The following is a 144,179-nucleotide window of genomic DNA, read 5'->3' as shown; positions in this document are numbered from 1 at the left end:
ATTGAGGTAATATGTCAATCATGCTTCACCATCTGGCAGTCCGTTGGACGAATCTGGGTTTGGCGGATGCCCGAATGCATAGTGCCAACTGTAAAGTTTGGTGAAGGAGGAATAATGGTCTGGGGCTGTTTTTCATGGTTCGGGCCCCTTAGTTCCAGTGAAGGGAAATCTTAATGCTACAGCATACAATGACACTGTAGATGATTCTGTGCTTCCAACTTTGTGGCAACAGTTTGGGGAAGGTCCTTTCCTGTTTCAGAATGACAATGCCCCCGTTCACAAAGTGAGGTCCATACAGAAATGGTTTGTCGAGATTGGTGTGGAAGAACTTGACCGCAACCCCATCGAACATCTTTGGGATGAATTAGAACGCCGACTGCCTGCCAGGCCTAATCGCACAACATCAATGCCCGACCTCACTAATACTCTTGTGGCTGAATGGAAGCAAGTTCCCGCAGCAATGTTCAGCACCACAGGTAACTTCCCCAAAGCTGTGAACGATCTGAGAGACAAGGCAAGAAGGGCTTTCTACGCCATCAAAAGGAACATAACATTCAACATCCCAATTAGAATCTGGCTAGAAATACTTGAATCAGTTATAGAATCCATTGCCCTCTATAACTGTGAGGTCTCGGGTCCACTCACCAACCAAGAATTCACAAAATGGGACAATAACCTAATGCCCTCTATAACTGTGAGGTCTGGGGCCAACATCCAAGCTGAGCTATCTCGCAGAGATGTGTGTCGACATCTGGGTGTGAGAAGGGGGAATGAGAAAAGTAGTTGAGTGTCATCTGCATAGCAATGATAAGAGAGACCATATGAGGATATGACGGAGCCGAGTGACTTGGTGTATAGAGAGAAGAGGAGAGGGCCTAGAACCGAGCCCTGGGGGATACCAGTTATGAGAGTAACTGGTATGAGTGATAGAAATTGGCTTTAGCAGCGGATACAAAGGAAGAGAAGGTAGAGAGGAGGGAGTGGAAGGATGATAGGTCCTCCGGAAGTTTTGTTTTCCTCCATTTCTGCTTAGACACTCAGCCACGGATCAGGATGGGAGGGCCGATCTTGCCGGGAAGAAATGAGACAGTGTAAGTCATAGCATGTGGAAAGGGTGGAGAGTAGGGTTGAAGAGACAGAATCAGGAGACAGGAGGGAGAAGGATTTAGCAGAAGGCAGAGATGATAGGGTAGAAGAGGAGAGAGTAGTGTAGGAGAGAGAGAGCAAAGATTGCGACGGCACCTGACCATCTGGGTAGAGGCTGAGTGGTTAGGGTTGGAGGAAATGGAGACATAAAAGGAAACAAAGTAGTGATCAGAGACCTAGAGGGGGGTTACAGTGAGATAAGTAGGCGAACAGCCTCTAGTAAAGATGAGGTCAAGAGTATTGCCTGCCTTGTGGGTGGGAGGGGACCGGGAAAGGGTGAGGTCAAAAGGGGCAAGGAGGGGAAAGAGAGAGTTGGTTAGAAATGAATTGAAGGCAGAAGTCGGGAGGTTGAAGTTGCCAAGTACGAAGAGCAGCGAGCCATCATCAGGAAATTAGCTTTTCAAGGTGTCAAGCTCATTGACAAGCTCATAATATTTGAAATGTCTCAATTCTTTTGAAACATTTTTGTGTAATGTTTACTTTCTGATTGGTTATTTAACTTTTGTTTATTGTCTATTTCACTTGCTTTGGCAATGTAAACATATGTTTCCCACGCCAGTAAATCCCTTTGAATTGAATTGAAATTCAGAGGGTGATGGGGGAAGGCAGACACAAAGAGAGAGGGGGGAGATAGAGACAGAGAGAAGGGAGAGAGAGACAGAAAGAGAGAGAGGGAGACAGGGACAAAGAGAGAGGTGAGAGAGAGGTCTAAATGAAACAAATAATAGAAAGATTGAAAGAAGAGGGGTGGAGAGGGAAAGAGAAAAATGAGTAAGGGAGACAGAGAGAAGCGAGGAAAAGAGTGTGGCAAACAGGCGCTGAGTGACATATGATGGAGTTTTCTGCTCCTATTCTGAGGTATAAGGCATGTGGACTATACAACATGCAGTCCATGGTTTGACACTGAGGATCTGTAGTGAGGAGTGAGTGATAGTTCCTGCTGTAAAGGAGTGTTAATGAGTGTAAGTGATCCCTTGTTGGGCTTAGGGCCGGGCCCAGAGTGACACAGGGGTTTCTAGGGGACTGTTTGTGGAGGAGGACCTCTCTGTCCCACATATACAGTGCATTCGGAAAGTATTCAGACCCCTTGACTTTTTCCACATCTTACGTTACAGCCTTATTCTAAAATTGATTAAAATGTTTTTTTTTCAATCAATGTACACACAATACACCATAATGACAAAGCAAAACCAGGTTTTTTGGAATTTTTGCAAATGTATTCAAATTAAAAAACGGAAATATCACATTTATATAGGTATTCAGACCCTTTACTCAGTACTTTGTTGAAGCACCTTTGGCAGCGATTACAGCCTCGAGTCTTCTTGGGTATGACGCTACAAGCTTGGCACACCTATATTTTGGGAGTTTCTCCCATTCCTCTCTGCAGATCCTCTCAAGTTTTGTCAGGTTGGATGGGGAGCGTCGCTGCACAGCTATTTTCAGTTCTCTTCAGAGATGTTCGATCGGGTTCAAGTCGATCGGGTTCATGTCCTTGAGTGGCTGGGCCACTCAAGGACATTCAGAGACTTGTTCCGAAGACTCTTCTGTGTTGTCTTGGCTGTGTGCTTAGGGTCGTTGTCCTGTTGGAAGGTGAACCTTCACCCCAGTCTGAGGTCCTGAGCGCTCTGGAGCAGGTTTTCATCAAGGATTTCTCTGTACTTTGCTCCGTTCATCTTTCCCTCAATCCTGACTAGACTCCCATCTCCACAGAGGAACTCTGGAGCTCTCTCAGAGTGACCATCAGGTTCTTGGTCACCTCCCTGACCAAGGGCCTTCTCCCCCGATTGCTCAGTTTGGCCGGGCGGCCAGCTTTAGGAAGAGTCTTGCGGTTCCAAACTTCTTCCATTGAAGAATGATGGAGACCACTGTGTTCTTGGGGACCTTCACTGCTGCAGAAATGTTTTGGTACCCTTCCCCAGATCTGTGCAGCAACACAATCCTGTCTCGGAAGTCTATGGACAATTCCTTCCACCTCATGACTTGGTTTTTGCTCTGACATGAACTGTCAACTGTGGGACCTTATATAGACAGGTGTGTGCCTTTCCAAAACAGGTCCAATCAATTGAATTTGCCACAGTTGGACTCCAATCAAGTTGTAGAAACATCTCAAGGATGATCAATGGAAACAGGATGCACCTGAGCTCAATTTCGAGTCTCATAGCGAAGGGTCTGAATACTTCTGTAAATAAGGTATTTCTGTTTTAAATTTTTTATAAATTTGCAAACATTTCTAAAAACATGTTTTTGCTTTGTCATTACAGAGTATTGTGTGTAGATTGACGAGGACAAAAATTAAGTGAATCCGTTTTAGAATAAGGCTGTAACATAACAAAATGTGGAAAATAGAAAGGGGTCTGAATACTTTCCGAATGCACTGTATGCAACAGTGCCTAAGTAGGTGCATGTGTATCTGTAAGTTTGATTGGGAAGGGGGAAGGTTTTTGCAAGGGGAAGGAGCCTTGATCTGCTGCCCAGCTGTCAACTTGCCATGGTCTTCTGAATCTCCATCCTCCTCTGCCCATTCTCCCCACTTCTCCCCCCTCCACACACACACAAAGCCTTCCAACCTCTCTCTGTGAAAATACCTGAAACTCTTCCTAGCTGATAGCTCACAGTCTAGTCCTCAGCTATTGTAATGAGGACACGTTCCTAAAGTGGCTGCTAACTCCCTTGCAGTCGTCGCCGGAAAGTGTGTGTGTGTCATATCCCCTATCCCCAGACAGGCTATATCCAGAGAGAGAGAAACAGAGAGAGAGAAACAGAGAGAGAGAATGAGAGACAGAAAGATATCCATTTCCCCTATCCCCAGATGAGCTATTGTAAGAGAGGGTGACATCGGTGGCGACACGAGGCAGCTGACAGGGAACATGACACAGGAGTCCACTTGCGGACACGACAGCAATGTGTGTGTGTGTGTATGTGTGTTTGTACTGGTAAGTGTGTTTGAGTGATGATTCACTGTTGAGGCATCAGAGGGTGTGCATGTGCGTTTGTGTATGTTTGTGTGTGTGTGTGCGTGTGTGTGTGTGCGTGTGTGTGTGCGCGCAATGGAAAGTGGTCACATCACAGGCAGGCCATCACCTCTAGATGAGGATCAGTAGAACACAAAGAAAAGGGTCAGCCATGTTCTGTAGCGTGGTGTTCTTCTGACAGACCAACACACAGAAAGGATGGAGCCCGGAATCATTAGTAATTAACAAGATCACTCATTAGGGCTATGATACTGTGTGTTTGTGTCACTGCTGTTAGCCTGCTGAGAGCTCAGGGAGCTAATGCTAGTCTCAGGCGAGGTTACTCATGTGATTAACGTGCGTGTGGTGTGTGTGTGTGTGTGTGTGTGTGTGTGTGTGTGTGTGTGTGTGTGTGTGTGTGTGTGTGTGTGTGTGTGTGTGTGTGTGTGTGTGTGTGTGTGTGTGTGTATGTGTGCGTGCATGTGCGTGTGACTAACCCTGAGCTTTCAGTGCTAACAGTGGGATTGACCAGCCTGACTCCTATCACAGCAGGCGCAAGGCCACAGACTGGGAGTTAAACTACAGATTACAGTAGAGAATACAAAGCCTGACTGTGACACGAACTATAGTATATAGACATCAGCTCCTTGAACAGGATAACATAACTTTATTGTTTTCTAAACTCCCTTTAAGTGTATGATTTCTCCCCTCTCATCTTCCCCTTTCCTCTCCTCCTCCCCTCTCCTCTCCTCCTATCCAGATGGTGTTGCTGGCTCGGTGTGAGGGCCACTGCAGCCACACGTCCCGCTCCGACCCTCTTATCTCCTTCAGTTCGGTGTTGAAGCAGCCCTTTAAGAGCACTTGTTTCTGCTGCAGGCCCCACACCTCCAAGCTGAAGGCTGTGAGGCTCCGCTGTGCCGGAGGAACACGCATCACCGCCACCTACCGCTACATCCTTGCCTGCAACTGTGAGGAGTGCAGCTGAGCAGAGAAAATAACATTTTACAACACTTTAGAACTCTAGAAACGCTAGAACTGGCTCTTTGAGAGTTTCTACCCCTGTGAGTCTGCAGCTGTAAGGAGTGGAATCCTAGAACTCGAGAATTTGAAGAACCCACACCTTTGTAGAACCCATGAGTCTAGACCTGACCAATGGAACAAGACAGTGTTTTTGTCCCTGTATGATGATTCAAGCGCCCTAACTTCTCCGCTGGCCTTCATCTGCAAGTAGTGGAACCCTTAGTACCCTATCGAACTCTAAAACCCGTGAGTCTAGGCCCAACCCATGGACGCATATAGAACCATTATGCCTGTTGGCGATAATGACTTCAGCGCCCCAACTGCTATCTGACCATAAATGTACAAGGAGAGGAGCCCTGGACTATTGGAACAGGGATATTGGGGAGGGGAAGGGGAGTTAAGAACCATTGAGGAACCCCATTTACAATTTCATGGTTCTAATTGTGTTTCTAGGCCTGACTGAGAAGTCAGTCACGAGAACCTTAATTCTCGTGACTCTTTGTCAAACTGCTTTTTTTAAATTCTAAATTCACTACCTGTCAGTCTGGATTCAACTGCAAGACTCTGAGACCTGAGTTCCTGTTCCTCTTCCAGTGTCTCAGTCCCCAACCTAACACCCATTAGGAACCCTGATCCCAAATTCTGTGGGTCTAGAACAAGCAGAACAATCACTTCCTCAAGGTTCCCTGAAGGAGTCATTTCTGCTGTGTGATGTGATTCCCCTGGATCCCATACAAGCCTCCATTCCCTCCCCTACATTTAGAACCTAAACAACTAACTGCTTTTGGGTTTCAGCCAACCTCTCACCACTCATTACAGGCAAAAACAACACAAATGCACACACTCACATCCACACACACATCCCCTCTCTTACTACACACACTCTCTCACCAGTCACCCATCATTACAGGCATCAATAAACATATGGTGCCAACGTCATAAAAACCCACCAGTGCCCAACAACACAACAACAAACATTAAAGGCCCAAATCAGCCATTTTTATATTAATCTCAAATCATTTTTAGGTTAACAATTAAGTACCTTACTGTAACAGATTTACATTAAAATGGTCAAAAATAGCTTTTTAGCAAAAAACTATTTCTCAAGATAGAATTTTGCTAGGACTGTCTGAGGGTGGTCTGAGTGTGGAGGGGGAAACTGTTATTGGCAGAGAGGTTTTGAACTTTCTTTGTTGTTGGTCTATTAACCAATGGGGATGTCACCATGGAAAGCCCAAACTCCTATCCATGCAAACCTGCTGATAAGCTTCCGTGTAGATTGTATTTTCAACCAGTAACTATCAGGAAATAACACCGATAACATTTTTTCCACACTTCTACAGTGTTAGTTTCAACAGCTGTTGTACAATATGATATGAAACACAGGAAAAACTCAATTTTGACTGCACTGGGCCTTTAAAAGCAGCATGAGACAGAACAGGCCATGTATCCTACAATATATGCTGTATGTGTATTAACTGTTTTTAACTGCACCGGAGCCCTGTCTCCTAGCCAGACCATAAACATTTAGCACACTCAAACCCAGCCTTTCATCTATCTGTGTAAAACATGACTCTCAGAGGATAGACTCTTACAAAATGACTGGCAGCAGAGAGGCAGCAGAGTGGAGTATCCGGAGGGACATTCTGTTGATGGGAAGCCATTTTGTGGAGTTGCATACGCTCTCTAAAGGGAAATGGTCTGTCAATGCTTATGTTAAATACTCTGTGCAACTGACAATATGGTTGTTGTTGATGTTGAAACTATTAATATTATTATCATGCCAGAGTTTATGATTACTGACATGTTTTGTTATCAGTAAGTATTACTACTTTACTAATGATGTAATTTCAATACAAGGGGTTAGATACTTTGAGAAAGGAAACTTGTACGGCTTGTGCTGCTCACCAGTCACAATTGAAAAACATCATTTTGACTTACTTACTCTGGATATGTGCATGTTCCTCTTTAGTGCATTTAAGACAGTCCCAAACCATTGAATTTATCAGGAGTCAACCATTGTATCTAGCAGGTTACGGTATGGGGGAGGGTTACATTTTGGAATAGAGTGGAATGGACACAAACACACAGGCGCACACACACACACACACACACACACACACAGGCACACACACACACACACACACACACACACACACACACACACACACACTCACTCCTCTGAAATGCCTTTGTTCTTTGCTATGGCCTCAAACTGTACCCTCCCCTATGAAATCATACAATTTACTGGTCTGAGGACTTTTTAATGCAGCTCTCCGCTGACAGCACCACTGGCTGCTTCACACATGAACATAATAAAACACTCTTCCTTTGTTTCTAGAGATTGATCTGTCCCTCACTGGTTGTCTCCTCTCTGTGTGTCTCCTTCATCAGCACACGCACACAGTTCCATGCCGTGAACCTGGGGGTATAATTATGTGGGGATTGAATTGACAGCAAGACAGAGGAGCAACATAATGCTTGTCACACTGACGCTAACAATGTTCTTATGGCTGCCCTAAAAGTGGCATATGAATGAGCTGTTTGGCAATGCAAGCAGCCATGATCACACACACACACATACACACACACATTGCTGCAGTTCTAATAACAGAAACATCACGCGCACATGTCATCATCAAATATAGAATTAATTTTAGCCCCTCCAGGAATTCTTGGGTTGGAATGTTTCCAGGTGGAGACAATAAGGCACATATGGTATTTTCATAACCCTTCAAATCATTGATTCATATTACAATCTTTGACTTTTTCCTCACAACGGTGATAATCATAACCATTCAACGTTCAATAAAAATCATACAAAGGAAATTATCATTCACAGCCATATGTTTCTAATTGGATGATGACTTCACATCATTCTGTTCACTGTGATGCTTTTTAGATGGTCCAAGACACAACAGGATCCATTTGGCCTGGCGCTGCAGGGTTGGGTTGTTGGATCCAACATTTTACTTTGAATCATATAGCGCATTTGGACACAACCAAAGATCTTTATATTAGGCATGAAGATCAAAGGTACTATAGTGGTGAACTATGCCAGGTAAAAAGTGGATGTGGTAAAATGAGTGGATGTGTTGGGTATACAGTGCATTCGGAAAGTATTCAGACCCCTTCCCTTTTTACACATTTTGTTACGTTACAGCCTTTTTCTAATTAAAAAATCCTCATCCATCTACACACAATACCCCATAATGACATCACAATACCACATAATGACATCACAATACCACATAATGACAAAGCAAAAACAGTTTTTTAGAATTTCTTTAGCAAATGTTTTACTTATTACTTATGTACATAAGTATACAGATCCTTTCCTATGAGACTCAAAATTGAGCTCAGGTGCATCCTGTTTCCATTGATCATCCTTGAGATGTTTTTACAACTTTATTGGAGTCCACCTGTAGTAAATTCAATTGATTGGACATGATTTGGAAAGGCAGACACCTGTCTATATAAGGTCCCACAGTTGACAGTGCATGTCAGAGCAAAAACAAAGCCACGAGGTCGAAGGAATTGTCCGTAGAGCTCCAAGACAGGATTGTGTCGAGGCACAGATCTGGGGAAGGGTACCAAAAAAGATCTGCAGCATTGACGGTCCCCAACAACACAATGGCCTCCATCATTCTTAAATGGAAGAAGTTTGGAACCACCAAGACTCTTCCTAGAGCTGGCCGCCCGGCCAAACTGAGCAATCGGGGGAGAAGGCCCTTGGTCAGGGAGATGCGATGACCCTCAACACAGGGGCACCTCAGGGGTGTGTGCTTAGTCCCCTCCTGTACTCCCTGTTCACCCACCACTGCATGGCCACGCAAGACTCCAACACTATCATTAAGTTTACTGATGACACAACAGTGCTAGGCCGGATAACCAACAACAAATGAGACAGCCTATTTGGAGGAAGTCAGAGACCTGACAGTGTCGTGCCAGGACAACAACCTCTCACTCAACGTCAGCAAGACAAAGGACCTGGTTGTGGACTACAGGAAATGGAGGGCCGAGCACGCCCCCATTCACATCGATGAGGCTGTAGTGGAGAGGGTCGAGAGCTTCAAGTTCCTCTATGTCCACATCACTAAGGATCTAGAATGGTCCACAACACACACACCAACACAGTAAAGAAGAGGACATGACAATGCCTATTCCCCCTCAGGAAGCTGAAAAGATTTGGCATGGGCCCTCTGATCCTCAACAAGTTCTAAAGCTGCGCCATGGAGAACATATTGACTGGCTGCATCACCGCTTGGTATGGCAACAACTTGGCATCCGACTGCAAGGCGCTACAGAGGATACTGCGTACGGTCTAGTACATCACTAGGGTCGAGTTCCCTGCCATCCAGGACCTCTATACCAGGCGATGTCAGAAGGCCCTATACATTTTCAAAGACTCCAGCCATCCAAATGATAGACTATTCTTTCTGCTATTGCACGGCAAGTGGTACCGATGCAAGTCTGGAACCGTCAGGACCCTGAACATCTTCTACTCCCCAAGTCATAATACTGCTAAATAGTTAGTTTAGTAAAAGTTAAATAGTTAACCAAATAGCTTCCCTCATTATCGGCATTGACCCTTTTTGCACTAACTTTTTCTACTCATAACATACGCTGCTGCTACTGTTTATTATGTATCCTGCTGCCAAGTAACTTTATTCAGCATGGACTCGGTACTGGTACCCTGCGTATATAACCAAGTTATCGTTACTCACTGTGTATTTATGATTACTTTTATTATTACGTGTTATTTTCTCTCTCTGCATCGTGGAGAAAGGCCCGTAGGTAAACATTGCATTGTTAGTCTACACCTGTTGTTTATGAAGCATGTGACGAATAACATTTGATTTGATATACAGTGGATCAATAGGAAGATAACAGGTGGAATGCTGAATGTGAGAGAGAAGATGGATTGAGTTATATTATTAAACTTGAGCAAAATAACCTGCATTTATATTATTTCTCATTTTTATTTCTCGAGTTACAGAAGATATGGTGCAATTCTCTTCATTACAGTAGAGCATCAACCTATCCATCGCCATCATCTGTAGTTACTGAAAATATACAATCATCTTAAATTGTATTTCCAGTATACAGTCAACAAGAAAAACAAGTTACAACCCGCCCTCTATAGCCCAGTCCAGAAACAACCCTTTGCCTCTTTATCTTATGTTTTTGTAGCTCTGAAGGAGATATTAGAGGTGTAAGCGATATGACAAAGCTTTCCTAAGTTCATTGGAAGGCTAAGAGTAGCCATCCCCAAACATATTGCTTACACCTATCTGGTCTTTTCAGAGCTGGTAACACCAAAGCTGTATAGGGATATGGGATATTTTTGGACTGGGTACTTGTATTGAATCCTGTTGTCCAGAGTAAAAGGTATTGTGGGACATCATTGCCCTCTGTTGGACCATTGGAATACACACAACTGTTGAATAAACTACACTCTCAAACATTGCCTGCAGTTTTGGGCAACTCTGTCCATTACAGTTTTCTCAATTGCTAAAACACAATTTCTGAAACCTTGCTCCATTTCCTGAAAACATTAAACACAAAACGTCATCTTCAAGCACTATTTACATAACCTCTGACTCCTGTCGCAAAATGAAACATTCGCCTCAAAACTGTTTTACCTGTGTTCAAAATCAAACACTGCTCTCAAATCATAAACAAAGTGATCAAAATGATATACACTCTCAACCAGTCAGTAAACAATACACTGAAAAATAGAAAACACATTGTTCAAAACATACAATTCTCAGGGAGAAGTACATTTTTAATCTAAAAAAATATTCATATTTTCCGTCATTGTCTTTTGATGAACGAAAACATGTTCTAACATAGTAGCTCAAAATTGATCAGAAATTACTACTCTGCTTTGCTCTTTGCAATTTTGTTTTTTGTTCTTCCTCCTCCTTGTACCCCTATTTATACAGTACTGTACCCTGCACCTCACAAACTTGTCCTTTGTCTCTGTGATACTGTAACTCTTGTTCTTTGTTGATATGAACCTGCAACCAGTCAAAATCTATTGAGCAGTCAGTACTGTTAATAAATGGAAAGCACAATGTTCAGGGCCATACAATTTGTCCATTGTACAGTATACAGCCTACAATGCACTGTACTACAGTATACAATACTAAAAGGGACAAAAATCAAAGGAGTAAACATGTGATCAATGTGCTTCTTCTTGTCTTTGGGCTGGGTCAGGCCAGAGCACTTCGTCGACATCACAAGCAATATTGTCCCTCCTGAGGCAACGGGGGAAGAAGCCTCTTGTGTGCCGTATCCAGCCCCTGACATGATTCCTCACCTATATCACCACAGGCTAAATCCATGGCTTGCAGCAGATTTACTCTGGTGTAGGGTTGTCTACACTTTCCATCTCCAAGAGGAGAAAAACTCCTCAATCGGATTCAGGAAAGGCGAGTATGGAGGGAGGTACAAGTTCATAAACTGCCCATTGATGTTAAACCATTCCCTTACCTGAGCAGCTCTGTGGAAACTGACATTGTCCCACACTATCACATAGGTGGGAATGGGATTCTCATTTAGCTCTTGACCCTGCTGCTCTTGAACCGGCTGCTCAAATAAAATATCTCTTAGATTGCCAATAAATGTTAGAAGGTGCTGGGTGTTATATGGCCCGAGTGTAACATGGTGATGTAGAACACCATGGTTGCTGATAGCAGCACAGATTGTGACATTGCCACCTCGTTGACCAGGGACTTCAACAATGGCCCGCTGTCCAATGATGTTTCGGACTCTCCTTCTCCTCTTTGTTAGATTGAAGCCTGCTTCATCGACAAAGATGAACTCATGGGGTCTGTCCATGGATTCCAAGTCAAATATTGTCTGTGTAGAAATACAATATACTGTATGTAGGATTTTGTAAGTCGTACAGAGACAGTGCTATACTGTAGAGTACAATTAGGCCTACTGTATGCACTTCTGATTCACATACATTGTATGTACTGAAGAGTAATGTCATTCACATAGTATGTGTTAGTACAATAGACAATCTGGATTAAAGTAAATGTTTCTGAATGTACACTTACTTCCACATACTGAGCTCGCAGTTCTTTCACCCTTGGTGAGTTGCGCTCAAAAGGTACTCTGTATACTTGTTTCATTCGCATCCTGTTACGATGGAGGACACGGTCAATTGTGGAAATGCTCACACTATCGATTCCCTGGAAGTGTGTGTTGTCTTGTATCACTCGTTCCTGGATTTCTCTGAGTTGTATTGCATTATCTTGAAGGACCATGCCAACTATAACGGCCTCTTGCTCCCGAGTGAATGTAGCTGTCCTTCCACCTGCATGTGGCAGCCTTGCAATTCTACAAAAAGTAGTTGTGCAGTTACAAAACATATTCATGCAGTACAATACATACAGTGATTAACTTTACAAATGTCTATTGAAACAGCTGCATATAGTGTAGTACAGTAAATTTGCAATTACAAAAATACAGTAGTATACTGTACCTGTTCTCTTCTCTGAATGTCCTTACTATGGTGGACACAGAAAATCGGCTCAAATTGGGTTGCACTCTAAGTCTTGCTTCCCTCATTGTCAGTCCATGGACAAGAACATGGTCTATAACTGTTGCTCGAATTTCATCAGATATTTCTACTCTTTGTCTTCCTCTTCCTCTTCGTCCTCCTCTTCCTCTTTCTTGCCCTCCTCCTCCTCTTTCTCCTCGTCGCCCACCTCACATACGCACTCGTCCTCTCACATTGTTTCTTCTATCCATTCTCAGACTTTCTCCTTCCCACCTTCAACAACCTGTTTGCTCTCTGAACTGGCTTATATTGGTTGTGTCGCATCATTTGAAACAGGTTAAATCAATTTTGAGTGGTTGTGTTCAATCAATGACATGTGTTCTCTATTTGTATTTGATTGTTGCCACTTGTGTTTACCAGTATGGATGACATGTGCATTAGAGTGCAGAATGTGTTTTGAGAATGAGAATGTGTTTAGAGATTTGCTGAAAAGTCTAAGTGAGATCTGAAAATGGTGTTTTACCATATGAAATGGTTTAAGGTATTGACAACAGACTGCATAATTAGCTAAATGAGTCCAGGCAACTGAGAACTTTGTTCAGCCAATGGGTTTAAGTGTTTTAGCAATTGAGAAAAACTGTAACTAAATCTAAATCCTTATACAATATTTCTGGATCATTTTCTAACCTTACTATGGTCTCACTGGAATTGATCCCCAACTCTGACAGCTACATTCTATCTCCTCTGTCTTTGCATGTCACAATGGTTTGGTATACTCCTACTGTATTTCTACATCAACCCAAACTAAAGACTTCTACTCATCTATCTAACTACAGCCAACCCAGCTGTCTACGGCATAAACTATTAACACCTCTATACATTCTCAGTAAACAGTGATAGCTCACCTGAAAGGCAATAGTATTGCTCTTTTTACATACTGTAATTTCCGGACTATTAAGCGCACCTGAATATAAGCCGCACCCACTGAATTATTATTATAATTTTTTTTTTAACATAAATAAGCCGCACATGTCTATAAGCCACAGGTGCCTACCGGTACATTGAAACAAATGAACTTTACACAGGCTTTAACGAAACACGGCTTGTAACAAAAATAAATAGGCTTTAACGAAACATGGCTTGTAACAAAAATAAATAGGCTTTAACGAAACACGGCTTGTAATAAAAAATTAGCAGTAAGCTTTAATTGGCTTTTTGCACTGAGTCAATTACTCACGCTGCTGTTTCCAACGTCTTATCATCGACTCATTAAGACCAAGCTCCCGTGCAGCAGCTCTATTTCCTTTTCCAACAGCCAGATCAATCGCCTTCAACTTGAAAGCTGCATCATATGCATTTCTCCGTGTCTTTGCCATGATGAGGGTGACAAAATGACTACTGTAATCAGAATGATGGGAAGTTTGAGAGCGCTCAATTTAATCTAAACAGTAAACAAAAAAGTTGTTTGACCTTAACCCGTTCGGCAATTTCATTGGTCTAATGAAAGCTTCATGCCGCCCAAAAACTGAGCACGTCACAAAATGTGTTTTTTTGGAGAAAAAAAAATTGAAAGCGGGAAAAATACATATATTAGCCGCGTCATTGTTTAAGCCGCGATGTTCAAAGCGTGGGAAAAAAGTTGCGGCTTATAGTCCGGAATTTACGGTAATAAATGTCTAATACGTGATGCATTTATCAAAGCAAATTCATAATTTGCATTCTAATAAACAATGAAAACACCTCGCAAACGGGACAAACCAAATGATTTCCATGCATTCACCTAGATATATAGTATCTTCATTTGATTATATTCTCACAGCAGGAAAATAATTCTGCAGCAACAGGAAATGTGAATTATTGTGTGGATTATAATGAAAGGACATTTTTGTAGGGGTTGATACATTTTATGTTTGGGCAAATCAAGTCTGACATTTTAAAGTGTAAATTATTCATTTTAGAAGCCTTTTTTAACCTTCAATACACTACAAGTTAGAATTATCTGTCGTCCAGGAAATTTCCTGCAACAACAAGGAAATCAAAATTAAGATCCTACATCTATGCTAATAGATCACTAGGCCTAACCCAGAATGAAACAGAAATCTCTGGGGGGGTGCATTTTAGGTGCTGGACATAAAAAGGCAGAATATGCACTGTTTAGACGTAGAATCAGTTTTTATGAGGGAGGTGAGAAGACAGGCAGGCTACTAGCAAGACAACTACAAATGCAGATCACTTCTAAAGTAATTCCAGCAATTAAGAAGGGCAATAAGATGGTGACCTCATCCAAAGAGATAAACAGTGTGCTTCAATGTTTTTATGGAGATTTATATACATCCTCCTGTTCAGCGAGCCCCATAGATATGGATAATTTTGGTATAGAATTACCTGTATTATCAGATAGCCAGGTAGAGGACCTGGACTGAACTATAACAGAAGAATAGGTTGGAAATGCCACTTTATCTATGAAGCAGGGAAATCACCTGGTCTGGACGGCCTTTCTGTAGAATATTATAAAATGTATATTGACATTCCTGAGTTTATAAGGAAGTGCATTGGAGATGTTGTACCCACTATGACTATTAAAACCTACCCTAACCAGAAACCGTGGATAGATGGCGACATTTGCACAAAACTGAAAGCGCGAAACACTGCATTCAACCATGGAAAGATGACTGGGAATATGGCCAAATATAAACAGTTTAGTTACTCCCTCTGCAAGGCAATCAAACAAGCAAAATGTTGGTATAAAGACAAAGTGGAGTCGCAATTCAACGGCTCAGACACGAGACGTATGTGGTAGGGTCTACAGACAATTACGGACTACATAAAGAATACCAGCCATGTCGTCCGTGACGTCTCGCTTCCAGACAAACTAAACACCTTCTTTGTATGCTTTGAGGATAATACACTGCCACCAACGCGGCCCGCTACCAAGGACTTTGCCCTCCTTCTCCATGGCCAACGTGAGTAAAACATTTAAAAGTCTTAACCCGCGCAAGGCTGCCGGCCCAGACGGCATCCCTAGCCGCGTCCTCAGAGCATGCGCAGATCAGCTGGCTGGTGTGTTTACGGACATATTCAATCTCTCCCTATCCCAGTCTGCTGTCCCCATATGCTTTAAGATAACCACCATTGTTCCTGTACACAAGAAGGCAAAGATAACTGAACTAAATGACTATCGCCCCGTAGCACTCACTTCTGTCATCATTTGAGAGACTAATCACGTATCATTTCACCTGCCACCCTAGACCCACTTCAATTTGCATACCGCCCCAATAGGTCCCGCAGACAATGCAATCGCCATCATACTGCACACTGCCCCATCCCGTCTGGACAAGAGGAATATGTAAGAATGCTGTTCATCGACTACAGACTACAGCTCAGCATTCAACACCATAGTACCCTCCAAGCTCATCATTAAGCTTCAGGCCCTGGGTCTCAACCCCGCCCTGTGCAATTGGGTCCTGGACTTTCTGGCGGGCCGCGCCCAGATGGTGAAGGTAGGAAACAACATCTCCACTTCGCTGATCCTCAACACTGGGGCCCCACAAGGGTGCGTGCTCAGACCTCTCCTGTTCTCCCTGTTCACCCATGACCATGCACGCCTCCAACTCAATCATCAAGTTTGCAGATGACACAACAGTAGTGGGCTTGATTACCAACAACGACGAGACAGCCTACAGGGAGGAGGTGAGGGCACTCGGAGTGTGCTGTCAGGAAAGCAACCTCTCACTCAACGTCAACAAAGTAAAGGAGATGATCGTGGGCTTCAGGAAACCACAGAGGGAGCACCGCACTATCCACATCAATGGGACACCAGTGGAGAAGGTGGAAAGTTTTAAGTTCCTCTGCGTACTGATCACAGACAATCTGAAATGGTCCACCCACACAGACAGTGTGGTGAAGAAGGCGCGACAGCACCTCTTCAACCTCAGGAGGCTGAAGAAATGTGTCTTGTCACCTAAAACCCTCACAAACTTTTACAGATGCACAATTGAGAGCATCCTGTCGGGCTGTATCACCGCCTGGTACGGCAGCTGCACCACCCACAACCACAAGGCTCTCCAAAGGGTGGTGCGGTCTGGACAACGCATCACCGGGGGCAAACTACCTGCCCTCCAGGACACCTACAGCACCCGATGTCACAGGAAGGCCAAAAAGATCATCAAGGACAACAACCACCCAAGCCACTGCCTGTTCACCTTGCTACCATCCAGAAGGTGTGGTCAGTACAGGTGCATCAAAGCTGGGACCGAGAGACTGAAAAACAGCTTCTATCTCAAGGCCATCAGACTGTTAAACAGCCACACTGACACAGAGAGGCTGCTGCCTACATACAGACTCAAAATCATTGGCCACTTTAACAAATGGATCACTAGTCACTTTAATAATGGCACTTTAATAATGTTTACATATCTTGCATTACTCATCTCATATGTATATACTGTATTCTATTGCATCTGCCTATGCCACTCAGTCATCGCTCATCCTGTCACGACTTCCGCCGAAGTCGGTTCCTCTCCTTGTTCGGGCGGCGTTCAGCGGTCGACGTCACCGGTCTTTTAAGCCATCGCCGATCCACCTTTCATTTTCCATTTGTTTTGTCTTGTTTTCCCACACACCTGGTTTACATTTCCTTCATTACTTGTCGTGTATATAACCCTCTGTTCCCCACATGTCTGTGTGTGAAATTGTTTGTCAGGTTGGCACGCTTCCGGCTGGTTTGCGCCGGGTGTTTTGTACCCGTGCTTTGTGGCAGCCGGTACTTTGTACTTGGTTGTGGTACTTTGTGCTGCCTCACTTGTTCTTTGGGCATTTGTTTTTGTGACGCGATTGTGTTCTGTTCAAATGATTGCCTCAGTAAAGTGCTTTGTCCACTCATCTCTGCTCTCCTGCGCCTGACTTCCATGCACCAGCTACATCTACCACTTGACACATCCATATATTTATATGTACATATTCTTATTCCATCCCTTTACTTAGATGTGTGTGTATTAGGTAGTTCTTGTGGAATAGTTAGATTTCTTGTTATATATTACTGCACGGTCGGAACTAGAAGCACAAGCATTTCGCTACACTCGCATTAACATTTGCTAACCATGTGTATGTGACCAATAACATTTTATTTGACAGTGGTTTACCAGGAGGCATTTAAAAATGGATCCCTTCTGAACACCTTTAATGAGGCTTGATAGCGCTGATTCCTAAAAAGGATAGAGATACTACAGAACCTGGAGATTTTAGAACTATCAGCCTCCTTAATGTGGATTGTAAGATTCTTACTAAGAGCCTTGCTATACGCTTAGAGAAGGAACTACCTAAAATTATACATAGTGACCAAGTAGGATTTATTAAGAACAGGACCTGAACTTATAATATGAGGAGGCTCTTATATCAAATGTGGTTAAACCGCTACAGCTGCTGTCTCCTTAGATACTGAGTGTCACAGTTGTCGTCTGGAATGGAGGACCAAAACGCAGCAGGAATGTGGATGCTCATCATGATTTATTTATAAAATAAAGTGAACACCAAAATAATAAACAACGAAGAACTCACGAACAGTCTTGTAAGGCTCACACAGGCAAAACAAGAAACAATCTCCCACAAACACTAAACCAAACACATACCCATATATAGGACTCCCAATCAGAGGCAACGAGAAAGCACCTGCCTCCAATTGAGAGTCCAACCCCCCATTAACCTAAACAGACATACAACTAACTAGACTAAACATAGAAATACATAAACAAGGAACAGTGCCCAAAAACCCCAGAATACATAAATCAAATACCCTTCTACCAAAAACACCACCCTGAACCACATAAAACAAATACCCTCTGCCACGTCCTGACCAAACTACAATAACAAATAACCCTTATACTGGTCAGGACGTGAAAGTACCCCCCCTAAAGGTGCAGACCCCGGATGCACCTCATAAATAAACAAAACCCCAAAACAAAACCAAAAAAATCCCCCTAAACTAAAGGGAGGGAAGGGTGGGTGGCTGCCGTCACCGACAGCACTTGTGCTACACCCCCCCTCTCCAACCCACCTATACAGGTGGTGGTTCAGGCTCCGGCCTACTGTTCTCCAGAATGCAGACAGACTTAATCCGTTTCGGGCCGTAGGCAGACTCCCCTCGTTCCGGATCGTAGGCAGACCTCTTCCAATCCACACTGTCGGCAGACTCATTCGAAACACAGTTACTTATATTTAGTTCTGGATCATTAATAGACTTACTCAGTTCCGGGTTGCTGCTGACTCCTTTGGTTCCGGGTCACAGGCAGACCCCCTCGGTTCCGGCGCGGCGGGCCACTCTGGCTGATCCGGGCAGACGGGCCACTCTGGCTGATCCGGGCAGACGGGCCACTCTGGCTGATCCGGGCAGACGGGCCACTCAGGGCGACTCCTGACTGGCGAGCGGCTGACGCACTAGATGCCTGATGCGTGGTGCTGGTACTGTAGGTATCAGCCTGGGCACACGCACCTCAGGGCTAGTGCGGGGAGCGGGAACAGGCCGAGTCGGACTGGGTTGACGCACTGGAAACCTGATGCGTGGTGCTGGTACTGGAGATATCAGCCTGGGAACACGCACCTCAGGGCTAGTGCGGGGAGCGGGAACAGGACGAGTCGGACTGGGCTGACGCACTGGAAGCCTGGTGCGTGGTGCTGGTACTGGACGTGCCAGACTGGGGTTTCGCACTTCCGGGTCCGCACGAGAGACAGGAACTGGAAACACCGGGCCATGGAGGCGCACAGGCGGTCTTGATCTCACCTCCTGCACAACCCGTCCTGGCTGGATGGAACTAGTAGCCCTGTACGAGCGGGGTGCTAGTACAGGGCGAACTGGGCTGTGCAGGGCCCTGATGGTTGCCGTGCGTAGAGCGGGCGTAGGGTAGCCTGGTCCTAGGAGGTGCACCGGTGACCAGACGCGCTGTGCAGGCATCCTCCTACCAGGCTGGATGCCCACTCTAGCACGGCATCTGCGAGGGGCTGGAATAACTCGCACTGGACTGTGCGTGCGTATGGGCGAGATTTGCTGAAGTGCGCACAAACACGGCGCCCTCCACTCCATACGGTCCTCCATATAAACACGGGGAGCTGGCTTAGGGCTCACCCTTGGCCCAGCCAAACTACCCGTGTGCCCCCCCCCCGAAAAAAATTATTGGGGGTGCCTCTTGTGCTTCAACACCAGTCGTGTTCCTCGGTAGCGTTCCCGGTCTTCGCTCCATTTTCTCCATGGGCCCTCCCTGGCCATAATCTGTTCCCATGTCCATTTCTCCCGTTGGTCCAACTTAAATTCCCCTTGCTCCTCAAAGTCCACCTGTTGCTCCTTCCTCCGCTGCTTGGTCCGTTTGTGGTGGGAGATTCTGTCACGGTTGTCGTCTGGAATGGAGGACCAAAACGCAGCAGGAATGTGGATGCTCATCATGATTTATTTATAAAATAAAGTGAACACCAAAATAATAAACAACGAAGAACTCACGAACAGTCTTGTAAGGCTCACACAGGCAAAACAAGAAACAATCTCCCACAAACACTAAACCAAACACATACCCATATATAGGACTCTCAATCAGAGGCAACGAGAAAGCACCTGCCTCCAATTGAGAGTCCAACCCCCCATTAACCTAAACATAGACATACAACTAACTAGACTAAACATAGAAATACATAAACAAGGAACAGTGCCCAAAAACCCCGGAATACATAAATCAAATACCCTTCTACCAAAAACACCAACCCGAACCACAAAACAAATACCCTCTGCCACGTCCTGACCAAACTACAATAACAAATAACCCTTATACTGGCCAGGACGTGACACTGAGAAGGCATTTGATAGGGTAGAGTGGGCTTTTTCTTTAGAACCCTAGAAAAATGTGGTTTTGGGCCTGACTTTTGTATATGGATAGGGGTCCTCTATTCCAATCCTAAAGCAGCAGCACTTACGATGTCTACTTTTTTTTGTCTTTCTAGAGGCAGAAGGCAGGGTGACTTGCTCTCCCCTCTCCTGTTTACCATAGTTTTACAGCCTCTTGCAACAATGATAAGAACAGATACAGAAATTAGGGGTGTACATGGAGGAAAAAAACAGAAGCTGCTTATGTATGCAGATGATATTCCACTGCTGGTCTCTGATTCTTTTCAGTCTGTACCATGATTACTTACTTCTATTGAATCATATTCTAGTATGTCAGGTTACAAAATGCAATGGGTCGGAAGCAATGCCAAATAATGGCATATGCATTCTGGAAATGTTACCCCATTTAATGTCAAATGGGTTCCTACTGTGATGAAATATTTGGGTATTAAGTTGAACTCAAATTTGGAGGAAGCGATGGGACAACATTTTTAGCCACTACTAGTCAAGATTAAGACCAATTTAGAAAAATATCAAACTTTCTTTATGGGGAAAGATCAACATGATTAAAATGGTTGTGGTCCCACAATTGAAACATATCTCTGCAATGTTACCTATGAAAATTCCAGACCGTTATTTTAATTAAACAATATGAGAAATTAACTAAAAACTTTGAGGGAAAGGAGAAAAAACTGGATTAATATGAAGAAGATGTGCTTACCAAGGGATGTAGGAGGCTTGGCTTTACCAGATGTTAAATTGTAAAATGTATAATTTGAAATGGCTAAATTGGTAACGCGTTGGGGTAAAGGGGATGCTGGCTTGGATTGGATAACAATAGAACGGGAACCAAGTTATCCTTTCACCCCTGTTGATACTCTGTTACATAGTCTTACAGGGGAGAGGTCTGTTGATACTCTGTTACATAGTCTAACAGGGGAGAGGTCTGTTGATACTCTGTTACATAGTCTTACAGGGGAAACTGTCTGTTGAAACTCCCAATGCAATGTTGTTACAGTCAAAAGAGGTGTGGAGAACAGTACACAAGATATGTGGAATTTCACATCTAAAACAAGAATACTCATCATTGTGGCACAATCTGTAAGAGGTGCGTAAGGAAGGAACCTCCTGCACCTCAGATTCCTGGAGTGGACCAGCCACCACCGGCCTGAGGAGAGACACATGGAACGAGGGGTTAATATGGTAATCGGGGGGAAGCTGTAACCTATTACACACCTCGTTCACTCTCCTCAGGACTTTAAATGGCCCCACAAACCGCGGACCCAGCTTCCGACAGGGCAGGCTGAGGGGCACACCGGGGCCTCACTGCGGTGATGGTCTGCACCAACTTTCTGGTGCAGCACGGTGCGCTGAAGATGGACGCGGCGTCCCATGTTTCCTCCGCGCCGGAACCAGTCATCCACCGCAGGAGCCTCGGTCTGACTCTCATGCCAAGGAGCCAGAACCGGCTGATACCCCAGTACGCACTGGAAGGGGGAGAGGTTAGTGGAGGAGTGGCGGAGCGAGTTCTGGGCCATCTCTACCCAGGGCACGAACGCTGCCCACTCCCCCGGCCGGTCCTGGCAATAAGACCTCAGAAACCTACCCACATCCTGGTTAACTCTCCACCTGCCGTTACTCTCGGGGTGAAAACCTGAGGTAAGGCTGACCGAGACCCCCAGACCTTCCATGAACGCCCTCCAGACCCTCGACGTGAATTGGGGACCCCAATCAGACACCCCATAGTGCCGGAAGACATGAGTAAACAGGGCCTCCACAGTCTGTAGGGCCGTAGGGAGACCGGGCAAAGGGAGGAGACGACAGGAGTTAGAAAAACGATCCACAACGACCAGGATCGTGGTGTTACCCTGTGAAGATTGGTTATGAAATCCACCGACAGGTGCGACCACGGCCGCTGTGGAACGGGTAAGGGTTGTAACTTACTTTTGTGTGTCAACCTTAACGTTCTGGGAACCTGGTCTGTACGAAAGGGTGAAAACAAAACGGGTGAAAAACATGGCCCACCTTGCCTGGTGAGGGTTCAGTCTCCTCGCTGCCCGGATGTACTCCAGATTGCGGTGGTCAGTCCAGATGAGAAAAGGGTGTTTAGCCCCCTCAAGCCAATGTCTCCACGCCTTCAAGGCCTTGACGACAGCCAACAGCTCCCGGTCCCCCACGTCATAGCTTTGCTCCGCCGGGCTGAGCTTCTTCGAGAAGAAGTCACAGGGGCAGAGCTTCGGTGGCATACCCGAGCGCTGAGAGAGTACCGCTCCTATCCCAGCCTCGGACGCGTCCCCCTCCACTATGAACGCCAAAGAGGGATCCGGATGGGCCAGCACGGGCGACCGAGGTAAACAGAGCCCTTAGTTGCCCAAAAGCCCTGTCCGCCTCAGCCGACCACTGCAAACGCACCGGTCCCCCCTTCAGCAGTGAGGTAATGGGAGCCGCTACCTGACCAAAACCCCGGATAAACCTCCGGTAGTAATTGGCAAACCCTAGAAACCGCTGCACCTCCTTGACCGTGGTGGGAGTCGGCCAATTACGCATGGCTGAAATGCGGTCACTCTCCATCTCCACCCCTGAGATGGAAATGCAGTACCCTAGGAAGGATACGGACTGTTGGAAAGCTGTAACCTATAACAGGTCATGCTCCAACAGTCGACCAATCACCCTGTGCACCAGGGACACATGCTCGACGCATGTAGCGGAGAATATCAGAATTTCATCAATATACACCACTACACCCTGCCCGTGCAGGTCCCTGAAAATCTCGTCTGCAAAGGCTTGGAAGACTGATGGCGCATTCATCAACCCGTACGGCATGACGAGGTACTCATAATGCCCTGACGCAGTACTGAACGCCGTCTTCCACTCATCTCCCTCCCGGATACGCACCAGCATGTAAGCGCTCCTGAGATCTAGTTTGGTGAAGAAACTCGCCCCGTGCATTGACTCAATCACCGTGGCGATAAGAGGTGGTGGGTAACTGTACCTCACCGTGATTTTATTGAGACCTCGATAATCAATGCACGGGCGCAGACCTCTATCCTTTTTCTTCACAAAAAAGAAACTCGAGGAGACAGGTGAAATAGAGGGCCGAATGTACCCCTGACGCAGGGATTCAGAGACGTATGTCTCCATAGCCACCATCTCCGCTTGCGACAGGGGATACACGTGACTCCTGGGAAGTGCGGCGTCTACCAGGAGATTTATCGCACAATCCCCCGTCGATGCGGTGGTAATTGAGTCAGAGCCAAATCGGCATATTTGGGGGGGATGCGCACAGTGGAGACCTGGTCTGGGCTTTCCACCGTAGTAGCACCAACGGAAACCCCTACACACCACCACCCCGTGAGAGCCCTCTGTTGCCATGAAATGGTGTGGTCACAACGAGCCAACCAGGGAAGGCCCAGTACCACGGGAAACGCAGGAGAGTCAATGAGAAAGAGACTGATTCTCTCCTCATGACTCCCCTGCGTCAGCATGGCCAGGGAGATAGTGGCTTCCCTGATTAGCCCAGACCCCAATGGTCGACTATCCAGAGCGTGTACTGGGAAAGGTCTAACCACAGGAATAATGGGGATCACTAAACTAAGAGCGAGCGCTCTGTCAATAAAATTCCCAGCTGCGCCTGAATCGATGAGCGCCTTATGCTGGGAATGCAGGGTAAATTCAGGAAAACAAACAGGTACAAACAGTTGGACAACAGAGGACTCTGGATGAGAGTGGTGCAGACTCACCTGGGGTGACGCCAGAGTGCCCCTGCCTGCTGCCTCGACTCCCAGAGGGACCAACCCGGCACCGACCGGCAGTGTGCCCTCTGCGGCCACAGATGGTGCACGAACTGGAACCCCCTCCGGTCTACCTACGCACCGCCCCTCCCAGCTCCATAGGTTCAGGAGAGGGGGTGCGAGGGGATGGAACCACCAGACCCCGATCTGAACGTCTGCGGGTAGCCAGCAGGTTGTCCAGCCGGATGGACAGGTCCACCAGCTGATCCAACGTGAGGGTGGTGTCTCTGCAGGCCAACTCCCGACGGACGTCCTCGCGCAGACTGCAATGGAAGTGGTCGATCAGGGCCCCGTCGTTGAAGGCACTGGAGGACCTCCCTGTCTCTCCCAACGGTCCAGGGTCTGGATAACTTGATCCATGATGGCGCCGAGATGGTGGATTACTTTCGCTTGCTCCTGGATGCGCTCCTCGACCCCTATACCAGGGGCACCTGTTCCTGCTGACTCCATAGCAGGTCGGGAATTCTGTAAGGGGTGCGTAACTGGTGGCAGGGAAGTCAAACGCAGGAGAGCAGAACTTGGTGAATAGCCGGAGCAGTTTAATATATTAAACTAACGGCATCCAAAACAACAAACACATGGGTACAAAACCCGTAGCGCACCAGTAACACATAGCACGAGTACTTACAAATAAACAATTCCTGACAAGGACATGGGGGAAACAGAGGGAAAATATACAACATGTAATTAGGGAATTGAAACCAGGTGTGTGTGAAAACAAGACAAAACAAATGGAACATGAAAAATGGATCGGCGATGGCTAGAAGACTGGTGACGTCGACTGCCCGAACAAGGAGAGGAACCAACTTCGGCAGAAGTCGTGACACAATCCTAGGCTAAGGACATGAAAGAAGTCTGTGTACTGGAAACAGTGGCTAATGAAAGGAATTCATACTATACCCTAGGTGATCTGTAAAATGAAGATGTTTTAATGTCATACTCAGATTTGGTACAAAAATATGATGTGGGAGAAAAGGAGCATTTCTGGAAATATTTACAATTGAGAGAATGTTTGTTAACCGGCTATCAACAAAATCCAGGAAAGAACCCAATTGCAGAGAATTTGGAATTACCCAAACATAAAGCAGCCATTCTTACTCAATATTTAGTCATCTGCAGAGTAAAGACTGTAAAAACCTCAGAACAATATGGAAAATTGACCTTAAGTGTGAAATTGAGGAAGATACCTGGTTGAGGATCTTGTCCAGCTCAGGGAGGAACATAAGGGAAGCCAGCGGGAAACTTTCTCAATACGAGATACTACATAGGTTTTATTGGACCCCAACAAGGCTTCATAAGTTATCTGTGTTGGAAATGCCAAAAAGACACTGGGACATTTTTACACGCAATATGGGAATGTACATTAGTGCTACCTTTCTGGAAGGATGTTTTCAAATATCTGGAGGAATGGTTAAAGTTAACAATTCCAGTTTCACTGAGAATGTGTAACGTTCGTCGTATTGAGTGGCCCAAAACGCAGCGGGAACGTGTATACTCATCTTCTTTATTAGAAGGAAAAACGCAAACAAAATACTTATACAAAATAACCGCCGAAGACAGTCCTGTAAGGTTATACACGGAACAACTGCCCACAAACACAGTGACAAAAAACCCTACTTAAATATTACCTACAATTAGAAGCAACGAAGAACAGCTGCTTCTAATTGAAGGCCAAACCAAAAACCCTGAACATAGAAAAATACTAAATAGACACCGACATAGAAATATACTAACATAGAACATTGCCCAAAAAACCCCGAAACACACTAAATAAGTTCAGGAGTAAAAATGTGCTTAACAAGTCACATAAGTTTCATGGACTCTGTGTGCAATAATAGTGTTTAACATGATTTTTTTTATGACTAACTCATCTCTGCACCCCACCATACTGTAAGGCAAGGTCCCTCAGTCGAGCAGTGAATTTCAAAGACAGATGCAGCTACAAAGACCAGGGAGGTTTTCCAATGCCTCGCAAAGAAAATCACCTATTGGTAGATGGGTAAAAATATAAAAAAGCAGACATTGAATACCCTTTGAGCATGGTGAAGATATTAATTACACTTTCGATGGTGTATCAACATACCCAGTCACTACAAAGATACAGGCGTCCTTCCTAACTCAGATGCCGGAGAGGAAGGAAACTGCTCAGGGATTTAACAATGAGGCCAATGGTGACCTTAAAACAGTTACAAAGTTTAATGGCTGTAAAAGAGAAAAATGAAGATGGATCAACAACATTGTAGTTACTCCACAATACTAACTTAATTGACAGAGTGAAAACATTCCAAAACATGCATCCTGTTTTCAACAAGGCACTAAAATAATATTGCAAAAAATGTGGTAAAGCAATTAACATATTATCCTGAATGTGTTAGCACTGGTTCCAGTGTGTATATGGTCCCACTCTTTCAATGTTGATTCTAACACTGGAGAATTTGCTGTGCAGCATGGCACTTTACTAGCTTAAACCATATGGGATCTAACTCAGATTATATGATTAACCACAATATACCCATTATGGATCATATACTACACTCGCTAAGGACACAGATCTCTGACTACGCACTCTCTATATTCTACACTACACTGCTGTATACTGCACAACATGCTCATTGTTATCCTCCATGAAAGGCTAGTATAGCAGTAGGTCAAGGTCCCCAGACACCTCAACTAGTTACCCCAGAGATCTACAGTCACTGAGGGGCCAAGGCTGGGCCAGGGCTAGAGAAAGGGGCTCAGTTAGCTGGAGGTTGTTTTGGACCCCATGGCAGTGTAAAAGGTTCATAATCTGAGAGTAAAAATGTCATTTATTCAGTGTTTTGATGACCAAATATTTCCACAAAGGGGCAACATAAATGACTAAATCCAAATTGTAAATAGATTTATATGGGCAGCTGTAGGCCTATATAGCCTATGATTTACAGTATGAATAACAACTTATACATGTATCACACATAACTTAATGGTGTCACTTAGCTCATGCTTTGCTATCTAATTGCTATCATGTTCAGTCATGAAGACTAATGTTCAGTCATTACTTCTCCATGCATAATAACGCATCTATAATGTTAGCCTTTCTGTAGTAACCATTTACCAATGTCTGGTCACAGGTGAAAGACTTTAAACTGACCCTCCATAACCTGGCATACTTGATACTGCAACACATCAACACCTGATACTGTATCATGCATACTGTAAAAGTAATCTTGTTTTACAAGATTAGTGGCTACATGTGCAGGATTGCAAAACAACACATTGCTACTAAGCATGCAATCACACTAGCCTGAGCATGTACGGTCCCTCTCTCACCCCTGACATCAGAATAAAATCATGCAGAGTAGGCTAGGCTGCAACCCGTAGGCGGAGTCGGCTCAAGTGGGCCTGTCTCCCCGCTTTTAATACAGATGCGATCCTCTGTCCGCCTGGCGTCCAGCACCGAGCGAGGCGAGCAAACGGCAGGCAGTGGACGTACAGAGAGAAAGAGAGAGACCGGCAAAACAACACCATGACAGCACCGAACACATACGACGTTATAGTGATCGGAGGAGGAATATCAGGTAAGTGCAATTTAAAGGGAAGCTTCCAAAGAATTTACTGCGGTTAGTAAATAGACTACTGGGAATATTACAATAGACTGCGAGGTAGGGAATCGATAGGAACTCGGGGTGATATGATATTGTACGAATAGTAGCCACATCGCTTTATGTAAGTGGCCAACTGTTGCAGCACAAATGTGCAACACTGTAGCCCACAAGTCAGACAATAAATGTGCGCTGTTATTGTAGAGGCATATAGCCTACATTGGCCATGATTGAATACGTGTTATTCTTAATCAATACGGACTTACTGTGCAGTTTCAGTTCATCTGCATTTGCTTTGCTTGTAGATAGTCTCTTCCGTGAAGCTGCATCGACTGATAACATGTCGCTTTATAGTAGGCGTGTCCAAATGCACATGTTGCACCATATTGCTTTAATATTGTAACACAGTGGTTACAATTTAACAACTGGAGCATCTTTGTTCGTGCTATTCTTTGCTGTCATGCACTTGATATGATGAACATGCAGTATAGGCTATATGACATTTGACTTTCCGACTAGGGTTGCTGTAGCCTAATTCTCCACATCACAGTCACAAACTTTAAAAGCCTTATTTTACCTTATACAGGGTTGGTAAGTTACTTTCTAAATGTAATCTATTACAGTTACGTGTTACCTGTCCAAAATTGTAATAAGTAACAGCACTTTTGGATTACCCCCAAACTCCGTAAAGTAATCAGATTACTTTCAATACGTTTTGGATTACTTTCCCTTTAAGAGACAGAATAACACGAAAAGGATCCATCAAACGCATTTGGTATGTTATAGTGGTCTCTGACCTGTGTTTACACTGGCTCAGGTGGAGCGAATTTAAACTTGACCCTTTTTTTAATGCTGAATTGAATGACATTGAGAAAATTGAAAGGTGGTTTAAAATGCTTCTAAAGTTAGTCATTTCCATTTTAAAATGTCAGACTTGATTTGTGCTAACAAAAAAATGCATTAACCCCTATACACATTTCCATTCATTATAATCCGTACAATAATGCACATTTCCTTTTGCTGCAGTATACATTTCCTGCTGTGAGAAACTGGTCAAATTAAGATTCTACACCTGTATGTAACAGGTGTACATCTTATTTGTCATGTCAGCATTTCACACAACTAGCAGTCACAGTTTGCCTGATATGTCATTTGAGTTGCTGATCATGATTTCATCTCATCTCACACATAAAGCTGTGTCCTGATTTGAAAGTCTGACTGTGTGATGACTCTAACCCCACATAATGCATACGGCTAGCCGGTGGTGTGGCATTTGCTGTGTGTAAATAGCTGTATGGGTGTAGCCTCATAGAGGGCTGTACAGTCCCAATAAAAATCAAGTCTGCCTTATAAGCATCAATGCTATGAGTAAGCATCCACTTAAATTGGGATTGCATATAGAATACTGTAACAGCAATATTAGCTATATTATATATAGCGGACGTGAGTCAGGCTCACGGTTTTATGATGCAGTAGCCCTGCCTGCGACTTTAAAATCACTGTCACCTTCAGCCCAACAGGGAATTTTCTCTTGCTAAAATGGTTAAGAAGTTGTTTTCTCCTGTGGGAAAGCAGGGTTCAGGTCCTGCCCGTGACATGAAAATAATATATTTTTTTATTGTCACCTAAGTGCAATGAAATGTGTTGTATTACTGGGTCGGCCATAGTAGTACGGCACCCCTGGAGCAAATTATGGTTAAGTGCCTTGCTCAAGGGCACATTGACAGATTTTTCACATTCTCTATGCAGCTGGAGAGAGTATATCTCCACCCACATGGAATATGTTGGATTAGAGCATTCAAATATTGTTGCCAATGAAATTGTGGAAAATAATGCTTACTGTATGCTATGGCTGAATCAATGTCTGTAATCATGTGCCCTCCAGTGGAGGCTCCTCAGAGGAGGAAGGGGATGACCATCCACCTCAGTGAATTTTATATATTTTTTATTGTAAAACATTTAAAAAGTTATCCTTTTAAGATAAAACTACACTAAATATAATCACGTCACCAAATAATTGATTAAAACACACTGTTTTGCAATGAAGGTCTACAGTAGCCTCAACAGCACTCTGTAGGGTAGCACCATGGTGTAGCCGGAGGACAGCTATATTCTGTCATCCTCTGGGTACATTGACTTCAATACAAAACGTAGGAGACTCATGGTTCTCACTCCCTTCCATAGACTTACACAGTAATTATGACAACTTCCGGAGGATGTCCTCCAACCTATCAGAGCTCTTGCAGCTTGAACTGACATGTTGTCCACCCAATCAAAGGATCAGAGAATGAATCTAGTACTGAAAGCATAAGCTACAGCTACCTAGCATTACAGTGCATAACATGTGGTGAGTAGTTGACTCAAAGAGAGAGAAAGTTTAACAGTTTTGAACAAATTAATTTATTCCAAAATGATGTAGAAGCAAGAGAAAGCTAGATAGGGGCTCCCGAGAGGCGCAGCGGTCTAAGGCACTGCATCTCAGTGTTAGAGGCGTCACTACATACCCTTACTGACTGTACACTGTAAAGTTACTGCATGATTGTAGCGAGTGACAACAATGTAGGCTGTGTGTAGCGGTTATGATATGGTTTGGCTTAGAAAGTTTTTTTTTTTGCCTGGTCACATACAGCTGATGTGTTGTGCATTGAAGTCTACAAGCGAAGGGAAAAGGTGAGAGGAGGAGAGTGCATAGATGCGAGAAGGAAAACAATTTGGTAGCTATGAATGTGAATTGTATTTACGCGTGATCAGTGATGTATTCATTCATCCGATTCTGTTGAAAAACGTTTCTTAAACGGAAGCAAACGGAACCAAACGGGCATAAACATACCTGAATTTGACCAATAGAAATTCTCGTTTGCAACTATTGAACTAAGGATTACACACTATATGCAGGCAAGAGTGCGAAAGGCGGTATTGAATGTATCACTGTCTGTCCATGCATCCCTGTCTGTCACCTCAAATGTTTCTCTCGACCTGTGTGCACCTACGTTGTAAACTTTCATTCATAGGCTAGGTTGTAGCAACCTCATGATGGCTATAGGGAAAATTAGAGTATCATATAGTAGCCTAAACCTATCGATGTTACATTGAGCTGGGTGAATGGAATATGAATGACAGTCATCAGTCAGAAACAGTCAAAAAATGTTGCGTCCTCCCTCATCTTAAATGGCACTGACTGTCACTGGGGCCTTCTAAGTCTGAACTCCAGACTTGACTAGGTTGAACCCATTTTATTTCTACAGTTTTAGAAGCTGAGTGGTGAGTCATTTTTTATTTTTATTTCACCTTTATTTAACCAGGTAGGCTAGTTGAGAACAAGTTCTCATTTGCAACTGCGACCTGGCCAAGATAAAGCAAAGCAGTTCGACACATACAACAACACAGAGTTACACATGGAATAAACAAACATACAATCAATAATACAGTACAAAAATCTATATACAGCATGTAGGATAAGAGAGGTAAGGCAATAAATAGGCCATGGTGGCGAAGTAATTACAATATAGCAAATAAACACTGGAATGGTAGATGTGCAGAAGATGAATGTGCAAGTAGAGATACTGGGGTGCAAAGAAGCAAGATAAATAAATAAATGCAGTATGGGGATGAGGTAGATTGGATGGGCTATTTACAGATGAGCTATGTACAGGTGCAGTGATCTGTGAGCTGCTCTGACAGCTGGTGCTTAAAACTAGTGAGGGAGTTATGAGTCTCCAGCTTTAGTGATTTTTGCAGTTCGTTCCAGTCATTGGCAGAAGAGAACTGGAAGGAGAGCCAAAGGAAGAATTGGCTTTGGGGGTGACCAGTGAGATATACCTGCTGGAGTGCGTGCTACTGGTGGGTGCTGCTATGGTGACCAGTGAGCTGAGATAATAAATAGTAAGTAAACTCTTTTCTTTCCTGGAGACAAAACAAGAGGCGTCAAATGTCTTGGTTGAGGAAGTGTAACACAGGGCTATTACAGCTTTCGACAAGTGGAACCTGTGTTGAACCGAGTTTTGGAAACATTGATTTAGGCCAGTCAGTGCTGGAAGACAGTCAATAAGAGCTCAACTCCTAATAGGACAGACCATGTTAAATATCTGGATTAAAACCAGTTTATCAGCCGCTACACCAATGTTCTTGTTATTGAATCACATACTATTGTTTCAAATCCAGTATAATCATATTTCCATACTACAGCCTAATGTATCAGTTACGCTAAATGTTGTTTCGGAGAGGTATTTTGGCTTGTATGTGAATGACTATGATTAATAAATGAGAATTCCGTAGAGGGTTCTGTAGAGAGGGTTCCGTAGAGAGGGCTCCGTAGAGAGGGTTCCGTAGAGAGGTTTCCGTAGAGAGGGTTGTCTCAGGGTTGAATTGAAGTGGAATAGAGTTTTCATCATGTTGAATTTATTTTTTGTATTTTGTATTTAACCTTTATTTAACTAAGCAAATCAGCTAAGAACAAATTATTTTTTACAATGACGTCCTACCCCAGCCAATCCCTAATCCGGACGATGCTGGGCCAATTGTGCGCCGCCCTATGGGACTCCCAATCACGGCCAGATGTGATACAGCCTGGAAACATACATAGCATTAAGATATTGCATGCAAACCCGAACCTTATAGGTAATCTCAGCATCGTTTTAAGCATATCCACCACCTCTGCAATATAAATTCAACAATAGACAGATTAATAGATCAAATTATTCTGCAATAGAGAAATACATATTTCTTAATTACTCCTTTGTGTTAATAAAAGCATGTCTCTGCAGGTTTACATATGAATCATAGTGTCACACTTTGCTCCTCTCTCTCTCTTTCTCTCTCTTGTTCTATCTCTCTCTTTCTCTCCTACAGTTACACTAGGACAAGGTTTAAATATCTCTGTTTGTCTGTGCTGTTGCCCTTTAGAAGGTGACAATGAAGCCCACTTATTACAATCACTGTCTCTAATCAAAGGAGAGAGGGATGAAGGAAAGGAGAAAGAGAGATGGAGGGAGGGTGAGAGAGAGGGGGGAAGGGGGAAAGGGGGTAATGCCACCCAACTTTGGAATATGCATAGGCTCTTGAAGAGCTCAGACACCTCTGTTAGCCTCTGTCAGTGTTCAACCTCAAGGTTGCTACATTGAACCATTAAAGGTTCCTCCAAGAACCCATCAACTAACCGAATGTGCAAATATGAACCATTGACTAGCAATGGTTCCCTGAGGAACTCCAGGGGTTCCTTGAGGATCTCCAGGGTTCCTTGAGGATCTCCAGGGTTCCTTGAGTCATCACTCATTCCGAGAGTGTAGAGAACATTTAACACAGACTGTTACCAAACCAGAGAGAGAGAGACATTTATAGTGTTGATGCTGGTGTTAAATCAACTCTGTAAGTGTTAAATTAACACTCATTGGTGTAAAATAACCCCGGTGTTGGTGTTAATAACCAGTGTTAAACCAAAACTACACCCATTATCATATTTCCCAGCATGCTTTATTGCAAGTTGATTTTTAGAATTGTTTCTGATTTACAAGTAAATATTTTAATATGCAATTAATAACATTATTATTTAAATATGATAACAAAGTGGTAACTATTCAAACATTGGGATAAACATAGGCACTTGAGGAACTCAACTTGTATACACCTCATTAAGCTACAAAGTGTCAGTGCTCAACCGTAACATTTGTTGACAATACAAGAAAACAGATTAACCGGAGTGACGTTTACTCTCATGGGTGGCCAAAAATAACTATCTGAAAGCCAAGCCCCTACTAAACCATGCCTCCAGGCCAATAAACCTAACTAAGTGATCCAACTGGCTGGGTCAAAAATAACCTGTATGTTCTGTCCACTATTTACTAGTGATGGAGAAACAGAGCTTTCTGAAGCATTGGGACTTTCCAGCCAATTGTGTCGAAAATAGGTTCATTACTCGAGGATTTGATCAACACAGTGTACACTAGTGGCACCTGCTGGTGAAAAGAATTTAGACCAGCCAAATTATTATAGACGATGTCCCACACGCCTTAGCCTTTTCTTTTCTTCTACCGAAACCAATACCAAATCAATAAGGTGGTTGTTTGACAAAATGAAGCTTCGGACGTCATTGATCACATGCTTCTGATAAAGTAATACAGGTATCGGCACACTGCTTTGACATACACTGCTTAGCGATTTGGACGCAGGCTTGGTTTGACTGGGCTGTTGACTGAGGGCCAGATATTTATAGAAAGCAGCTGGATTCCCCTTCTCCTGAACCTTTCCCCTGGAACATTGGTGTAAAAGTTAAGTGGCTGTGTAATTGCATCACGCTCAATAGAAATTCTGGGTCAAGACTCAGTAGATGTTTCCAAAGGCCTTCAGCCAGCCAACTCCAGCTTGCCTTTTGTATTAGTGTCAGCGGAAGCAGAGAGCCCTGCAGTCAATGGGTTGTGGTACACAAGATAAAACAGGTGTGGGTTAGGATTATCTACAGTATTGTAGCTACAGTACTGTTTATACAAAGGATTTTGCATAAAATGTTCAGGGGCTTCGGGCGTAAAGAAGGAATCATCAACTAGATTCAGCAGCGGGACGATATTTTCTTGAGCAGCTGGTCGGGGGGCCGGAACATAATTACAAATAATTTGTAGACTGCAAATTGACTGCAAGAAGCCCAAACATATACATCATTTCAAATCTTGCTTACATTTCTATACGATTACGTGTCTCTATATTATGTGTGGGAATACTTGGGAACAGATTTCCTGAATTAAAATCACTTGGAGCTGATTTCCTGGTGTTACAGTCTTTCATAAAAAATGAAAACTTAAATATGTAAAGATCGCCTTAATTCAAAGCAAATCAAATAAAATGTTATTTGTCACATGCGCCGAATAAAACATCCACGACTCGGTGAAGCATAAAATATTACAGTTTATAATGTCCCGTTGGTAGGATATACGTGCTTTCAGTTCGTCCCATTTATTTTCTAGGGATTGAACGTTAACTAGCAGAGCGGAGGGCAAGGGCAGATTAGCCACTCGTCGCCTGGTCCTCACAAGGCACCCTGATCTTTTGCCTCGGAATTGCCCTTTCCTTCTTCAGCGAATCACAGGGATCGGGGCCTGGTCAGGTGTCAACAGTATATCCCTCACGTCCGACTCATTGAAGATTACAGTTTATCATAAAATACTCCAATCCCAGTTCTGATGTTTAGAAGTTCTTTTCGGTAATAGGAGGCAGTAGCAGCAACATTATGTGCAAAACAAGTTACGAACAATGCCAAAAAACAAACAAAATAGCATGATTGGTTGAGGGCCAATAAGATGGCAGCCCTACCCACCGGCGCCATCATGAACTTAGTGTTTGTCTTATGTCTATAAATATGGGTGTGGTACACTTCCTGGAGATTATAAGCGCAGGCTCTATGTATTTTATACCTACCTACTAAAGAATGTGTGTTTGATCTCACTTGACTACCTCTCTAAAGAGGGCACAGTGTTCTGTGTGCTGGTATACAGTCATTTCAGGTGTTCTCATCACTCTGACAAACATCAGAGAGAGAGAGAGAGAGAGAGAGAGAGAGAGAGAGAGCTATTCAAATCCATAGCTGCCATTGTTTCCAGGGTGAGAGAGACACAGCTGAAGCTTTGAAGAAACATCTCAAACATTAATCTATAGCAGGTAAATAAAGTAGAGCACATACACTACCGATATATCAAATGATAAAAGTTAATTGATCGCTTTTCTTGTTTGCACAGCTGGAAAGACAGAGGGAATATTATAGATAGGGTGGTTGATGAGTCCACACTGACATATGAGCTCTTTATTGTTAGATAACGGGATGTTAGATAATGGGATGTTAGATAATGGGATGTTAGATAATGGGATGTTAGATAATGGGATGTTAGATAATGGGATGTTAGATAATGGCAGCCAAGCTGTGGGAGAGGTTCAAGAGTACTGCAGAGACTCGAATACAAAGATGATTCATTGTGATTCATTAATAGATAGATAGATAGATTGATCTGATCGATGATCAAACCATGCACCTCTGGCAGGGGTAAAAGTACACCAATATATCAAGGACCAAACACAGTAAGGTTGAATACTTTTCCCCGGTTTAGTTTAGTTTAGTTTATTAGGATCCCCATTAGCTACCACACATGCAGCAGCTATTCTTCCTGGTGTCCACATAAAACATACAAATACATGATAAACAAAAAGTACAAAACATTTATAGACAAGAGCAACATATGATATTACATTAAATTCAAAATGAAACATGAAATAAGAGTTATATATTGGAAAGACCAAGAGACAACAAAAATACAATTTACACACTATTCATATTTTATCTTTGAAGGGTTCTTCCTAGAACTCTCTATGAACAGTTCCGTCAGCCTTATTATCCTTTAAAATTAAACTGTTTATTACTACAAAGGCAAAACGCAGTAACTACGCAGTAACTCGTTTTTTTTGCTAATCAGCCAACTATGTTGTAGGTAGATAAGTGATAATGCGCTGATGTATCATCTTACTATGAAGTATTTTTTGTGCATATCAACCATGACCACTGATTTGACCTATGACCCCTAAAATACAGATTCTGCACTCTGCCTTGGTATGACCTTAAACAACTATATGGGTAGTGCAAAGGCAAAGTGCAGTATCTTCAATCTAAATGTGTTTATCCAACTTTCTTGTTGGTTTTGTGTTTGATGTGTGAGTTCTAACTACATTTCAACTGTATTTAATGATTTATGTAGTTATATTTTCATGTTTTTAATGTTGTATTGTAGTAACCCTCAAGCATTTTTTTCAACCATAAGGTAAGGACTATTTCATCAAGCAGAATGTTTATACTTAAAACTTTGTGCAGTATCTACAATGTAAATGTCTTTATCGAACTTTCTTGTGTTTTTTTCTGTTTGACTTTGTATGGTCATTGTATTTACTTAGAGTTTTTACTCATAGGTCAAATCAGTGGTCATGGTTGATATGCATAGACAATTACTTAATAGTAAGATAATACATTATCACGTGTCTACAACATATTTGGATGGACAGCAAATAAACTTTCAATCCATTTTTCTCCGTTTCACTGTTTGCGTAGTTACGGCTCTTTGCCTTTGTATGGCAAAGCGGGTAACTGCAGTCACAACAAGGTGGAACAAAGCCAAAGTGCAGTAACTTCAGTTATTGCTGTTTGCCTCAGTTTATACATGGATTTTGTAGTTACTGCAAATGTCACACTCCATTTTCTCTGAAACGGAACATAATTGAACCAGTACACTTTGTCATAAGATAAAACAGATACTACAAAGCCTGATTTCAGTTTTAACTCAATTTTGACCAAAAGTGTAGTTACTGCATTTTGCCTTTGTAGGACAGTATACATTACATATATCATAAGGCCCTTCTTTGACGGGCTAGTTATACCCTAACACAGTGGTGTTAGGAAATACCTGGCCACATCAAGCCTGCAAGTCGCATTATGCTTGCAAAGTGATGTGTATTTCCTATTGGGATCCAGCCAGAGTAAGGATATCTAACAATTGGAACTCTTAATCATCCACAACCGTTTTCATTCAGAAGGACTGCCAGGGTAGGGAAGACTGATTACTTAGACTACATCAATCATCTAAACTGGAACAACCATCTCAGTAACGGGGCATACTGTAAGTCCAACTAACAGATTGTATTAGTTTACTTCTGAATCAATACTTCTTGCCTGTCAACAAATCATTATTTCCTTCCAAAGGATAATTTAAGAACCCTTTCTTCCAAAAACGGTTCTTAGGATGTTAAAGGTTCTAAGTAGAATCATTTGCCTTATGAAGAACCTTTGTTCAGATGAATACGGTTCTTGGTAGAACCTTATCCCTCTGCAAAGGACCCTTTTAGAACCTTTTTATCTAAGAATGTAGGGAAAAGAGGCTCATCTCTCTCTCTCTCTCTCTCTCTCTCTCTCTCTCTCTCTCTCTCTCTCTCTCTCTCTCTCTCTCTCTCTCTCTCTCTCTCTCTCTCTCTCTCTACTTCTCTCTCTCTCTCTCTCTCTCTCTCTCTCTCTCTCTCTCTCTCTCTCTCTCTCTCTCTCTCTCTCTCTCTCTCTCTCTCTCAATCTCTCTCAATCTCTCTCAATCTCTCTCTCTCAATCTCTCTCTCTCTCACCACCCTGCGGACATGACCTGTTTAACATGCAATTTCACACACCTCTCCATCTTATAATTGCTTTTCGATACAGCTGCTTTGTTTGATAGATCTGAAAAGGCAATCACTGTCTGTCGCCGTACGTCTTGTAAATGTCTCCCCTCTGCGGGATCGATACACAGCATTTTAGGGCCTAAGGACAGTGGCAGAATGTCCTCTTGTTGTGTTCTTGGTATTGGATTTTTGTTTTGTGTCACTGTTCTGTGTTGGCAGAGCCCAGGGAAAGAACATTCCACATTATCTGGGAGATAGAATAGTCTCATCTCACTATTTTGACAGGTTTTGAGGTTCACACACACACACACGCACACACGCGCACACACACACACACACACACACACACACACACACACACACACACACACACACACACACACACACACACACACACAGCTGGATGTCTTTAGTAATCCTGCCAGGTTAAAAGAAAACAAGTGTCAAACTGTAAGCAGTTACAAGTATACCAGTGTGCAGAAGCTTGTGCATTTGCATGAGTGGCCCTTGTGAGACAATGCCGTAGCAACTCCTATGGTCTTATGTCTTGCCCTGTCTTGGATCTGTTTAGCCAACTCCTCCCTTACGGAAAAACCTTATGAATTTCACATGTGAACACGTGATCGTGTGTGACCTCATGAAATCGCATTTGATTTAAAGGGATGTTAATGTGATAACATGTGAAGCAACATATGATAACATAAAACTACATGTGACAACATGTGACAACATGTGAGAACATGAGCTCATGTGAAATGAATGTGAAATAAATGTGACAACAAGCAAATGCAAAATGTCAATAACTTGAAACTACACGTGACATCATTTGAAAACCCAGGTGTCAAATCTAATTTAGAATATTTTACTTGGAAAGGCATAATTGACGTTAATTAAATTTAAACAGTCATGGTTCCCTGCAGGTTTTGTCTAGTTCCCGGTTTGTTCCAGGGACGTCCCCAAGGACATTTTTAGAACATTCTGTCATGGTCCCCTGGAGGTTTTTGTCCAGTTACGGTGAAAATATGCTAAATATAGAACTAGTTACTGTATTTTTACAGCTAAATACAGGTGTTAATAGACAGTATGCTGATACTTGGGAATCAACCTCACTTGGGATTTGATCTCGCAACCTCCTGGTTGCTAACTACCTGAAGTTCCTACTGCACCACCAGGTCTGCTGGTGTAATGGATACATTTCTGCACTTTGCCTAACGTTGCAGTAAAATAAAGTAAATATATACTACTTGGTGTTATTTCTATAAAATGACAGTATACTGTTGTATTCTGATTTCAATTAGTGTAAAAAACTGTAATTTTGTACTGTAACAACACTTGGGATTTGAAATAAAAACCTCTTGGTCACTAACAACCTGAAACATCCTGCTACAGTGTAGCTATAACACCAGATCTTTAGAGCATGAAAAAGATTTGGCCACGGACTTAATGCATTTCTGCACTTTGCTAAAAGCTGCCCAGAGTCCAAGTCAATAATTGTCCAATTATCACCACCAATATTGCATCAACATAAAACTAGCAGTGCTCAAGGACACTTGACATAGAGTTCACATCAGGGGTAGGCAACCCAGTTCCTGGAGTGCCACAGGTACTGCAGGATTTTGTTCTAACTAGACCACACCCGACCAACTGAGCCAGTTGATCAGTTCAGTGATTGCCTAAATTCAACACACCTGGTCATCCAGGTCAGTTAAATCAAAAACATGAGGTGCTTGCGGCACTTCATCCCTGGTATACATTAACACTTTGGGGATTTCAACTTGCTTCTTCTTGGTTTGGGGGTGCATCAATGTTTTTGCAGAGCCACCAGGTTCGTACTTATTCATACTATGTTAAAACATTTTTTAAATAATAATAGATTAAAAAAATGGAGAAAAAAAAACACGAAAAATAAAATAAATATAAGGGGATGATGGTTAGGGAACAGTGTTGCTACCTGGGGGTACAAAAAGGTCAAAGGTACACTTCACAGGAACACATATGAACTCGCATGGTACAGTTCAGTACCTGGTAGGTATAATAGGATATTTTTCTACCCAATATTTTGAATATAATGTATGATCATCACTGTGCTTTGATAGGTGGGGGCAATGTACTGGTGGGGGCATTATCATATTTTGGGGCGTGATCAAATATATGTGTATTTATGCCAACCGTCAGTCGAAGTGTTGTAGCCGTTTAATTGTTTGATGGTTATGCCAATGAAAGTAGAGCAATTCCTTTGTCACTGGCTGTTCTTCAGACTTTTTAAGAGAGTGTGTCAGTGATGAGCTTGTCTTTATAGACTAGAGGTTATTGTGGATATTCCATGAACTTAATGGCAAGTTGTTGCTGTGAATTTGTCTTTTTTTACTGGAATGTTATTGTAACTCACTGTGGAAATGTTGCCAGTAACCTACAGAACTCTTGCTGCCACTCAGGGTTGCCAGGTATCGCTAAAATTACTATCCCAATGACAACTCAAAACCTGCCAGCAAGAGAGGAGTTGCCATATTTATACAATAAACACATTTTCCATAATTGTATTGAGCCAATTAATAAGGAATATCGACGTAACTTGTAACTACGTTAGAAGCAACATTTTCACCAAAATAATAGTTATTGTGAACTATGACATGACTTAATAAACTAATTGGAATATGTTGCAAGAGAAAATATAATTTGCCCTTCTTAAAATCGGCAGATAATTTTACATTAACGGATGTCGATATAACTCATTTGACTGCTATGATTAAGCATTAAGGCACCCTGTGGGTTTGTGGTATATGGCCAATATACCACGGCTATGGGCTGTTCTTAAGCATGACGCAACGTGGAGTGCCTGGATACAGCCGTTAGCCGTGGTATATTGGCCATATACCACAAACCCACAGGGTGCCTTATTACTATTATAAACTGGTTACCAATGTAAAATAAATTTTTTGTCATACCCATGGTATACTGTCGGATATACCACGGCTTTCAGCCAATCAGCATTCAGGGCTTGAACCTCATTTATAATTGTAAATAAATCCCTTGTGCGCATGTGCCTAACTATAGATAAATCCGACAGGAGAGTTTGTGTGATGAAAGTTGGACAGAGGATCTCGAAATCTCTGAGCAAGAAACACTAGGACGAACTTCAAAACAATTGTTAGGCTATTTTCTGGCAATTGGGCTCTTATCATGTGCCAGATATACACTAAAAACATTTATAACTGGCCCATTTGCGAGATTGATTTGTAATTTCAATGGGCATAGGCTACAGACTCAAATCTGGGTTTATAATTGTAATTGAACTTGGATAGATGCAGGCAGCCTATAGCCCCTGATAGGCCTACATCTTATTTCAGATAGTCTACTGTAGCCTAACGATCATGCTGTTTAATCAGCTTCTTGATATGCCACACCTGTCAGGTAGATGGATAATCTTGGCAAAGGAGAAATGCTAACAGGGATGTAAACAAATTTGTTCACAACATTTTGTGCAAATTAACATTTCTGGGATCTTTTATTTCAGCTCATGAAACATGGGACTTTACATGTTGTGTTTATCTTTTTCTTTAGTGTATTAAAAATTGTTTCCATTATTTTCACCGCAACTCAGTAGCCAGTAACTTACTGTAAAATTACAGGAAACTTTTTTGTTTTTAACAGTTTGTGCCATAAGCGTATCTAAAGTATCCTATAAGTTTAAATGCGATTGCAAGTGAGGCATGCCAAGTTCATTTGCAGAACGGGCCAAAAAGTACCTTAGTGCATTGCAATTGACAGTAAATACACTATATATACAAAAGTATGTGAACACACAAATCGAGCACACCGCCATGCAATCTCCATAGACAAACATTGGCAGTAGAATGGACTTACTGAAGAGCTCAGTGACTTTCAACGTGGCACTGTCATAGGATGTCACCTTTCCAACAAGTCAGTTTGTCAAATTTCTGCCCTGCTAGAGCTGCCGGTCAACTGTAAGTGCTGTTATTGTAAAGTGGAAACGGCTAGGGGCAACAATGGCTCAGCCGCAAAGTGGTAGGCCACACAAGCTCACAGAACGGGACTGCCGAGTGCTGAAGCAAGTAGCACGTAAAAATCGTCTGTCCTCAGTTGCAACACTCACTACCGAGTTCCAAACTACCCCTGGAAGCAACATTAGCACAATAACTGTTTGTCGGGAGCTTCATTAAATTGGTTTCCATGGCCAAACAGCCGCAGACAAGCCTAGGATCACCATGCTCAATGCGTCGGCTAGAGTGGTGTAAATCTCACTGCCATTCGACTCTGGAGCAGTGAAAACGCGTTCTCTAGAGTGATGAATCACACTTTACCGTCTCGCAGTCTGACGGACAAATATGGGTTTGGCGGATGCCAGAGAACATGCCAGGAGAACACTACCTGGCCCATTGCATTAGTGCTAACTGTAAAGTTTGGTGGTGGAGGAATAATGGTCTGCGGCTGTTTTTTACATGGTTCAGGCTAGGCCCTTTAGTTCCAGTGAAGGGAAATGTTAACGCTACAGCATACGATGACATTGTAGATGATTCTTTGCTTCCAACTTTACAGTTTGGAGAATGCCCCCGTGCACAAAGCGAGGTCCGTACAGAAATGGTTTGTCTGGATCAGTGTGGAAGAACTTGACTGGTCTGCGCAAAGCCCTGACCTCAACCCCATCGAACACCTTTGGGATGAATTGGAAAGCCGACTGCAAGCCAGTCCTAATTGCCCAACATCAGTGTCCGCTCTCACTGATGCTCTTGTGGCTGAATGTAAGCCCCGCAGCAATGTTCCAACATCTGGTGGAAAGCTTTCCCAGAAGCAGCAAAGGGGGGACCAACTCCATATTAATGCCCATGATTTTGGAATCAGGTGTTCAATGAGCAGGTGTCCACATACTTTTGGTAATGTAGTGTATATAGCAAAATACTAATACAGTATCCTATTGATGTAGAAATGTACTGTATAATGACTGTACAATTTACCATAAAATGAACAGCAATGGCTTACAGTGTAGTTTCATGTTATCAAATGTTGAACCCAAAAATGTCACATGTGAAAACAACATGTTTTTGGAATGCTTTACACCTGACATTTCACATACCCTTTTGCGTAGCTGGTGTTTCATAACTTCTTTGTAAGGATACTGAGAATACTAAATATTCTCTCAGACTCATAGTTTGTGTTTGTTTTGTGGACAGGCTGGCTGTAAGATGCTGTTTGGCTTCTGAAAAGAGGCAAGGCATTCGAACAACAATGGACACATTTACCCCTCCCCACACACGCACACACTCACACACACACACCCTTTACTGTGTTGTCACAGTAACACGGCTGATCTCTCAATCTTGTTTCCCAGTGAAAAGCTCTGTGTGTTTTGACACTGGCAGAAGCCAAATGAGACAAGTGAATGTTTGCGGTGGGGTGGACAATTTGTAACCCAAGATTTTTTATGTTGGACTGTGCACTCCTGTGTTGGAGTCCTTAGGAGCGCACGTACATGTGTGTGCGTTGGTGTTGGTGTGTATTTGTGCGCACGCGCGTGTGTGTATTTATCATACAAACTCTGTAATCCACTGTAGTCCTCTTTGGTTGTTGTTTCTCAGTAGCAGAAAGTTGCGGAGGCTGGGATTTTAAAAGGCTGGCAAACAGTAGCTATGCAGAGAGCAGACAGTGAGAGTAGAAAGAGCTGTCTGGATTTCTCCCTTCACTAACATTAGAGAGAAACCACCACACAATCAGGTCAGCTACTGCCTGAAGGTGCTGGGCAGAGAGAGGAGAGGCTGGATGGGGAGAGACAGAGAAGGAGATAAGGAGAGAGATAACGACAGATAGAGAATGAGAAAGACAGAATAAACAGGGGTAGAGATAGGAAGAGAAAGAAGACAGGCTGTGTGCACACTGCCCTCAAAATGAGGTGGAAACTGAGCTGTACTTCCTAACCTCCTGCCAAATGTTTGACCACCTTAGACATACTTATTTCCCACAGATCATATGGACCCACAAAAAATTTGAAAACAAATCAAACATTGATAAACTCTCATATCTGTTAGGCGAAATACCACAGTGTGCAATCACAGCAGCAAGATTTGTGTCCCGTTGCCATGAGAAAAGGGCAACCAGTGCAGCACAAACAACAAGTTGACAAGATAACGCCGACGGAGAAGGGCGACATCTTACGAGTTCCAACCCAACTTTGCTATTTAGTGACTTTTATCATGTTTATCTTTCCTTTCTTTGTACAGAAAGACCATACTATTATCACATCCACTTCTGGACATCAGATCGACAGTTACTAACCTTGATTTTGACTTAAATACAACTTCAACTCCGACTCAGCTGTTCCACTGTTCATACCGGACCCTATTCCTTTGTTCTATGGGCTACCAAAACACAGCAGGCGTAAACGTGGGAGACAAGGTGGAGTCCTAGTGAAATTGAGGCGAAGAGAAACTGAACGGCGCTCCCCTCCGTTCTATTGGCAAATGTCCAGTCACTGGAGAATAAGATGGATGAGCTTTGTTTGAGAGTCCCCTATCAGAGGAAAACTGCAATATTATGTCTTTCTGAAACAATTTGTAAGTCGCTCTGGATAAGAGCGTCTGCTAAATGACTTAAATGTAAATGTATGAAACGAGGCTGGATGAGCTGACCACCATTGTCCCTGTTCCCAAGAGCTCCAAGGTAACCTGCCTAAATAAGTATCGACCTGTAGCACTCACATCTGTAATTATGAAGTGCTTTGAAAGGCTGGTCATGATACACATCAACACCATCATCCCAGAAACCTTACTGTAGACCCACTCCAATTCGCATACCGTCCCAACAGAACCACAGATGACGCAATCTCAATTGCTCTTCACACTGCCCTCTCCCACCTGGACAAGAGAGGAAATAACTATGTGAGAATACTGTTAATAAACTACAGCTCAGCTTTCAACACCATAGTCCCATCCAAGCTCATCACCAAGCTAGGGACCCTGTAACAGAACCCCTCCCTCTGCAATTGGATCCTGGACTTCCTGACGGGTCAGCCCCAGGTGGTGAGGGTAGGAAACAACACCTCTGCCAAGCTGACCCTCAACACGGGGCCCCCTCAGGAGTGTGTACTCACTGTTCACCCACGACTGCGTGGCCGCGCACGACTCCAACACCATCATCAAGTTTGCTGATGACATGGTGGTGGCAGGCCTGATCACCGAAGGCGATGAGTCAGCCGACAGGGACGAGGTCAGAGACTTAGCAGTGTGGTGCAGGACAACAACCTCTCCCTCAACGTCAGTAAGACCAAGGAACTGATCGTTGCCTATAGGAGAAAGAGGGGAGAGCACGCCCCCATCCACACCGACGAGGCTCTTGTGGAACGGGTCGAGAGCTTTAAGTTCATTGGCATGTGTGTATGTAGGTTTGTGTCACTAAGGACTTAACATGGTCCACACACATCTGCACAGTCGTGAAGAGGGCACGGCAGCGCCTCTTCCCCCTCGGGAGGCTGAAAAGGTTTGGCATGGGCCCTCAGATCCTCAAAACGTTCTTCAGCTGCACCATTGAGAGCATTTTGACTGGCTGCATTATCGCTTGGTACGGCAATTGCACTGCCCTTGACTGCAAAGCGGTACAAAGGGTGGTGCAGACAGCCCAGTACATCACTGGGGCCGAGCTCCCTGCCATCCAGGACCTCTCTATCAGGTGATGTCAGAGGAAGGCACAAAACATCTCCAAAGACTCCAATCAAACGGTACCGGAGCATCGGCTCTCGGACCAACTGGCTTGGAGACAGCTTCTACCCCCAAGCCATAAGACTGCTAAATAGCCAGACCCTATGCACCCGACGCACACTCACTAGACTTTATATACACACCATATACACACTACACTGTCACTCCCACACAAATCCCTCAGACATTCAAACACTACATATGCACACACATAACACACACGAGCATACCGACACAACACAAACAAACCTACATATACACACACACACACACACACACGCACACTCACCATTTGCTGCTGCTACTCTGTTCTTCATTTTACTCTTATTATTATCTATCCGGATGCCTAAGTCACTTTACCCTGCCTTCGTGTATATATCTACCTCAAGTACCTGGTACCTCGGCACATTGTTCTGGTACTGGTACTCCCTGTATATAGCTCCACATTGAACTGGTACTGGTACTCCCTGTATATAGCTCCACAGTGATCTGGTACTGGTACTCCCTGTATATAGCTCCACATTGATCTGGTACTGGTACTCCCTGTATATAGCTCCACATTGATCTGGTACTGGTACTTCCTGTATATAGCTCCATTCTTGTGTATTTTATTTTATTCCTCGTGCTACAGTTTTTTACAATCGCTAGGACCCATTTCTCAATACCTAGTTCACTTTTTCAAAACTCTTCACACAGTTCTAACCAACTTTCAGCTTGGCACAGCAGTTCATTTCACATCCAAAATGCACTAAAACTACCAAAACACTTCATACATGTCTCAAATCAACTCATTCTTTCATAACACTAGCAAAGGTTGTCACCCAACAAGCACACTTTGTCACTCATAAAACAATGACCTAACCAACACTAACAACAGGTAGCACTACACAATGTTTTCTTTTGTAGAATTTCTTTACAAAACAGGAATGACATCTCTCTACTGTTTAGAATTCGCTGCAGTATATGTTACAGGAATGAATCAGACATGATGCATTATGCTTCAATATGTTTTATGTCATTTTATGGCATTGAGTATTTCCAAAATACAAGAATTTGTATATACACCATCTACCGATACAGATACAGTAGCAATGCTAGTCAACCCTGTCTTCTGCATTTGGCCAAAGGTTCTCATCCACATTACATCTTATGTCATCTTGGGCAATACACCTAGGAAATAATCTTTTGACATGCCTGGTCCATCCCTGGCAATGTTCTGCAGATATGTCTAGGCATCCAGCATTCATTGTGTCCAGGAGGGACATTTGATCATGTGGATGATGGTCATAAACCTTCCAGCTCCATGAGGAAAATAATTCCTCTATGGGGTTGAGGAATAGAGAGTAAGGTGAGAGGAAAAGTGACACCATCCTGGGATGGGCTGCAAACCACTCTGTGACTGTACGGGACTGGTGAAATGCCACATTGTCCCATACAATTACAAACGCCTCTGCAACTCTTTCCTCACCTGGCACAACCCTTCCACAGAGGTCATCCAGGAATGAAATGAGACGCTCGGTGTTGTGTGGCCCAATTAACAGTTTGTGTAACAGCAATCCATCAAAGGATATTGCTGCACACATTGTGATGTTGGCACCCCTCTGGCCCGGGACATCCACTGTGGCTCTTTTCCCAATCACATTCCTTCCTCGCCGTCGTGTTTTGGCCAAGTTGAAACCAGCCTCATCCACAAAGATGAATATGTGGGGTGTTTGCCTGGCTTCAATCTCCATGACTCTCTAAAATAAATCCACAAGGCAACATAAGAGTTAGGCTATTACGGTAGTTTACATTATACCTAAAAACATGCCATTGTGTGCCTCTGCCCTTTTTGGTTTTGTTCAAAACCAGTTGTGTATTTTATAGTCCTCTTACCTGGACATACTGGTTCCTGAGTTGCTTGACTCGTTCAGAGTTCCTCTCAAAGGGGTCAGTGTACAACTGCTTCTTCCTGACTTGATGATGTTTCAGGACTCTATAAATAGTTGTTATGCTTACATTGTGAATATTTCCAAATGTAATGTTGTCTGCCAACACTCCCCCGTCCCGAATCTCTGAGTTTTATGCCATTGTTTCTGATGACCATATCAACGATTGCAGTTTCCTGCACAGCAGTGAAAGTCCTACCTCTCCCGCCTATGGGAGGTAACCGTTGGGTCCTAAGCAGAAATACAGAAACAATTACACACAAGTGGGTTTGGAGGCTTTACTCAATTTACTTCTGTAATGTTGAGTTCAGTCAGATGCCCTTGCAGAATGCACATCTTACCTGTTGTTTTGCTGGAAATTTCTCACAATAGATGCCACTGTTGAGCGTTGCAGATTTGGCTGCACTGTGTATAAACTGGTGGTGTATAAACCTAACCAACCAGCCCTATACCCCAATCATATCTCAGAACTTCAAAATATTGTCTCTTATAGTTTCCCTGGGAATTACGCTATACCAGCATGAATCACTGCATTGTTGATTTTGTTTGTGGAATGAAATCAATGTCTCTACTTCCAAGTAAAAAGGAAACACCCATTGGCCATATTGCAGGGCAATTTTGGTATACCATTTATCACAAAGTTATTTATTTATTTATCACTTCCCTTTATCTTTCAGAGAATCTGCCTCTTCTCTCTCTCTCTTTCTCTATTTTCAGCTAGAAATAAGGCATCAGACAAACTGCATGTGTCCATAATATTCTTAGATGCTCAGCTGCTCATTTAATTTCATGTATTTCATAACACACACGTTATTGTCTCGTCCCAGCCAGACAATAGACCTCTATCCAAATGGAACTGAGCAACAAAGAAATCCTCTGACTGGATCCTTATTTTATATTCATAATTTTCTTCTGAAAAAAATAATATACCTCCAAATGGGATTTTGATCAAAGCAAAACCCCAGGGGTAAAGTTATCTTGTTTTTCCAGAGTGCAGTCGGCATAAACAACAAGGTTAAACAGTCGGAGCTTGTTTTTGTTTTGGACAATTGTGCTTGTCTGACCTTTGGATAGAGAACACCTAATAGCATCAATTTACTTAAAAGAAGTAGTACTCCCCAGAGCGCTGTGTGTGTGTGTATGTGTGTGTGTGTGTGTGTGTGTGTGTGCGTGTGCGTGCGTGCGCGTGTGCGTGTGCGTGCGTTTGTGCATAAGGGCAATGGAGAAGTTTGGTAATGCATGACAAGTATGCTTAAACCAATATAAACCCTGGTAGCTTTCCAGGCTGCTCTGGAGAGATGGAGGGATAAACGAGGGGAAGGATGGCGGGATGGAGAGGGGGCCATGAGGACATTTAGACAGATGGGAGCTCCTGTTGAGAGATGGCAACACGGACCGTGGAGATGAATACAGTGCGTCTTTCTTTATCAAGTCCATCTCTCCTCTCTCGCTCTCTCGTTCTCTCGATTTGACTTCTCCATCTCTCCCCTCTCTACCCCCTTTACGCCCCTCTCCTTTACCCTCACACACTACCTCCCTCTCCTCTAGTTACCTCCTGTTGGCCTCAGCTCTTGTTAGATTTTCCATGCAGTATGTAGAGCAGTGTCTTGGGGTGAATATCCACACTTCTCCCAGTAGGAGAGAATGTAATACAGTTCACTGGACAAACGAACACCTCCATTGTATCAGAGCATTATAAAGTGCCCTTTGGATGTGACAAGTTGTGCACACACACACACAGTTTCTGCTTAGGATGTTTGTGCTGTGTTTTATAACCTGCTGCAAAGCACACTTTTCTAGGAATCCTTTTTTTTGTCATATGTGTGTGTCTTGAGATTCTGAATGGATCCTTGGCACTGGGACACTGCTGCCTGTGTGTTTTCTGTCTGAATGCCTGCTTGACTGACAAAGGCCAGAGGCTCCATTGTGCCTAATCCTTCAAGTGTGTGTGTGTGTGTGTGTGTGTGTGTGTGTGTGTGTGTGTGTGTGTGTGTGTGTGTGTGTGTGTGTGTGTGTGTGTGTGTGTGTGTGTGTGTGTGTGTGTGTGTGTGTGTGTGTGTGTGTGTGTGTGTGATTGCGCCTGTGTGACCTCGCCTAGCTTCAGCTGAAATTACATGTGTGAAATGTAATGTCTTATTGAATCAAGCTCTAGACTGAGATGGCCTTAGGGTCACTATGGTGATGAGAAAGGCCCATACTACCTCTGTAGCTAAGTATCATTCAGTCACACTACAATAACAAACAAGTAGCCATTGGCCACTTTCTGCTGGTGGTTATCTCTCTAGGAGGAGTGTTGGACAGTGGACACCCCTGCTTTTGACTCTAGTATGCTATTGAAAACACTATTGAAAACACTATTGAAAACACTATTGAAAAGCAAGAAACAAAACAAGACAAAATGACTGATATGAGCTTGTTCTTTACGGTTTGGACTGGGAGTGGGCTGACTGTTGAGTGGTACACTCTTAGAAAAAATATGCTATCTAGAACCTAAAAGTGTTTTTCAGCGGTCACCATAGTACAACCCTTTGAAGAACCCTTTTTGGTTCCATGTAGAAGCCTTTCCACAGAGGATTTTATATTGATCCATAAAGGGTTCTACCTGGTTAGGGGTAGAGGCTTGTAGGTCAATTACAGATGAAGTAAGTCACTTGACTACAGATGGGAACGTCTCTCTCTCTCTCTCTCTCTCTCTCTCTGTGTGTGTGTGTGTGTGTGTGTGTGTGTGTGTGTGTGTGTGTGTGTGTGTGTGTGTGTGTGTGTGTGTGTGTGTGTGTGTGTGTGTGTGTGTGTTGGGGATGTGTGTGTGTGTTTGGGATGTGAAAGTCTTCAGCTATTTTCTGCTCTCAACACTTCCTTGATATTGAAATAAGCAGGGGATCAGTTGGTGTGTTTGTCTCTTTCTCATGACATTTTACATTTTTTAATTGGTGATTATGTGTGTACTTGTCTGACATTTTACTGCATTGTTAGGAGCTTGTAACATAAGCATTTCGCTGCACCCGCTATAGCATCTGCTAAACTGTGTACACAATCAATACACATTGATTTGATTTACACAACCAATACAAATTTACGACATTTACAAATACAAAATACAAAATGTTCCATCATCAACTTACAAAACACAATCATAAAAACGATTGCATTCTTCAGTAAAAAGGTCACCAATTAGCCACCTGAATTGCCCTAGCAGCACCAAAACATAACATTTTAGAGAGATTTCTCCTGCTATATCACTGGGCTATCCTCTCCTTTTCTACACAACAGGACAAACACAGGGGGAGGACAAGAGAGGGGATATGGAGAGGAGGGACATACCAAAATAATTTATGTTCAAACTTGGATTGTTTACACAAAATGTTTCTTCATTTCATCAACATTAGATGTTCAGCTGGCATGTTTACACTAACCTCTCCCTCTCTCTCTGTCCATTCTTTGTCTCGTTCAGGGCTGAGTGCAGCTAAGCTGTTGAAGGAGAAAGGGCTGAGTCCTGTGGTTCTGGAAGCTAGAGATCGGGTTGGTGGACGGACCTTCACCGTACGGGTAAGACCTCAGTCAAACCACAGGCAAAGTGCCAGTCAAAGTGTAATCCCTATAAGAATCCAGTTTTCTCTCTGATGACAGTACCAGGTCCCTCTCTAGATGCTGTCTAGCAGCTCTACTTGTGTTATAATGTAAAGCATTTTCAAGCAACTGATTTGGTTAAAGATTTAAACTAAATTGATCTCTGGGATTAGGATTGTCCACTTCTTTTCTGATGAACCCTCTCTCGCTCTCCCTCTCTCTCTGTCCCTCCCTCCCTCCCTCCCTCTCTCTCCCCCCCCCCCCCTCTCTCTCCAGAATGAGCAGACTAAGTATGTTGACCTGGGTGGGGCCTACATCGGGCCTACACAGAATCGGATCCTCCGATTGGCTAAAGAGTACGGAGTCGAGACCTACAAAGTCAACGAGGAGGAGAGGCTGGTGCATTATGTAAAGGTGTGTGCGCACTCCAACCCTGTGTGTGTGTGTGTGTGTGTGTGTGTGTGTGTGTGTGTGTGTGTGTGTGTGTGTGTGTGTGTGTGTGTGTGTGTGTGTGTGTGTGTGTGTGTGCGCGCATGCTGAAACCCAGTGCGGGACCACATAGGCCACGTCTGTCCCTGTCCTACTTATTTCATTGAACAGAACAAACACAGGACAGATCCATGATAAATCCATGAGTTTCACTGAAACACTGTTAGCAGGGCTTGGCTGCAGTTAGTATTGACCACTTCCATTAAACCTGGTGTACACAAAATCCTAACATCGCTGAGCCTCTCACATTAAAACAACCGTTTTTCTGTAGTTTTGTTTGTCTTGCCAACGTAGTGGTGCGCAGACTAAACCATCTGGCACAGACAGGGGGTCACAGGCTACATGCATGTAATCATGTGATTAGATTTAACGCTCAGAGCTGCCTCAGAGCAGCCTCATAAATGTTTTCAGTCAGACACTCACGCTTGCCATATGAAGCTGAGATAGCCAACGTTTTGAATTGAATAACATTGCTTGTGAACTTCACAGCTGTAACGATTTGACACTCTGGTTTTGGTTGAAGGTGAGTACAAACCCATACTCGTAGCAGTCTGTGCTCCTGTTAAACAACGTCATCATCTCACTGGCTTCTTCTCTGCTCTTATTGGCTATTGCTGTCTCACACTAGAAGAGCATTGTTGATTTTGTGCCGATAAATTAAAACCTATTTGAAAATATTGGGTCGTCTGGGACTGCTCAAAGACGAGATCGATGGCCCTCAGATTGTGTCTCTGACAAGCTCACATGAAATGTGACGGCCGCGCATCCTGTGTAGGCAACGACATGGGGATTTTGTCTCCGATCTCAAAAACCTGTCTGGGACAGCTAAATAATGGGGCCAAAATTGTGTAGTGTACACCCGGCTTTAGATGAACAGAACAGAATCTGTTTTCTCACATTCTAATGCACAGGAAATGCATGTCTCTCTTCCAGTCATGACTATCTGGCCATGCTTGAAAGGATCGAACACTATTGGGCCATGCCAGAGAACACATGACCTCACTCAACCCTTACCCCTAACGCTAGCACTCATGTCCACATTCCGGTTCAACCCTAACCCGCAACCACAACCCTAACCCTAGCTTCATGTCCACATCCTGGTTCAACCCTAACCCGCAACCACAACCCTAACCCTAGCTTCATGGCCACATCCCTGTTCAACCTTAACCCTAGTCTCAACACTACCCTTAACTCTAACACCTTGGGTACACGGCCCCGCGTGTGCGTCTTCGTGCGCCATAATGCACATGTTGATTTTGTCTATCCCTACCAGATGTGATTATGACACGCAACTGTGAACCAACTATATTCAATTGGGGACAAGTATAAAGACACATGAAACATCATCCATGGATGTGCTGTTGCTAGCAGTTTGTCCTGGGAGATGAACATTGATCCCCTTTTTAGCTGGTTCTTTGTAGAATTTTGACCCGGATCATACAAAAAATGTTATGTTTCTCTATTCGGACGATTAAGCCACACATAAAAAGATAAACCTAGTTAGTTTGTAGTTAATTATCTTTGATTAATATCTCCTCGTTGTCTTTTATACAACTACTGTTTGTGAGGTTGTATCTTCGTGAAAACCAATAAGGAGATGGGAAACCAAGTTCTATTTTAGCGTTTGGCATCGCAGACGCATGCTTAAGCGTGCGATCAGTGTGGATAAAATGATTGAATAACAATGTACGTGTACATTTATTTTGAAACCCTCACACACGTATCCAGTTTGGTTTCCTTGTAACCCTAGCTTCATCAAAATCAAATCAAATGTATTTATAAAGCCCTGTTACAAGTGCTTATACAGAAACCCAGCCTAAAACCCCAAACAGCAAACAATGTAGATGAACAAGCACGATGACTAGGAAAAACTCCCTAGAAAGAAATCTAGAGAGGAACTAGGCTCTGAGGGGTGGCCAGTCCTCTTCTGGCTGTGCTGGGTGGAGATTATAACAGTACATGACCATTAAGGCCAGATCGTTCTTAAAGAGGTTCAAACGTTTATAGATGACCAGCAGTATTAATTACCTCAGGAGTAAATGTCAGTTGGCTTTTTATAGCCAAGCATTCAGAGGTTGAGACAGCAAGAGCGGTGGAGAGAGAGAGAGAGAGGGAGAGAGAGGGAGAGGGAGAGGGAGAGGGAGGGTCGAAAACAGCAGGTCCGGGACAAGATTACATGTCCGGTGAACAGGTCAGGGTTCCAAAGCCGCAGGCAGAACAGCTGAAACTGGAGCAGCAACACGACAAGGTGGATTGGGGACAGTCAGGAGTCATCAGGCCAGGTAGTCCTGAGGCATGGTCCTGGGGCTCAGGTCCTCCAGGAGTGGAGACAGAGAGAGATGGGAGAATTAGAGGGAGTATACTTAAGTCACACAGGACACCAGATATGACAGACTGACTCTAGCCCCCCGACAGGCACGAAGTGACGCACCCTTCCTAGGGACGACATGGAAGAGCACTAGTAAGCCAGTGAGGCAGAGAATCCCAGAGCTGGCCAGGCAAAGACAGGACGGATCGTCACTCCTTGCCATTCACCTTCTCACTCCTGGGTCAGACTACACTCAATCATAGAACCTACTAAAGAGATGAGTCTTCAGTAATGACATAAAGGTTGAGACAGAGTCTGCGTCTTTCACATGGATAGGCAGACCATTCCATAAAAATGTAGCTCTATGGGAGAAAGCCCTGCCTCGAGCTGTTTGATGTCCACATCCCTGTTCAGCCATAACCCTAGCCTCAACCACAACCCTAACTCTAAACCCTACTTCACATAGTTCTGATAACAATATTGTCCTTTCCAGCATGGCCATCTAGTGACTACCCGCCCTCTCTGCCTGTGTATCAACCACATGACCCTCAGTGCACCTAGCCTCTCTCCAGCATTAGCGGTGAGCGCTAGCGACTGGAGATGCTAATCTCTGCCTCAAGGAGTTTTCTAATATAGTTTATCCTCCTCTGAGTGGCCCAGGAGAGAGGGAGGAAGGATAAAGAGAGAGAGAGAGAGAAAGACAGAGAGAGAGAGAGAAAAGAGAAAGAGAGCTGCAGCCACCCCCATTTCTCTTTACCTCTCTCTCTCTCTCTCCAAAATATTCCTCCATATCTTATTATAGTAGGTACACCACTGTTCTTAACACACAGCATGCTGTGCCTCCTTATTAGATTGGTCCCTCTGGTTCCAGCCATATACTCAGGCTAACCTACTGTCGCTACTGTAAATCAATGGGCTCTCTGAACTGGTTAAGATGGCACTTCTCTTCCTGTTTCTACTGTATGGGCCTTTGTTTCATACAGTGGTGTAAAGTATTTAAGTAAAAATACTTTAAAGTACTACTTATGTATATTGTGGACTATCTGTACTTTATTTTACTATTTATATTTTTGACACCTTTTACTTTTACTTCACTACATTCATAAAGAAATGATTGTACTTTTCCCTGACACCCAGAAGTACTTGTTAATGGTCCATTTCCCACCCTTATCAAGAGAAGATGGTCGTCCCTACTGCCTCTGATATGGCGGACTCACTAAACACAATTGCTTTGTTTGTAAATTATGTCTGAGTGTTGAAATGTGCCTCTAATCAAAAGGGGACCATCGCGCTCTCCCAGAAGCTTGGCTGGTGCTTGCTTTGCAAGTGTTCATTTTTACATTTGGTCATTTAGCAGACACTCTTATCCAGAGCATCTTACAGTCAGTGTATTAAACTAAGGTTAACAAGAATATACAACAGTCATAGCAAGTAAAGAGATTATGTTACCGTTACTGAGAATGTTGTAGTTAAGCGTGCTACTTGCAAGTATATATTTGTATTAGAAAATTCGAATTAACTTATTACAAAATAGGCCATATGAAATGTAGTTCAGACCAGTGAAATACAAATGACAAAATAGGTATTGAAAGTATTGAAATACCTATATCAAATACATGAAACAGAAATACTGCCCATCGTTGGCACTAGCTACCTGCACTACTATAAAACATGATATTTTCGCATACCCAGAAATATTACTATCTAGAACGCAAGTACGGGTATTCAGACGTGGCAGTAGTTTTTAGGGACAGTACCCTAACCGTAGCTTCAGGTCCACATCCCGGATCAACCCTAACCCCTAACAATAACCCTAATCCTAGCTTCATGTCCACATACCAGTTCAACCCCTAACCCTAGCTTCATGTCCATATCCCAGTTCAACCCTAACTCTAGCTTCATGTCCATATCCCAGTTCAACCCTAACCCTAGCTTCATGTCCATATCCCAGTTCAACCCTAACCCTAGCTTCATGTCCATATCCCAGTTCAACCCTAACTCTAGCTTCATGTCCATATCCCAGTTCAACCCTAACCCTAGCTTCATGTCCATATCCCAGGTCAATCATAAACCTAGCTTCATGTCCATATCCCAGTTCAACCCTAACCCTAGCTTCATGTCCATATCCCAGGTCAATCATAATCCTAGCTTCATGTCCATATCCCAGTTCAACCCTAACCCTAGCTCCATGTCCATATCCCAGTTCAACCCTAACCCTAGCTTCATGTCCATATCCCAGTTCAACCCTAAACCTAGCTCCATGTCCATATCCCAGTTCAACCCTAGCCCTAGCTTCATGTCCATATCCCAGTTCAACCCTAACCCTAGCTCCATGTCCATATCCCAGTTCAACCCTAGCCCTAGCTCCATGTCCATATCCCAGTTCAACCCTAAAATTAGCTTCATGTCCATATCCCAGGTCAATCATAATCCTAGCTTCATGTCCATATCCCAGTTCAACCCTAACCCTAGCTTAATGTCCATATCCCAGTTCAACCCTAAACCTAGCTCCATGTCCATATCCCAGTTCAACCCTAACCCTAGCTCCATGTCCATATCCCAGTTCAACCCTAAAATTAGCTTCATGTCCATATCCCAGTTCAACCCTAAACCTAGCTTCATGTCCATATCCCAGTTCAACCCTATTCCTAGCTTCATGTCCATATCCCAGTTCAACCCTAAAATTAGCTTCATGTCCATATCCCAGGTCAATCATAATCCTAGCTTCATGTCCATATCCCAGTTCAACCCTAACCCTAGCTTCATGTCCATATCCCAGGTCAATCATAAACCTAGCTTCATGTCCATATCCCAGTTCAACCCTAACCCTAGCTTCATGTCCATATCCCAGGTCAATCATAATCCTAGCTTCATGTCCATATCCCAGTTCAACCCTAGCCCTAGCTTCATGTCCATATCCCAGTTCAACCCTAACCCTAGCTCCATGTCCATATCCCAGTTCAACCCTAACCCTAGCTTCATGTCCATATCCCAGTTCAACCCTAGCCCTAGCTCCATGTCCATATCCCAGTTCAACCCTAAAATTAGCTTCATGTCCATATCCCAGGTCAATCATAATCCTAGCTTCATGTCCATATCCCAGTTCAACCCTAACCCTAGCTTAATGTCCATATCCCAGTTCAACCCTAAACCTAGCTTCATGTCCATATCCCAGTTCAACCCTATTCCTAGCTTCATGTCCATATCCCAGTTCAACCCTAAAATTAGCTTCATGTCCATATCCCAGGTCAATCATAACCCTAGCTTCATGTCCATATCCCAGTTCAACCCTAACCCTAGCTTAATGTCCATATCCCAGTTCAACCCTAAACCTAGCTTCATGTCCATATCCCAGGTCAATCATAACCCCAGAATCATGTCCATATCCCAGTTCAACCCTAACCCTAGCTTCATGTCCATATCCCAGTTCAACCCTAACCCTAGCTTCATGTCCATATCCCAGTTTAACCCTAACCCTAGCTTCATGTCCATATCCCAGTTCAATCCTAACCCTAGCTCCATGTCCATATCCCAGTTCAACCCTAACCCTAGCTTCATGTCCATATCCCAGTTCAACCCTAACCCTAGCTCCATGTCCATATCCCAGTTCAACCCTAAACCTAGCTCCATGTCCATATCCCAGTTCAACCCTAACCCTAGCTTCATGTCCACATACCAGTTCAACCCTAACTAGCTTCATGTCCATATCCCAGGTCAACCCTAACTAGCTTCATGTCCATATCCCAGTTCAACCCTAACCCTAGCCAGTCTTGCTTCTGTAGACACAGACCACTAAGAACTGGACATGGTATTTTTGCGTCACTATAGTCCACATGTTTCTGAGGAGCTCCCATTCTTAGAGTAACCAAATGCAATGATTGGCTTCAGGGAAGTAGACATGAATCAATGTGAGTGTTAATTCAGCCCTTCTGTCTAGTCACTCTAGTCACACTGTAGTTTTATTGACATTATCTATTTCAGCCTGCCACAGCCTGCCTGACATGCCACAAGCATGTGGAATAATGTAGATAGCAGTTACGAATGTGTGCTGCTGGTCACACGTCAAATTTGGCAAGAGACTCCACTGACTTAAGGGCTCTAAATACACTGTGTCTCTCCGTGTGAAATCACGTTTCCAGCTGATTTTCTGCAATGAAAGGTTTCCTTTCTGAAAAGGATATTTGTTCCTCATTTAAGATGTTGTAATGCAGCTAGACTCTGAGTTCTGACGTTACCAGCAGCTCACTGGAACCCCCGTGTGACTTTATTAGCTACTATCTCTATGTCTGAGATCTGCATGTACACTCACTCTGGTACCTTCCTGGCTGGTTGCCATGGTAGTGCACCTCATCAAAAGGCGCTCACCCTCAAATCAAATCAAATTTTATTGGTCATATACACATGGTTAGCAGATGTTATTGCGAGTGTAGCGAAATGCTTGTGCTTCTAGTTCCGACAGTGCAGCAATATCTAACATGTAATCTAACAATTCCACAAGAACTACCTAATACACACAAAGGGATGGAATAAGTGTACATATAAATGTATGGAAGAGCGGCATAGAATACAGTATATACATACGGGATGAGTCATTTTATTTAACTAGGCAACAAATTCTTATTTACAATGACGGCCTAGGAACAGTGGGTTAACTGCCTTCCCTGTAGCTCAGTTGGTAGAGCATGGTGTTTGCAACACCAGGGTTGTGGGTTTGATTCCCACGGGGGGCCAGCACAGGAAAAAAAATAATAATAATAAAATAAAATAATGTATGCATTCACTACTGTAAGTCGCTCTGGATAAGAGCGTCTGCTAAATGACGTAAATGTAACTGCCTTGTTCAGGGGCAGAACGACAGATATTTACCTTGTCAACTCAGGGATTTGATCTAGCAACCTATCGGTTACTGGCCCAACACTCTAACCACTAGGCTACCTGCTGCCCCAGTAATGCAAGATATGTAAACATCATTATTAAAGTGACTAGTGATCCATTTCTTAAAGTGGCCAATGATATCAAGTCTGTATATAGGTCAGCAGCCTCTTTGTGTCAGTGATGGCTGTTTAACAGTCTGATGGCCTTGAGATGGAAGCTGTTTTTCAGTCTCTCGGACCCAGCTTTGATGCACCTGTACTAACCTCGCTCTAGATGGTAGCGGGGTGAACAGGCAGTGGCTCGGGTGGTTGTTGTCCTTGATGATCTTTATTGCAATCACAACCCTGTATCACAGAGTGAGTGTGTGTGTTTGTTTGTGTGTATTTCCATCCCTTCCACTATGAAAATGCAACACCCCCCAGAGAGTGAATTATCTCAGTACTGTACTGTACTAGCTAATGTCATGTGGATAACTCAGGTGCGATATCGGATATAACTGATAAGGACACATTACAACCGTAGCTCTTTTCATCAAGACTTGGACTTTCCATTGATTGTAACTAGGACAAATGCCATACTGTAGAATATATCATAATAATCACTAGTTAATCACTAACTATATACTGAGTATACCAAACATAAGGAACACCTAATAAAAGAGAGAGAGAGGGCAGAAAGTTTGATATATCTGTTTGTATGTTGTACATGTACTTATGCTGAGTTCTTCAGCCCTATTCTTGCATATCCTGAGTGCAGGCCCTAAGAAGCTTTGGATAAGTAGACGTTGATGTTGTGACCAAAATGTAATTAAAATAAATTAGGCTCAGATTGGGTTTAGCATGCCAAGAGGAACTGTAAAACAACTTTGTAAGACGAGTGCAGTTCTAGAAAAGCATGTACAAAGAATGTCTTTCATAAAACTTGTATTTGAATAGCCAAGGTCAAGTCTTTTGACTGTTACAAAATTATATGAATTATACATGAAATGCATTATAGTCTGAGTTTCATGAAATACTCTTTGCAGACATTAATTTACTTTTTCAAGGAACAATATATAGTGCATTGCAGAGATGCTTTCATATTCAGGGTCAATCAACTTGTATTTTCTAAGGTCCTATATCAAACACTTCAGGACTAAGGACTATAGGACTATAGGACAGTATAAGGACTATAGGACTATAGGACAGTATAAGGACTATAGGACTATAGGACAGTATAAGGAATATAAGACAGTGCAAGGACTATAGTGCAGTATATGACTATAGGACAGTATTGGACTATAGGACAGTATAAGGAATATAAGACAGTGTAAGGACTATAGTGCAGTATATGACTATAGGACAGTATTGGACTATAGGACAGTATAAGGAATATAAGACAGTGTAAGGACTATAGTGCAGTATATGACTATAGGACAGTATTGGACTATAGGACAGTATAAGGAATATAAGACAGTGTAAGGACTATAGTGCAGTATATGACTATAGGACAGTATTGGACTATAGGACAGTATAAGCAATATAAGACAGTGTAAGGACTATAGTGCAGTATATGACTATAGGACATTATAAGGACTATGGGACAGTATAGGACTATAGGACAGTATAAGGAATATAAGACAGTATAAGCACTATAGTGCAGTATATGACTATAGGACAGTATAAGGACTACATGTATAGTACAGTATAGGACTACAATACAGTATAAGGACAATAGTACAGTATAGGACTATAGTACAGTATAAGGACTATAGTACAGTATAGGGCTATAGTACAGTATAAGGACTATAGTACAGTATAGGACTATAGTACAGTATAAGGACAATAGTACAGTATAGGACTATAGTACAGTATAAGGACTATAGTACAGTATAGGGCTATAGTACAGTATAAGGACTATAGTACAGTATAGGACTATAGTACAGTATAAGGACTATAGTACAGTATAGGACTATAGGACAGTATAAGGACTATAGTACAGTATAGGACTATAGTACAGTATAAGGACTATAGTACAGTATAAGGACTATAGTACAGTATAGGACTATAGGACAGTATAGGACTATAGGACATTATAAGGACTATAGTACAGTATAAGGACTATAGTACAGTATAGGACTATAGTACAGTATAAGGACTATAGTACAGTATAGGACTATAGTACAGTATAAGGACTATAGTACAGTATAGGACTATAGTACAGTATAGGACTATAGTACAGTATAGGGACTGTAGGTCCACAGCTTCCTCACCATTGTCTATGCACTGTATTTCAGACACTGTCTCTCCTTCCCTCCTTCTCTCTCTCTCTCTCTCTCTCTCTCTCTCTCTCTCTAGTAGTTATATGTTTAATGGGCCTTCAGGTAGATCCTGATAACTGTCATAACTGTCAACCTAAGTGATTAATAGCAGTTCTGTTAGAGTAACACAGACAGAAACACACAAACACACACTGTTGAATGAACTGATATGGCTTTCCCAGTCTATTTTCTAAAGCCCCACGTTCAATGGAAATGTCTAGAAATCACAAATAAATGAACTCTACACTACTTTACAAATCTGTAGGGGTTGAGAAATAGTGTGAGCGTGAGATCGAGATAATCTTATCTGCCTTGCTGAATGTGCAATTAGTTGCTATCTTTGATCTGGAGTGAAATATGAAGCAAGCTGCCGTATCGTAATCCGCCCCCAATGGAGCTAGCTGTGGGGTAGGGATTGCCTCACAGTTCCCTCTGTCAGGGAGAAGGCAGAAGATCAATGTGTATAGGGAAGGGCATTCAACATGCATGGCACGAACACAAATGACTGATGATTAGCTGAGAGAAATTGATAATAAAAAGATTGTGGGAGCTGTTTTGTTAGATTTCAGTGCGGCTTTTGACCTTAACGATCATAGTATGCTGCTGGAAAAACTTACAGTATATCGTATGTCTTTACACACCCTGTTATATTGTGGATTGAGAGTTACCTGTCTAAGAGAACACAGAGGGTGTTGTTTAATTTTAACCTCTCCAACATAATTCAGGTAGAATCAGGCATTCCCCAGGGCAGCTGTCTAGGCCCCTTACATTTTTCAATCTTTGCTAATGACCTGCCACTGGCTCTGAGTAAAGCCTGTGTGTCTATGTATATGGGGACTCACCACTATACACGTCAGCTACTACAGTGAGTGAAATCACTGCAACACTTAACAAAGAGCTGCAGTCAGTTTCAGAATGGGTGGCAAGGAATTAGTTAGTCCTAAATATTTCAAAAACTAAAAGCATTGTATTTGGGACAAATAATTCACTAAACCCTAAACCTCAGCTAAATCTTGTAATGAATAGTGTGGAAGTTGGGGAGATTGAACTGCCTGGAGTAACCCTGGATTGTAAACTGTTATGGTCAAAACATTTTGATGCAACAGTAGCTAAGGTGGGGAGAGGTCTGTCCATAATACAACAGTTCGGCCTTCTTAACTACAATATCAAAAAGGCAGGTTCTACAGGTCCTAGTTTTATTGCACCACAAAGAGGGACTTAGGAAAATTATAACAGCTCCAGAACAGGGTAGCATGGCTGACTTTTAAATGTACACGTAGATCTGTCTGTTTAAACTACTAGCACACAGCTCAGAAACCCATGCATACTCCACAAGACATGCCACCAAGTCCAGAACAGACTATGGGAGGTGCACAGTACTACATAGAGTCGTGGCTACATGGAACTCTATTCCACATCAAGTAACTGATGCAAGCAGTAAAATCTGATTTAAAAAACAGATACAAATACATCTTATGGAACAGTGAGGACTGTGAAGAGTCACACACGCAGGTACAAATACACGGATACAAACACACATAACATACACACTATACACACACGTACATCTGGATAGTGTTGTAGTAGAGTAGTGGCCTGAGGGCACACACTTAATGTATTGTGAAATCTGTTGTAAAATGTATTTTAATGTTATTTTTTTGTTATAATGTCGTTACTGCCGTATTTAGCTGCCTTGGCAGCAGCTAATGGGGATTCATAATAGATACAAATACAAATGTGTAGTTCAGTTCAGAATGTCAGTAGAACCGAAACATTTGCAAAATATTGCTTTTTCAGATCACTATTAGTCTATAGTGATGATGATGATGCTGATGATGAAGATAATGCTGTTACTGCTGATGATGAGGAGGAGGATGATGAATACAAAGACTAAGATGATGATGAAGATTAATATTATGATGACGAGGAGGATGATCAAGATGATGACGATGTCGAAGATAACTAACCTTTCCATGTCTTCTCCCATGCATGTTGTGTCCTACAGGGAAAGTCCTACCCATTCAGAGGCTCCTTCCCCCCCATGTGGAATCCATTTGCCCTGATGGACTACAACAACCTATGGAGGAAGATGGATGAGATGGGCAGCGAGGTAAACACACACAGCATCCTTTTCTGTCTAGTGCAGCCATCCCCTCCACATCTCAGGCTCAATCCCAAACCAACCCCTACTCCCTAGTCTCTAGCCATTGATACTTCTTGATGGTCCCACCCTCATAGTGTGTTTGTGTGTGTGTTCCAGATCCCCAGAGAGGCTCCATGGAGGGCTCCCCACGCTGAGGAGTGGGACAAGATGACCATGAAGCAGCTCTTTGACAAGATCTGCTGGACCAGGTACTATACTACACCCATTTCACAATACACACAGGACCATTCAACCTCATGGAGCATCATTCAATAATGTTACACTTTTTATAGTCTTTGTGATTGAGTGATTACGTGTGTGTGTTGTGTGTTGTCTGTGTGTGTGCGCATGTGCATGCTCCTCCCTCTCCTCACAGTTCTGCGAGGCGGTTTGCCACTCTGTTTGTGAACGTGAACGTGACCTCTGAACCCCACGAGGTGTCAGCCCTGTGGTTCCTCTGGTACGTCAAGCAGTGTGGAGGGACCATGAGGATTTTCTCCACCACCAACGGAGGACAGGTACTGTACGCAACTGTCTGTCTGTCTGTCTGTCTGTCTGTCTGTCTGTCTGTCTGTCTGTCTGTCTGTCTGTCTGTCTGTCTGTCTGTCTGTCTGTCTGTCTGTCTGTCTGGCTGGCTGGCTGGCTGGCTGGCTGGCTGGCTGGCTGGCTGGCTGGCTGGCTGGCTGGCTGGCTGGCTGGACTGGCTCTTCCATATCCATACAGAGTTCTACACACTTAGAAAAAGACAAGTGTCTTTTAAGGCAAAGGGTTCTACCTAGAATCTTTAACATCCTAAGAACCATTTTTAGAAGGAAGGGTTCTTTGATGATTCTTTGGCAAGAAGGATTATATAGATGGCAAAAATGGTTCTTTGGAAGCCAAGAAGGGTTCTACATAGAAACATATATTATATTTCCCAGCATGCTCTATTGCAGGGAGATTTTCAGAATTGTTTGTTTTCTAAACTAATCCAACCTGTTAGTAGTTGGACTTATTGCACCCGTTACTGGAATGGTGGTTCCAATTTTGATGATGAGGTAGTTAATCTTCCCTACCCTGGCAGTCATTCTGAATACAGGTGATAAAACAATTCCACTTGTAGGATATCCTAACTCTGGCTAGATTACAATAGGAATTGCATATCACTTTGCAAGCCAACATAATGTGATTTGCAGCACTGTTGTGGCCTGTAAACCAGGAGTTTCTTAATACCACTGTGTTAGGGTAGATAGAAATTCAAAGAACGGTTGTATGATATATGTAATTATTTTAAAGTCTAATAATGCTGGTGGAACCTTTCATTGATGGTTCTAAGAAGAACCCTCCAAAGAGAAAAGTGTTCTCGGTAGAACCCTTCATAGAGGGTTTTATGCTGAACCCTTCATAGAAGGTTTTAGGTACAACCATATACAGGGGGTTCTATGAAGAACCCTACATAGAATAAGGAGACGTTTGCCCTGTAAAATAGGGTAAGCCCTGTTTTTGGCTTGGGTTCTAGGTTTGCTGAGCTGAGCCTCTCACACAGGAGCCTTTGAACTGAGCTCAGCAAACTATCCTCCATGTTAGCACAAAACATTCCACAACAATAACATTCTAATTTGGATTCTACTTAGATTGTCACTAACATGAAACCTCTGGTGGCAAAATTAGCCATTCTAAATCTTACCATTCCCTGGCCCTATAGAGCCGTCCTTCAACCCCTCCAAATTAGCCTTGTTCATTCCCTGCTCTCTAATTTACAGGAATAATCCCTCCCTCCACAATTGCTGTTCTTCAGAGCCCAGGGAGAACCGATTGCTCTGGTTTACATTGAAAAGCTGAGTGGCTCCATTGCCTAGGTGACGGTTGAAGGGGATGTGTTGGAGTAATTAGAGGATGTTGTTGTGAGGTCATCCACTTTCATTTCCTGTTTGGTCCGCCCCGCTCTCTGGCTCCAAATGTTTTCATTCAGTGTGTTTATTTTCCAGGTAGAGCAATAGAGAAACCTAAGTTTGTCATGAGTTGATATAGCTGGCTTTTTTTGCTCTCCTTTTGAGGTCAATTGTATTTGCTCCTATGTTGAAGTCAATTGTCATGCATGCCAAGCATAGTCGCACATTCTCTGCAGATAAATTGTCCTCAGTAGAGTACTGCTATGGTATGGAGATGCATAATAAAGATCCACTACACTCTAGGTCACTGTTCCAAATCCTTCTCCATCTGTTCAACTCAAAACAACTATGTGTGTACATGTGTTTTGAAACAAACAACTTTTCTTGGTTGCAGGTGAAAGTATAACATCACTTACAATCATGCAGAAATGTCCCACTGCCATCATCAGTTTTTGACCTGCCTTGAGACCCTGTAGTTATAGCTGGCCCAATCTCACAGTGGAAGGCACACAATGGGTTTCCTATCAGAGAAAACTGAGGGAAGTTGACACTAACCATATGGAGAGGGTCAAAGGTTACTCAGCGTTGTGTACTTTGTAATGTGGCCTTGCCAAGACCCACTCTCACTTTCCAATACACCTGACTGATTTCAGTTCACTACAGTTCAAATGAGTGTTGTTGTACTGTCTTCTAAGGCCAGCCTAGATCAAAAGAGGGTCACCACCCAAATGTATGACAGCTCACCACAGAAACATCAGTCAACTGTCCCAGGGGGTCTGAGTGTCTTAGGTATATTTAGGGAGGCAGAAGAAGGAACAGAACAACAATTTCATGTCTCATAGGGTGTAAATCTGGCACTGATGTCAGTAGGATTAGGATAGTGCGTATTCTGACGTTAGGATTCAGCCTGTAGAGAATACTACATCTAACTTTGTCAAAAGTAGTGCACTTCAGTAATAGTCCACTGTAAAATAAATGTGTCTTTTCCTGTCTTGTGTTTTCCTCAACCCTCTGAACATTACACAAACACACAGAGGCTGGAAACAGCACGGGGTCAGTCGCAGAGCAGCGCCCTCTTGGAGCAGGTTAGGCCTTATTACCATTCCGTGTATTTGATTCATATGACTGATGATACAGTATTTACATTTCAGGAGAGGAAGTTTGTGGGCGGTTCCAGCCAGATCAGTGAGTGTATGGCCAAGGAGCTGGGTGAGTGTGTCAAGATGGAATCTCCCGTCTACAGGATCGATCAGACAGGGGACATGGTCGAGGTTGAGACTCTCAACAAGGAAACATACAAGGTGGGTGAGAGAGCACTCATCTCCAATCCATCAACCTATTGATGATGTCAGCCCACACTGTAAAAAAATGCAACTTGTTTTTACGATAACTTACCTGCACCCAGTTACCGTTTAGTTATTGTAAAAAAAGTAACAGTATGTTACCGTAACTTCCCAGAAAACTTTAATTTAACCAAAATTTCTTTGGAATTGACAGGAACATATTTTACCTGTTTTTTTACAGTAACTTACAGGTAACTTGTTGCTGTAAGTTAGCAAAAAAACGAGTTACGGTTTATAAAGTGCACATTCCACTGTGTTGTAACCAATCAGGTTGTGCCTCTGCTGCCATCTAGAGCTTGTATGTTCATAATACATGACACCTCATAAGGTCCATGTTGTGACTACTGTAAATCTGCATTCTAGAACTCCTGGAACATTCTAGGAATCCTTCATTTATCCATACAACTCTGTACTTACAGGGCCCCTTAGTTTGTGTGTGCGTGCGTGCGTGCCTGTGTGCCGTGCATGCCTGCATGCGTGCGTATGTTTGTGTGCATTTGTGTGTGTGCGGGCGGGCGGGAGTGCATGTGTGTGTGTCTGTGTGTGTGTGTGTAAGCCTGAGGACATTGTTGTAAGTAAGCTGGTCTTCATCTCTCTATCCAGACCACATCCTCTTTCCCTGTTAAAACCCATTAAGCAGAAGTGCCCTAGAGCTGCTTAGTCTCCCGGGGAGAACTGGAGAGGAACACACTACACACTACACACCACGTAGGCCTCAACTCTTCTCTGGTGTGTTTTGTTTCTCCCAGGCCAAGTATGTGATTGTGGCGACCGCCCCTGGTCTGAACCTGAAGATACACTTTAACCCCGAGCTGCCCCCGCTCCGAAACCAGCTGATCCACAGGGTCCCCATGGGCTCTGTCATTAAGTGTATGGTCTACTACAGAGATAACTTCTGGAGGAAGAAAGGTAAGGAGGGAGGGAGGGAGGGAGGGTCCATGGGCTCTGTCATCAAATATGTGGTATACTAGAGAGATAACTTGGAGAAATAAATGAAGGACTGAGGGATAGATGTCCTCTCTTCCTTGTCTCCTTATCCATGTCTATTCATCCCTTTTCTCTCCTCCCTTCCTTCCCTCCGTATTCCTGTCTATTGATCCCTTTTCTCTCCTCCCTTCCTTCCCTCCGTATTCCTGTCTATTGATCCCTTCTCTCTTCCTGTCCTCCTTCTCTCCTGTATCTCATTCCTCCCCCTCTCTCAGGGTACTGTGGCACTATGGTGATAGAGGAGGAAGAGGCCCCCATCAGCTTGACTCTGGATGACACAAAGCCTGATGGGACTGTGCCCGCCATTATGGGGTAAACACAGATATTTTGTTTCCTGCATCCCAGTATGATTACCTATAGAGAACAAGAAACTGTGGTAATAACTGTATTTCTCCGGTTCCTCTGTCACAGCTTCATCCTGGCCCGCAAGTGTAGGAAGCTATGTGAACTGACCAGAGAGGAGAGGTAAACATCTGTCTGACTGTTTAACGTGTTCAGTACCTACAGTGTGTTTTACTTCACTTCCTCGTGTGTATACTATGCTAGTAGGAATGTCCATGTGTACTAGCATTGAGAGTTTAACCCTATCCCTTCCTTAACCCTTAAAAATGGGGTGTTGTCCCCTGTAGGAAGAAGAGGATCTGTGAGATCTACTCCAGAGTGCTGGGCTCAGAGGAAGCTCTGCACGTGAGTGGAACCATTACTACTACTTTTGACTACCACTACTACTACTACTACTACTACTATGACAACTACTACTACTATGACTACTATGACTACTACTACTACTATGACTACTACTACTACAATGACTGCTATGATTACTACTACTACTACTACTACTACTATGACTACTACTACTATGACTACTACTATGCCTACTACTACTATGCCTACTACTACTATGACTACTACTACTACTATGACTACTACTACTACTATGACTACTACTACTACTATGACTACTACTACTACTATGACTACTACTACTACTATGACTACTACTACTATGACTACTACTACTACTATGACTACTATGACTACTACTACTACTATGACTACTACTACTACTATGACTACTACTACTATTTACATTTTACATTTACATTTTAGTCATTTTAGCAGACGCTCTTATCCAGAGCGACTTACAGTAGTGAATGCATACATTTCATACATTTTTTTATTTTTCTTCCTGTGCTGGCCCCCCGTGGGAACTATGACTACTATGACTACTACTACTACTACTGCTACTACTACTATGATTACTACTACTACTATGATTACTACTACTACTACTACTACTACTACTATGACTACTACTACTACTACTACTACTACCCTGACTACTACTACTACTACTACTATGACTACTGCTACTACTGCTACTACTACTACTACCCTGACTACTACTACTACTACTACTACTATGACTACTGCTACTACTGCTACTACTACTACTATGACTACTACCATGACTACTACTACTACTACTAATACTACTATGTTTACTACTACTACTACTACTATGATTACTACTTCTATGACTACTACTACTACTACTACTACTATGACTACTACTATGACTACTTCTATGACTACTACTACTACTACTACTACTATGACTACTACTATGACTACTTCTATGACTACTACTACTACTACTACTACTATGACTACTGCTACTACTGCTACTACTACTACTATGACTACTACTATGACTACTACTACTACTACTAATACTACTATGTTTACTACTACTACTACTACTACTACTATGATTACTACTTCTATGACTACTACTACTACTACTACTACTACTATGACTACTACTATGACTACTTCTATGACTACTACTACTACTACTACTACTACTACTATGACTACTACTATGACTACTACTATGACTACTACTATGACTACTACTATGACTACTTCTACTACGACTACTACTATTACTACTACTACTATTACTACTACTACTATTACTACTACTACTACTACTATTACTACTACTACTATTACTACTACTACTACTACTATTACTACTACTACTACTATGACTACTACTACTATGACTACTACTACTACTACTATGACTACTACTTGTATGACTACTACTACTGCTATGACTACTACTACTATGACTACTATTACTACTACTACTACTACTACTATGACTACTAATACTACTACTACTACTAGCTACTATTCTATGAAAACATTACATCATATTGTAGATAGAAGTAGAATTGTGAACCACTCTCAAATACATTGACAGCTATGGATGCAAGCACTGACCGTCAATTATAGTTTTAACCATGTTTTGAGACTGTACAGTATTTCTTAATATTTAATTTGTTTACAAACATTATAGTAAAACAAAGCTTATATTTTGGGTTCTGATGGGGTACATCATCACTATGTCATTAGAGATCAGATCAGTCAGCACCTAAAATCAGCAGAGGTAATTAACACACACACACACACACACACACACACACACACACACACACACACACACACACACACACACACACACACATTGTGACACACACACACTAAGCTCATCAGGCATTTCTACGTTTTATTCTTAAACAATCAATGGGTATGTATCATAAATGTATAGGTCCAAGGATGGATGTAGCAACTAAGGATTGTAGCTTTCAGTTTGATATGAGTACTAACCCCCAATCCTCTCTCGCCCAGCCTGTGCACTATGAGGAGAAGAACTGGTGTGAGGAGGAGTATTCTGGAGGCTGCTACACTGCTTACTTCCCCCCTGGTATACTCACCCAGTATGGCAAGTAAGTAACACACACACACACACACACACACACACACACACACACACACACACACACACAGTGACGTTATCTAACCTTTTATTTAACCTTTATACCTCCCCTCCTCCCTCTCTCCTTCCGCTCCCTCTTCTCCTCCCTTCTCTTTTTAGGGTTCTCAGGAAGCCAGTAGGCAGACTGTACTTTGCAGGCACTGAGACAGCTACTGAGTGGAGTGGCTACATGGAGGGGGCTGTTCAGGCAGGGGAGAGGGCCGCCAGAGAGGTGAGAGCCTTCACAATGCAGTAATACACTCCCCTACACTCTTAGAAAAAAGGGTTCCAGAAAGGTTCTTCGGCTGTCCCCATAGGAGAAACCTTTTTGGTTCCAGGGAGAACCCTTTTGGGTTCTATGTTGAACCCTCTGTGGAAAGGGTTCTTCATGGAACACAAAAGGGTTTTACCTGAAACCAAAAGGGTTCTAACTGGAACCAAAAAGGGTTCTTCAAAGGGTTATCTTATGGGGACAGCCGAAGAATCCTTTTAGGTTCTAGATAGCTAATTTTGTTCTAAAAGTGTACGTATTTATTTGGACAGTGAAGCTAAAACGTTTTATTTGACTCTATACGCTAACATTTTGGATTTCAGATCAAATGTTTTATGTGAAGTGACAGTACAGAATGTCACCTTTTATTTCAGGCTACTTTCATACATTACATATTTGTTTTACTGTTTCCAAATGAATGCACTTTATATCTAGTCCCCCCCATTTTAAGATGTCATAGGTATTTGGACAAATTCACTTATAGTATACTGCATTTAGCTAAAAGTGTAGTATTTGGTCCCATATTTCTAGCACGCATTGACTACATCAAGCTTGTTACTCTACAAACGTGTTGGATGCATTTCCAGTTTGTTTTGGTTGTGTTTCGGATTATGTTGTGCCCAATAGAAATGAATGGTAAATAATGTTTTGTGTAATTTATCAGTCATTTTTATTGTAAATAAGAAAATAATATGTTTCTGAACACTTCTACATTAATGTGAATGCTACCATGATTATGGATAATCATGAATGAATCGTGAATAATGATAAGAAAGTTACAGACGCACAAAATGATGCCCCCAAAACATGCTAATCTCACACCATTAGTAATAACAGGGGAGGTTAGCAGGTAGCGGGTAGAAGCGTTGGGCCAGTAACTGAAAGGTTGCTGGATTGAATCCTGGATTGAGTAAGACTGTTAACCCACTGTTCCCTGGGTGCTGTGGATGTGGATTAAGGCAGCCACCTGCACCTCTCTGTTTCAGAGTTGGGTTAAATGCGGAAGACACATTTCAGTTGAATGCATTCAGTTGTACAACTGACTAGGTATCCCCCCTTTCTCTTCAATTTTTTGGGGTCCTGACGAGAAACAAACTGCAAGTGGAGGTTCTCTTCTGCACTGTTCAACCAATCCAGTAAATGTGGAGGAGAAGTGAAGACGGAGTTTGTCCAAATACTTATGACACCTTCAAATGGGGGGACTAGATATATAAGGTGCCCTGAATTCTAAATGGTAAAACAGATACGGCAGGTAGCCTAGTGGTTAGAGTGTTGGACTAGTAACCGAACGGCTACAAGATCGAATCCCTGAGCCGACAAGGTAAAAATCTGTCGTTCTGCCCCTGAACAAGGCAGTTAACCCACTGTTCCTAGGCCGTTGTTGTAAATAAGAATTTGTTCTTAACTGACTTGCCAAGTTAGGTAAATAAAAACACTGTCTTTGGAAAAGTATTCCGACCCCTTGACATTTTGTTACATCACAGGCTTTTTCTAAAATGTATTAAATTGTTTGATTTCCTCATCAATCTACACACAATACCCCATAATGACAAAGCTAAAAAAAAATGTTTGTGTTTTTATGTGCTAATTTATAAGGAAAAAAAACCTGAAATATCACATTTACCTAAGTATTCAGACCCTTTACTCAGTACTTTGTTGAAGAACCTTTGGCAGGAATTACAGCCTCGAGCCTTCTTAAGTATGACGCTACAAGCTTGGCACACCTTTATTTGGGGAGTTTCTCCCATTCTTCTCTGCAGATCCTCTCAAGCTCTGTCAGGTTGGATGGGGAGCTTTGCTGCACAGCTATATTTAGGTCTCTCCAGAGATGTTCAATCGGGCTCAAGTCTGGGCTCTGGCTGTGCCACTCAAGGACATTTTGTAGACTTGTCCACAAAGCCACTCCTGCATTGTCTTGGCTGTGTGCTTAGGGTCGTTGTCCTGTTGGAAGGTGAACCGTCACCCCAGTCTGAGGTCCTAAGCACTCTGGAGCAGGTTTTCATCAAGGATCTCTGTACTTTGCTCCATTCAATTTTCCCTCGATCCTGACTAGTCTCCCAGTCCCTGCCGCTGAAAAACATCCCCAGAGCATGATGCTGCCACCACCATGCTTCACCGTAGGGATGGTGCCAGGTTTCGTCCAGACGTTACACTTGGTAACAGGCCAAAAAGTTCAATCTTGGTTTCATCAGACCAGAGAATCTTGTTTTTGGAAAACTCCCAGCGGGCTGTCATGTGCCTTTTACTGGGGAGTGGTTTCCGTTTGGCCACTCTACCATAAAGGCCTTATTGGTGGAGTGCTACAAAGATGGTTGTCCTTCTGGAAGGTTCTCCCATCTCCACAGAGGAACTCTAGAGCTCTGTCAGAGTGACCATTGGGTTCTTGGTCACCTCCCTGACCAAGGCTCTTCTCCCCCAATTGCTCAGTTTGGCTGGGCAGCCAGCTCTAGGAAGTGTTTTGGTGATTCCTAACTTTTTCCATTCAAGAATGATGGAGGCCACTGTGTTCTTGGGGACCTTCAATGCTGCAGAAATGTTTTGGTACCCTTCCCCAGATTTGTACCTCGACACAATCCTGTCTCGGAGCTCTATGGACAATTCCTTCAACCTTATGGCTTAGGTTTTGCTCTGACATGCACTGTCAACTGTGGGACCTTATATATACAGGTGTGTGCCTTTCCAAATCAGATCCAATCAATTGAATTTACCACAGGTGGACTCCAATCAAGTTGTAGAGACTTCTCAAGGATGATCAATGGAAACAGGATGCAGCTGAGCTCAATTTCGAGTCTCATAGCTAAGGTTCTGAATACTTATGTAAGTAAGGTATTTCTATTTTTAATACATTTGCAAAAAATATATAAAAAACTTTTCGCTTTGTCAATATGGGGTATTGTGTGTAGATTGCAGAATTGTTTTCTTTATTTAATCGATTTTAGAATAAGGCTGTAACGTAACAAAATGTGGGAAAAGTGTAGGGGTCTGAATACTTTCAGTGATATGTACGCCAAGGAACTTGAAGCTATCCACCTTCTCCACTGCGGTCTCGTTGATGTGGATGCGGCATGCTCCCTCTGCTGTTTCCTGAAGTCCACGATCAGCTCCTTTGTTTTGTTGACGTTGAGGGCGAGGTTATTTTCCTGGCACCAATCGCCCAGGGCCCTCACCTCTTCCCTGTAGGCTGTATCGTCATTGTTGGTAATCAGGCCTACAACTGTTATGCTGTCTGCAAACTTGATGATTGAGTTGGAGGCATGCATGGCCACGCAGTCATGGGTGAACAGGGAGTACAGGAGGGGGCTGAGCATGCACCCTTGTGGGGCCCCTGTTTTAAGGATCAGCAAAGTGGAGGTGTTGTGTCCTACCTTCACCACCTGGGGGCGACCCGTCAGGAAGTCCAGGACCCAGGTGCACAGGGCGGGGTTCAGACCCATGGCCCCAAGCTTAATGATGAGCTTGGAGGGTACTGTGGTGTTAAAGGCTGAGCTATAGTCAATGAATAGCATTCTTACGTAGGTATTCCTCTTGTCCAGATGGGATAGGGCAGTGTGCAGTGCTATGGCGATTGCATCGTCTGTGGATCTATTGGGGCAGTAAGCAAATTGAAGTGGGTCTAGAGTGTCAGGTAAGGTAGAGGTGATATGATCCTTAACTAGACTCTCAAAGCACTTCATGATGACAGAAGTGAGTGCTACGGGGCGATAGTCATTTAGTTCAGTTACCTTTGCTTTCTTGGGTACAGGAACAATGGTGGATATCTTGAAGCAAGTGGGGACAGCAGACTGGGACAAGGAGAGATTGAATATGTCCGGAAACACTCCAGCTGGTCTCCGCATTATCTGAGAACGCGGCTAGTGATGTCGTCTGGGCCAGCAGCCTTGCGAGGGTTAACACGCTTACATCTTATGTCTGAGCCGTTGAATTGCGACCCCACTTTGTCACTGTACTGACGTTTTGCATGTTTGATTGACTTACGGAGGGAATAACTACACTGTTTGCATTTAACCATATTCCCAGTCACCTTGCCATGCTTAAATGTGGCAGTTCTGAGCGAATGTTACCATCTATTCACAGTTTCTGGTTTGGGTAGATTTTAATAGTCACAGTGGGAACAACATCCCCTATACACTTCCTGATGAACTCAGTCACTGTGTCCGTGTATATGTCAATGTTATTCTCAGAGGCACCCCAGAGCATATCCCAGTCCACGTGATCAAAACAATCTTGAAGCATGGATTCCGATTGGTCAGACCAGCGTTGAATAGACCTTAGCACGGCTACTTCCTGTTTGAGATTCTGGCAATAGGAAAGGAGGAGCAAAATGTAGTCGTGATCTGATTTGCCGAAGGGAGGGCGAGGGAGGGTCTTGTAGGCATTTCGAAAGGGGGAGTAGCAGTGGTTGAGTGTTTTACCAGCGCGAGTACTACAGTCAATGTGTTGATAGAACTTCGGTAGCAATTTCCTCAAATTTGCTTTGTTAAAATCCCCAGCTACAATAAATGCGGCCTCAGATATGTGGTTTCCAGTTTGCATAAAGTCCAGTGTAATTCCTTGAGGGTAGTCGTGGAATCGTCTTGAGGGGGAATATACACGGCTGTTACTATAACCGAAGATAATTATTTTGGGAGGTAATACGGTTGGCATTTGATTGTCAGGTATTTTAGGACTTGAGTTTCTGTGTATTATCACTATCACACCATGAGTAGCTAATCATGAAACATACACCATCCCTTTTCTTCTTCCCGGAGAGTTCTTTATTCCTGTCTGCGCGATGTACTGAGAACCCATCTGGCTGTATTGACGGGGACAGTATATCCCGAGAGAGCCATGATTCTGTGAAAGGGAGTATGTTACAGTCCCTGATGTCTCTCTGGAAGGAGATCCCCACCCTGAGCTCGTCTACTTTATTGTCCAGAGACTGAACATTAGCGAGTAATATACTCGGAAGCGGTGGATGGTGTGCACGCCTCCTGAGTCGAACTAGAAGTTGTCTTGGAGCAGCCTCTGGGATAATTTCAATTGCCCTGGGGGGTACGAACAAAGGATACAATTTGGGAAAGTCGTATTCCTGGTCAAAATGCTGGTGAGTTACTGCCGCTCTGATATCCAAAAGTTATTTCCGGCTTTATGTAATAACACAAAACGGTCTGGGCTAATAATGTAAGAAATAACACACAAAAAACAAAATACTGAAAAGTTTCTTAGGAGCTAGAAGCAGAGCTGCTATGTCTGTCGGTGCCACCTTACAACTTGATCTCAAATCCCAATGCTGTAGTATTTTGCCAAGTTGAAAGGTTTAGCTTCACTGTCCAAATAAATACGCAAGGGAGTGTATATTTATTTCATATACCCCCCAAAAAAGAAAAATGTAAATATATTACAAAGAAATTGTGGTACACATGTATTTTTTTTGTATTGTAAAGGAATGAATTGTTGTTCCAGGTCATGAGTGTGATAGGCAGGATTCCTCAGAATCAGATCTGGCAAACAGAGCCTGAGTCAATGGTAAGGATTTCAATACTTTATAAGTCACATATAAAACAAATTTAAATCTAAATGTAAAGTATCTAAAGGACATTAGCGAATGTAGACCTAACTTTGTGCCCCCGTCTCTCTCTCGCTCTCTCTCTCTCACACAGGAAGTCCCATCACTCCCATTCGTTACCACCTTCTGGGAGCGGAACCTCCCGTCAGTGGGTGGGTTCATCAACTTCCTGGGCGTAGCCTCTGTCCTGTCTGTTGCCACGGCAGCAGGCCTTTTAGCCTATAAGAAGGGGCTTCTCACCCGGAGCTAAACCTAAACCCCTCCCACTTTCCTCATCCTTCTCTCCTGCATCTCTACAGAGTAATTCTCCAATGGCACCCTATTCCCTTTACAGTGCACTTCTTTTGACCAGAACAAGAGTAGTACACTACTTTTGACCACATGTGGCTATGGTCTAAAATAATGCACTATATAGGGAACAGGGTGCCATGTTAGACGTAGCCACTGTGTGTTATAGGCCTTGGTAAAGACTGTTCAACTCTGTCATTCACTACTGTACCATCGCCCCATCCATTGTTCTAAAACTAGTGTAAACAGTCTCCCAACAGACCGTCTCTCAAGACCAACTCACAATAAAGTTGTCTGTTCTGCTAGGATTTGTGTCTTTGACACCTTAGATTTGCGATGGAAGATGTGAGTGGATAGAGAGAAAGAGTGTGTGTGTGAGAGAGAGGGGGGAGAGAGTGAGAGCAAAATAAACCAAAATCAGTTTGATTCAGACTCTTTAACGGATGACAACTAAATCAGAGTTATTGAAAAAGGAAACAGTAGCTTTTCCTATGACCATTATCATTCCAGAAATTGCCAATAAAATCACATACCTGCGTTGACTGTTTGAGGATAGTCAAGACTAATTTATCTGTGTGTGTGTGTGTGTGTGTGTGTGTGTGTGTGTGTGTGTGTGTGTGTGTGTGTGTGTGTGTGTGTGTGTGCGTGTGATACTTCCGTGTTAATTACCGCTGCTGATTTTAGGTGCTGACTGATCTGATCTCTAATGGCATAGAAGCTGTAACCAGCTCTAAGATGACGTTTAGTAACGTCATAATAACAGTTTAGTAACGTCATAATAACAGTTTAGTAACGTCATAATAACAGTTTAGTAACGTCATAATAACAGTTTAGTAGCATCATAATAACAGTTTAGTAACGTCATAATAACAGTTTAGTAACGTCATAATAACAGTTTAGTAGCATCATAATAACAGTTTAGTAGCATCATAATAACAGTTTAGTAACGTCATAATAACAGTTTAGTAACATCATAATAACAGTTTAGTAGCATCATAATAACAGTTTAGTAACGTCATAATAACAGTTTAGTAGCATCATAATAACAGTTTAGTAACGTCATAATAACAGTTTAGTAGCATCATAATAACAGTTTAGTAGCATCATAATAGTGTCCGAATACCTGTGTTATTAATGTAACCAGAATCCTGCATCTAGAGTTGTGTCTCCATCAAGCTGCTCTTAATAGTCATGGTATGCCTTGTATAGAGAATGGAAGTATTTGAATGTATTTCCTCCATATGTTATGATTTCTGTCATTGTTGTTTCCATTCTAATCTCCTATGAGCAAATTTTTAATATCATGCGTTTCATTTTATATTTGCCATAGTTTACAATGAGGCTCAATCCTCGATGATAATCATAAACTGTATGTTGAAGATGGCCATTACACTTGGAAGTCATTTTAGAGACAATCCTTTTATTGTCTGGGTCCTTAACCCTTTTTAAGAATACCAAACTAAGCAAAATACTAAGAATATTACTACAGTACTACAAACATGTGATATTCTCCCCTTATCAAAAGCTAGAGCTCCATCCATTATGTCACTACCTAACCCTGTGTGTTTGTGCGTGTGTGCGTGTGCGTGCGTGCGTGTGTGCGTGAGTACACTTATTGTGTCTGTCTCTCCATGCATTCTTGTGTGTGTGTGCGTGTATGCATTATTGTGTGTGTGTGCTTGCGTGTGTAATTATGGAAAGACCTTATTTGTAACCATTCTATTTTAATGCTCTCGTTGCTACATGTTGAGATGCTGTATTAGATTTATCACAGAAATATATTAGGCAGTATTTATTGAGCTGGCTAACCATTAGCCAGGGAAATAATTTAACCTTATGATATTGGTTTACACCTCTATTTCTGCTGAAGCCAGAGCATTGAGTTTCCTTATAGCTATAGCAAATTTCCCCATGATACTGAATAAATAGTTTCACAATTTTTTCAGCAGATATAGAGATTTTTATCCCCCCCAAAAATATGTATTGAAAAGATTTCGATCCAATAAGATATATAGATTATTTTTTTTTACAAACAACAATGGAATTGAAAGATACTGCTCCTCAGAAAATGTGAGGGAATTAAAAGATAAATAAATAGATCTGTAGATTAACCAAATTATTGCTCTAAGTATCAACCTGTAAACCCATCTGTTCTGAAGCGTACTGTACATTCGTACATTGAGTGGTGGATTAACGCGGTGTCATCCCGAAGACGTGCGCGTACGTCGTGAGTATAGTCTGTCGTGCCTTATTACAAGTCGTGGTGGTGTGTTGTCATTTATCAAGTGCCTGTGTGACTATGAAACTCTTTTCCCGTCCCCTCCTCCCACTTTCTCCCACTTTCTCCCTCCTCCCACTTTCTCCCACTTTCTCCCTCCTCCCACTTTCTCCCTTCTCCCCCATTTGACATTAACTAGAGCTGCAACCTCATTGGCCATTCTTGGATTGAGTGTTACCCTCCTACAGTAGGACAATGACTGAGCTCTGTTTCCTACAGGATTAGGTTAGCGTCTGAGGCTAAACAAACAATCAAGCTAACTTCCATGATACTACAGTTAGCTTTCTACCACCATGTGTGTATGCGTGAGCCTTAAAATGGCAGACTGTGAACTGTGTAAATCCGCCCATCCGTCTCCAGTGAAGCTATTTAGGTGTTCTGTAATGTTGTTATTGATGTACTCCTCTGATAAGCTATCTATCCCTTACTTTAGCTTAGCTTACATCCTACCTTGGCACTAAACTTTAACCTCTAACCCCAGGCCCCAAGCATTGCATCTTTTTGCACTTGATTCGCCTCAACGTAACTTTTGCGACCTGGTTGTAACTAGAATCTGATGAAGAGGGATTGGACAACGATGTCAAAGATGATCTCAACATTCTCTAAGAAGTATAGTAGAAGTATAGTCTTTATATAATCTACATTATAAAGTGGGTGGTTCGAGCCCTGAATGCTGATTGGCTGAAATCCTCGGTATATGACACCGTATACCACGGGTATGACAAAAATATATAGTTTTACTGTTCTGATTAAGTTTGTAACCAGTTTATAATAGCAATAAGGCACCTCTGGGGTTTGTGGTATATGGTCAATATACCACAGCTAAGGGCTGTATCCAGGCACTCCGTGTTGCGTCGTGCATAAAAACAGCCCTTAACAGTGGTATATTAGCCATATACCACACCCTCTCGGGTCTTATTGCTTAAGTATTTAATGGTTCTGACTGAAAACTAGTGAATGGAACTACAGGAACCAACTGGAACCTTTATAACTACAGCTCCCAGCTGCTCCCCTGATTCCCTGTATGACATCATCAATGTCCGATAGATGCAGTAAAGAGGTACATGGAACGCACACTGTGGGGGATAGAATAAGGATGCCAGATTGGCGCACATTCATCAAATCTGATCTAACAAAATGGATATTCGTCAAATCTGTCATGTGATTACTAAAGTCGGATTTGGATATATTTGGCTGTTTTTGCTGCATAACATGTAGAAGTTGTTCCTTTTCAGGTTTAGAGGAAGTGACTGCTAAATGCTAACTCCTGTTCGTATAAGCTGGTAGCATAGCTAGCATATAGAAATCGGTGGTGCTAGTCAAAGTTGTTTTTAACTGTAATGCAGTTGATTGGTGATGACATGAACATGTATTGTGGTTGAAATCCATATAAGAATTATACTCAACATACAGTACTGTGGAATACACATATAAACAATAGCCTATTCCATTGACCTCTTTATCACATCTATTCCTCTCTGTGTCTGATTCTAGCCTTGAGATTGTTCTAATCTATTCCATCCCTCTCCCACTGGCTGTGTGTATGACGTGTCCAACTTTCTAGTCGTGTAAATGCATTCTTTAACATCTTTGTATGATTTCTCTACAAAGCTGGTGATAAATTCTTTGAAATGTACCTCCTACTGGTCTCTCGGAGTCATTTATCTCTTATGTGTGCGTGTGTGTAGGACTGCAGGGCAGGATTGTGAACTAGCCAGATCAACGCATGCGAGTGAGTGAATGAATGAGTTAGATACAGTGCATTTGGAAAATATTCCGACCCCTTGACTTGTTCCACATTTTGTTACATTACAGCCTTATTCTAAAATGGATTAAATTGTACTTTTTTCCCTCATCAATGTACACTCAATACCCCATAATGTGCAGATCCTCTCAAGCTCTGTCAGGTTGGATGGAAGCGTCGCTGCTCAGCTATTTTCTGGTCTCTCCAGAGATGTTAGATCGGGTTCAGAGACTTGTCCTGAAGCCACTCCTGCGTTGTCTTGGCTGTGTGCTTAGGGTCGTTGTCCTGTTGGAAGGTAACCTTTGCCCATGTCTGAGGTCCTGAGCGCTCTGGAGCAGGTTTTCATCAAGGGTCTCTCTGTACTTTGCTCCGTTCATCTTTCCCTCGATCCTGACTAGTCTCCCAGTCGCTGTTACTGAAAAACTTCCCCACAGCACGATGCTGCCACCACCATGCTTCACCGTAGGGATGGTGCCAGGTTTCCTCCAGACGTGACGCTTGGCATTCAGGACAAAGAGTTCAATCTTGCTTTCATCAAACCAGAGAATCTTGTTTCTCATGGTCTGAGAGTTCTTTAGGTGCCTTTTGGCAAACTCCAAGCGGGCTGTCATGTGCTTTTTACTGAGGAGTGGCTTCCGTCTGGCCACTCTACCATAAAGGCCTGATTGGTGGAGTCCTGCAGAGATGGTTGTCCTTCTCGAAGGTTCTCCCATCTCCACAGAGGAACTCTGGAGCTCTGTGAGAGTGACAATTGGGTTCTTGGTCACCTCCCTGACATTAATGCAAGGTGTAAACAAGGTCTTAGTCTGAGTCCAGTGTTTAGTCATGTCCTTCAAGCCCACTTCACTCAACTGTCTGGCTGGCTGGGATCTAATGGGTGGGCAATGTCAGGCATACACAACAGGCTGCAGTACCTCTAGCCTCCACATAGAGGCAGTAGCCAGTCACAAATTAAGCTCTCTCAAAGGGGAGAACGACTGCCCGCTCTGACCACGTTTACATGTGCACCCCTATCCGCTTAAGGTCTTATTCGGGATAAGCTGTTTACATGCACCTTTGATATCCCGCTCACGAGTGTGAACAGAATATTGCTCCTTTAACTTCATATGGGTTAGATGGAATAGTAACTGAAATATGGACACTGACTCTAAGCCTATGACCTCTCACATGTAGCATAATATAATAATAACTCCTGCTAAATTATGAATTTCTTGCAGTAAAATGAAACAATACATTTTAATTTTGTCTCTGGAACAGGAGTGGAGGTATATGATTTCTTTTTTTCAGCACCTCTTGATAAAATGTGAATGTGTGTAATGTGTTATCTTTGACACTGTTATGCAAGCAAACAGTATTTCAACCACATAAAATATGCGCCCAAGACAAACTGATTGTCTTATCAGCCCAGTCCAAGTACTTCTCTGTCCTGGCACCCCCTGTCCTGGCTTCCCCCTGAAGCTAGGACAGCAGAGTCCCTGCCCATCTTCCAAAAACATCTGAAACTCTACCTCTTAAATAATCCCACAGACCCCCCCCCCCGGCAAAAATTTAAAAATAAGCCTTTCATGATCTAACACTCACACTTTTATTTTCTTACTAGCTCTGACTTTGCTCATAGCTACTTTATTGAAGGGAAATGTACTTACTCTGACTGTGATATGTGGTTGTCCCACCTAGCTATCTTAAAATGAATGCACTGGATAGATTACTAATGCACTGGATAGATTACTAATGCTCTGGATAGATTACTAATGCACTGGATAGATTACTAATGCGCTGGATAGATTACTAATGCACTGGATAGATTACTAATGCACTGGATAGATTACTAATGCACTGGATAGATTACTAATGCACTAATGCACTGGATAGATTACTAATGCACTGGATAGATTACTAATGCACTGGATAGATTACTAATGTACTGGATAGATTACTAATGTACTGGATAGATTACTAATGCACTGGATAGATTACTAATGCACTGGATAGATTACTAATGCACTGGATAGATTACTAATGCACTGGATAGATTACTAATGTACTGGATAGATTACTAATGTACTGGATAGATTACTAATGCATTTATTCTAAGACATGATTCTGGTGAGCACTACTTTATTTAGTCTTCAAGGACCACAAGTTATGACAGAAAAGAAGCTGCATGTATCTAACTATAGTTGACAAACAAATGGCCTACCAAATGTCCGAAATTATAACATGGCCTACCAAATGTTGGAAATTATAAACAGAAACTTGTCTAAATTAGAGGTGAAAGTAGACAGTGTCCTATATGGTCCAGTACAGAGTCTCAGCTAAATAAATGATTATGGAATGATATGCGACATAGCCTGCGCAAACCATGAAAAACCACAGTAAATGAGATAAGATGTTTACATGCCACAGTATCCCGTCAAAGTTAAGCATATCCCAGGCATCTTATCCAGGTTTCTCATAACTGGGATAGAAGCTTTTTTGGGTTATTGTAAACGGGATATGATGTTTATATGCGCAACTCAAGAACAGAATACTTGAGTATCCCAAATAATAAGGAGATATGGGTGTGGTGGTCATGGTCATTGAGGATTTCAAGTTCAAAGCCTACCAGGGTAATGCAGGCAATGTTTTCAGGAAGCAGAATCCCCCTATTATAGTCAATTGGAGTATAGCGATCTTCATGGTCAATATTCGTGGATATACAAGTTTTCCAAACACAATCATGGGACCAATACTTTATTTTATTCCACCAGATGTATGTCTTGAACCAATGATTTTAAAACCGCACACAGAAGAAGTTAGAAACACAATGTGCAGCCTGCAGTACCCCAGACTGCCTTCAACTTGAGATACACAATGAGAGGGGGCAGCACTGAGCTAGCCTGCAACGTCACTTCCTGGAGTAGCTCAAATTGCGCATGCAATGTTTCCAAAAAGTCCTCCATGAAGCAAGATGGCGAAGCCCTAAAATGACACTTCCTGATCTTCAAATGTGCCACTGAGACTTCACATAGGGAACAATGGGGTGATGTCGTCAATGGCTTTGTCCATTCTTTTTACAGTCTATGCTAGTGTTGAGCGATTATCCAAAAATGTGGTTAATTTTTGTCTTTAACAAACTAATTGACCAAAGAGTCGGGTCAATTATTTGAATTCGATTTTTTTTTTCTGTGACCTTGATGTGCAATATAAGATCAAGCCTGAACTGTGCGATGTAGTAGGGAGTCATAGTTTACAACAGGCCCATATTCTACATAGTTTAGTGCAGAAAACGTGGTAATTGACTACAATGACTATAATCCATGGCATGCTCGCTTAAACTTTCCAGTCTGTGCGGAGCAAACATGGAGACAGAGAGGAGAGAACACAAGATTGAGAGGGATGGAAAGAAGTTCCTTTGTGAGCATGAAAATTCAAGATCTAACTGATTGATAGTTGGCATTCAGCAGTCATGAAAGTATGCCTTACTTACTTTGAAGAACTACTAAAATTGTGATTTTGTCAGACAGCATAGGCAGCAGCTCTATAGAGACAGTGCCCACAAAGCTAAGGACCCTGGGACTAAACACCTCCCTCTGCATCCTGGACTTCCTGACGGGCCGCCCCCAGGTGGTAAGGGTAGGCAACAACACATCTCCCACACTGATCCTCATCACTGTGGCCCCTCAGGGGTGCATGCTTAGTCCTCTCCTGTACTCCCTGTTCACCCACGACTGCGTAGCCTAGCACGATTCTAACACCATCATTAAGTTTGCTGACGACACAACAGTGGTAGGCCTGATCACCGACAATGATGAGACAGCCTATAGGGAGGAGGCAGAGACCTGGCAGTGTAAGGACAACAACCTCTCTCTCAATGTGAGCAAGACAAAGGAGCTGATTGTGGACTATAAGAAAAGGAAGGCCGAACAGACCCCCATTAACATCGACGGGACTGAAGTGGAGCAAGTCGAGAGTTTCAAGTTTCTTGGTGTCCACATCACCAAAAAACTATCATGGTCCAAACACACCAAGACAGTTGTGTGGAGGGCACGATAACACCTTACCCCACTCAGGAGACTGACAAGATTTGGCATGGGTCCCCAGATCCTCAAAAAGTTCTGCAGCTGCTCGATCGAGAGCATTCTGATTGGTTGCATTGCCTGGTATGGCAACTGCTCGGCATCTGACCATATGGTGCTACAGAGGGTAGTGCGTACGGCCCAGTACATCACTGGGGCCAAGCTTCCTGCCATCCAGGACCTATATATTAGGCGGTGTCAGAGGAAGGCCCAATAAATTGTCAAAGTGATAAGAGTTTATATGTTTAAAGGTAATGATTAAATAATTCTACCCTGAAACGTAACCATTAGGGATTATAGTTTATGTAGCATGTATAAGGAATAATTAAAGTATTAGACATAAGTCCAACTAGGTTGGACTGGGAGGGAGATAAATGTGTGTGTATGTGTATGTGTCTAAGAAAATACAGAGAACAATTACCCTACCTGGTTAGAACTCTGAGAAACTTATGATAGGACAGGGAGTCATTTTCAAGGTTCCTCTAATCTCGGGGGAATGGAACGGACAGCGCTGGGTAGTGATAAACAGTGGTGAGAACTCTGGGGAGGGATACAACCCACCTACTGTTTGTGTGGATGTATGTGCGTAAGTAAGGAGTAAACTATAAAATGGATGTCTTTGTATTATGGACTTCAGAGTACACTCGTGAATAAACATTTTGACTATTGTAAGCTGGGACTCTCATCTGTTTCATTCAACCAGAATCTTACAAACTCTGGATTGCAGACTGAGTAGATTAATTGAAGTTTATAAACATTGATAACGAAATTCACATAACACAAAGACTCCAGTCACCCAAGTCATAGATTGTTCTCTCTGCTACAGCACGGCAAACAGTACCTGAGCACCAAGTCTAGGATCAAAAGGCTCCGTAACAGCTTCTACCCCCAAGCTATAAGACTGCTGAACAACTAAACAAATCAAATGGCCACCAAGACTATTTACATTGAACCCCTCCCCTTTTGTTTTTACACTGCTGCTACTCGCTGTTTATTAAAAGTCTATGCATAGTCACTTTACAAATTACCTCGATTAACCTGTACCCCCGCACATTGACTCGGTGCCGGTACCCCCTGTATATAGCCTCGTTATTGTTATGTACATTTCTTGTGTTACCTTTTGATTGGATAATTTTTTAAACTTTTTTAAACTTTAGTTTATTTAGTAACTATTTAGTAAACTCTGTTTCTTGAACTGAATTGTTGGTTAAGGGCTTGTAAGTAAGCATTTCACGGTTAGGTCTACACCTGTTGTATTCGGTGCATGTGACAAATGAAATGTGATTTGATTTCAATTGATGACTAGGAATTAAATAATAAAGCCATCAATTAAAACAAATATTTTTCTTAAAGTAATGTGAATACATGATAAGTGATAAGAAGTAATGGGCAGTCACTACTATCATGGGACTTGTATTAATTGTCCAATTTACAGTAGCTATTACAGTGAAAGAATACCATGCTATTGTTTGAGGAGAGTGCACAGTTATGAACTTGAAAAGTTATTAATAAACCAATTAGGCACAATTTGGGCAGTCTTGATACAAAATGTTGAACAGAAATGAACGGTTCATTGGATCAGTCTAAAACATTGCACATACAGTGCTGCCATCTAGTGGCCAAAATGTGCCTGGGCTGGAATAATACATTGTGGTTTTTCTCTTGCATTTCAAAGATGATGGTACAAAAAATACAAAAGAACGCATGTTTCTTTCTTTGTATTATCTTTTACCAGATCTAATGTGTTATATTCTCCTACATTCATTTCACATTTCCACAAACTTCAAAGTTTTTCCTTTCAAATGATATCACGAAAATGCATATCCTTGCTACAGGCAGTTAGATTTGGGTATGTCACTTCGGGCGAAAATTGAAAAAAAGGGTCCGATCCTTAAGAGGTTGACAAGGGATCATAGCTTTCACCTGAATTCATCTGGTCAGTCTATGTCATGGAAACAGCGAACTCCCAAAAGGGTACGGTCAACCCAATTCATGTCTCAATTGTCTCAAGACTTAAAAATCCTTCTTTAACCTGTCGCCTCCCCTTCATCTACACTGATTGAAGTGGATTTAACAGGTGACAAGGGATCATAGCTTTCACCTGCATTGTATCTTCAGTTCAACATCCCACTGACGTTGAAAAACAAACTACACCTCTTTTAAACCCTTCCTTTTAAAGCCTTCTTTTATCCTGTTATGCACTGGAGAGTTCTGCTTATCTCTGCGGCTCCAGTTTCCAGTTCAGCGTGTGTATGTGCGTGTGTGCGTGTCTGTCTGTCTGCCTTTCACCCAGAACCCCAGTTCAAATGAGCCATCAGTGTTCTGCAGAGATAAGGAGCAGCACAGGATAACACACCTTTGTATAAAAACAACCACTGGCATGACCAAAAAACTGCTGTGAAAACTAAACTTCATGTACTAACCTCTCATTTAAGAAGGATTGTAGACAATGGGTTATTGAAAGACCCTAACGTTAAAGATGTAATCCGCAGTAGGGGGAAACGGTGCCACTGGCCGCCCCACCACCGTTGTTATTGTTTTTAGGTCATTCAATTAAACATTGAACATCTAATAGTCAAATCATAAGTGAGCTGGTTTTACAATTTTTTTGCAATTTTCTGGTGTTTTTTGGTGTAAAACTGAGAGGGTCAGACATAACACCTCAACCTTATTACCCGTAGATAAACAGGCTACAAATGTTTTAACAATTTACATGTTTTAGTGAAGCTTGCGTTCATTTGCCCCTCCCTGTTGCACACAATATTTAAGATGAAGTCATCAACTCTGTTACGGTCAACCCTGTTCATTTATTTGGCTCTCAAAATTACTACCGTGGTTACTTGAGATGGGAAAAAAGTGTTTTTTATTCAGTTGTACATGTGCTCTTTGTGACACAATATAAACATTAGGTAAAATATATGCAGTATTTTTTTATTTTTTTACCAAGTTACACTACTCAAAAGGCACTTAATTAGTGGAATAACCCTTTCGTTGCCGAGCTGAGGAGCATGGTCAAAAAATGTGCAGGGAAAAAACTGTGTTTGTTGTTTGCAGTAACTTATTTGTTGTTGTAATTTCACAAATGGATGTTTCACCACTAAGGATTCCAGTGTTAATTATAAGAAACTATTGTTTTTGTCAGCCAAGGGAAAGTCACTGATGCTGAACAGAACTCCCAAAAGGGTAAGCACAAGAAACATCTATTTTATAGGAAATAAAACCCCTATTACATTATTCAACAATAACCCTTTTCACACTAATTGTCTTTTTACATACGTTGCCCTTTTCAGCATGGTTCCAGCAACTATAGTCACTACACTGTAAAGGGGTTACCATGAATTTAACAGTAGCTTACAGGCAGCTGGGTGGCAAGTAAAACTCTGTATTTCATATTACAGTACATCTACAGTAATATAAATACAGTATCAAAGCAAGTACTGTGTAATGGCACACAGTACAATACTGTAAAATGTACTGTATTACGCTGTAAAAAAGGAAATGCTACCGTAATCGGAACGAATGAATGAAATTCGTTGAGGGTAGGTGATTGTTTTTAACTGTATTTTACTGTAATTACAAGGGATTGGTGCAAGCAGGTTGGCTGCTAGGTAAAGTGTTCACAAACATTACAGCATGTTAATGAATATTTAGAATTTTATATCACTTGCACTTCTAGAGGCCTTAACAGAGGCTTCCAAACTGGCAGAGACTACAGGGCAAAACAGACCAAAAGAACATGGCAAAAAGCACAACCATTTAAGGTTTAAGACTTGCTGCCACTCCAATCTGTTCCCTATACATTTGAAATTGTTGGGGAACTATAACCACATAGGAGTTAAATTGGTACAGCATTCTCACTCACAACAAATATAGCCTCTTACAAGGCACGCCTCAAAATATGTTAATGACCCAGAAATAACAATACCATGCACCCACTAATGGTCAAAAAGTTTTTGGCGCTCCAAAGATACGGTAATGCACTGTATTCTGTGGGGTAGAATTACAGTACCATTCGAAAAACAGCAATTCTTTCCCACAATGCACCATAATTTACAGTATGCTGCAGTAAAACATATTTTACTGTTGATAATACAAAAAGTTAACATATAATAAAACATTTTCCATTACAGTGTATGTAACCAGGCCAGCTCAGGAAGCTTGGCTTGACTGAGCTTGTTCTGGCTCAAAAGTGTGAAAATATCCTGTGTTTCCTTGTTTTTAGGAGGGTGATGTTTGGAGAATAAAAACCCTATACTGCTCAGTGTAATCTAACAATACCTCTTTAGGGGATCTCAGGGATGATTCTTCTCACCCCTGCAGTTCACAGAGACATCAGGGAAACCCTGTACACTGGCAGGATATTGGAGAGGATCTCTGCACCTGAGTGAAGCATAGGGAAGGCAGGGGGAGACATGGGGGAGGCAGGAGGGGACAGGGGTGAGACAGAGGGGAGTCAGGGAGGAGAATGGGTGCTTAAGACTGGAGGTGGGGCCCTGAGGCTCTAAGGCCTTACTAAACACTGTTTTATGAATCTGCTCCAGTGGCTGACGGATTGGGAGGCAAATTGGCTGTGTCAGATTTCATATCACAGCTGGAGCCATGGAGCTGGGTTATAGTCTAATAAGGTGGGGATGGTGGTGTGTGTGTGTGTGTGTGTGTGTGTGTGTGTGTGTGTGTGTGTGTGTGTACGTGTGTTACTATAAGTTTATTTTTTCACATGCATTTGTTGTTGTTGTCTTTACAACTGATACGAATGCAGAAAATATTTGAATATGTGTAAACACCATCTCCTTCTCATGATCCATCACGAAGACAATACAAAGAACATGTTAACAGTGTTGTCAGTCTTGCCACAGCCAGGTTCCTGATAGGCCATATGGCAGTCAGAGTCTTCTCCGTTACATAAACCCACTGCAGTCTCACAAACTTATGCCCAGAGCGTGTTAAAGCTCTTTGCCGGAAACCCAAATCTCAGTAACTTAGCCAGATTACACACATATACATACACTGCACCCCAAGCAGTGATTACACAACCTTCTAGCTGTCAAAGATTAGACTGAAGTGTTGTGATCTATCAGAATGTGACATCAGTGCAGTGTGTTGTATCACAACCCAGGACATTTACTCAGACACACCATGACTGATCTAAAACATGTGTTTATGGTTTAGAAGACAGAGAGCAGTCCATTAACTCAGAAATACCATGACTGATCTGAAACCAGTCTTTATGGTTTAGACTCCAGGTGTGGCACTGGAGTAAGCAAACCCTATTGCCACGCGCTTCCAGCACCTTTCCGGCACTTTCCCTGTTGGGTGGCTAATGGAGCCCAGCTGATGGTAATAAGTCAATCAAGTGTGTGATTGGCTAGACAATCAGCCCCAACAGTTGATTAGGCTGCTGCTGTTCCTGTTCGAGGGAGAGGGCAGGAGAGAGGGCAGTTGACAGGGCAGTTGACAGGGCAGTTGACAGGGCAGTTGACAGGGCAGTTGACAGGGCAGTTGACAGGGCTGGAGAGAGGGCAGTTGACAGGGCTGGAGAGAGGGCAGTTGACAGGGCTGGAGAGAGGGCAGTTGACAGGGCAGTTGACAGGGCAGTTGACAGGGCAGTTGACAGGGCTGGAGAGAGGGCAGTTGACAGGGCAGTTGACAGGGCTGGAGAGAGGGCAGTTGACAGGGCTGGAGAGAGGGCAGTTGACAGGGCAGTTGACAGGGCAGTTGACAGGGCAGTTGACAGGGCTGGAGAGAGGGCAGTTGACAGGTTAGGGCTGAAAGACGATCAGTTTATGATAATGTTTGTTATTTGAAGTTACACTTTAAGCTTCTTATTTGTAAGCGTTTCTGTTAGTCAATTATGAAATAAAACTTAGTTTGGGCTTTGTACTCTGAATCTCTGTACCCTGAGACCAGTGGTGTAAAGTACTTAAGTAAAAATACTTTTAAATACTACTTTAGTTGTTTTTGGGGGGTATCTGTACTTTACTTTACTATTTATATTTTTGACAACTTTTACTTATACTCCACTACATTCCTAGAGAAAATAATGTACTTTTTACTCACATTTTCCCTGACACACAAAAGTTCTTGTTACATTTAGAATGCTCAAGCAAGCAATTATGGCACCTATCAATATAATGCATTGTCATCTCTACTGCCTCTGATCTGGTGGACTCACGAAACACAACTACTGTGTTTGTAAATTATGTCTGAGTGTTAGTGTGCCCCTTTCTGTCTGTAATTAAAAATAATACAAAAATAGTGCCTTGTGGTTTGCTTAATATAAGGAATTTGACGTATAGCATTTACTTTTACTCAAATATGACAATTTAGTACTTTTTCTACCACTACTTAAGTACATTTAAAATGCACCACCCTCCTTTTGAAGCTCCAGTCTGTTATTTGAACTCAATCAGCATGACAGAGTGATCTCCAGCCTTGTCCTCGTCAACACTCACACCTGTGTTAACGAGAGAATCACTGACATGATGTCAGCTGGTCCTTGTGTGGCAGGGCTGAAATGCAGTGGAAATGTTATTTTGGGATTCAGTTCATTTGCATGGCAAAGAGGGACTTTGCAATTAATTGCAATTCATCTGATCACTCTTCATAACATTCTGGAGTATATGCAAATTGCCATCATACAAACTGAGGCAGCAGACTTTGTGAAAATTAATATTTGTGTCATTCTCAAAACTTTTGGCCACGACTGTACATCATATTCCATTGAGAAGGTGTACGTGTTTGTAGACTGTGGTATTCTGAATCGGAAGGTGATATATTGTGCTGCAGTAAGCATATGCACTTCTGTAGAGTAGTAGAAGTTTATTTTGACTGAAATTGAAGTTATTTATAAGATTGTTTATCAGTTGGAGTGTGTTTAATACATTTGATTTAGTTAATTCAAAGTAATCCATCTCTTCTGAAGCACGGCACTGTAAATAGTAACCAACAAATAGCACATATTAACCAAGTAATGAGGATAACAAGTCGATTTGAAATTGTGTGTGTGAGAGAGAGAGAGTGTGTGCATGTTAGAGTGCGCACATGATTTGGTGTGTATGTGTAGTGTGTGTTTGGGTAACTTCGGTATTAATGCTAGCATTCCTCTTTTCTGTCTCTTCCACCTCGCAGTGCAGCGCCCAGTGCAGCCAACGCCCAATGAGCAGTTTAGGGGGTTAAAGGGAAACTTTGGGATTTTGGCAAATCTACTTCCCCAGAGTATGATGAACTCATGGATGAAATTTGTATGTTTTTGTGTACACTATGAAGGAAGTTAGAGGTAGTTTCGCGCGCTAATGTAGTATCTTCCAGTATGCTAGCAGATACCATAGACTTACAGTATTCGTGCTACACTAGTTAGCAATTACGCTAGCACTAGTTAGCAACTTCCTTCAAACTAGAAGCAGAGACATAAAAGTTGTATCCACGAGTTCATCTGACTCTTACTCAAGGGAACATCGGCGATAGGTGGCACCTGAGATATTGATGCCAGCAACCCTCCAAGGGGTGTACTTTTGACAGCATTAGAATCGTCATGGTTACGGTAAAGCCAATGGGGGTCCAGGAGCCCCTTATGGAAAGTAATTTATGGCAATATATGTACATTACTTATATGTTTTATATGGGCATACAGTATATGGTGGAAAAATCTATGCTTATATATTGTTGTGGAAATTACCACCAGGGACACCTGAAGTCAATATTAAGTTAATCATTCTTTATTATCATCAAGGTGGAGAGGTTCCAACAAACTTAATATACCATAGTACACGTCGGTCGGGAGCTCTGCCGGGGCAGTCCTGTTAGTTCACATTTATACATTTGGTGAAATATCTGTCTCGTTGTTTTATCTGCGGTAGAGTTGTCACAGGTGACTTCTTCAAGTTTTGTTGAGGGGAGGGGAAGCTCAAACCACTGTGCTCCCTCACCCCCTGAAGGCGGCAACAGGCATAAACAATTCTCAATTGAAATTCTTTGAGGACTCAGCCCAAAATAATAGTGGATTACTAAATTACTATTATCTAAACCATGTTTTCTAAATTTATTGTGATTCCACAAACGTTATGGGCAGCCACAACTACAGTGTACGAAAATAAACATTCATACTTCACCAATTATAAACCTACAATAGTCTACACCACCTCAATCTAATCTCAAAATGAGATGGCAAGCATCATCTACAGTAGATACAAGATACAACAAATTAGTCATACATTTGGTAACACTAAATGCAATTAGAAAATAATTCATCCCTGTGTAAGATTTATGTATTGTTTTTAAATATATACCATGTACAATTTCTGGAATACATTTTTTTTCTCTCCAATTGGTAGTAGTTACAGTCTTGTCTCATCGCTGCAACTCCCGTACAGACTCAGGAGAGGCGAAGGTCGAGAACCATGCATCCTCCGAAACACAACCCAACCCAATGAAAGACAGGTAGAAGAGACCGAAAAGAGGAATGCTAGCATTAACACCGCAGTCACCCAAACACGCTACACATACACACCAAACATACGTACGCACACTCGTGCACAGACAGACACACACACAAAAACCTCCAGAGTTTGGTTCATCTTCAAAAGGTTATGTTCTCACCAAAACTCAACCGGAGTAGGAGATTGCATTTAAGTGAAATGAAAGTAGAATAGACCTGTTTATCTATCTAAAGCAGGGATGGGCAACTTTGATGGGGGTGGGGGCCACAAAAAAATCTGAACTCATGAGGGGCCGCAGTTCCTCGTGGATCTGCATACCCAGATAAACTGAAACTGAAATTACAGTAGGTGAACTATTAGAAATGTAGCAACCAGGAAATGGTGGAAAGATTTCTGCATATTGCACTGTTAAAGCAAGTTTTAGATTTAGAAGATTTAGCAATTCTATAACAAATTGTATGCAATTCTACTCATTTTGCCATGGGGCGGAGAGAATAATTCGACCATGATTACTACAAGTTTAGATAGCTGGACAGTAGACGAACTTATCAATCTAAAACATTTTAGCTGACATGTGCTAAATGAGTTACATAACAAGATAAAAACTGCTGTGGCTGCACAACCATTTGTAAAAATTGTATTCTACTATTCTAACTCTCAACAGTAAGGGGGATGCTAAATGGTGTTTGTTTTCATAGTAACGAAGTATGCCTCCATAAATTTTCCTTTTCTTCCAAGAGTGTCTGAATAAGAAATAGATGGCAATTACAGATTTTGACAGATAACATTTTTCTTCAGGTATGTAGGCCTACAGAATCACTGAGACCAGAGAGAGAGAGAGTGCAGGGATGCAGAAAAAATGAGAGATACTAGGGATATAAGGTCATAACTTTCTTCCCCCCCTCTCCCCCCCTCCCCCCTTTCTCTCTCAGGGTTTAAGACTAGACAGAGAGAGCTTCAGTAGACATATATCCCTCAGTGAGAAGCCAATCTCTTTGACTTTACCGCAGTAATTTCCCCACCCAGGGGATTAAACTCTGGGACTCACGCACTTCCCTCTCCATCCAGCATCAGATTTACTCCCTCCATCTATTTATTTACTGCTCTGTCTCCGACAAAAGGATGGAGGGATGGAGAGAGTGACAAAGTGCCAGGCTGAAATTAAAACTCAGAGCCTGGTGTAATTCACTCTAATTACTTTTCTCATTCTGCCAGGAAGGGAGGAAACCATTCTCTTCTTCTCTCCGAGTGCTTAGCTGACTGACTCCCTGCTCTTTTAGACGAGAAGAAAGATGTTAGAAGTCAGATAGATGGTCTGTAGACCAAAGAGACACAGCTGCTTGTCTTCCAAGAGCATACTGTGTGTCTGCTTGTGTTTCAGTTGGTCCTCTCCAGTCCCCATTTCACTAACTACTACATAGTTACTGTTCAGCTGATGTTTACCCATCTTGCTGTCTCGCAATTTAATGTTGATTGCCACAAACAGCACATTCATTCTGACATGACATAGCCTCAGCTCCTTCAAACAGCTGCATGTCCTCTGGGGTCTCCAAGGGTGAAACAAAGGGGCCATGGCCGTAAGAGAAGCCTATCTCTGTCTGTCTCTGACACATCCCTCAGTATAATTCAAATAACCTCTCTCTTTGCTTTTCTCCTTCTTTCGTTTATTCTCCCTCGTATCTTTCCTCTCAGCATAATGCACTTCTCTCTCCTAGTCTCCTTGACCTTCCTTCTTTTCTCTCCCTCTCTCTTTCTAATTCTCCCCCTCTCTCTTTCTAATTCTCCCCCTCTCTTACACTCTCTTTTATCTGTCTGGAGCATGTGTCAGTGTGAGTAATGTGGATCGTTAAGCAGCTGTGATCAGAATAGATCCTCTCTATGCTTTATCAGTGACACCACACAGCCCCCTATAGCTAATCAACCAGACACACTACCCATCTCACTGGTAAAACCGGCTAGCACATATAGTAGGGGGTGACAGGTAGCCTCGAGGTTAGAGCATTGGCCCAGTAACCAAAAGGCACTGTGCCCTTGAGCAAGGCACTTAACCCCAATTGCACTGGACAATGGTGACCTTGGCCGTGACCCCACTCCCTACGGTTGTTTTTGGGGGAGTACAAGTGTATAACAGTATAAGTATAAGCACCCCCAAAATTATTAATTACATACTGTATTTTCATACTTTATTTCTAGATATGGTATGACAGTCCTGTATGGACTCACAAAAATAGATATATTTTCACACCTCGAAAATGGTCTTAGGTCAAGCTGGATATAGACTGTATCATTACAAGTTCAGTCCTAAGCAGGTTCTAAGTAAGCGTTTCACTGTTAGTCTACACCTTTATGAAGCATGTGACAAATAAAATGTGATTTGATTTGAGTCTCATTCTGCCTACCCCTCTGATTTACTACATTACTATATTCCCTTGGTTGGCACAGTGAGGAAGTCATTCTTAATTAAAAGAATACAGTTGAGCTGAGATTATGGTTGGATTACTCCGAGAAGGCATCTAACGAATCTAGACATTCTAATTAATTTGAACGCTAACGGGAAATCCTTTGCAGATCCCAGCAGTGCTGTGCAATAAGGCAGCAACCTGACTTGCTGAGCACCTTTCTGGGCACAGTTGACTCTCGGTAGCCTCCTGCCACTCGTGTGTGTGCGTGTATGTGTGTTTGTGTGTGTTTTGACAGGAGCAGAAGATCAGACAGTGAATAGTCATGCCCAGGAGAAATAATGGTCCCTATTAATAATGATATGTGTATGTGTTGCCATAGTAATGTTTGACATGACAACTAAGGGATGCTGCGGTAATTATCACCTCCTGCGTAACTCACATTGTAAATCTGTCTATTGAACTAGGGAACTAAAACTTGCAAGGATCATTCCTCTATATAAAAAAGGGAATAAAATGTATTAAGTATCGGCCTGTCTCAATCCTGTTCATTTTATCGAAGGTCATGGTAAAAGATTATGTTCGAGCAGATGGATAGTTATATTTCCTCACATAACCTACTATATGAGCTCCAATCTGGCTTTAGGAAACCCCATTCCACCTACATTTGCGTACTAACTGACGACATCAGGAATCAAGCAGATGGAGAGAAATTTTGTAGTATGGTTATGTTAGATTTCCAAAAGGCGTTTGATACAGTGGATCATGAGATTCTGTTAATTAAACTAAGAACAAGGAGTTTTAACTTCTTCGGCATATAATGTTGGGAATTTCGGATGACTGACGTGCCCAAAGTAAACTGGCTGTTACTAAGACCCAGAAGCTAGGATATGCATATAATTGGTAGTATTGGATAGAAACACTCTGGCGTTTCTAAAACTGTTAAAATAATGTCTGTGAGTATAACAGAACTGATATGGCAGGCACAAACCCGAGGCAAACCCATCCGGAATGTTTTTGTTTTGAGGTCACAGGCCATTTCAATGCTAGCCTATGGGATATACAAATAGATAGGACCCAGATAGCAGTTCCTATGGCTTACACTAGATGTCAACAGTCTTTAGACAGGGTTTCAGGCTTGTTTCTTGAAAAATGAACAAGTAGTTGTAGTTTTTCCAAGTTGTCTCTCATTAGAAAAGTAGTCTTGTTGGCGCGTGAATGAGGTGCGCGCTCTTCGTTACTTATCTTCCCTATTGAACATACTATTCTCCGTTTTAAATATTATTATTTATTTAGATATTAGAGTATCTGAGGATTAATTAGAAACATCGTTTGACTTGTTTGGACAAATTTTACTGGTAACGTTTTGGATTTGTTTGTATGCATGTTGAACGAGTGGATTACTGAGATCATTGGCGCCAACTAAACAGACTTTTTGGATATAAAGAAGGACTTTATTGAACAAAACAACCATTCATTGTGTAGCTGGGACCCTTGGGATTGCAAACAGAGGAAGATCTTCAAAGGTAAGTGTTTTATTTAATCGCTATTTGTGATTTTGTGATGCCTGTGCTGGTTGAAAAAGTATTTTGATGTGGGGCGCTGTCCTCAGATAATAGCATGGTATGCTTTCGCCATAAAGCCTTTTTGAAATCTGACAACGCGGTTGGATTAACAAGAAGTTAAGCTTTCAAATGATGTAAGACACTTGTATTTTCATGAATGTTTAATATTACAATTTTTGTATTTTGAATTTCGCGCTCTGCAATTTCACCGGATGTTGTTGTAGGTGTCCCGCTAGCGGTTCATGCGCCCTATTAATAACTTAGCCATAAAATGGGTTAGCTCTTATCTGCAAGGAAGAAAATGGTGGATGATGGATAGGACCCTGTCTAAAACCAAAACCTTGAACTGTGGGGTACCCCAAGGGTGTTTGCTGGGCCCACTTTTCTTTCTGTTGTATATAAATCATCTGAAATCTGTCTGTACATGTGACCTTTTCCTCTATGCAGATGACTCTGCAGTGTTGATTTCCCACAAAGACAAAAATGTGGTTAAGAAAGCCCTCAGTGCTGAACTTCTGAATGTCAGTATATGGCTGTATGACAATAAGCTGTCACTCCACCTTGGAAAAACAGAGTCCATCTTTTACAGGTCCAAAGTGAAACTGAGGAAATCCCCTGACTTTAAGGTGGTAGTAGGTGACATAGTAGTCACAGCAAAAGACTCACAGCAAAATTATCTTGTATGTGTGTTGATAAACATCTTACAGGGGAGAACATGGCACAAAAAGTTATCTCCAAAGTGAACCATAAAATTAGGTATCTGTGTCATAAGCTTCGTCTTCTGGTGAGGAGAAATCATCGGACCAATACGCAGCGTGGTAAGTGTCCAAACTTATACTTTTATTTTTTAAACGTGAACACTAAACAAAACAAGAACACGAACGGCAGTCCTGTAAGGTGCTCACACTATACAAAGGAAACAACCACCCACAAAACACAAGACAAAAACCCCTACTTTAATATGGCCTCTAATCAGAGGCAACGAGCTTCAGCTGCCTCCAATTAGAGACCAATCCCAAACAATACCACATAGAAATAGAATACTAGAATATCAAACATAGAAATACATAACATAGAACTAAACCAAAACCCCGAAACACACTAAACAAACACCCCCTGCCACGCCCTGACCGAACCATAATAACCAACAACCCCTTTTACTGGTCAGGCCGTGACAATCTGGCAAGAACCTCTACATTTCTGGATAAGAATGCAATGGTGGCATTGGCAGGAGCTCTCAATCAGTGCCACTTTAACTATGCGTGCTCTTCCTGGTACAATAGTGCCTCCAAGATAATTAAAAACAAACTGCAGACATCTCAGAACAAATTAGTCAGGATTATTCTGAAACTTCCAGCACCTACTCATCTTGATCATTCCCACTTTGAAGGCCTCAGATGGCTCAAAGTGGAGGAGAGAGTCTCTCAGATTAAATTGTGTCTTGTACATAAGATTGTCCACATTATGGTCCCCAGGTACCTATGTAACTACTTTAACTTTGTCCGGGATAACCATAACTAATCCACTGGAAGGAGTGAAACTGATGTCGATCCTTTTAGATTTAATAGCGGTATGGGGAAATAAACTTTTTTGTACTCAGCTGCCATTCTTTGGAATAGTCTTCCAAAATAATTGAAAAGTATAACCTCCATAGGCTGTTTCAAGTTCCCAGTGAAAAAATGGCTAAATAGCAGCATGTCTCAAAAGTGAGTCGTAAGACTACAGTACGTGGGTAAGAAGGAAATGCCTGGGATAGCATATGGTCTGCCTTTTGGTGCCTGTTGTGTATTATATTGTGATTTTCTTGTGTATTTATAAGACAATTAATGCTGTATATATTAGGGGTATGTGAGACAAGGGAGATGTACCTGTCCAGAGTTTTTTATTAGGAAATGGAACTGTACTAGTTACAGTAGCTCATTATATGAAACAAACAACAATTTTGTCTGTCATTGTTTGTTGCTTCTACAATTGAAATAAGCGTTCAAGCTTTATTGTGTTACCCTTGATGATTTCCTTAAATTCTATGTGGAGGCGTCACCGGCTGGAGCGCCCTTATGTATGTTTTTATTATATTTTTATTGTCTAATAAATTCAATCAATCAATCAGCTTACTATTTATTGCCTCTAATTGCTAAACTGGACTCACTGAACTCCCAAAAGAATATAACAATCTGGATAACACTTTACTTGGTACCTAACACATTTTTAAACCTGAATACGTAGTCACCAAACATTAATCCAAAATAAAAGCTGTTTGTATAGACTTATGATTTGATCGTGGCTATCACATTCAAACAAACTAAAGCAATAGAGCACGTTTACTGTACACTGAACACTACCGAGTGTGATTTGAAACATGTCAAAGAGACCATTGTATACCAGTTCAAAAAGCTCAGTTGCATTGACTTCTCAATGGAAAAATCTATTCTAAAGTCTTCTAGCACTCTGCAGGCCTCTATACCATATGTTGCTGGGTCAGGGCTTTACACAATGGGAGGCCACAGGCTCTTTGGGTTTAGTCAGGTATAAAGCTAAGGGCTAAAACAGACAGGACATCAGTGTAGCAGCAGCAGCACAGCTCTCAGGAACAACTGCAATCATGATGGGCAAAGTAAGCTACTGTTTTATCCCACACTCTAAGTGTTTTAATTCACCAATGTCTGAATAATGGCTGGTTAAGTGAATCACCATTTTAAAGTGATAGTTACCTTTTTTCACGTGAGGCTTCTTTTCGACATCCATACAATGTTGTTGTTTCCTCCAAACAGTTTTTACATTTATTCGCTGGTTATTTTGCAAAACCTATCATAATTTAACGTTTGGGAGCTGGCATTTGGGAGCATGTAGCAATGCTAGTTATAAAGCAGCTCGTATCTGCGGATTCATATATTTTTATTTATGTTGCCATAATATTGTAAATATTTTTTGGTGCTCCCAGATCACCTTCTACGAGGACAGGAACTTCCAGGGCCGTTCCTATGAGACCACCCAGGACTGCGCTGACATGTCCTCCTTCCTGAGCAGGTGTCACTCCTGCAGGGTTGACAGCGGTTGCTTCATGGTCTACGATCGTAACAACTACATGGGAAACCAGTACTTCATGAGGAGGGGCGAGTACCCGGACTACCAGCGCATGGGAATGGGAATGAACGACTGCATCCGGTCCTGCCGCATGATCCCCATGGTAGGTGGAAAGAAGAGTGGACGCTATTCCACAGTGGAAGCTAACAATGATGCTTTGTATAGAATTCACAAAGCATATATGAACAATGCAATATTTCCCCATTCCACAAGAGGCCCTGTTGCCCCCAAAGAGGCCCTATGGCCAGGGCCATGGATGGCGCTGCCTATGGCTATTGGTTTCCCGATGGCTGTTGTAATAGACATTAAATTACAGCAGGGTGAAGCAAAACACGTTTTAATGGTTGTACTCTCATATTATAGACATGTATATACCATTTCCCTGATCCATGAAACCTTTGCTTTCCTCCTAACAGCACATAGGAAACTTCAGGATGAAGATCTACGAGAGGGAGAACTTTGAAGGTCAGATGCACGAGATGATGGACGACTGTGACTCCATCCAGGAGCGTTACCGTATGTCTGACTGCCAGTCCTGCAACGTGATGGACGGCCACTGGCTGATGTACGAGCAGCCCCACTACAGAGGCAGACAGATGTACATGAGGCCTGGAGAGTACAGGAGCTTCAGTCAGTTGGGCATGGGAGGCATGAGGTTCATGAGCATGAGGCGTATCATGGATAACATGTCTATGTAACATGCTCAGATGTATGAAAAAAATTGAATAAAATATGTTCTCAATTTACATTTCTTGCATAATTGTCTTGTTTTTGTGATGTGTTTACTCAGAACACTACTTGGTATAATATTTCACTATTTCAGCCTCACAACTTTAACATTTAAAAGTTTAGGATATATTTTTTAAAATAGGTAGTTAAGTGTAGTAGGCCACAGCAAGACAGTACTTCCACTATACACATCCCAACCCTAGGGGGCAGCAGCAACCTGGCCAAATGCTGAGTGTGCTAGTAGGCTTGATAAGTGAATGATTGCTCACAGGTTTGGGGGATTGGTGAACGTAGACATTTTGGTAGTCTGGATAGTTGGCTTCATAACAATATGTATGTATGCTGGATATACAGTAATATACACTGATATCTCAGTTCTTCAAGTTAGGAAAGAATACTTGACCTTGCCATGCGATTTTGCTGTGCTATTGGCACGATTTCAAAGATTAACAGTCATACAGATAATACAGTTGTACTATGTAACAATAGCCTATGTACTTATGTTGCAAAATGACACTGTACGTCAAAGGAAGCTAGTGAGCGGAGAGTAGATCATGGTAATGGCTGGGATTGAGTGAATGGAATGGTATCAAACATATTCCGTTCCAGCCATTACAACGAGCCCTTCCTCTCATTTAAATTGACACCATTCAATACTGCTGTAAATGTCCATGTAACTACGTGTTAATACTGTAACACTAGATGGCTCTGCCAGGAATGCTTTTATACGGCAGCTTCTAAAATAGTGACTGCAGTCATCAACACTGTATAGCTTTGTATTGAATTAGCTACAGCTGTCATGTCTATGAGGCTGGGTAAATGATTCCTTCAACACTGAAAGCCTTACAGGGAACATGGAGCTAATCACACCTAGTTCCAAATGACTTTTCTGATTCAGAACCTGCAATGATTACATCGGAAAGGTAACTGTGTAGAATGTGATTTGATTATTCCGCCTCGACGAAGCCCTGGCGTGTGGTTTCTCCCCGAGAGAGCCAGCCAGACCGTGTGTGTGTGTGTGTGTGTGTGTGTGTGTGTGTAATGTGTGTACGTGTGTGTGTGTGTGTGTGTGTGTGTGTGTGTGTGTGTGTGTGTGTGTGTGTGTGTGTGTGTGTGTGTGTGTGTGTGTGTGTGTGTGTGTGTATCCAATCACTGTCTCTCTGACTGTCTGTATGAAATAGGACTCTGAGCTGTTTTAACAATTGCCCTGTGGAAGTGGCCATCTTCTCTGATCTGGTCACACATGAATAGACATGCCAGCCAGGGAAGAGAGAGAGGCATGGGTGACAGAGCCAAGGGAGACAGAGTAGTAGTAGTAATTCTGTCAGTAAACACCATTCATCTCAATCCAAAAGTCTCATCACAGGTAAATACAATCCACCTCAAACACACACAGCCTCTTGATTGGGTCTTGAGCCATACTTGATCCGTACTTAATTCATACTTTCAGCCTTCCAACTTCTGCTGAATTACCGTACCTTTATTTTATTCAGTGTAATTTAGAACACAGGAAAAGCAACACATCAGCAGCAATGCTATGATTAGGGGAGTCAAGGATATACTTTATGGATCTTCCTCTAGACTTGATCAGAACTGAGAAAACAGGAAATCAGGAATCTCCTCCAGAACCATAACTCACTTGCACATATCAAAGAGGACCTGTCAATCACAAGCCTTAGGGTACGTATCCCAGAACATCGATTTCCCTCTTACATTACGTTAAAACAATGTTCTCTGATGTGCTACAATTATACATATTCCAGTATTACTATTAGTGTGGTAATGGTCATTCATCTTAACGCTCTCTGTTGTTATATGATAACCACACACCCTGTGGACTCGAATGGCTTTTTCTAAGCCATTAGACTGGTAACACTAAGCTGGACAGACTGTACGTTCTCTCTCACAGAATGAACAGGAACCATTATACTTTATTGTGTGATATAGCAAAATCTCACCATCTCAAAAGCTATGTGAGTGAGTATGATTAATACTTATCATAGCACATACTAGCTCATAGAGCTACACTCTCAGAAAAAAAGGTGCTTTCTAGAACCTTGAAGGGTTCTTCAGCTGTCCCCATAGGAGAACCCTTTGAAGAACCCTTTTTGGTTGCAGGTAGAACCCGTTTGGTTCCCGGTAGAACCCTTTTGTGTCCATGTAGAACCCTTTCTACAGAGGGTTCTACATGGAACCCAAAGGGGTTCTACCTGGAACCAAAAAGGGTTCTACCTGGAACCAAAAAAGGGTTCTACTATGGGGATAGCCGAAGAACCCTTTTTGAACCCTTTTTCTAACAGTGTAGATCTCTCTCTCTCTCAATGTATAAAATATAGCCAACCCTCACCATACAGCTACCTGTATGTGCACGGGCATCAATCTCTCTTATTGTAGCTTGAATGAAGCTCTATCCTTTGAGAGCTGAAGTGCACTATAAGAAAGGCTAAATCTACCATAAATATGTTTCCCAGAGTAGCAGGCTTGTACACGTTGGCACTTTCAATTTGGTCCTCCAAATGGGTCGATTTAGATCTTGACATAAATCCTTGTATTTTCGATCTGTTTGAATTTGATTTTTTTGTTCCCTGGGTTTCATGCTTCATGGAATCATATGTTTCGCAAACACAGCACAATCTACTAAGAACTATTCTGGATAGAAACATGTGAGTGTGAGTGTATGTGCATGAGGGTGTTTGTCTGAGCTGTCTGTTTCATTCAGACACACACACACACCTTCTCCAATAAGACCCCCCTAGAGATAGTCCTAACACACCCCTCCCTCCCAGGCACAACAAAGTCATTTGTATTAAATTATAAAAGCCAAATGTGGAGCTTGACAGCATTCATGGCAACACTAATTCAATTGATGTAAAAGAAGACAGGGTGGTGAATAGGGAAACTGAGAGACTGGTACACTACATATCCTGTTAGCAACACATTTCTCTCTGACACAATGATAATGTAGCGTGGTTCCAGATCTGTTGGTGCCGTCTTGCCAACTCCTATGGTCATTATCATGACTTCCTTCCCTATCTCTTCACGTCCCTCACAAAATGTATTCTCTGCCTCCCACTCCATGCACATATTCCTCTACAACATCAAAGCTGAATTCACTTGTGGGCAGAAGCGACTACAGGTTGACTGTGGGAGAAAAGCCAAAGTGCATGCTTGTGTGCTTTTGTGTATTTGCACATGTATATGTGTAAACTACACACTATAGCGACGATACATCCAAGAGACAACCAGAGGTCAAAGTTCAAACTCCAACCTTTCTATGGGGTGTGGGAGGACAAACGGAGGCATGAACATAAAACCATCTAAATTATATCATCTGATATCATGTTTTAATCAAGGGCAGCATAGGAGAGGGAGATGATGGAGAGAAACTCAGGAAGAAGGGAGGTGGGAAGGGAAGGGGAGGTATGCTCTGCTGTGCTGCTGTGTTGAGAGTGGGAGCTGCAGGTGACAATTATAGCTACGGAGCATCGAACACACAGAACTTGTGAAACATAAGGGTTCTCCCCCCCCCCCCCCCCACACACACACACAGCAGAGGCAGAACACTAGAACTAACATTTTTGTGCAGGTGTGACACGACGGTTACAGTAAGAGAAGAGCTGGCAGCTGCTCTCGCTGTCTTTTTAGCATCAGTTGGAGCTGCTTCATCTGGACAGTGGAAGATCTATCTGACCGGCACTACCCCCCCTCCCTCCCTCATCCCCCTGTCTCGCCCCAGTCTCTCTAACCCTCTCTCTCGCTATGCGTGCTAAAACCTGACATTTGGTGTCATGCTGGAAGCAGCAGGATAGAGAGAGGGGTAAAGTGGAGGAGAGCTGGGGAAGAAGAGAGAGAGAGGGAGGAGTAAGAGAGAGCAGTAGGGGATGAATGTGAAAAGAGTAACAGAGAGAGGAAGACAAGAAGATGATGTGAGAAGCAAACCAAGAGAGAGGGCGCGAGAGAGGGAGGGTGAGATAGACAGAGAGAAGGGGAGCAGTTTCCATAGTAACCCGTGGGTCGGGTGGGTCCAGGGTGCCAGCAGAGAGCGAGAGAGAGAGGGGTAGAGACAGAGAGTGAGGAAGAGAGAGAGAGAGAAAGCGAGGGAGATAGAGGGAGAAAGAGGGTTGTATTCAGGTTTAATTGCTGTTCCTTCCAGCTCTCCAGCCTAATCTCTTCTCAGCCCAGTGAATCATGTAGCGGTGCTGTTGAGGGATAATTAAATAAATAAAAACAAATACAAAGTTGCACATTGGCTGCTGCAGTGAAACAGCTTCACTTGAAAACGTAATGCGATGACTATAACTACTGTTCCCTGAAGGAGGGAAACGAGGTACAACGCAACTATGGGGAGTTGCATTCTTGCGACTTTGACTGAAGAACAAAAATCCCACCTGACAAGGCCAATGAAATCAGCGCCTCACTGGAAGCCCCCCTTCAATTCCGCACCTCTATTCACCAAACCCAGGAACAGGCGATGCGGGGACAAATAGGTATTATACCTCATTTTCCCTCCTTCAAGGAACAGTAGTTATATTTATAACGTTACATTGCCTTTCAGTAGCTACTCTCAGTACAACACAACTATGGGAAACTAGAATCCCGCCCAAAGCCGGCCCCAACGGATACCAAATTTAATGGCCCATGGCAGACCAACCAGACCTCCACCTCGCAAGATGCGGGGATCCTAACCAACTGTGGTATTTTGTTCATTTTTTCGCAATGTTAGTAACTCATTTTATACATAATGTTGCTGCTACCGTCTCTTATGACCGAAAAGAGCTTCTGGACATCAGAACAGCGATTACTCACCTCGAACTGGACAAAGAATTTTCTTTAATGAGTCCGACGCAAATTATATACTGCTTTGTCAAGACCAGGCCCAAATCCCCATCATCAGTGTGAAGAAAAGAAGGAGGAAAAGAGGGCAGGGTGCCTTGTAAGAATTAGCCGACGAGTAGGTAAACCACCACTTCCCTCCGTATTATTGGCCAACATGCAATCATTGGAAAACAAACTGGACAATTTACGATTAAGACTCTCCTACCAACGGGACATTAAAAACTGTAATATCTTATGTTTCACTGAGACGTGGCTGAACGACGACATGGATAATATAGAGCTGGCTGGCTTCTCCGTGCATCAGCAGGACAGAGCAGCTACGTCTGATAAGACGAGGGGCGGGGGTGTGTGTCTATTTGTCAATAACTCAATAACTGCTGGTGCATGATGTCTAATAATAAAAAAATCTCGAGGTATTGCTCACCTGAGGTAGAATACCTCGCTGTAGACCACACTATCTACCAAGAGAGTTCTCATCTATATTATTCGTAGCTGTCTATTTACCACCACAAACAGATGTTGGCACTAAGACCGAACTCAACGAGCTGTATATAAGGCCATAAGCAAACAAGAAAATGTTCATCCAGAAGTGGCGCTCCTAGTGGACAGGGACTTTAATGCATGAAAACTTAAGTCCGTTTTACCTCATTTCTACCAGCATGTCACATGTGCAACCAAAGGAAAACAAAACTCTAGACCCCCTTTACTCCACACACAGAGACACATACAAAGCTCTCCCTCGCCCTCCATTTGGCAAATCTGACCATAATTCTATCCTCCTGATTCCTGCTTACAAGCAAAAACTAAAGCAGGAAGTACCAGTGACTCGCTCAATACGGAAGTGGTCAAATGATGCGGATGCTACGCTACAGGAAGGTTTTGCTAGCACAAACTGTAATATGTTCTGGTATTCATCCAATGGCATTGACGGGTATACCACCTCAGTCACCAGCTTCATCAATAAGTGCATTGACGACATCATTCCCACAGTGACCATAAGTACATTTCCCAACCAAAAGCCATGGATTACAGGCAACATCCGCACTGAGCTAAAGGCTAGAGCTACCGTTTTCAAGGAGCGGGACACTAATCCGGACACTTATAAGAAATCCCGCATGTCCTCAGACGAACAATCAAACAGGCAAAGCGTCAATACAGGACTAATATTGAATCCTACTACACCGGCTCTGATGCTTGTTGGATGTGGCAGGGCTTGAAAAATATTGCGGACTACAAAGGGCGCGAGCTGCCCAGTCACGCGAGCCTACCAGACAAGCGAAATGCCTTTTATGCTCGCTTCGAGGCAAGCAACACTGAAGCATGCATGAGAGCACCAGTTATTCCGGATGACTGTGTGATCACGCTCTCCGTAGCCGATGTGGGCAAGACCTTTAAACAGGCCAGACGGATTACCGGGACGTGTACTCAAAGCATGCGCAGACCAACTGGCAAGTGCCGTCAATGACATTTTCAACCTATCCCTGACCGAGTCTGCAATACCTATATGTTTCAAACAGACCACCATACTCCCTGTGCCCAAAAAAGCAAAGGTAAATGATAACCACCCCGTAGCATTCACGTAGCCTTGAAGTGCTTTGAAAGGCTGGTCATGGCTCACATCAACACCCTCATGCCAGAAACCCTAGACCCCTGCTGCTACTCGCTGTTTATTATCTATGCATAGACCCTTTACAAATTATCTAAACTAACCTGTACCGCCGCACATTGACTCGGTACTGGTACCCCCTGTATATAGCCTCGTTATTGTTACATACTTTTTGATTCAAATTTTTTTTTCTTCACTTTAGTTTATTTAGTATGAATGACCTTGCTGAAAAAGCTCCTTTTGGAACATTAACATGTCCCCCAGGGAACTCTGAAATGGAACAATTCATTTATTTTGACACCGAAGCTCAAATGACTGCCACTTATGTGCATTCAGTCCTCTCATGGAGAGGTGCCCTTGCGGACTAAATAGTAGCAATCAAGTTCAGAGGTAATCCTCTTATCTGTCAGATTGGGCCCAACAGGTGAATGGTCTCTGTGAACCAAAACGGGGCCACAAGAATCAACGACAAGCCCTCCAGCTCTTGCTTTCCAATGGGGGGAAATGCGTGAAGGAGGATCCAATTCAACTGGCACACCGGTGCATCTGTTCCCAAAGGAGCGCTCCTCATCAAGAAAAACAGACGACAATATACGTTTTCTTGCAATGCGTAAAGATCTAAGTAGGCCCTGCAGAACATTTCCTATATCTGGGAGACCACCCAGGGGTGTAGCCTCAACTCCTGAGAGAGAGGGCCGCACCTGGATAAAAGATCTGCACCCAAGTTGAGGCAACTGGGGACATCATGCCTCTGCACCACTGTCCGTACCTCCAATGGAGTTGCTTTCTTTTTTTTTCTTTTTTCTTTAACCTTTACTTAACTAGGCAAGTCAATTAAGAACTAATTCTTACTTACAATGACGGCCTTCACCAGCCAAACCAGGACGACGCTGGGCCAATTGTGCGCCTCCCTAAGGGACTCCCAATCACGGCCGGTTGTGATACAGCCTGGATTCAAACCAGGGTGTCTGTAGTGACGCCTCTAGCACTGAGATGCAGTGTCCTAGACCTCTGAGCACTCAACCTTCGGCGTGATATATCTGTCGTGATCACCTTGCAGGATAAAACTCAGCCCATCAGAGCCCAATGACAATAGCAGAGGGTCTCACCATTGGGCCAGTGCCTGTAGGTCCGTCAGGGACACCTGAAGCGACGGGCTTAGGCTGTGAGATGCATCCAGGTGAGTGGCTAGCACTCAGTGCTGGAAGGCGTGCATCAACAATAGCCCCAAATGAACGACTTCCATCACAGAAGCCATTGTCCCAAGTAGGTGTAGGCAAAATTTGGCGGAGCAGAGGTATAGAAAACCTGGGTATAGAAAAGGGCGATAGGAGTGCTTGATACCCAGAAACGGAATGCGCTGAGATGGCTGGAGTTAGACAGCTCTTTTTCTGGTTTCTTCAGCCTAGAGACTGAATATGGGACAGTAGCATGGATATGTGTAACACTGCTTGCTCCCTCGACTCTGCCGCCACCAGCCAGTTAGCCGGCGGCTCATGAGCATTCTGAATTTGTAGACTCTGAGGGGCTTGTTGAGGGCACATAGGTCTAGACTAGGTCAAGAATGCGGCAGAAAGTCTGTCCTTTGTAATGAAATCTCAATTCCCACGCTCTAAAAAATGCTGGGTTAAAAGCAACCCAGCGCTGGGTAAATAGAGGACTGAAGAACACACGTTGGGTCACTTAGGGCTCTATTCAATCTGTAAATCAGAAGGGTTACAGATTCTGCAATAGAAATGTAAAGGTAATTTCAGATTGAGCTGACATATGCAACGTTTGTTCAAGGGTGTATTAAAAACCCGCAGACACTCAGCCCTACGTGAAATTAGTTTGACACATTGGCTTTATGGGCACAGGGGGATCTGACAATGGCTGGGACTAGTACCCTGTTTGGACAGTAACCAAATGTGGGGGCACTGTTGTCACAGTAATATTTTTGTGGAGGGGGACATTGGTCTCTCAAACCTGTGCTAAGGGCCCTAAAGTGCTTGGGGGCTGCTTCCTTATTGGAGGTGCATGTAATCTCCCACTTCTTCCACTCGCTCCAACTCCAGGAATTGGAAATAAGAATGGGGTTGCCATAACGCCTGGGGAAAGCTAGTGAGCTTTATTTACCAGAAGGCATGCATGCTAGCCGACGTTAGCGAGGAGGCTTTTTAGTCCAAGCTAGGCTAGCTAACCTCTTTGACTGCAGCATGGTCTGTTTAGGATAACCAAGCGACTTAACGCTACATACACTAAACAAGCGAGCTACCCAAGCAACTCCACCGTAGGGAGGCAGGACTAACTGGTAGTGGCTTGCCTCGGCGAGTTAGCTAACCTGGCTAGAACACTATGCAGTGCTTGTTTAGCTAGCCTGGTCTCAAAAGTCTACATAGGACCAGATCACCAAGATGGGACCGGACCCTTCATCAACAACTCTGGGAAGAGAGGCAAGCGGTGCTTGACCAAGGCAGACACAGGCGGCAGGGGAGTAACCATCAAACCTGTCCGACTCTCTCTTCGAGTAGCCTCCCGTAACTGGCGACAGAGCGCACAGGAGCTGGGTTGAGTGTAGGCAGCTTCAGCATACACCACGCTCAGGCAGACAAGACATTTGCTCAAACCAAAGTCCCAAACCATCTCCGCGTCCTGCAACTCAGACTCCGCTGAGGTATGGGTACCCGGGAGAGGGAGTCACTATCGGAAACACCAAGCCCCCTCAAGAATGCTACATGATTGTCAAGAGAACCTGCACCGTGGACTATGGGAACAGTGCCATAGTCCACTGACACCTTCCCCCAGTGCCGCACACTAACTGATTCGAACCAGGGCAGACAGAATATGTGCCAAGACAAACAAGACAACAAACGTGAGTATCCTCTATTCATTTGGGCACGGTCGCGAACCTGGCTTGTAAGCCTTCGTTGTTTCGGTCACGTTAGCCATCTTACTCATTCCTACAACCAGGCCAAGCAATCCGAAGAATAACTAATTGGTTTGTGGTTGGAAACTAGGAGAACAAATATAAACTCCAGAACACAACGTCAGGTGAGCACGCTCTACCACAAAGGGACAGATTAGTTGGCGCCAACTTAGATAGTCTCACTTTCCAATTTTTTCTGTTTTTAGCGTGAATCGTTCCTGCTCACATCGAGGTGAAGAGCGGAAGATTTGAAGGAATGAATCATAGCCTCAAGCTTATCACCTGTGGAAGGCAGGGATTCCAGCGAAGTGCGGATTTCATTGTCCTTGTCAGGCGTAATTTTAGTTTTTCAATCTAAGTTGCGAGAGTGTGACTCCCCATAGTTGTATTGTACCGAGAGTACCGACTGAAAGGGAACCTAAAGACAGGAACTGTCTTGTCCAAAACAAAAGCTTTGGCTTTAGCTCAAAGGATTAATGCTGTCTTCCTTCGGAATGGACCATATCCATTTTAGGACACCCTCACTTTCATACCTCACCTCCTTAAGCCAATCCTTAACCCCTTTCAGGTTCCTAAAATGGACACTGTATGCTGTCATGATGATGTGAGTGATGTCTTGCTAGCTGTGGCCATGTGAAGTTGCCTCTATCTCTCTCCACCCTGGTGATGAGAGATTGAATCAGAGTTTCAGTTCAGGTGAGGACAGTCAACACTCAGACAACCATTTAAGATAAGGGAGAGAGATAGCCAAGGTGGCTGGAGAAGACTTTCTAATACTTTTACTCTCTTTCTCTCTCACACACACATACATAGGCCTACACAAACCACCATACGCATATACCGTACACGCACACACGCAAGGACATGACCCTGTCATTGATTTGTGGTGGAAATCCTGGTCTGCAGTACCATGATTTAGCAGCAGAGGTCTCTACACCCAAACTACTTTAAGACGTAATAAAGTTTATCATATCTTCTCTTACATCAGTGGACCTTGTGTCAGAAAATAACAGATATTTTCCCATTTCAGTTATATCCTAGATATCAATAAATCAAAGCATGTTTTTGGGATCATTCAGTAGTTTTAAGTGATTAAGTAGAATCCTGTTGAAAATAATGTTAAATGTAGAATTTATATTCCTAAAACAAAAGTTGAAAATTATACTGTTGCTGCTTCCTGTTGTCATCGATTTTTGATTTATAGCCCAGTGAACTTGGATATACCATATACAGCAGTGGAAGGTGACGGAAGGATCTATAGGAGGACGGGCTCACGGTAATAACTGTAATGCAGTGGCGGTCAGTGCCGTTTAAGATGAGGGAGAACAATTTACTGCATATTGGATGACTCTCATTCATATTTCATTCACCCAGTTCATTGCAACAGCGATAGGTTTAGGCTACTACATGATACTAGAATTTTCCCTACACACATAATGAGGTTGCTGCAATCTAGCCTATGAATGAAAGTTTACAAAGTAGGTGCACAAAGGTCGAGAGACAAATTTTAGGTGACAGACAGTGACACATGGACAGACAGTGGCGTTCAATACCGCCTTGCACACTCTTGCCAGTTGAAGTCGGAAGTTTACATACACCTTAGCAAATACATTTAAACTCAGTTTTTCACAATTCCTGACATTTAATCCAAGTAACAATTCCCTGTATTAGGTCTGTTAGGATCACCACTTTATTTTAAGAATGTGAAATAGTAGAGAGAATGATTTATTTCTGTCACGTCCTGACCCTAGTAAGATGTCATTTTCTATAGTAGAATAGGGCAGGGCGTGACAGCGGGTGTTTTGGGTTGTTCTATGTTTTCTATTTCTATGTTTAAGTTCTAGTTTTCTATTTCTATGTTGGGATTGTTTGGGGTTGATCTCTAATTGGAGGCAGCTGATCCTCATTGCCTCTGATTAGAGATCATATTTAAGTAGGGTTTTTTCTCATTGTTGTTTGTGGGTTATTATCTTTTGAGTAGTGTGTTTTCCTCTCTGCGTCACGGTTTGTTGTTTTTCAAGTATTTAAGTGTATTGCATTCAGTTTCACGTTTAATAAATATGTGGAACTACGAACATGCTGCATTTTGGTCCGCTCCTTTGAACAGCCGTGACAGAATAACCCACCAACAAAGGACCAAGCAGCGTGGAAAGGAGCAGCAGGAGAGATGGACTTGGGAGGAAATTTTGGACGGGGAAGGACCCTGGAGTCAGGCTGGGGAGTATCGCCGACCGAAGGAGGAACTTGAGGCAGCGAAGGCAGAGTGGCGTTACTGAGGCGCTGTACAAGCCACGAGGCAAGTGCGAGAGGCAGCCCCCCAAAAATTGGGGGGGGGGGCACACGGGGAGATTGGCGGAGTCAGGTTGGAGACCTGAGCCAACTCCCCGTGCTTACTGTGGGGAGCAAGTGACGGGGCAGGCACCGTGTTGTGCGGTGATGCGCACTGTGTCATCAGGGTGCATTCACAGGCCGGTGTGATCTGTACCTGCACCCTGCAGTTGTCGAGCTGAGTTGAGCATCCAGCCAGGGCGGGTTGTGCCAGCCATACGCTCCAGACCTCCAGTGCGCATTCGCGGCCCAGTACGTCCTGTGCCTGCTCCTCGCACTCTCCCTCCAGTGCGCCTCCATAGTCCAGTACGTCCTGTGCCTGCTCCTCGCACTCTCCTTTCAGTGCGCATCCATAACCCGGTACAGCCAGTGCCTGCTGTGAGCACTCGGCCCTTAGTCCGTCTCCCCAGTCCGGTGAGACTGATTCCTGTTCCTCGCACTATCCCTCCAGTGCGCCTCCATAGCCCAGTACGTCCTGTGCCTGCTCCCTGCACTCGACCTGAGGTGCGTGTTACCAGTCTGGCGCCACCTATGCCAGTCCCACGCATCGGACCTCCAGTGCGCATCCCTAGTCCGGAGCCTCCAGCGACGCTCCTCAGCCCGGAGCCTTCAGAAAGAGCCTTCAGCGGTGGTCTGCAACCCAGAGCCTTCAGCGGTGGTCTGCAGCCCAGAGCCTTCAGCATCGTTTGGCGGTCCGAAGCCTCCGGCGATGATCCATGGTCTGGTTCCTCTGGACATACAGAAGCGGGGGATCAGCGGGCGGTGGGGGTACTACGCCCGGAACCAGAGCCGCCGCCATAGACATTAGTCACCCACCCTCCCCTCCCTTTGTGTTTTGTGGTTGTTTTTTTGCATTCGGAGTCTGCACCTTTGGGGGGGGGGTACTACTGTCACGTCCTGACCCTAGTAAGATGTAATTTTCTATAGTAGGGCAGGGCGTGACACGGGGTGTTTTGGGGTTTCTATGTTTTCTATTTCTATGTTGGGATTGTTTGGGGTTGATCTCTAATTGGAGGCAGCTGATCCTCATTGCCTCTGATTAGAGATCATATTTAAGTAGGGGTTTTTCTCAGTGTTTGTGGGTTATTATCTTTTGAGTAGTGTGTTTTCCTCTCTGCGTCACGATTTGTTGTTTTTGTATTTTCAAGTATTTAAGTGTATTGCATTCAGTTTCACATTTAATAAATATGTGGAACTACGAACACGCTGCATTTTGGTCCACTCCTTCGAACAGCCATGACAATTTCAGCTTTTATTTCTTTCATCACATTCCCAGTGGGTCAGAAGTTTACATACACACAATTAGTATTTGGTAGCATTGACGTTAAATTGTTCAACTTGGGTCAAATGTTTCGGGTAGCCTTCCACAAGCTTCCCACAATAAGCTGGGTGAATTTTGGCCCATTCCTCCTGACAGAGCTAGTGTAACTGAGTCAGGTTTGTAGGCCTCCTTGCTCGCACAAGCTTTTTCAGTTCTGCACACAAATTTCCTATAGGATTGAGGTCAGGACTTTGTGATGGCCACTCCAATACCTTGACTTTGTTGTCCTTAAGCCATTTTGCCACAACTTTGGAAGTATGCTTGGGGTCATTGTCTATTTAGAAGACCCATTTGCGACCAAGCTTGAACTTGGTGTCTTGAGATGTTACTTCAATATATCCACATAATTTTCCTTCTCATGATGCCATCTATTTTTGTGAAGTGCACCAGTCCCTCCTGCAGCAAAGCACCCGCACAACATGATTCTGCCACCCCCGTGCTTCACGGTTGGGATGGTGTTCTTCAGCTTGCAACCCTCCCCCTTTTCCTCCAAACATAACGATGGTCATTATGGCCAAACAGTTCTATTTTTGTTTCATCAGAGCAGAGGACATTTCTCCAAAAAGTACGATCTTTGTCCCCATGTGCAGTTGCAAACCGTAGTCTGGCTTTTTTATGGCGGGTTTGGAGCAGTGGCTTCTTCCTTGCTGTGCGGCCTTTCAGGTTATGTCGATATAGGACTCATTTTACTGTGGATATAGATTATTTTGTACCTGTTTCCTCCAGCATCTTCACAAGGTCCTTTGCTGTGGTTCTGGGATTGATTTGCACTTTTCGCACCAAAGTACGTTCATCTCTAGGAGACAGAACGCATCTCCTTCCTGAGCTGTATGACGGCTGGGTGGTCCCATGGTGTTTATACTTGCATACCATTGTTTGTACAGGTGAACTTGCTACCTTCAGGCATTTGGAAATTGCTCCCAAGGATGAACCAGACTTGTGAAAGTCTACATTTTTTCTTCTGAGTTCTTGGCTGATTTCTTTTGATTTTCCCATGATGTCAAGCAGAGGCACTGAGTTTGAAGGTAGGCCTTGAAATACATCCACAGGTACACCTCCAATTGACTCAAATGATGTCAATTAGCCTATCAGAAGCTTCTAAAGCCCTGACATTTTCTGGAATTTTCCAAGCTGTTTAAAGGCACAGTCAACTTAGTGTATGTAAAGTTCTGAACCACTGGAATTGTGATACAGTGAATTATAAGTGAAATAATCTGTTTGTAAACAATTGTTGGGAAAATTACTTGTGTTATGCACAAAGTAGATGTCCTAACCGACTTGCCAAACCTATGTGTATTATTTTTTTACCTAAAAATGTGGGGCTGAATGACGGGTCGCCACTGGAGAGGAGGAGAGAGCATAGATGTGATAAGGAATACAATGTGGCTGCTATGAAAGTGAACTGTGTTTAAGCATGATCAAGGGTGTATTCATTCCGCCGATTCTGTTGAAAAATGTTTCTTCAGTGGAAGCTAACAGAACAAAACGAGGATAAACATACCTGAATTTGTCCAATATAAACTCTTGTTTGCTACTGTTGGACAAATGATTACACCCTATATCAGCTAGATGCAGGCAAGAGTGTGCAATGCGGTATTGAATGTCACTGTCTGTCCGTGTCACCTCAAATTTGTCTCTCGACCTATGTGCACCTACGTTGTAAACTTTTATTCATTGGCTAGGTTGTAGCAACCTTACGATGCATATAGGGAAAATTTGAGTAGCATGTATTAGCCTAAACCTATCGCTGTTACATTGAACTGGGTGAATGGAATATGAATGAGAGTCATCCAACATGCTGTAATAGAAATAAGGCCATGCTCATGAAAAAAAAAATCTTAAATGGCACTGACCACTACTGAATACCCAATAATGTTAAAATGGAATTATGTTTTTAGAAATGTTTACAAATTAATAAAAAATGAAATGCTGAAATGGTGTGGCAAGCCTAAATAAGTTAATGAGTAAAAATGTGCTTAACAAGTCACATAATAAGTTGCATGGACTCATTCTGTGTGTAATAATAGTGTTTACCATGATTTGTGAATTACTACCTCATCTCTGTACCCCACACATACAGTTAGTTTTCTGTTAGGTCCCTGAATCGAGCAGTGAATTTCAAACACAGATTCAACCACATCAACAAGGGACCTATTGGTAGATGGGTAAAACAAAACAAAACAAATATCCGTTTGAGTATGGTGAAGTTATTAATTACAATTTGGATATCCTCTGTCTCTGTGGCCTGTTATTTGTATGCCTATCTGCCCTCTCGTTGGGTAGAATGGTCACACCTTCTCCCGCCTGTCTTCCATCTTTAAGGACATGTATTTCCATTGTTAGAGCGGTCACTTGAATATCTTGTCAATATAATATACGTTCTTTGGTTCTACAAAGTGACAGGGGTAGGTTGACTGTCAACACTGTGTATTTTCTTGTGGCCAGAAACTTTTATAACGAGAGCGCTCCGATTTGTCCTTGCCATTAGAGTTTGAAAATGTCCTACGACGGACAGGCGTGTATGATAAAATCAATGGTACCAAACCAAGATATTAATCTGTTTAAAGCAATCGATTTAGTATATTCTTGATGACTATAAACTTTTATATTAACATCACTAATCTGAGGTAAAAAGGATGTGTGATTCCACTCAATTTATGTTGTGGAAATGCAAGCTTGTGTTAGGTACACTTACAAAAAAGGGTTCCAAAAGTGTTATTCGTCTGTCCCCATAGGAGAACCCTTTTTGGTTCCAGGTTTAACCCTTTTTGGTTTCAGGTAAGGGTGTGGAAAGAGTTCTACATGGAACCCAAAAGGGTTCTACCTCGAACCAAAAAGGATTCACCTATGGGGACATCCAAAAAAACAACATTTAATGTTCTCGATAGCACTTTTTTTTCTAAGTGTAGTAACGCATACTGTCCACATTAGGGAAATTAGCTCAATATAAAATAATGTAACATGACCTAATAATTCAACATGTCAATTTAGGATGATAGTATATGTTGCCCACTCCAACCTACTGCAATGGTTACTCATATTTTTCACTAATTTAACCATTTAGAGTGTTTAAAAATATTCTCAAACACAATTTAACTGGCCCCTCTAGATTAGAGCCATACTGTCTGTGCAGCAGCTTGAACGTTCGAAGTCCCTCCTGTAGTTGTTCATGTACGGCAGTTTTCATTTCATTCAGAAAAACAAAGAAGAATCCAAATGATTTGGACCACATTACCACAATCTCTCTGTTGTAATCGGGCCAAACACTAGATTGTCACAGTAGCAAAAGGCTTTCCTTTGTGATTCAAGGTTAACACTTTTCTCTGACTGATCCTACATGTAGAGGAGAACCATTTATATTGATTGGGAGCAAATGCACTGCAGCTCCCATGGATTTTAGCATTATTCTCCCGTAAGGCATCTCAGCTCCTAAACGAGCCTCACACTCCTCATTTCCACAAACTAACATGTCTGTCTGTCTGTCTGTCTGTCTGTCTGTCTGTCTGTCTGTCTGTCTCTCTGTGTGGCAGCCAGCCTCCCACTCTGAACCAGATAACCTAATAAACCTGGGTTGCAATAAGCAAAACTCCTTCTATGGTCATTATCACTAACCACACACTGTGTGTGTGTAACACTCTCCTCGGGGTGAAGTAAGAAAGCCAGAGACCACCCAAGGGAACCCTAGGAGATAAGGTAAGGTACTGTATGGCAAGGTATGGCTCAGTCGTGTGGCTCAGTTGGTAGAGAATGGTGTTTGCAACGCCAGGGTTGTGGGTTCGATTCCCACGGGGGACCAGTATGGGGAAAAAAATGTATGAAATGTATGCATTCGCTACTGTAAGTTGCTCTGGATAAGAGCGTCTGCTAAATGACTAATATGTAAATGTAAGATGTATTCAGTTGTAGCTCTGAGGAGTTTTCACAGCAGTACAGACCAATGGGACCCAAATCCAACCCATACTGACTTCGAACCCCCAACGGAATTCCTAAAAATATTCAGTGATGTTCTGTTGAGAGAATCTCCACTGCTTCTCAATATCACATGTGGTGTCCTGTATCCCCAAATTGTTATTTTACCAGAAAATGGTGTATTGAGGATTTCAAGGGGCCATCTGCATTCAGCTCAGCTCACTGGCTTTTTTATGGGTGTGTGTGACGCAAACACACATTACAAAGATGTGTTTGTTTTCAGATGCATTATACACTGAACAAAAACATAAACGCAACATGTAATAATTTCAAAGATTTTACTGAGTTTCAGTTCATATGTGAAAATCAGTCAATTGAAATGAATTAATTAGGCCCTAATCTATGGGTTTCACATGACTGGGAATACAGATATGCATCTGTTGGTCACAGATACCTTTAAAAAAAATGGGCCTCACGATGGCCCTCAGGATCACGTCACGGTGTTTCTGTGCATTCAAATGCCATGGATAAAATGCAATTGTGTTCGTTGTCTGTAGCTTATGTCTGCCCATAGCATAACCCCACCACCACCATGTTGACATCAGCAAACCGCTCGCCCACACGACGCCATACACGTGGTCTGCGGTTATGATGCCGGTTGAACATCCTGCCAAATTCTCTAAAACGACGTTAGAGGCGGCTTATGGTAGAGAAATTAACATTACATTTCTTTGGCAACAGCTCTGGTGGACATTCCTGCAGTCAGCATGCCAATTGCATGCTCCCTCAAAACTTGAGACATCTGTGGCATTGTGTTGTTTGATAAACTGCACATTTCAGATTGGCCTTTTATTGTCCCCAGCACAAGGTGGACCTGTGTAATGATGATGCTGTTTAATCAGCTTATTGATATGCCACACCTGTCAGGTGGATAGATTTTTGCTCACTAACAGGGATGTAAACAAATTTGTGCACAACATTTTTGAAAAATAATATTTTTGTGTGTATGGAACATTTCTGGGATCTTTTATTTCAGCTCATGAAACATGGGACCAACACTTCACATGTTGCGTTTATATTTTTGTTCAGTGAAGAATTAATCATTTATTTTCTCTACCTTTCAACTCTTGATACAAGGGAATAAAAACAACATTTAAAGCCTTGCATCTGGTGTATGATCACAAGTCTGGTGTAATTGATTTGTCAATATAACAGACACACACAAACACAGACACACATCACATACGTAATTTAAACAGTGCCCTACTGTACTGTACTGTGCCTTGCTGTGTAGTATCAGCAGGGGAAATGCAGCTGTTACATGGTACCTTGCTGAGAGAGCTGGTGGGTGTGTGTATGGGGGGGAGGTATTTGATGTGTCTGCTCATGACAGTGTGTATAGCCTGTGGACACCTGGGACTCAGCTGTTGCCAAGAGAGCTCTCACATCTCTCTCTCTCTCTCTCTCTCTCTCTCTCTCTCTCTCTCTCTCTCTCTCTCTCTCTCTCTCACACACACATACACACACAGAAATATACAGTGCCTTCAAAAAGTATTCACACTCCTTGACTTTTTCCACACAAATGAGTAATTAATTATTCAACCCCTTTGTTATGGCAAGCCTAAGTCACTTCAGGAGTAAACATTTGCTTAACAAGTTACATAATAGGGTGCATGGACTCACTCTGTGTGCAATAATAGTGTTTAACATAATTTTTGAATGACTAACTCATCTCTGTACCCCACCATACTGCATCATGTTATGGGTATGCTTGTCATCTGGAATTGCTTACCAAGACAACATTTAATGTTCCTTAATGGCCTAGTTGACATAAATTGGCTTGAAAATCTATGGCAAGACTTGAAAATGGCTGCCTAGCGATTATCAACAACCAACTTGACAGAGCTTGAACAATTTTTTGTAATGTGCAGAAATTGTACAATCCAGGTGTGCAAAGTTCTTCGAGACTTACCCAGAAAGTTCTGCAAACCATGTTTTCACTTTGTCATTATGGGGTATTCTGTGTAGATGGGTGAGAAAGAATCTATGTAATCCATTTTGAATTCAGCCTGTAACACAGCAACATTTGGAATAAGTCAAGAGGTGTTCCTAATGTTTGGTATACTCAATGTGTATATACTGTATATATACACACACACATCTGCCTGACATATGGCTCAGAAGGGAGAGAGAAGCCCAGAAGCTACAGGGAATTCCCCTATAGGCTGACATAACACCATAGCACAAGAATTATCACACCAAACCTCCTATACTAGGCTAGACCTCTATAACAGGGATCTCCAATTAGCTGTGTGCAGGCTTGTTTTCCATCCCAGCACTAAGATACCTGATACAAATAACCAATTACCATTATGGTCTTTAGTCTGAGTCAGGTGTGTTACTGACGAGCTAGAATGAAAGAGACCCGTGCTCTACACGCTAACCCTTAAGCATGTGTCCTTACAGCTATCAGAGCGTATGTGGAGACATGCATTAGCATGCTCTGTGACAGACTGGTAATCACCCAGTGGCTGACAGAAGATTACTGGACTACTCACTTTCACAGCTCTGAAGGGTGTCATGTGTCATGGGGTGGATCCAATCTAAAGTGGAATGCTTTCCTTGTGTCCTTAGGATCCTAGTTAGGGTTAGTGTGTGCGAGTGTGAGTGTGTCTAATCCTAGGTGTATACTGTATTTCAGTGAGACGCCATTACTTTACATGGAATGAATGTTCTGATCTCTACCTCTGTCTCATAGACACAAAAACTTTCTCATCCTCCACTCTCGCTCTCTCTCCCTCCACTCTCTCTGTCCTTCGTTTTGGCCCTCCATTTTCTCCCTCCTGTCTTTCTCTTCCCTATTTTCTTCCTCTTTTCTATCCCTTCATTCTCTCCTTCCATTCACTCCCTCCTCTGATTCAATTACCCATCACTGAGGGAGAACGGATCTCTACACCTTGCCTACTCAAATCATTTATTTACACACACACACACACATACACACACACACACACACACACACACACACACACACACACACACACACACACACACACACACACACACACAGTGTGAAAGTATTCGTACCCCTTGACTTATTCCACATTTTGTTGTGTTACAGCCTGAATTAAAAATGGATTAAACAGATTTTTTTCTCTCACCCATCTACACACAATACCCGATAATGACAAAGTGAAAACATGTTTTTCAATGAAATACAGAAATCTCTCGTTTCCATAAGTATTCACACCCCTGATTCAAAACATATTAGAATCACCTCTAGCAGCAACTACAGCTGTGAGTCTTTCTGGATAAGTCTCTAAGAGCTCCAAAGTGTAATTAATAACTTAACCATGCTCAAAGCGATATTCAATGTCTGCTTTTAAAATGTGTACCCATCTACCAATAGGTGCCCTTCTTTGCGAGGAATGGAAACCTCCCTGGTCTTTGTGGTTGAATCTGTGTTTGATATTCACTGCTCGACTGAGGGACCTTACAGATAATTGTGTGGGGTACAGAGATGAGGTAGTCATTAAAAAATTCATGTTAAACACTATTAATGCACACAGAGTGAGTCCATGCATCTTATTATGTGACTTGTTAAGCACATTTTCACTTATTTAGCCTTGCCATAACAAAGGGGTTGAATACTTATTGACTCAAGACATTTCAGCTTTTCATTTTTTATTAATTTGTAAACATTTATAAAAACATCATTCCACTTTTATGTTATGGGGTATTGTGTGTAGGCCAGTGACACAACATCTCAAATGAATCCATTTTAAATTCAGGCTGTAACACAACAAAATGTGGAAAAAGTAAAGAGGTGTAAATACTTTCTGAAGGCACTGTACACGTACACGCACACACATACCCACACTCCAACACAAACACACACACACCACAAAAGTAATGTGTATGTCTGGCCACTGACTGATAGTGTTGGCAATGTGTTGATGGGAATGAATTAAACCAATGATGACAATCTACATTAGCTCCAGAGACCGCTGGCTCTGTTCATTTGGTTTAGCCCAAACGAAGCAAGAATGTGTGTGTGTGTGTGTGTGTGTGTATCAGTTGAATGGTATCAAATACATCAAACACATGGTTTCCAGATGTTTGATGCCATTCCATTTGCTCCGTTGCAGCCATTGTTATGAGCCGTTCTCCCCTCAGCAGCCTCCCCTGGTGTGTGTGTGAGTGTGTGTGTGTGTGTGTGTGTGTGTGTGTGTGTGTGTGTGTGTGTGTGTGTGTGTGTGTGTGTGTGTGTGTGTGTGTGTGTGTGTGTGTGTGTGTGTGTGTGTGTGCGTGTGCGTGCGTGTGCGTGTTTGTTCACAGGGATTGGTCTTAATGGAAGAATGGAGCGAGTGAATAATTGTGTTCCAGCTAGCGAGAAGCAACATCCATTAAAAATGTGTCCATTACATTCCTACAGCTATCCTTTCAACCAGGGCTGTTTGGGGACCAAACTCTGGAGGTCAGATGAAATTGAGCATACAGCAAAAATAGCAATTTTTCAAGGCAGCACATTTTGTTGAAGAGCAAGAGCTACATAGGGGATGAGTTTTAACACACAGACACTTGTGGGAGGAGACACACAGTGGTTTGGGTTCGCTGCATAAGGGAATACCATATGAAAATCCCGCCTACTTCCTGGTTCAAGTCCCGTACTGTTTTTGAATTGGCGTAAAGCATATATCATCGAATTCATGAAAATGGGGTCATTAAAGATGTAAAATTATAATTGTATTCATGGGTTATTTTACCTTTAACCAATGTATTTTATGAATGTTTTCGATTATGGGGGGAAAATTGCAATCAAAAAGCTTCATGAAAGTCATCAAATATCTTAAGTGATCATGTTTTCATGAATTTGATGATATATGTGTGAAGCCCATGATTGTGTCTCTGGCCTACACAGAATAGATTTTTTTTTTACAAATGAATAAAAAACTAAAAGCTGAAATGTCTTCAGTCAGTAAGTATTCAACCCCTTTGTTATGGCAAGCCTAAATAAGTTCAGGAGTAAAAATGTTACATAATAAGTTGCATAATGAGGAATGAAAAAATGACCCCCACAAAAAGACTAACCTCCCCTGGTATTGTAATTGTGAGAAGTTAGCATGTCTTGGGGGTATGATATTTGTGGTAGCATCCACATGAATTTAGAACTGTTTAGAAACATATTATATTCTTATTTACAATAAAAGTGACTCCAAAATGACACAATACATTAATTATCATTCATTTCTATTGGGCACAAAATAATTTGAAACACAACCAAAAACAAACAGAAAATTAAAGCTGCCAGTCTGCACTTCAACCTCAGAGTCATTGTTTGATTTCCAATCTAAACTTTTGGAGTATAGAGCCAAAATAAGAAAAAATGCTTCACTGTCCCAATAATGACAAAGGGCATTGTATCTGTTCTACACAATGTATTTAGTTGTGAAGGTTCTGTGATGTTGTGCTCTCCTGATCAGGCCCCTGTATTAGCCTCTCTGAGTACTGAGAAAGCCATCATCTCTACAATACTGTCTACTCACTGAATGTGTCAGACAGTCGCTAAATATCTGGTCAGTCGGTAGCTGATCTCCTTCCCCACTCAAGTATTTGAACATTCTTCTGACATTCTGACTGTATTTATGTCAGATGTGGGAATTAGTATCAGGGAGACAGAGACTCAGAGAGTGAGAGAGTGGGACAGAGAGAGAGAGAGAGAGAGAGAAATAGAAAGAGAGAGCTGAGCAGAACTGTAACGCATCAGCAACAGTCTTTTTTTAAACCCGATACAAATGTATCAGTCTCCTCTCTCCTTCCCTCCGCTCCTCTCCTCCTCCCTTCTTCTCTCTCCCCCTCCTTACCCTGAAAAGCACTCCATTAAGACAGGAGCTCCACGGTGAGCTAGACAGATGGGCTACCTCAACACATACACAGCCCCGCTCCGGTAGATGCCTTCCTCATTTCACTCGCTCCACCAGTAAACCAAATTATTAATCCGTTCTTCCACGGCACGCCGCACATGCATCGATTCGCTTAATGCTAACCGGCATTGATTTCTTGTCCGCTAATAACATTAGGGGGAATCTAACGCGGGAAGATGCATGGTTTCTGGTGTTTGCGGGAGAAAGGTTGGCCTAATAATTGGATTCTATGTGCTGGTCTGTGTTTTTTGTTTCTCCCCTGGATCCTGAAATATGATGGCTGATGATGGTGCATGTTTTTTCATTGACAGGCTTTGTCAATACTATAGTAGCAGAATAGCAGCTATTGGAGCTATCTGGACATCTGGGGTCTGGCATTTGTCTGAATAGATGGGAAGTTCATAGCAGTCAATACTGTACCAAATGGAATATATGTGTCAATGGTAAGTATGGGCAGCAGAAGAGAACTAGATAGATAGAGAGAGAATAAACAGAATACAACATTTAAAAATCAGACTAAACCAAATTACAACACAGTCAAAACAAAACTATATTACCAATTGGGAAGCACAAGCTCAACAAAAAATCAAGTGCTATCGGGCCCTAAATCGACAGTACACCATGGCAAATTATTTGACCATGGTTACTGATCAAAACCTTAGAAAACCCTTGACAAACTACAGGCTCAGTGAGCACAGCCGTGCCACTGAGAAGGGTAGACACAGGAAAACCTGGCTCCCTGTAGAGGAAAGGCTGTGCAACCACTGCACCACAGTAGAACCCAAGACAGAGATGCATTTCCTGACAAAATGTAAAAAATATATTTTTTAATTAGTGTCATATCACCAAATTTGAAACCCTTATTCGTGGTTTCAAAGACCTCTCTGATGAGAACAGGCTACCCGTCCTGTTGAGGGAAGACGCAGAGAGCTGTGGGTTGGCAGTGCACTACATTGCTGCCTGCCATAAAATGAGGGACAGTGTCTGACAGATCAGCCAACCTGCACATGTCCTCTATGCCATTGTTATTGTCTATTGTATGGTTATTTTGACCCTTGATTATTGTTGTTACTGATTGTCCCATTGACAAAATTGATTATAATTTTAATTATGTTAATATTATACATTTCTCACTTAATCTCCAAAGTATGCTTTGGCAATATGTACATTGTTACGTCATGCCAATAAAGCAAATTGAATTGAAAGAGAGAGAGACTTCTCAGAAGGGTAGGTAATCTGGCCTTTACACAATCACCTTTAGATATGACAAGTTTGTGTAGGACTAGGTGACTGCAGGGCGCAGTCCAATAGGCAAAATATAAAACCCTCCCACAATGTATTTCCTCAAGTCCAGAATGATGCATCCCTATGCAACACTCTTGAATTGAATCTCAATTGTATTTCCTTGATTCCTCACATCCTCCCTCCTCGTCTCCTTCTCAAAGTACATTGGATCAGCAGATCCGAGGTTCCTCCCCTCAGATGTTCTCCTCCAATGCGTTTTGAGGAGTCAAGGAGAGAGAACACAAGGAATTAAGGAAATATGATTGAGATGCACCCTGCTTTTCCCAATCCTCTTAGTAGAAAAGAAGAACAACTCCGCTCATGAAAAATCACAAAGGCTTTTTGTCTCACCTAGGGGTGAGATTGAAACACCCAACCAAGAAACAATCATGAATATCATTATGCCAAGTAGTGCGTCATCCAATCCTGTGATCTGAAATAAGCCTGGTTAAAATGAATTGTACATCTGATATAAGCTAATTGCAAGCGCTAAGAAGATACGTTATGTAGAATAACTCAAGCAATATCTCTGGTGTAGACAGTTAAGTAAACAGTAGCGAGGTAATGTGGGTTTTGGAGTGTTTGGGGCTTGGGTTAGATATAAGTCCCCTCTGGTGTAGGGTAACCTACTTTATGAAACACCCTGAAAGTAGCACACATTGTATTTGCACACAAATACAAACACACACCACACACACACAGACAGACACACACATACGCACATTATACACTCTCTCTTGCTCTTGCTCTCTCACACACTCACACACATACAGTGGTAGAAGAAAAAAGTGAAGATACTTTAATAGAAAATGACTCAAGTAAGTGTGAAAGTCATCCAGTAAAATATTGCTAGAGTAAAAGTCTAAACGTTTCTACTTTTAATTGTAGTTGAAATACAGTGGTGGGAAAAAGTATTAAATTGTCATACTTGAGTAAAAGTAAAAAGTAAGAGTTAATACTATACATTAATTTCCTTATATTAATCAAACCACACGGCATGATTTTTTAGTTTTTTATTCATTTACGGACAGCCAGGGGTCACTCCAACAGTCAGACATAATTTACAAATGCAGCATTTGTGTTTAGTGAGTCTGCCAGATCAGAGACAATAGGGATGTCAACATGTTATATATAGGTGTGTGAATTGGACCATATTCCTGTCCTGTCTGACCATTCGGAATGTAATGAGTACTTTTGGGTGTTAAAATTTACAGCAGTAAAAAGTACATATTTTCTTCAGGACTGTAGTGGAACAAAAGTAAAAGTTGTCAAAAATAGAAATACTCAAGTAAAGAACAGAAATGCCAAAATATTACTTAAGTAGTATTTCTACTTAGTTACTTTACACCACTGCATACATACACATACACTGAGCACATACAAACACAGATACAGACACAGAGACACACAAACACACACAAATACACACATATACTGTACATTCGCTCTCTTTCTCACACACACACCTCCCAAGCACATTCACCCCTTGAAGGCACAGCAGATCAGCTCCTGTGGAAGAGAGGAGAGGTGGAGAAAGGAGACAACAGAAGAGAGAGAAGAGTGGAGCCAGGGAAGAGAGAACCAAGGGGCAGAGCACCAAAGGGGGGCCTGCTCTGCTTCTTTCCCCCTGTGAGACGCACCTCCAGGGAGGACTGCAACGCAGGTAACATCAAAGAATCAGATCTGTAATACCATAACACAGTGGGCTCTGGTGAGCTTTAATTGTCTTCCAAAATGGCTGAATATCTCACAAACAGTGTTTCTTAAGTTCATGAAGCTGGTTTCTTTGGTTCATGGTTGTGTGGATGGTTTAATTAAAAAAATCTGACATGTAGGCAATTTCTGCTGTGTGGCTGTTCTCTCACCTTAACTTTGGGCATGTCTTAAGCTTTTCAAGGTGAAGCATAGCAAGGGCAGAAAACACACACACACAGACACACACACACACACACACATGTACACACATACCGCCGGATGAGTCTAGGAAGGTGTAGGCTGAGATAAGATTTCTCCCCGATGTCCCAGATCTTTCTCATTTTTTCTAATTCCCCCTGTGGTCACACACACACACACACACACACACACACACACACACACACACCACAGCCAGAGGCATCCCAGGGTAGTGAGACAGCAGGAATTGCTGTCTCACTTCCCTTAGTTTGTTGTTTCCATCTTTATTTCACAGAATAATATCACATTTGGCAAAGCGCCAGATGGAAGGACTTTTAATATCACCCTTTATGCAGAAATGACACAGTGAAAAACTGAACTGTACATCCCCTAGGGCCTGGCTGTATTGAATCTTTCCAAAAATCCTTAGCAGGGCAGAGGCCAGCGTTCAGGTTAGAATTTGGTTCCTACTTGCGAGATTAGGCTGTATCAGAGCCATGTACTGTATATAGACGGAAATACATGGCTTTGTGATGAATCAGTATCAGACACACACTCACAGAGCTAGGCTACTCTCTCGTGCCCTAACGTAAGCTGTACTACACCAGCTATTAATATTCACTAGGGCAAACACAATGAATTAGTAGAAGGGCAAGTTGTAAGATAGCAAACTTATGATGAAACAGTCTTTGTACGATAGCACACGTGTGATGAAACATTCTTTGTGAGACGGTACGTTTGCGAGGAAACACTCTTTGTAAGATGATAACACACTTGTGATAATTAGCAAGCGAAAGCACACATGAATTCATAAGACATGCCTCTGCTCTCTAACCAAATAGTTCCCTCCTGAGAAAAGCCAGCTCTGGAGGTCTCTGGGGAAGTGGTGACGAAATAAGACATACAAACAAACACATAACAAAGAAAATTAAACTAGCATGTCCGCCATGGCAACCCCAAATATTTTGACTGAATATATCTCATTTGCTTCGAGGGGACTAGACAAAAAAACTAAATCCTACCGCCTTAATGTCAGGGACACGAACTAAACCTTAGGAGGGTTTAGTTTGGGAAAGCTTCTCCAGAGCTCTCTGAAAAATACAAACATAATTACACTACAGTTAAAAAGTTTGGGGTCACTTAGAAATGTCCTTATTTTTTAAAGAAAAGCACATTTTATGTCCATTAAAATAACATCAAACTGTTCAGAAATACAGTGCAGACATTGTTAATGTTGTAAATGACTATTGTAGCTGGAAACAGCTGATTTTTAATGGAATATCTACATAGGCGTACAGAGGCCCATTATCAGCAACCATCACTCCTGTGTTCCAATGGCATGTTGTGTTAGCTAATCCAAGTTTATAATTTTAAAAGACTAATTGATAAAAACCCTTTTGCAATTATGTTAGCACAGTTGAAAACTGTTGTTCTGATTAACGAAGCAATAAAACTGGCCTTCTTTAGACTAGTTGAATATCTGGAACATCAGTGTCACGCCCTGGCCATAGAGAGGGTTTTATTCTCTATTTTGGTTAGGCCAGGGTGTGACTAGGGTGTGCATTCTATGTTCCTTTTTCTATGTTCTTTATTTTCTATGTTTTGGCCGGGTATGGTTCTCAATCAGGGACAGCTGTCTATCGTTGTCTCTGATTGGGAACCATACTTAGGTAGCCCTTTTTCCCTCCTTGGGTTGTGGGATGATGACTTTGTTTAGGGCACATAGTCTTTAGCTTCACAGTTTGTTGGGTAGAGTTTATTGTTTTTTCGGCGTCTTGTCTAATAAAGAGAATACCGCAGCTCACCACGCTGCACCTTGGTCCTCTCCTGTCAACCGGCGTTACAATCAGCATTTGTGGGTTCGATTACAGGCTCCAAATGGCCAGAAACAAAGTACTTTCTTCTGAAATTCATCCGTCTATTCTTGTTCTGAGAAATGAAGGCCATTCCATTGGAGAAATTGCCCAGAAACTGAAGATCTTGTACAATGCTATGTACTACTTCCTTCACAAAACAGCGCAAACTGGCACTAACCAGAATGGAAAGACGAAGGGGAGGCCCCGGTGCACAACTGAGCAAGAGGACAAGTACATTAGAGTGTCTAGTTTGAGAAACAGACGCCTCACAAGTCTTCAACAGGCAGCTTCATTAAATAGTACCCGCAAAACACCATCTCAACGTCAACAGTGAAGAGGCGACGCCGGGATGCTGGCCTTCTAGGCTGAGTTCCTCTGTCCAGTGTCTGTGTTCTTTTGCCCATCTTAATCTTTTCTTTTTATTGTCCAGTCTGAGATATGGCTTTTTCTTTGCAACTCTGCCTAGAAGGCCAGCATCCCGGAGTCACCTCTTCACTGTTGATGTTGAGACTGGTGTTTTGCGGGTACTATTTAATGAATAGTCATTTACAACATTAACAATATCTACACTATATTTCTGATCAATTTGATGTTATTTTAATGGACAAAAAATGAGCTTTTCTTTCAAAAACAAGGACATTTCTAAGTGACCACAAACTTTTGAACGGTAGTGTATGCGGATCATTTCAAAACGTTTATATTTTATTAAATACACAACATTATTAAATACACTCGATTCACATTACAATGTCAAAAGTGCATACCTTTAAACTTGGCAAGCAATACTCTTTCCCTGTCTACAAAACCATAACAAACCACAACCATATCAAAGCTGCTTCTCCCCAGACCGAAGCCTAATATTGTCACGTCCTGACCAGCAGGTGGAGTAGGTGTATAAGTGTTGGTCAGGGCGTGGCAGAAGAAGTTGGGTTTTCTTTGTTCTGTCTAGGTTGGGTGTTTCTATGTAGAGGTAATTGGGGTGGACTTCCAATTGAAGGCAGCTGTGTGGTGTTGCCTTTGATTGGAAGTCCTATATTAGTTGTTTGTGTTTGTCTGTGTGTTTGTGGGGAATTGTGTTGTTTTGCACTGCGTTTTTTAGCCTGCAGACTGTTGCTGCTGTTGTCACCGTTATTGTTTCTTTCAAGTGGATGCTCTACTCCTTTTTTGGTAAATAAAAACCATGAGTATTCACACTTCTGCTGCGCCTTGGTCCATTTATGAAGACAGCTGTGACAGAATTCCCCACCTTCACAGGACCAAGCAGCAGAAGAAGGCTGGCAAGGACTGGGAGACCGAGAGGCACCCCCAAGAATTTTTTAGTGGGGGGCACAAGGGCTGTGTGACGGAGCTGCCCGCCAGTCAACAGTCGTCGGAGCTGCCCGCCAGTCAACAGTCGTCGGAGCTGCCCGCCAGTCAACAGTCGTCGGAGCTGCCCGCCAGTCAACAGTCGTCGGAGCTGCCCGCCAGTCAACAGTCGTCGGAGCTGCCCGCCAGTCAACAGTCGTCGGAGCTGCCCGCCAGTCAACAGTCGTCGGAGCTGCCCGCCAGTCAACAGTCGTCGGAGCTGCCCGCCAGTCAACCATCACCAGAGCTGCCCGACAGTCAACAGTCGTCAGAGCTGCCCGCCAGTCAACAGTCGTCGGAGCTGCCCGCCAGTCAACAGTCGTCGGAGCTGCCCGCCAGTCAACAGTCGTCGGAGCTGCCCGCCAGTCAACAGTCGTCGGAGCTGCCCGCCAGTCAACAGTCGTCGGAGCTGCCCGCCAGTCAACAGTCGTCGGAGCTGCCCGCCAGTCAACAGTCGTCGGAGCTGCCCGCCAGTCAACAGTCGCCGGAGTGGCCAGACTGCGCTGAACTGCCGGAGTGGCCAGACTGCGCTGAACTGCCGGAGTGGCCAGACTGCGCTGAACTGCCGGAGTGGCCAGACTGCGCTGAACTGCCGGAGTGGCCAGACTGCGCTGAACTGCCGGAGTGGCCAGACTGCCCTGAACTGCCGGAGCGGCCAGACTGCCCTGAACTGCCGGAGCGGCCAGACTGCCCTGAACTGCCGGAGCGGCCAGACTGCCCTGAACTGCCGGAGCGGCCAGACTGCCCTGAACTGCCGGAGAGGCCAGACTGCCCTGAACTGCCGGAGAGGCCAGACTGCCCTGAACTGCCGGAGCGGCCAGACTGTCCGGAGCGGCCAGACTGCCCAGACTGTCCCGAGCTGCCAGACTGCCCAGACTGTCCCGAGCTGCCAGACTGCCCAGACTGGCCCGACTGCCCCCCGGCGATGCCAGAGTGGCCGACAGCCTGGAACGGCCGGAACCAGAGCCACCTCCAGATATAGGTGGGTTGGGGAGGGGGGGTGTAGCACAGTGCCGTCGTTGACGGCAGCCACGCTCCCTTCCCTCTCTTTAGTAGAGGGGAATTTTGGTTTTGTGGTTTCGGGTTGTTTTGGGTGTTTTGTGTTTTTTCTTTTGAAGGTGCATTCGGGGTCTGCACCTTTAGGGGGGGGTAATGTCACGTCCTGACCAGCAGGTGGAGTAGGTGTATAAGTGTTGGTCAGGGCGTGGCAGAAGAAGTTGGGTTTTCTTTGTTCTGTCTAGGTTGGGTGTTTCTATGTAGAGGTAATTGGGGTGGACTTCCAATTGAAGGCAGCTGTGTGGTGTTGCCTTTGATTGGAAGTCCTATATTAGTTGTTTGTGTTTGTCTGTGTGTTTGTGGGGAATTGTGTTGTTTTGCACTGCGTTTTTTAGCCTGCAGACTGTTGCTGCTGTTGTCACCGTTATTGTTTCTTTCAAGTGGATGCTCTACTCCTTTTTTGGTAAATAAAAACCATGAGTATTCACACTTCTGCTGCGCCTTGGTCCATTTATGAAGACAGCTGTGACAAATATATTGACATACTGTATATATCAAAAACATATATGTAATATATGTACTAATATTATATATATATATATATATATATATATATATATATATATATCTTACATGTATTACTCATATACTGTATGTCCATTTATGCCACATATTTCATAAATATATTTAAATATTACATTTAGATTTTTGACATGTACACTACCAGTCAAAAGTTTTAGAACACCTACTCATTCAAGGGTTTTTCTTTATTTTTACTATTTTCTACATTGTAGAATAATAGTGAAGACATCAAATCTAGGAAATAACACATATGGAATCATGTAGTAACCAAAAAAGTGTTAAACAAATCAAAATATATTTTATATTTGAGATTCTTCAAAGTAGCCACCTTTTGCCTTGAGGACAGCTTTGCAAACTCTTGGCATTCTTTCAACCAGCTTCACCTGGAATGCTTTTCCAACAGTCTTGAAGGAGTTCCCACATATGCTGAGCACTTGTTGGCTGCTTTTCCTTCACTATGCGGTCCAACTCATCCCAAACCATCTCATTTGGTTGAGGTCGGGAGATTGTGGAGGCCAGGTCATCTGATGCAGCACTCCATCACTCTCCTTCTTGATCAAATAGTCCTTACACAGCCTGGAGGTGTGTTGGGTCATTGTCCTGTTGAAAAACAAATGATAGTCCCACTAAGCCCAAACCAGATTGGATGGTGTATTGCTGCAGAATGCTGTGGTAGCCATGCTGGTTAAGTGTGCCTTGAATTGAAAAATAATCACTGACAATGTCACAAGCATAGCCCCCCCACACCATAACGGCACCTCCTCCATGCTTTACGTTTGGAAATACACATGCAGAGATCATACGTTCACCCACAACGCATCTTACAAAGACAGGGCAGATGGAACCAAAAATCTTCAATTTGGACTCCAGACCAAAGGACAGATTTCCACCAGTCTAATGTCTATTGCTTGTGTTTCTTGGCCCAAGCAAGTCTCTTCTTTTTATTGGTGTCCTTTAGTAGTCGTTTCTTTGCAGCAAGTCGACCATGAAGTGTCACGTATGCTCCCGCTCCCCCTCTCCGGTGCTCGAAGTCACCAGTTCACTCATCATTACGCATACCTGCCACCATTGTTACGCGCACCTGGGCTTAATTATGGGACTCACCTGGACTCCATCACGTCATTTATTATTTATTAATTACCCTTTGGATGGTGTATCAACACACCCAGTCACTGCAATCTGTCCTCAGTTTCATTCCAGGGTCAGCTTTGATGTTGATGTTAAGTTTCTCCTGTCCAGACGGTGTTCTTGTTTTGTTTCATGTCTATGTATTATTAAATCCACACCCTGTACTTGCTTCTCATCTCCCAGCATCTGTCGTTACAAAACCTCTACAGAATGCTGACTCTACAATTGGAAGCATCAGGGAGTTTTTTTTTGGTGACGTCGGGTCCGGGTGCCTCTGCCGAAGCAATCGGGGTGCCTCAGCTGGCTCGTCAGGCTCCCACGCCTCAGCAGGCTCATCAGACTACCACGCGTCCACCGACTCATTAGGCTCCCACGCCTCAGCTGGCTCGTCAGGCTTCCACGCCTCAGCCGGCTCATCAGGCGTCCACGCCTCAGCTGGCTCATCAGGCTACCATGCCTCGGCCGGCCAGCCAAGCTCGCCCAGGTAGGACGCCAGGTGGTGCCCCTAGAGTGGGGGGGTACTGTCACGTCTGCTCCCGCTCCCCCTCTCCGGTGCGCGAGGTCACCAGTTCACTCATCATTACACACACCTGCCACCATCGTTACGCGCACCTGCGCTTAATTATGGGACTCACCTGGACTCCATCACGTCATTTACCTCCCCTATATCTGTCACTTCCTTAGTTTCATTCCCGAGTCAGCATTGATGTTGTTATGTTTCTCCTGTCCAAATGCTGTTCTTGTTTTGTTTCATGTGTATTTATTATTAAGTCCACACCCTGTACTTGCTTCTCGTCTCCCAGCATCTGTTGTTACAGAACCGATTCACACAGTCTCCTCTGAACAGTTGATGTTGAGTATAGGGATATCTTCTGCATACCCCCCCTACCTTGTCACAACAAAACTGATTGGCTCAAATGCCAAATTCCACAAATTGACTTTTAAGAAGGCATACCTGTTAATTGAAATGGATTCCAGGTTGACTACCTCATGCAGCTGAGAGAATGCCAAGAGTGTGCATTTTTTTGGTTACTACATGATTCCATATGTGTCATTTCATAGTTTTAATGTCTTCACTATTATTGTACAATGTAGAAAATAGTAAAAATAAAGAAAAACCCTTGAATGAGTAGGTGTTCTAAAACTTTTGACTGGTTGTGTATGTAAATATATTTACATGTATTACTTATCCATACAGTACCTTCATAAAGTATTCACACCTGTTGACTTTTTCCATGTTTAGTTGTGTTAAAAGCCTGAATTCAAAACTGATTAAGTATATTTTTTGTCACTGGCCTATACGCAATACCCCATAATGTGAAAGTGGAATTGTGTTTTTCGAAATTTTTACAAATGAATTCTAATTGAAAATTTGTAATGTCTTGATTCAAAAAGTATTCAACACCTTTGTTATGGCAAGCCTAAATAAGTTCAGGAGTACAAATTGTGCTTAACAAGTCACATATGTTGCATGAATTCACTCTGTGTGCAGTAATAGTGTTTAACATGATTTTTGAATTACTACCACATCTCCGTACCCCACACATACAGTTATCTGTAAGGTCCTTCAGTCGAGCAGTGAATTTCAAACACAGATTCAACCACAAAGACCAGAGGTTTTCCAATGCCTTACAAAGAAGGGAACCTATTGGTAGATGGGTAAAAATAAAAAGCTGACATTGAATATTCCTTTGAGCATGGTGAATTTATTAATTACCCTTTGGATGGTGTATCAATACACCCAGGCACTACAAAGATACAGCTGTCCTTCCTAACTCAGTTGCCGGAGAGGAAGGAAACCGCTCAGGCCAATGGTGACTTTAAAACAGTTACTTATAATGGCTGTGATAGGAGAAAACTGAGGATGGATCAACATTGTAGTTACTCCACAATACTAACCTAATTGACAGAGTGAAAAGAAAGAAGCCGTGAAATGAATAAATATATTCCAAAGCATGCATCCTGTTTGCAACAAGGCACTAAAGTAATACTGCAAAAATGTGGCAAAGCAATTCACTTTTTGTCCTGAATACAAAGTGTTATGTTTGGAGCAAATACAATACACCGTCCATATTTTAAAGCATAGTGGTGGCTGCATCATGTTATGGGTATGCTTATAATCGTTAAGGACAGGTGAGTTTTTAAGGATAAAAAAGAAACGGAATGGAGCTAAGCACAGGCAAAATCCTTGAGGAAACCCTGGTTCAGTGTGCTTTCCACCAAACACTGGGAGATGAATTAACCTTGTAGCAGGACAATAACCTAAACAACAAGGCCAAATCTACACTGGAGTTGGTTACCAAGAAGACAGTAAATGTTCCTGAGTGGGATACCTAGTCAGTTGTACAACTGAAATGTGTCTTCTAACTGAATCAGAGAGGTGTGGGGGGCTGCATTAATCAACAGCTTCAGCATCCAGGTTAACTGCCTTGCTCAGAGGCAGAACGACAGATTTTTACCTTGGGGATTCGAGCCAGCAACCTTTCAGTTACTGGTCCAACGCACCAACCACTAGGCTACCTGGCCGTGTTACAATTTGACTTAAATCTACTTGAACATTTATGGTAAGACCTGAAAATAGTTGTCTAGCAATGATCAACAACCAATTTGACAGAGCTTGAAGAATTCTTGAAAAGAATACTGGGCAAATGTTGGACTATCCAGGTGTGTAAAGCTATTAGAGATTTACCCAGAAGGACTCGTGGCTGTAATCGCTGCCAAGGTATTGACTTAGGGGTGTGAATACTTACGTAAATGAGATATTTCTGTATTTAATTTTCAATAAATTAGCAGACATTTCTAAAAACATGTTTTCACTTTGTCATTATGGGGTTATGGGGTCATTACTATGAATTCCCTTTTGAATTCAGGCTGTAACATGACAAAATGTGGAATAAGTAATGGTGTATAAATACTTTCTGAAGGCACTGTATGTGGTAGTATGCATTTTATATACATGTGCTATTCATATATTTACATGTATTTCTTTAAACTATACTTAACAGTATGCATGATTATTTATATATGAATAATACATATATTTGTATATATGAGTAAAACATAGGTCATAATATATGGTGAAATATGTGCAAGAAATGTAATGAAATGCATGTCAAGTGCAACAGAAAAAAGGCACACATCACAGACAATTAAGACTCGAAAATGTATTGTTTCCCTTTGTGAGCTCAGAAAGTCACTGGAAGGTCACATCTGAAAAACAAAATATAATGTACAAATTACTTTTGTGCACTTATCATCTGTATTTGAAAATAAGATCTTTAAACAAGTTCACAGTTACCCTGAGGATAATGCGCCAGAGAGCAAAAAAAATCAACACAAGATGAAGAATTAGGGGTTAATCAAATCAAATCAAATCAAATCAAATTTATTTATATAGCCCTTCGTACATCAGCTGAAATCTCAAAGTGCTGTACAGAAACCCAGCCTAAAACCCCAAACAGCAAGCAATGCATGTGAAAGAAGCACGGTGGCTGGGAAAAACTCCCTAGGAAAAACTCCTGAGAAAGGCCAAAAACCTAGGAAGAAACCTAGAGAGGAACCAGGCTATGAGGGGTGGCCAGTCCTCTTCTGGCTGTGCCGGGTGGATATTATAACAGAACATGGTCAAGATGTTAAAATGTTCGTAAATGACCAGCATGGTCAAATAATAATAATCATAGTAATTGTCGAGGGTGCAACAAGCACGTCCGGTGAACAGGTCAGGGTTCCGTAGCCGCTAGCAGAACAGTTGAAACTGGAGCAGCAGCATGGCCAGGTGGACTGGGGACAGCAAGGAGTCATCATGCCAGGTAGTCCTAGGGCTCAGGTCCTCCGAGAGAAAGAAAGAAAGAAAGAGAGAATTAGAGAGAGCATATTTACATTCACACAGGACACCGGATAAGACAAGAGAATACTCCAGATGAGGTCGGTCTACCTGATTTGGTTGGGCTCCACTGTTAGCAGAGTGATACGAATTTGTGCTTCAATAAGTTTGGCTTCTTAGCATTCATTGTATTGGTTATCAACTGTACCGCAGAAATGGAATGTAAATCCCAGAAAATAGATGTTGTGGTGACAGCTGCAGAGAAGTACTCGGGTGTACGAGATTTTACTGCAGGATAGTTACAAGGTGTGTTTGAACTAAATAGTCCCGTCCTTCCAGGCCGTCGCCCTGGTGTAGGATCAGTTAGGGTCACAGTAGTGGAATGGGGTGCTGTTTTATCTCTTTATTTCATTTAAATGTTTTATGAAATAGTGGTGTATGGCTGTAGGGTTAGTTGGTGGTGCAATGTTTTTCATTTACCCATTATTTTCCACACACTCCCGCACAGTAGGTGGATCCATGCCCAAGAAGAAGAAGAAGGCCTATCTCAGGTGTTCAACTTAACTTTGGGCTCTTTTCAGTGTGAATTGGGGAATTTTAGCTTTACAGCGTGATTGAAATGTAAAAGCAATGTTCCCGCTTTAGCGAAGACTGCATCCATGGTAAACGCTGCTTAAGTCACTTAATCGGAAATTGCCTATGAAATTCTATCGCGCAATCTGTAACACATCAGCTTTACAGAATGAATAGGGCCCTTGGTCATTCCTGTGTCTGCCAGACAGGGGGACAGGTTGGTGTGCTGCCAGGTTTATGGCATGAAAAAGCCTGGGTTTTCTTTTGAGAGCACTATTAAGATTTGATGTCCTTTATACAATGTGCTGTTTGTTATTTTTGTTGTATATATTTTGTACAGCTCCCAGATTTATTCCTCCCACTGTTAATAAAAGCTCCATCCTGAGCATTTCACCTGGGGTGTATTCATCAGTGCACACCACAGCAAAATAAAACTTTTTTTTATCTAGTAAGCGTCTGTTATTGGACAAATTTAAGTAGGTCCATAACAATTTCTGCTTGTTTGCTTCTGTTTGGTTCCTAATGTGTGTGTGTGTGTGTGGCGAGGGGTGATATAGGCTTGTTTTTCGGGACAATGGTAGTTGAGGAAACAGACGCAATTTCACAGGCAATTCAACACAGGAAGCAGTGACCTAAATTCTCCAGCTTTATACATAACCGGTGCCGTTTAAGATGAGGGAGGACAAATGTTTTTTCATGAGCATGGCCTTATTTCTTTTACAGCATATTGGATGACTCTCATTCATATTCCATTCACCCAGTTCAAAGTAACAGTGATTGGTTTATGCTAGTACATGATGCACACAAGTCTAGAGACAAATTTGAGGTGACAGGGACACATGGACAGACAGTGACACATTCAATACCGCCTTGCACACTCTTGCCTGCATCTAGCTGATATAGGGTGTAATCAGTAGTCCAACAGTTGCAAACAAGAGTTTATATTGGACAAATTCAGGTATGTTTATCTCCGTTTCATTCCGTTTGCTTCCGTTTAAGAATTTTTTTTCAACAGAATTGGCGGAATGAATACACCGTTCACTTTCATAGCAGCCACGTTTGTTACAGAGTCTAGTTGATAGGTAATCGATTAGCCGGACTGTTCCCCGGATTCCCGTGTAGGGATTTGTACAATGCATGAACAAGGCTATTGAACTTGACATTGGTGTCTGTCTTTATTCCTTTATCCAAAATATCATACTGAAACAACGTTGTATTGCTATGCTCTCTCCTCCTCTCACCTCTTCCCTTCGTTTGTGGACTTCAATGTGGACTTCAATGCACAAGACATCAGCTACAGGCGAAAAACCTTTCCAAGCCAAACCACTACACAGAGCCTACATCGTTGTCACCATATTAGCTAAAGTAACATCATAGTCAGCATAGCTAATAGAACTAACGCAATAGTAAACTCGCTACAATCATGCAGTAACGTTACAGTGTAAAGTCAGTAAGCAGTTACACCGGCGGGCCCCGGTTCAATAGATTAGTAAAACCAAAAGCTTACCTTGACCTGGAAGAGTTCCAGTGTTGTGATCGATAGTCATACCCAGCTAGCTAACCTAGCATCCTTTTGAGCAGGGTGTTTCATCTCTTTGAGCAGGGTGTTTCAGTAGGCTAAACTAGCTAGGTTAATTTGCTGGCCAAGTAAGTGAAACTGAAAGCAAAAGTAAATGACGAAATCTCTCGCTCTCTATTTCTCTCTTGCTTCTCCTTCATTTTGGAAGAAATTAATTTGTTCAAAGCTGTTCAACTATTGTCTTTCTCTCTCTTTGAGTCAACTACTCACCACACTGCAGTGCTAGGTAGCAGTAGCTTATGCTTTCAGTACTAGATTCATTCTCTGACCATTTGATTGGGTGGACAACAAAAGTCAGTTCATGCTGCAAGAACTCTGATAGGCTGGAGGACGCCCTCTGGAAGTTGTCATAATTACTGTGTAGGTCTATGGAAGGGGTGAGAACCATGAGCCTCTTATGTTTTGTATTGAAGTCAATGTACTCAGAGGAGGACAGAAGTTAGCTGTCCTCCGGCTACACCATTGTGCTACCCTACAGAGTGCTGTTGAGGCTACTGTAGACCTTCATTGCAAAATAGTGTGCTTTAATCAATTATTTGGTGACATGTGATTATATTTAGTAAAGTTTTAACTAAAAGGAATACATTTTAAAATGTTTTACCATTTTAATTGTTATGAAATGGTCCTCCCCTTCCTCCTCTGAGGAGCCTAGACTGGTATACATTATCCGTCTTGCCACCAAATGACTATTAATTCAGAATTGGCAGCAAGGTTATAGCATGGGCAACCACAGAGAGAGAGAGACAAAAATGATTTATCTTTCTCCTTCAATTCGCAGACGCTGAATGTATCTCACCAGACAAAGCATCCGAGTGCGTGAAACAGCGCCCCCTTGTCTCTGTCTGTGTAGCCCATGTATCTGATGCTGTATAGTCCTAAAGAGTATGGCATTGTTGCCGCCTGTAGCACTGAATGCAAGGGAAGCCAGAAAGAATTTGGCGTCCCTTGATAACAAAAAGCAAAAAAGAATAACCAATCAGCATTGAGATAAACTGAGTGAGCTGAACTGTGAATCGTACTGGCACACCAAAAGAAAGGTTCAAGGGATTTGGCTTGAAACCAATCACATCATATCAAGAGCAAAACGTCATTGACAGAAAAAACTAGAATTGTTGCATCTTGTGTTGTTGTCCTCTGCTGGCGAGCGAGCTAGCTAAAAGTGTCCCTTTCCGAAATTAGCCATGGATGGTGAGATGGATTTGGACTTGTGGTTTTATCTAATACTCCATACTGGCCAATGATTATAATGGTGATTCTGATCCAACCATAAATTCATACGTTGTTCCTCTGGCCTGAGAGGATACAAGTTCAATATGTAGATCGCTATAGTAGGCTAATGTTAACTAGCTGGCTCATCGTTGCCAAAAAAAGGAAGTTAGGCTAATGAGCAAGCATCTTAGCCAGCTAGCCTAGGACAACAAAATCTAAAAGCTTGTTCTCTATGACAGATGATTGCAAGTATATTGAGTCAACCTGTTTTTTTCTACTTGCACGAACGAACGAACGCACGCACGTACGCACGCACGCACGCACACTAACACTAACACAAACGCACAGATAAATCAGAACCATGGACAGCCACATCATATTTAACTGACTTTGATTGGACTGAATTGTTTGTGGTATCTTTTAGTTGTCACAGTATTAGACTAAACATGGGTGATTTGATAATGTTGAAATGTTGAAGTTCAAATGGTGCTGGAATAGTGGAGGCAGCTCCTGTTTTCTTTGCGACTTGCTGTAACTCTCCGTGGTTCTAAATCAATAGGGGTTTAGTAGTCCAAAAATGTCAGAAACATTAACTTGATTGACCATGCTGTAGGTTATGTAACTGTTTGTAACATGCAATATGCTTTGTGGACTCCACCGGACAGATGTTGCTCTCCGGTTTTGTGATGAAACAAAGGTGTGGTTGAATTTATTCTGCCACTGTCTTCTTATTGTCTCAGCCTTAGGCCTATATATCACGGTCTCAAGGCATATTAACTAACAGTTATAGAGCAAACAACGCAATTATCACAACACATAGGTTGTAATATGGCTTTTTTCCTGGCTTGCCTTCCTCAGAGACTTTACCCACACACCACTACTGCCATTCAATAGCACAGAATGAGTTCTGTTTGAGTTAAATAATTAATAAGCGGGGCTTTAAGGGTGCACTATGCAGAAATTGCTCTGCCATTTACTGGTAGCTAAAATTCAAATAGGTTGCCTAATTTCAGTTAATGTGACAAGTATTCTTTAGAGAATCATTGTACCATCTAAAATATGTGAAATATATTTTCCATAAGCAAAAATATTTATTTTCAGCTGTTTGAAGCTGGTGTACAAAACCGAAAGTAAAAGACACAAAAACGTAATTTAAGCATAGAAAGCATAGAAATAGTGCTCATAGAACAGCTCTACTGCTTCTTAGACTTGCTTTCAATGAGAATGACAGATCTATAACTCACGTTTCTATGTCTATTTGGATGCGTCGCCCAAAAAGTTACATATTGCAGGTTTAAATGCCTACGTGTGCATGCTGGGGTGTCATTTGCACATTGAAAAGGTACACCTTGTTGTGATTTATTGTTTATTAAAAGTGAATCAGGAAACTGCGACTCGAAAACCACCACAAAGGCGCTCCCGCCACGTCATCTTGGCTCAAGCACCGTGTGTTTCAATTGTGGGATCCAGGAACGCAGCCGCTCCTGCGGAACCATAATGGTGGATGGCGGGGCAGTTTTATAACCTTGGGTGGGAGGAGCTTGGTTATTCTGGACGAGGAGCGACGAAGGAAGAGAGGAACATTTGAGCAACGATAAAGCAAAAGAGAGAGAGAGAGAGAGAGAGGATTAGAGCACGCCCCTGAAGCCCATTTTCAGTTAATAGTTTTACCTTCCCGATCAAGTCGCGTGTGCACGGGTACCATGCGCGGTTTTCAAGGGGGACGAAACTAACCTTTTCACCTATTTTGGGATGTGAAGAATGTAGCTAGGCTACTCGTATGTGTTATTTAGATTAAACAGTATTTTGAGTAAATAGTTCGTTTTGTTGAACTCTGCAAGATACACAGAGTATAGCTGTGGTTTAAGCAGCGGGTTGGAGCCTACGTGCGTTCTGGACGGTTGACGAACGTGGATCAGCGGACGGGGGCACGCGACTCGAGTTGTTCATTATAACGTTTTACAATACCACCGTAGGCTTCGAGGAGGAGTAGCCTAAGTAGGAAACCGGGAAACTTGGGCAAGGTGAGGCAGAACCGGAGACCGACAACGGGATTATTGAAAAACTCACGTTGCCTTGAAGCTTCGCACCGTAGTCGAACCACCGCAGCTGCGCAGCGTTTTGTGGAAAAAATATTTTTCTAACCCATTGGAATTGGGGAAGCTTTATTCCCAACTCCTTGGTGATTAGTCTACGCTTCAAGTAGCCTAGGCTACAGAGAGCAGAGCAGTTTGTATTCACAAAAACGTCCGTTTGTTGTGGTTATTTGCTTTGGAACATACGTTTCAGGACGGATTTGGGGGGAATTATTTCCCCAGCCTCGCTGGACCATGGCGGACGACGACGTACTGTTTGAAGATGTGTACGAGCTGTGTGAGGTCATTGGAAAGTACGTGTAATGTTTGTTGCCTTTTATTACACGATGCGGTTACATTGTATCTCCTCGAATGTGTCCCCTGTCTAGAGTATTCTCTCTCTCTCTCTCTCTCTCTCTCTCTCTCTGTGTGAGTGACAACATGCACGGGAGACACTTCACAGTTCATCATGGTGTGGTGGAGAGTGAACACACACCCTGTATCGGTCATGACAGCTGAGCTGTAGTGCATATTACCACGTCCGAGTTACAGATTTGAATTCATAGCCTTCAATCTCCTGTACAAGATGCAAGTCTCCCATGTTACACATTCCTCTATTAGCAATGTCAGATAAGTCATGGCCTGTGATTTCTTATAGGTATGAGACAATCGCATGAGTCATGTGCAATCAATGTGTCATGTACTAAAAGGCTATCTTCATATTGTCACTTGCAGTTGTGACTAGGCTACATGCAAATGTGACAATAGAATCTTTCCTCATTTGGTCACTCCCAGGAAATCCAATTATTTCAGAGCCAATGAAAATGCATGATTACTTCTCTGTGGATGAATTTATCTTCCTCCTTATGTTGTGGGTGAATACTTTTTTCCTGCAGTGACAGCACATGTCTTTTCTATGTTCTTTATTCTATTCTACATGTTGTAAGTGAGCCTCCACCACAGCCGCTGTATGGGTCTGATTCTCTCAGTCTAGGATGATGATGACACATCAGAATGATGATTATGGTGAATGAATAGGGATTCGGCAGGCTTCAAGTCCCAATGCATTACAACCCTCTCAGTCTGTATAGTCAATCATGGCCTTGGTGGCCTGTTTAGATGTAGGCTACTCCACTCTAGCATTTGCATAATAGTTGCACTGTAATTACATAGTCATTAGGTTGAGTGTAATTACACAATTGGAAAGGGAATTTTATATTACTCTAAACAACAGCAACGCGCTTGTTCAAAAAATACACTATACAGAAGGCTATCCGTGCATTAGATTTAGTACATTGGATAGTAGGTTTTCAGGCAGTTAGCAAGAGCCTCTCCCTGAAAATCAGGTCTTGAAAATCAGGTGTAAAACCAAAGGCAGAAACACATTAATCATCATATTGAAGGGATCAGGGCTGGGTTGGCTTTGTTGACAGTGGCCACTGTGTGTGTGTGTGTGTGTACTGACTGTGTGTGTGTGTTGTGTGTACTAACATTGTGTGTTTTAGGGTTGGGCGATATCCAGATTTCCATACCTTCATACTGTGACTGTGCCATCCTGGGTTATACATTATTACCGGTATTGCACACAAGGGGTGCATTTTTCCCCCAAAAGTAACCCCCCCCTTCCAAAAAAAAAATGTCACTTACCGGTATGCTAACAACAAGCTAACAAGTACTAAAGAATCCCCATAGCGGATGCAAGGTAAATGCAAGTATATAAAAACGCCGTTTGCACCATGCACAAAACATATATTAGACAGCAGGATCTTTATCCAGGAGGGGATTGTCTCTGCTGCTGTTACGAAAAAGCTTGATCTTGCGAGCTAACATTAGCCACTTATGTTAGAAAAACCTAGCTGTAGAGAGTTTATTATACACATCTTAGATAGTTAACTTAATGGTTATACGATATATAGCTGGCAAACATTAGTAGTGAATTTCAGACAAATGTAACTTGATCACCTCACTGCAGGAGTGACTCACCTCACAAAGCTCCTGTTTTGCTTGTTGTCCCTCTTTGTAAAAAAACCCCACATGTGACTGGCTCAAACATCTGTTTTGGGAAACTAGTAACGGAAAGCTTCATAATGAAAAATAATCTAACAGGCGAAATGTTGAAAGCAATCTACTTTATGTATTACCTAGTGCACAAGTTGACTGCAGGTATTTCTGTAAAAAGTAAAAATAACGTCAAAGACGGTATTGGAAAAGTCATACAGAGGGTATT

General features: G+C 42.7%; 4 protein-coding genes across 17 annotated transcripts in view; all 4 read left to right on the top strand.

The window, feature by feature from the left end:
• ndp (norrin cystine knot growth factor NDP) overlaps positions 1-7,471 on the top strand; it is a 23,089-nt gene extending 15,618 nt beyond the window's left edge. The window contains exon 3 of the mRNA XM_029703001.1: positions 4,858-7,471. Within this exon, the coding sequence (XP_029558861.1) occupies positions 4,858-5,082 (225 nt within the window). The 3' untranslated portion in view covers positions 5,083-7,471. The remainder of the gene's footprint in view (positions 1-4,857) is intronic.
• Positions 7,472-27,617: 20,146 nt separating this feature from the next.
• LOC115155917 (amine oxidase [flavin-containing]-like) lies at positions 27,618-80,403 on the top strand. Its single transcript, XM_029703000.1, has 15 exons — positions 27,618-27,845; positions 51,122-51,216; positions 51,514-51,651; positions 63,214-63,318; positions 63,469-63,560; positions 63,728-63,869; positions 66,374-66,523; positions 67,315-67,474; positions 67,768-67,864; positions 67,964-68,017; positions 68,182-68,239; positions 70,259-70,356; positions 70,506-70,617; positions 76,099-76,161; positions 76,296-80,403. The coding sequence occupies exons 1-15, from the start codon at positions 27,794-27,796 to the stop codon at positions 76,449-76,451; spliced, it is 1,572 nt and encodes a 523-aa protein (XP_029558860.1). The 5' UTR covers positions 27,618-27,793; the 3' UTR covers positions 76,452-80,403.
• A 19,127-nt stretch (positions 80,404-99,530) lies between these two features.
• Positions 99,531-100,797, top strand: LOC115155360 (gamma-crystallin M2). The gene is made up of 3 exons (XM_029701924.1): positions 99,531-99,582; positions 99,910-100,155; positions 100,469-100,797. Exons 1-3 carry the CDS (start codon positions 99,571-99,573, stop codon positions 100,748-100,750), a joined length of 540 nt encoding a protein of 179 aa, XP_029557784.1. The 5' UTR covers positions 99,531-99,570; the 3' UTR covers positions 100,751-100,797.
• Positions 100,798-141,301: 40,504 nt separating this feature from the next.
• Positions 141,302-144,179, top strand: part of LOC115155914 (peripheral plasma membrane protein CASK) — a 210,463-nt gene continuing 207,585 nt past the window's right edge. For 8 of the 14 annotated variants that reach the window (XM_029702986.1, XM_029702988.1, XM_029702985.1 and 5 more), the window contains exon 1: positions 141,303-142,266. In XM_029702986.1, coding sequence (XP_029558846.1) covers positions 142,208-142,266 — 59 coding nt within the window. In that variant the 5' untranslated portion in view covers positions 141,303-142,207. Of the gene's footprint in view, positions 142,267-144,179 lie in introns of all 14 variants that reach the window. The other 6 variants (XM_029702993.1, XM_029702990.1, XM_029702992.1 and 3 more) reach the window with 2 other exon arrangements.

Source organism: Salmo trutta, chromosome 20, assembly GCF_901001165.1.
Source record: "Salmo trutta chromosome 20, fSalTru1.1, whole genome shotgun sequence".
Lineage (NCBI taxonomy): Eukaryota > Metazoa > Chordata > Actinopteri > Salmoniformes > Salmonidae > Salmo > Salmo trutta.
The sequence above is the reverse complement of the archived record's forward strand: the minus strand, read 5'-3'. Positions and strand labels throughout refer to the sequence as shown.

Excerpts from the sequence above, each read along its gene's own strand:
- LOC115155917 (XM_029703000.1), top strand. The coding sequence starts at position 27,794 with ATGACAGCACCGAACACATACGACGTTATAGTGATCGGAGGAGGAATA. Across the intron at positions 51,652-63,213 it reads GGCTGGTGCATTATGTAAAG|GGAAAGTCCTACCCATTCAG; the intron begins GTGTGTGCGCAC and ends TGTGTCCTACAG. Across the intron at positions 67,865-67,963 it reads ACTGTGCCCGCCATTATGGG|CTTCATCCTGGCCCGCAAGT; the intron begins GTAAACACAGAT and ends CCTCTGTCACAG.
- LOC115155360 (XM_029701924.1), top strand. Across the intron at positions 100,156-100,468 it reads CCTGCCGCATGATCCCCATG|CACATAGGAAACTTCAGGAT; the intron begins GTAGGTGGAAAG and ends TCCTCCTAACAG.